Here is a 144,179-nt window from a genome sequence, read left to right as displayed (position 1 = left end):
AAATGGGCTTGTTAAGGTATCCAATTTTCAGCTATCTAAAAAGGAAAAAAAAATAAGAAAATGGCGGGGCACCTGAGAATAGCAATACTGTAACACTTTATTAAACAAAAGAGCTCAAACCAATGCATTTTAGATTATTACTATTCCACTAATGAATTAATTTATACATGGGGAAAAGTGTGTGAGGAATGAAAAGAAGGATTGGAGGTGTTTCTCATGTAAGAAGCATCATGGAAAAAAAGAAACAGTTGCAGAGGGAATCCTCAAACAAAAATCAAAACTATTTCCTCTTCTTTAATAACAACTTTTTATTTATTTATTTGCCCCATTTATTTTTAAAATATATTTTATTGAAGTATAGTTGATTTACAATGTTGTGTTAATTTCTTCTGTACAGGAAAGTAGTCCAGTTATACATACATATACATTCTATTTCGTGTTCTTTCCCATTATGTTTTATCACAGGATATTGAATATTGTTCCCTGTGCTATACAGTAGGACCTTGTTGTTTATGCATTCTATATATAATGGTTTGCATCTGCTAATCCTGACTCCCAATCCATCCCTTCCCCAAGCTGCTTCCCCCTTGGCAACCGTAAGTCTGTTCTCCATGTCTGTGAGTCTGTTTCTGTTTCATAGATAAGTTCATTTGTGTCATATTTTAGATTCCACATATAAGTGATATCATACTGTATCTGTCTTTCTCTTTCTGACTTACTTCACTTACTATGATAATCTCTAGACCCATCCATATTGCTGCAAATGGCATTATTTCATTCATTTCTATGGCTGAGTAGTATTCCATTGTATAAATGTACCACATCTTCTTTATCCATTCATCTATTGAGGGATATTTAGGTTATTTCTACGTCTTGTCTATTGTAAACAGTGCTGCTATGAACATAGGGGTGCATGTATCTTTTTGAATTAGTTTCTTCCAGATATATGCCTAGGAGTGGGACTGAACAACAATGTATTTAAATCCAAGGAAAACCCATGTCAAACAGTTAACACACTAGATGGAGCTGTTGTTAATTGTAATCAACGTTAAACCATGGCTTTTGTGGTATAATTATTAGGATCAGCAAATAATCTAAATATCATTAAGGAATCCACTAACATAATATTTCCATTTAAAGAATATGTGTTATCACATGAACCTAGTTACTGTGATATGATGAAAACCTGGTAAATGTATGGGATGAACAAAAAATCAAAGTTTTACATTCATCTGAATCAAATGTGTGTGTTCAACTGCAGATATATGTCTGTTATACGTGCATAAAGTAAGACCCAGAATCTGTATCGCCAAATTAGTGTCAGAGTCAGATTGGAACCCAATGATCTGGTGCTCAGAGTTCCTTTCAATATACTCCTTATATCACATTCTGCTTCTAAGTCAAAATTGTGTTATTGCTTCTGTGCATTCAGAGATTGAGCAGTCTGAAAGAGTTAATGTTTTTTTCAAAGTTGTCTCTTTCAAATTGCTTAGATAATATGAGAAACTATTCATAAATAAAATATTTTACTTAGGTGGTATTATAGGGAATTTATTCCTTGTTAGAGATGTGCAAAGATCTTGAACCTTCCTGTCACCAATTCATTTGAAGACAACATGAGTATTTTTGAAGAAGCCTGATTTAAATAGAAGTTCAGTGAAAGTTGAAGTCAATCTGAGGGACTCAGATGTTAAAATATGTACTTGTATTTCATGTGCACAACTTTTCCATAACCTACCACCTCTAATAATAGAGTGTGAATGTGGCATCTGGGTAATAGTGTTATGTCTTAGAATTATTTTTTCAGCTTTTGCCACACTTCAGGAAAAAAAATATTCATACTTATATTGGAGGAAAAAATTTAAAATGAATGGAATGTGTTGTATACCTTTTAATGATTAATTCTTTGGGAGATCTTTCTTTATCATCATTCAGAAATGAACTATGTTTTTATATTTGTATCAAATTTTTATTTCAAGCCTTATCACTAAGTTTATTAAAACTGTCACAGTGAATGTCAACAAATGGTAGGGGTCTCTGCTGAACAAATAAACACAAACTACTCTTTATGTCACTCATTTAGTCGCCAGCTTGGCCTTCATAACTTTATGTTGGTGATGACAGTAGGTTTTGGTGTGATTGATGTCACCTTGGTGACCATATAATCTCCAGTGGGTTGTTTTAGTCTATAGCATAGATTATGATTGTTTAAAATGATTATTATTTTCCCTGCTTTATGTCACAAAGAACACATATATAAAACTGATTTTTTATTTTTATTTTTTTTGCAATACAAGGGCCTCTCACTGTTGTGGCCTCTCCCGTTGCGGAGCACAGGCTCCAGATGCGCAGGCTCAGTGGCCATGGCTCACGGGCCCAGTCGCTCTGCGGCATGTGGGATCTTCCCAGAGCGGGGCACGAACCCGTGTCCCCTAGCATCGGCAGGCGGACTCTCAACCACTGCACCATCAGGGAAGCCCCTGTAAAACTGATTTTAAAAACATAAATTACCATGGCATTTCTTTATTGGATACATAAAGACTGAATTCCTAATTCTCATTTTATACATTTATTATTTATTAACAAATTGATTATTCATCCAGGTAATAATTTTATCAAACTTTGAGTATGAACAAACAAAATGTACAAACAGAAAGAAGGATGAAAACAAAGTGCAGGACATACAAATAGAGGAATCTATTTGGGTTTCTTGAGAATGCAAGTATTATGATAAACATGTAAAAAAAAAGAACATGCAATAATGAAAACTTCCATGGGAGTGTCAGAGAAGCAGGGTCAGAGGAAAAAAATGAGAAGATATTAAATTATTTAATGAAAAAAAGTAGAAAGAGGACTTTCATTTTCAGCTTCTGCAGTTAGAGTTGCCACACCTGTTTCTATAATACGAAAAATCTAAACAAACTGAAAATCAGTAACTTTTCTTGTACTCATCAGATAACTGACATTGCAGGGCAAACTGCCACTCTGAAATCCAGAGCAGAAGCCACAGGGGCCATAAACTGATTGCAATACTTAAATGATAAATTTGGCCAGTTTCTAAAAGTTGTATGTACACTAGCATGAGAGTGAGAAACTCATGGGAGTAACTGTCTTGGGAGGGGGCAGTGCATATTTTCTTGGGTTTTACCTACAGGAGCCCCACCTAAGTTTCCTGGTGAAAATCCAGAAAGATCCCCTTATGGCTCAGGCAGGGGAGAAGAGTAATCCTTGTGAAATATGCCACAGAGGTCTCCATAAAAATGGCCTACTCCCCAAGGAAGACATGTTACCAGACTCTATACTATATGATTCCAGCTATAAAACATTCTGGAAGGACAAAACAATGATAGCAATGATAATAAGATCAGTGGTTGTCAGATTTTGAAGGGTGATAGAAGATTTGAATAAGTGAAGTATAGGGGAATTTTTAGGGTGCTGAAACTATACTTACTGTATGATACTGTAATTGTGGATTCATGACACTATGCGTTTATCAAAACTCATAGATCTTTGTAACACTGAGTGAACCTCAGTGTATACAAATTAAAACAAGTCATTTAGGAAGTCAGAGGGTCCCAGGATGGAATGTACACTGTAAGAATAGAATATAACTATATTACAAATGTATGAAATAATCTCACTGAAGGAGAGTGGAGGAAAGATATAGATCTAAATTACTGGAAATGAGCAGTTTGTAAGACTAAAGGCAAGAGACACTGTACTAAGTAATGTACTCTTGTGGATGATGTTATTTCCCAAGGGAGTACAGGATGACAATTCTGATACCATTATATATGTTTATGGGAACTGAACAATTAAGCAAATGGATGGCAAATTGTGGGAGCCAGATTTCCCACTCTTAGTGTGGAAGGTTACAGATAAGGAAGGGGAGGGGGCTAGAATTGTCCACAGAGTCATAGGTTATAAGTTAGAGACATCAGTATGAAATCCTATTTAGCTATATATTGATACAGATGGTTACATATATAAATATTTATAAATATGTGTGTAATATATGCATATTAATATATGTATATATATTTCCTTGCTCTGTCTTCTGAGAAGACCTAAAATCAAGAACACCCTAGTAAAAAGGATCTCACCAAATGTTAACTCTTAGTTTCTACTACCATTCAGAAGTAAAAGGATCCAACGATTGTGGTATAAAAGGCTGATTCTAGGACTGGAGAAGGAAATATCCTAAATGAACATGAAGCATCTTGTGGTGCTTGAAAGTAAGAAAATTATTAAAAAAAAAAAAAAAAAAAAACACCTCATAATGCTGGGTGTATCAAGGAACCGAGAACAAACAGTGCCTAATGGACAGAGATGGAACATCAAAATAAAGTAATATTAGATTGTAACCCAAAGTAGAAAATAAATATCATAAACCCACACTAATATAAACACAGGAATGAATAAAGAATTGGGTTGAATAGACAAATATCCCATGTTGAACAACTCCAAATAATTTATGTAGATGCTCTTCCCTCTGTGAGGCGGAACATAACTCCTTCCTCACTCTCAAGTGCAAGCTGTACATGGTGACTTTCTTCCAAAGATTACTTAATGAAAAGCGGGAGGGAAGTAATGTTACAGTGGAGAAACCTGAATAAACACGACCACAGCCAGGTGATCAAGGCCAACATCCACAGTGATAAGTCATATTGGTATGAAGTGAGGAAAATGGCACTTCATGGTCTTCCTCTCAAAACTGTATACTCCTAGTCTAACCATGAGAAGAAAACCAGAAAAGTTCATATTGATAGATATGGTATAAAAGATCTGACCAGTACTCCTCAAAACTGTCAAGGTCATCAAAATCAAGAAAAGTCCAAAAACACTGTCATGATCAAGAGGAGACACGACAAGTAAATATAAAGTGATAACCTGGCTGAGACACTGGAACAGAAAAAGCACTTTAGGGGAAAACTAAGGTAATCTGAATAGAGTATAGATTTAGTTAATAATAACATAGCATTATTGGTTCATTAATTGTGACATATTTATCTACTAATATAAGATGTTAATAATAGGGGAAATATAGTATAGGCTATATGGGAACTTTCTGTTCTATCTTCTCAATTTTTCAGTAAATATAAAACTATTCTAAGATAAAAATGTTTATTGAAAAAAATTAAATGGAACATAAGGATGATCCCCCAAATGCAGACAGTTGGAGTAATAAAGGCAAGACAAACAGTTACGGTTTTCCAAGTTGTTTACTTTCATCCCAGATAGTAATTTCAGTTTTTATCATATAAAGGCAGCCTTTGTTATGGCCACAGTGACATAGCAATGTGAATTTACTCTCCTAATACTATGTATCTTCTCACAAATCATTACCAAGCTTTTTAAGTGTGTCAATTTGTTATTTCAAACATAATCAACATTATCAAAGGAGATAATACCAAAGGAGATAATCTTCCTTTTCAAAGGAAGATAAACTCCGTACACGATCTATTCCCTGTCTATTTTTCTCATAATCTCTCCATTTTTACTACGTTCTAGTAGTGCTGAATTCTTTATCTGAAACATGCCAAAGGTTATTTGTTTCGTGGGGCATTTCCACTTGCTGTTCCTTTTGTTCTGGATGTTTTTCTTATGGATTTTGCTTGTCTGTCACCTTCTTATAAGCCAGGTCTCAGCTCTAATTGTTATCTCTACAGAAAAAACTTTTATCTGATGAACTTCTCAAAATAACAACTTCCTGTAGTCACTCACTGAATTCTATCACTGTTTAATTTTCTTACATTTTACCACTATCTGTAATTATTTTATTTGTTCCTTCATGTATGTTTTGTCTACCACTAAAATGTTAGTTCTATGAACACAGAGATGTGTTATCTAGTCCACCAAGGTGCAGTAAATATTTGTCAAATGTATGAAGGGATGTCATTGTCCCATAGGAAAAGGACATATCTGTAAACTTCAATCTTATCTTCAGTGAGAATATAATTGAAAAAATGCATGCAAACCATGAAGGGGAACCTGACCTACTGTCCACTTAGAAATGATCTGACCCTCAGAATGACATTGTGAGACAGATGAGTTAGCTAATATTATTCCCATTTGAATATCTCCTATATTTGAATCTCAGGATAACAGGAAAGATGGGAAGACCCTCTTTGCTCAAGGGCAAAAAAAGATAGAAACAATCCAACTAGTTTGAGCACCATAAATATGTTATCTCTCCAGGAAGGCTATCTGTAGCTTTATCTGTAACTTTCACCTTAGATGATTTCAGAGGTTTTGGTGAAAGTTCTATCATTCTTTTCTGAGATCAGGGCTCCCACACTATCTCACCATCCTGGGGAACCCATAGATCTTCCACAAGCTTCTAAAGTCCCTTTACACACTTCCTCCATATGCCCAGTCTAGGGCAGGATATTTGGAGAGCAGATCTCCATACAATCAAGGAGGGGTAGCCAGAGGTGCTAAAGGGCAAATGGAGAATTTTTTTTCTCTCTCTTATTCTGTTTGTGTATAGTGCTGAGAAAACAAAAATTCTGAGCACTTCTGAGACTCAACATCTGCAAATTCTTACAGAAACTGTCTATCTGCTCAAGAAAAGGTAAACAATACCACTTTAGTATGACTGGCAAATGAGTTTTATAGAGCAAGATTGCTCAATATTTCTGTGTTTATATTCTGTGCACGTATTTAATAGTTGATGTATGTGTGAAATATAATTTTCTGTTCCTTGAACCTCTTAACATTATTTTTGTGGCAAGAATTTTTGCTCTAAATTTAAGATATTCCCAGGAATGATATATAGAGAGAGCTGGTGACAGAATTGTTTTTTCCTCCCTAATGGCATTTTATTTAACTAGCTAAGTGGAGGAAATCAGAAGGATTACAAAGATTATGACATAGTTCTGGGTCTTAGGAATTGTCTTCATCCCCAGCGATCAGTTTTAGCTGATGTAGACCAAATCAATAAAACATGTTTATTTTTCTGGTATTACCTGTGGATGTAGGCTTTCTTGAGAAACAAGAATATTGTTTAAAGAAAAATTAGAAAGATAGCCCATGATTATATCACTTTGAAACACAGGGAAGAAATAACGAAAACTTTTTACTCCACATTTATATCCTAATTCATACTATTTCTTTTCTCTCCATTTACGTATAGATTTCTCAAAAGAATTTTCTACACATACTTTCTACATTTTCCTTCCATTTTTCTTTAACTGACTCTAATCAGCATTTTGTTCCAGACATTCCTCTGAAACAGAGTTGGCAAAATAACCACGTGATTTCAAGTTGCCAAATCTGACATTGAATTATCCAGCTATTGCCAAAGTAATGCTGCATAACAGACAATCTCAGACTCTCAGTGGCTTCCAACAAAAGATTATTCCAAGGCTCATGTGCTGCAGGTTGATTACAGTAGGAATAGCCTAGGAATCTAGGATGGGCATGGATGGATGGGTGGCTCTGCTTTGGGTTGCTCATTTGTTTGGATTAGGTTCAAGCTTGCCACAAATTTTTCTCATGCTCTCTGGCCCACCTGTTATCCAAAGCATATTTTTCTTATGGTAAATGGTGATATGTTTTTGGCAAGGTGTGTAACAGGGACGAGAGAGATCAAGCCACATTGTGCAAACCTTTATGGCAATTTGCATTTATTTCTTTAAGCTCTCCAGAGCTATTAGCTTCAGCACCGTCACTCCATAAGGATTGTTTCTTTCATGTCCTACACATACAAAAAGTTTCAGATTCAGAACATGCAAAAAATGTAAAGTGTTCACTATTCAGTTGTTTTTCTTCTCCTCCTATTCTTCCTGATCGATTAGATATCCATATTATAAAACTGAGATTACTATGACATTTTGTTTGTTTGTTTATATGAAGCAAAGCTGAATGAGTTGTTATAATGAAATAAAAAGTCACATTTTAAGGCAATGCAAGAAAAATTTAAACATAAAGTTTTTCTCTACCCATAAGGGCCCCCTCACTCCCCTCTAGTGTGCATTGTGCATCTGTCTTATGTGTTAACCAGACCTCCCCAATGGAAAAAATACCTGCGCAGCCATAAAGATCAATTCTTATTCTTCTGACCCTGGCCATGTAACTTCTTAGAAGATAACATTCTTTTCTCAATCCTGTAAAGGATCATGATGACTCACCACTCGCCTTGTAGGTGCAGACGTCTTTGGTAAACTTTATGTACAATGTCAATATATCATTTCCCTTAAAGATATTGATTGGTGCAGAACAGACTGGTCAGACGACCTGGGGAGATACTGGACCACACTTAATAGGAGCTCTTAGCTTACTTACCTATGACCTTATTAATGTCACTAGCTATATTACTTGCATTTTGCCTGTTTTACAAGATTATTATTTCTTGCATTTCCAAATGTGTGACTGAGCCTCAGATAAAATTAATAACGATTAGGTGACTTGGAATCATTGACCGAATGTATAGTCCTATAAGATTAATGATTATAATAGTATAACTCTAGATATGGGAAGAAGCAACAAGAGGGAACCATTTCCTTGACCATAACAGATTAGTAAGAAAGGCAGTCCAGAGGCTTGTTACTGTTAACGAGGCTTACTCCAGTAACAGCACACTGAGTGACCTATCAACCTGACCTGGGAATGAGCATTCCTGGGGCTGTGGGACAAATTGTTCACAAAATGCCTTGCAAACCTTGGATGAAATTAAGACTGAAGGGAAGGAGATTGTATAATAAATAATGTTGCCCACCATCCAGTTCTGTAAGAATCCAGTCATTAGCCACTGCAGTCACTGGCCTATAGTACACCCTGAAAGGGATTCAGGATAAAGATCAGGATGAAGCACTTTGTGATCTGGGATGACAGACAGAACTGGCCCTCAGACAGTTAGATATTTTAAGGAAAAAGTTTATGAACCCAGTTTCTTGCATCTTCCCATACTTAGAAAAGCACTACAACTACTAAGATGTCTGTTCCTCTTGACTAGCAGTGACCTTCTACTGAGATGTGTGCTTGTTTGCACATACCCCCTTTGCCAAAATCACATATATAATGGCCTCCCCCCTTACCTCTTCAGAACAGTTCTCAATTTGGCTCAAATAAAATTTTACATTTCTTTCTTAGATTGATTATTAATTTTTTTGTTGACAGTTTTCATTTAAATTTTTTCTAACATTGGAAATCAGCTATACTTCAATAAAATATAAAAAAAATTAAAAATATGATAATTAGACTTGCTTATTTAGAAAATCATCTGTGATCTAATTTGTGTATATTTTTCATTCTCCTTTGTTTTCCAAGATTTGCTATTCCTCAATTTTTTGTCCTAACTTATTTCTTGTGAGATAGAGAAAATTAGGCTCTAACAGCTAGGAGCTGCTCTTTTTTTTTTTTTTTTTAACTTTATATTGGTGTATAGTTGATTCACAATGTTATGTACATTTCAGGTGTACACCAAAGTGATTCAGTTATACATATACATGTATCTACTCTTTTTCAAATTCTTTTACCATTTAGGTTGTTGCATAATATTGAGCAGAGTTCCCTGTGTGATACAATAGGTCCTTGTTGGTTATCCATTTTAAATATGGCAGTGTATACATGTCAATCCCAAGCTCCCTATCTATCCCTTCTGCCCCTTCCCCCCAGTAACCATAAGTTCATTCTCTAAGTCTGTGAGTCTGTTTCTGCTTTGTAAATAAGTTCATTTGTATCATTTCTTTTTAGATTCTGCATATCAGCAATATCGTATGATATTTCTCTTACTCTTTCTGACTTACTTCATGCAGCATGACAATCTCTAGGTCCAGCCATGTTGCTGCAAATGGTGTTATTTCATTATTTTTAATGGCTGAGTAACAGTCCATTGTATGTACATACCACATCTTCTTAATCCATTCATCCGTTGATGTACATTTAGGTTGCTTCCATGTCCTGACTATTGTAAACAGTGTTGCAGTGAACACTGGGGTCCATGTATCTTTTCAGACCATGTTTTCTTCTGGATATATGCCCAGGAGTGGTATTGCAGGATCATATGGTAGCTATATTTTAGTTTTTTAAGGAACCTGCGTACTGTTCTCCATAGTGGATGTACCAATTTACATTCCCAACAACAGTGTAGGAGGGTTCCCTTCTCTCCACACCCTCTCCAGCATTAATTGTTTGTGGATTTTTTGATGATAGCCATTTTGACTGGTGTGTGTTGATATCTTATTGTAGTTTTGATTTGTATTTCTCTGATAATTAGCTATGTTGAACATGTCTTCATGTGCCTCTTGGTCATCTGTATGTCTTCTTTGCAGAAATGTCTATTTAGGTCTTCTGCCCATTTTTTGATTGTGTTGTTTGTTTTGATAATATTAAGCTGCATGGGCTGTTTGTAAATATTGGAGACTAATCCCTGTTGGTCACATCATTGGCAAATATTTTCTCCCATTCTGTGGGTTGTCTTTTTGTTATGTTTATGGTTTCCTTTGCTGTGCACAAGCTTTTGAGTTTAATTAGGTCTCATTTGTTTATTTTTGATTATTTGGATCAAAAAGGATATTGCTGTGATTTATATCAGAGAGTGTTCTGCCTATGTTTTCCTCTAAGAGTTTTACAGTGTCTGGTCTCACATTTAGGTCTTTAATCCAATTTGAGCTTGTTTTTGTGTATGATGTTATACAGTGTTCTAATTTCATTTTTTTTACATGTAGCTGTCCAGTTTCCCCAACACAATTTATTGAAGAGACTCTGTTACCACCATTGCATACTCTTGCCCCCTTTGTCATAGATTAACTGACCACAGGTGTGTGGGTTTATTTCTGGACTTTCTATCCTGTTCCATTGATCTATATTTCTGTTTTTGTGCCAGTACCATACTGTTTTGATGACTATAGCTTTGTATTATAGTCTGAAGTCAGGGAGCCTGATTCCTCCAGCTCAGTTTTTCTTTCTCAAGGTTACTTTGGCTATTCAGGGTCTTTTGTGTCTCCATGCAAATTTTAAGATTTTTTGTTCTAGCTCTGTAAAAATTGCCATTGGTAATTTGATAGGGATTACATTGAATCTGTAGATCTTGTGTAGTATAGTCATTTTGACAATATTGATTCTTCCAACCCAAGAACATGGTATATATCTCCAACTGTTTGTGTCATCTTTGATTTCTTGAATCAGCATCTTATAGTTTTCAGAGTACAGGTCTTTTGTCTTCTTACATAGGTTTATTCCTAGGTATTCTTTTTGGTGCAGTGGTAAATGGGATTATTTCTTGAATTTCTCTTTCTGATCTTTCATTGTTAGTGTGTAGAAATGCAACAGGTTTCTGTGTATTAATTTTCTAATGTGCAACTTTACCAAATTCATTGATGAGCTCTAGTACTTTTCTGGTAGCATCTTTAGGATTTCCTGTGTATAGTATCATGTTATCTGCAAAGAGTGACAGTTAAACTTCTTCTTTTCCAGTTTGGATTCCTTTTATTTCTTTTTCTTCTCTGATTGCCATAGCTAGGAATTCCAAAACTATGTTGAATAGAAGTGGTGATAGTGGACATCTTGTCTTGTTCCTGATCTTAGAGCAAATGCTTTCAGCTTTTCACTGTGGAGTATGATGTTAGCTGTAGGTTTGTTGTATATGGCCTTTATTATTTTGAGGTATTTTCCTGCTATGTCCACTTTCTAGAGAGTTTTTACCATAAATGGGTGTTGAATTTTGTTAAAAGCTTTTTCTGCATCTATCAGGATGATCATATGGTTTTTATTCGTCAGTTTGTTAATACGGTGTATCACATTAGTTGATTTGAATATATTAAAGAATCCTTGAATCCCTGGGATAAACCCACTTCATCATGGTGTATGATCTTTTATTGTTGTATTTGCATTGCTATATTTTGTTGAGGATTTTTGCACCTATGTTCATCAGTGATATTGGCCTGAAATTTTCTTTTTTTGTGGTATCTTTGTCTGATTTTGGTAGCAGGGAGACGGTGGCCTCATAGAATGAGTTTGGGAGTTTTCCTTCCTCTGCAATTTTTCGGAACAGTTTCAGAAGGATAGATGTTACCTGTTCTCTAAATATTTGATAGAATTCACCTGTGAAGCCATCAGGTCCTGGACTTTTATATGTTGGGAGTTTTTTAATCACCATTTCAATTTCAGTGCTTGTAATTGGTCTGTTCATATTTTCTATTTCTTCATTGTTCAGGCTTGGGAGACTGTACCCTTCTTAGAATTTGTCCATTTCTTCCAGGTAGTCCATTTTATTGGCATAGAGCTGCTTGTAGTAGTCTCTTTTGATCCTTTGTATTTCTGTGGTGTCAGTTGTAACTTCTTTTTCATACCTAATTTTATTGAATTGAGTCCTCTCCCTTTTTTCCTTGATGAGTGTGGCTAAAGATTTATCAATTTTGTTTATCTTTTCAAAGAACCCACTTTTAGTTTCATTGATCTTTGCTATTGTTTTCTTTGTCTCTATTACTTTTATTTCTGCTCTGATCTTTATGATTTCTTCTACTAACTTCAGGTTTTGTTTGTTCTTCTTTCTCTAGTTGCTTTAGGTGTAAGGTTAGGTTGTTTATTTAAGATTTTTCTTTTTCCTTGAGGGAAGATTGCATTGCCACCAACTTCCCTCTTAGAACTGCTTTTGCTGCATTCCATAGGTTTTGGATCATTGTGTTTCATTTTGACTTGTCTCCAGTTATTTTTTTGTTTTCCTCTTTGATTTCTTCAGTGATCCATTGGTTGTTTAGTACCATGTTGTTTAGCCTCCACGTGTTTGTGTTTTTTACAGTTTTTTTCTTGTAGTTGATTTCTAATCTCAGAGCGTTGTGGTCAGAAAAGATGCTTGATATGATTTCAGTTTTCTTAAATTTACTAAGGCTCGCTTTATGGCTCAGCATGTGGTCAATCCTAGAGGATGTTCCATGTGCACATGAGAAGAATATATATTCTCCTGCTTTTGGATGGAATGCTCTATAAATATCAATTAAGTCCATCTGGTCTAATATGTCATTTATAGCCTGTGTTTCATTATTGATTTTCTGTCTGGATAATCTGTCCATTGATAAAAGTGGAGTGTTAAAGTCCCCCACTATTATTATGTTACTGCCAATTTCTTCCTTTATGGCTGTTAGTATTTGCTGTATATATTGAGGTGCTCCTATGTTAGGTGCATATATGTTTACAATTGTTATATCTTCTTCTTGGATTGATCCCTTGATCATTATGTCATGTCCCTCTTTGTCTCTTATAACAATCTTTATTTTAAAGTCCATTTTGTCTGAGTATTGTTACTCCAGCTTTCTTTTGGTTTCCATTTACATGGAATATCTTTTTCCATCCCCTCACTTTCAGTCTTTATGTGTCCCCTAGGTCTGAAATGGGTCTCCTCTAAACAGCATATATGCAGGTCTTATTTTTATATCCATTCAGCCAGTCTATGTCTTTTGGTTGGAGTGAACATAGTGTTTACTCTGTGTCTTGGTGTGTTCCTCCTTGGGTTTATCCTGCCGGGGACTCTCTGCACTGGACTGGACTTGGGTGACTGTTTCCTTTCCCATGTTGGGCAGTTTTCAACTATTATCTCTTCAAATATTTTCTCAGATCCTTTCTCTCTCTCTTCTCCTTCTGGGACCCCTCAGTGCGAATGTTGGTGTGTTTAATATTGTCCCAGAGGTCTCTTAGACTGTCATTTTTTTTTTTTTCATTCTTTTTTCTTTATTCTGTCCTGTGGCACTGATTTCCACCATTCTGTCTTCCAGGTCACTTATCCATTCTTCTGCCTCAGTTATTCTGCTATTGATTCCCTCTAGTGTATTTTTCTTCTCAGTTATTGTGTTGCTCATCTCTATTTGTTTGTTCTTTAGTTCTTCTAGGTCTTTGTTAAACATTTCTTGCATCTTCTTGATCCTTGCCTCCATTCTTTTTCTGAGATCCTGTATCATCTTCACTATCATTATTCTGAATTCTTTTTCTGGAAGTTTGCCTATCTCTGCTTCACTTAGTTGTTTTTCTGGGGTTTTATCTTGTTCCTTCATCTGGAACATACTCCTCTGCCATTTCATTTTGTCTAACTTTCTGTGATAAAGCTCTACCAAATACCATCACAGCAGTGCCTCCAGTCATGTTTGGATGAGTAACTGGGTGCGACAGCCTCGCCAAGCTAATACGTAAAACTGCTTACCACAGTGAGTTGCTTGGATGTGGTGGGAGTTGCATCTAACCTGGACCAGACACCCAATGCCCTGACAGCGCTGACTTTTCAAAGATTGAATTGAGTCTCTTCACTTGGATCTGCAGGTCCAGGGCAACTTGAACAACTGGCAAGACAGAGAATACCAAGAAATGAGGTCATCAGCTAACAAGACCAAGGTCTAACTGACAGTTCAAGAGCAGTTCCTAGGCAAAACTCAAAAAATTGTGAAAGCCCCCCAATGACTGAGTCTCCTGGAGTTTTGAACTCTTAGAGTTGTCCATACTCTAGAAATTAGTCAATTCCAGTTTAGTTTGTCCTACTCCCAGCAGCACCAGCTCCTGGTTTCTGGGCTGGTTTCTGGGCTCCTGCATCTCTGCTCTGCTCAAGATGGTAGGGTAGAAGGACATGCACTCACCCCTCTTACAAGAACACCGGAATCACAACTAACTGCTGAACAACCGTCAACAAAAAAAATGCTGGAACCTACCAAAAAAGATACCCAACATCCAAAGACAAAGAGGAAACCAAAAAAGATACCCAACATCCAAGACGGTAAGAGGGGCGCAATCGCGGTAAAATCAAATCCAATACCTGCTGGATGGGTGACCCACAAACTGGAAGTTCTCCCATGGAGTGAAAGTTCTCAGCCCCACATCAGGTTTCCCAGCCCAGGCATCTGGCAACGGGAGGAGGAGTCCTCAGAGAATCTGGCTTTGAAGGCCAGCGGGATTTGATTGCAGGACTTTCACAGGACTGGGGGAAACAGAAACTCCACTCTTGGAGGACACACGTAAAGTCTTGTGTGCACCAAGACCCATGGGAAAAAAGCAGTGACCCCGTAAGAGACTGGGCCAGACCTACCTGCTACCTTGGAGGGTCTCCTGCAGAGCAGGAGGGAGGCTGCGGCTCACTCTGGGGACAGAGACACTGGCAGCAGCAGTTCTGGGGAGTACTCATTGGTGTGAGCCCTCCTGGAGGCCTCTATCAACCCCAACAAACAGCCTGTAGGCTCCAGTGTTGGGTTGCCTCAGGCCAGGCAACCAACAGGGAAAGAATGCAACCCCACCCATCAGCAGAGAAGTGGATTAAAGTTTTACTGAGCATGACCTGCACACCAGAGGGACAAGACCCAGCTCTACCCACCACCATCTGGAAGCTTGCACAAGTCTCTTAGATAGCCTCATCCACCATAGGGCAGACCAAAGAAGCAAGAAGAACCACAGTTCTGCAGCCTGTGGAATGGAAACCACAATGACAGTTATTTAAATTCTTGAATTTCCTCAGAAGTTAGTACAATATCAGGAATCTTGAAACATCAAAATTCTGGTAATTGTATTGGGAAGTTCAAATTTTTGGTGTTTAGAGGCATCTCACAGCCTACATAAAAGATAAGAAATCTTCTGAAACTTATACCAGAGCTTAGTAATTTTCCCATCCATTTTGCTCATTTTCAATTGCATTTCTTCTTTAATACATAAATAGACACATGCTAAATAGAATTTACAAGTTTTTAAAATCAATTAGTAAATTAACAGTATTCTTTCCTAAACGTTGCAATGTCTTTGTTTTCATAATGATATATATTGCTCAGTGTTTCCCTTTAATTAAAAAAAAATACAAGTCTGACTTGAACTATCTGAAATAGACTTCGTAAATGGCACTGACATTTTGCAGTGAGAATAGCATTGTGTTTCTGGGACAAAGTTAAATACTACTAACATTTCTTTTATTTTTAGAGGACAGAAAAGACAGCAGTGCAATATGTTTTAATCATTTACGTGAGTTGCTTAACAAAAATTTGAAAGGCTCAAGCCTTCAAATACTGCTTCAGGCTCAAGCCGTACTTGCTGCTGAGCATTCAGTTGCAATTGCATGCTTCCTGACTGAGTTGAAAACAGCCCACATCTAAATTTCCATTTCAATTTCCTAAGCTTGATAACTTAGAGTTATGTTTTGAGTAATTCTATAGCAGGGCAAAGGAGATGGATATTCTAGAAATACTAATAATTTTGTTTGAAAGTCAAGTTGAAACTTACTTAATGATATTTGAAAAACATATTTCACCTAGAAATATCACGTTTGATCTAACTAAAGCATTGAGTTTATTTTCTTCTCAGACTGTGTGTTTATGGAAAAGTAAGCTATTAAATCAATTATACTGATTATTTATATTCATTATTCAATTCCTTCTGTCTCCTACTTAATTTTTGAGTAACTTTTTTACTGAAAGAACACATAAACTTGAATAAATTGACCCACTGTGTTATGTAAATTATTAATGCACAGACCAAAACCAATGGCATTGAATTGAAGCAATTGGTAGCTAAGGTATAAAACTGGTTTCATATATTCTGCTTTTACTTTAGATTGTTTTTATGAACTTGACTTAAAAAATCATGATATAAATATTTTAATGAGTGATATTGTCAACTTAATACATAGAGATATAAATACTTTCTCCTTTAAAATAGTTATCCATGAAGTCAAATACTCTAGCTCAATCAGAGTTTATGTCTTTTTTTTATATAAATACATATATAATTGTGTGTATATAAAACACGTAGTGACAGTAATATATACTAACATTTTCACTCAGTGTTACTTGTATGTTTCTATGTTTGAACATCCTCATAATTACAATTTTAATGGCTACCTAATTATCTTGATGTTAAATTATAATTTAAACTATTTCTCTAAAATTGCTTTCAGTTTCTCAAAATAGTTTATTATTAACTGAGAGCTCTATGTTGAATAATTTCCTTAAAATAATTTCTTAGTTGTGGAACTACTGGCATATATTAACATTTTCCTCATCCTTTATGTGTATCATCACTACATTTTACATATATTTTACTATTTTACCTCAGCAGGATGTATATGCAGCACTGGGCTTTATTTTCCACCTCTCTCTCAAATCTAGTCCCACCTTATCTAACCTTTTCTGCTTTCCATTTTCTGTGATAACTTTCTAAGTGGGTAAGGCCATAGCTAATAGTGTATGGGGTTATTATGTATTAAAGTTAAGATACCATCTTCTCTTCTACCTCTTAAAATTATTTTCCCTGTGTTTTATCATTGCTCCCTCTGTTCTAGTTTCACATGGTTGTGAGTGTGTGTGCACTCAGAGTGCCACTTGGAGACAAGACATCTTTCTTTTATTTCTCCTGCAAACCTAAGCATTTCATTCCAAATATTTTAAATTACAGTGGGGAAGGAAAGAATAGAGAACTTGTCTTAGGACATGATTCTAAGTCATATGTTTCAATTCTACCTTTTCATTTAATCAACCAGTATTTGAATACAACAATGAATGAATAGATAAAGAAAATGCATGTTTTAACTAATACCTTAATTTGGTTCAACTAATGCAATGTAAAGATCTGATTTGCTTGTAGCCACTGGGCTATTCACACTGTCTATACCCATATTCTTGGAACAACTAAAGTCCATCTACACTTAGCTTGAAATCATGTAACTTGCTTTGGACAATGAGACAACAATATATGTGACACAAGGAGGGACTAGAAAAGTGATTATGCTTTGGTATTTGTTTTACTTTGTTGTTCTTGTGAAAACTGTGACCGCCATCATGGCCATAAGCCCAGGCTAGCATGCCAGTCATAACCCCAGCTGATAGCTAACACTAACTCAAGACACTAGACAAAACAGCCCCTGCCTGACTGATGGTGAATGTGTAAGCCCAAGCAATATCAACAGAACAACCACCCCAATGATTCAAGCCTATACTTATAACCCACACAAGTGTGAGCTAATAAACGTTTTCAGTCATTGAAGCTTGGGATGGTTTGTTACACAGCAAAAGCTAACAGTAACATCCAGCTGTAAGTTGTTTTTTACCATAATACTACAGTAACAGTAGAGTGTTAGAATTACCAGCTGTTATAAAATATTTATTAAATAATGGCTAATGGTACTAGATTTCAGTCTCTTATATTTGATTTTTATAGTCCTGCTTCTTTTTAAAGAAGTCCTAGAAAAAAGTCCCAGAATCACTGCAAGCAATAAGGTACTTTTGAATGAGAAATGCATTCACTAAGGTCTCATGGGTTCTGTTGCCTCTAGTGAGCCAATATGCTAGCTAGCATAAAAGAATAAAAAATATATTAGAATAAGTGAGCACGCTACACATTATATATAATAGCAGGATGTTATTCTGTGCAGGTGTTTCTGTGATTGTGATAAATCACAGTATTTAATGGATCTGAAGTTTGAATTTGCTATTTTGTGTTTATGTTCGTTCTGTATGTCAGAATGCAGCAATGATCAGTATTTTAATCTAAAAGATATCACATTTTTTCCTGGATTTTTTACCATTTAAAAAAATAATTTTAATTAAAATTTTAAAGATACTATTAATAGTTTTTTGTAATTAATTCTATAAATTAAATAATTTATAGAGGCAACTCTTAGGTATTCAAAACTACAGAAAGTAGTCTTCCACAGAACTCTGTCATAGTCTATAACTCTCTAACACAGTAAAATAAAATAAGGCCAGGTAAAAATTACTGCCAGGAAGAAATATTTCCTTAGGGACTTGTTGCAACTGTGATTTCTTGAATAGTTGAATATAGCACTCAATCTTAACTAGAAACAAATGCAGTATTTAGAGATAAATTCTCAATTTGACATGCTAAATGAATTCTAAAGTTTTGAAGTTTGTTTCCATTCTGCCAGTAACCTTCCTTGGATGCCTGGTGTGCATGGAGCACCACACTGGTTTTGGTGAATGAGAGTATCTATCATACAGTTTCATGATAGAGGGTGTTAGATGATAACTGTTTCCCATGGTGATTTTACATTTCTTTCATTTCTCCTAATCACTCCATAGGTTTCATGTTCTATCTTAACCTCCGAGGTTTTCCTTTTCTGTTTCTAAATACCCTGAGGTGAAACAAAACCTTTCTTGTAATAATGGTAGTTCAGTTACAGATATATCCAGCCCATTCTTCTATGTCCTGTTGTAGCAGTGTGTTAAATCAGTTAATACGGGATAAGATAGACTGTGCTATGAAAATACAAGCAATCCAGAAGATACCCGGATGATTGAAATTCTTTACCATACATAGTAAGGAAGTGAAATCACACATTATAGGAGTACTACATGTCACACAGAAAATAATTTCCCCATCATTTTATGTACATTTATTAATTTTCCCATTAACTATAAACATAATATGACAAAATCACTCGTTATTCCTCCTCCCCACCCCCCAACCCTTATGGTAGTCCCGCCTCTATCACACAGGGACTCAAAAAAGTTTGTCTCTTGGTCCAGGGTCCATAATTCTACTACTACAGGTTGCAATAAAGAAAGTAAATACCCTAATGATTTAAAATGTTAATGACAGAAATGAAAAGGGGGATGGAAGATATAAAGAGCAGGAAAATTTGACATAGAAGTACTAAAGCCCTTATTTTCCAGTGTGAGGATATGGTGAATTTCCATTAACTTACATTAATGGAAAGTTAATGGAAGTCAATGGAACTAATAAGATGTAATGAAATGGTTTATATTACTATATCATGCTATATATTAGGTATTATATTAAATTGTATATTTTTCACAAGGTATCAATACAAAGGAAACTTGCATAAAACTAAACTATACACAGTATAACTATTAACTAAGAAAATATGTTAGGGGAAAATAAGGCTAAAATTTTTCTTTATTTTTAATTGTTGAGAGTCAGGATATTTTTGTTAAAGTTGATAAATTAAGAAATGAAGACGTTCACCTATGATGGAGAGTTTAGTGGGGACCATTAGAAATATTAAATTTACAGAGATTGAAGGAGTTGCCCCTGGGGAGTGGGAGTGAAGATGAACCATGATATTTGACACTATCTATATTTATGACTTTTTGTATCAGATATTATATTTAAAGCAGAAAACAAAACAATAAACATTAGCATAGAAGTGTATTTGTGTAATTTTACCTTTTTAAATCCTTTCTCTCCTCAGATTTTCTTAACCTTTTTTTCCCAGCAACAGAAACATGCAATATTATGTCATATGATTGTTAGTTCAAAATAATATTATCAACAAAACGTTGAGCCATCATTCAAATTCTCAAGTATTCTAACTAAAGCAAATACTTAGATTTATTTGAAATGCTTATAATAATATTTCTAGGAAAGAAGAGAATGATCCACCTCAATTATTTTAATAGAAGTACTTTATTTAAGTACTTGCTAATACTCTCTTCTGAAGGATTACCCTTTTTGCAATCACACTTTCACTCAAGCAGTTTCAAAATAAGATGTTACTTTTCAAGAAAGTATTAGAAGGTATTTCCAAAGGACTAAAAAGATCAACTGATTTGCAGTGCAATTCTGTATGACAGGCTTACTAATGAAGCATTGTTTACTGAAGCTAATTTATAATCAAGTATAAGCATGCACTAAGAGAAAATAAAACAGTAAGAAAGATTAAAAGCCTCAAATAATTGCTTATAAACTGTGAGATACATCACTATTTAATAGAAAAGGTAAAATATGAATCTGTTATTACAGATATGTAGAAAATTGTTTTTTCACAGATATTTTAAGAAATAAACATCCAAAACAGCCACAAACGCTACACATTTAAAAAATGAGATTTTTAAATATGTAATTTTAAATTTCCTAGTAGCCACTTTTTAAAAAGTAGAATGAAATGGGTGAAATTAATTTTAATAATATATTTTATTTAACGCAGTGTATCCAAAATATCATCTCAACATGCAGTCTATGTAAAAATTAATGAGGTTTTAAAAAATTTTTACATTCTAATTTTTGCACTAACTTTTGAAATATGCTGTGTAGTTTACATTACAGTATGTTCCAGCTGGGATCACCTATATGTCAAGTACTTTATAGTCACATGTGACTAGTAGCTAGCCTAGTGGACAACACAAACACAGATCATTTTCATCATCACAGAATGTTCTCTTGGACAGTACTGGTATGGAGAAGGAAATGGAAACAAGATAGACATTAGTAATACGATAGGATAAATGATACACAAAGGAGAGACAAAAAACATCCAGCTTTGAGTGTTAGGGAATATTCCTAGAAGTGACATTCCCTCATTCTCCATATATGATAATATACACAGGAAGCCACTGATTCATTTGGGATTTTGATATTTATTTTCATTGGTGTAGAAATTTTTCTTTCAAATGATTATTCACAATGAAAATTTATATTTATGAAGCTAAATTTTGTAATACAAACTGTTTTTGCCAAGTCAAGCACTAAGGCACCAGAAAAGCAAATTATTTATGAACAAAACTTATGTCAGTGCTTCAAAGATGGTTTCCTTCAAAATATGAATGTGTGTACACGTGTATGTGTGTGTGTGTGTGTGTTTAAACTCTAACAAGCAGATTCCAGAAACCAGTCTTATATAAGTAAAGATAAAATGAGTACTTGGAAATGATCTGATTATTATGATTCTTACAAACTACCAAACTAAACAATACTGGCAAAACTGGTTTCTACCGTGTCTATTAAAAATGTGTTTGTCTAAATGACTTAGATGATTGCTAAATCTCATTTTTTTCTGTTCTTTGTTAAAGCAACATCCTTAAATAGAGGCTTATTCTCCTCTAAGAGAATGATCATTGCCGACAAGACTAAATTTTTGACCTTCTCATCCATATTATGTCTATCTCTAAATTTCAGAAACAGGATAGATAATTCTACTTCCACAGTCCTTACTCACAAGATCTTGAGATAAAAGAGCAGAATTGCTTATTAACTGTCAAGTAGTACTTCCCTTCGGCTGGAGAGTTCTCTCCCCAACCCTGCTCCCAACAAGGAAATGGAAAAAAGTATGAATGGAAAAAAGAAAGAAATTAATAATGAAGATAAGGAGAGGAGAGGAGAGTACTGCAGAAAGGTGTGTGTGTGTGTGTGTGTGTGTGTGTGTGTGTGTGTGTGTGTGCAGAGACAGAGACAGAGAGAAAATCAGCACATGTTTTGAATGGGGTGGCCCTGGAGGTAGAAGTTTAGATGAACGTTGGCTTCCTTGATTCCTTCAGTCCTCAAAGTCTCAGCAGTTCCAGAAAGATGAATGGCCTTTTATAATTAGGATATTCCTGAAAAAGACATTGGAGGAAGGCTTTTATGGCATTAGACTGTGAGTAAAAGGAATGCTGCTGTCAGTTTTCTATCTAGCATTATTTCTAACCTCTAATTCAATAACTCGTTACCGTAGTCATTGATCTCTCATGTGTAACATGGCTACTTGCCTGGAGAAAAATACAAGAGTACTACATCATTGAATTTCTATCATCTATTATGGATGTAATATTTTCAAATAATTCCAGAAGGCTAGTTAAACATGACTTCCCTCAACTGAAACAGCAGTGAGTATTCATCATGACATTTCCTTTTCCATATGGAGTTTCCACAGCATCTCTTTAATAGCTTCCATTGTTGTGCCTACTCCTCTAATTAAATTTACTCATATTTTAATAAAATAAATTGGCAGAGGTTGATGAAGGAAAAGATGCAAATATAAAGGAAATGAGTTGTTGACAGTATTTTAAACCCTCTTAATACTGAATTAAAAATATATGCTGAAAATTGCATAAAATCAAAAAATACAGTTAAAAAATTATTATATAGTGAGAATCCCTATACCCACTGTCAACGTCAAGAAATAAAATGTTATGAGTACAATGAAAATCACATCTCAATCACAAATTACTCCTTTTTTTCTAAAGGCAACTGCTATCCTGAATTCAAAGGTAATCACCCCCTCACTTTCTTTGTAGTCTTACTACTTAAGAATATATACCTAAATGGAATAGTATGGTTTTGTTTACTTTTGAGCATTATGTGAGTGGAATTACACATTATATATTGTTTGAGGTCTGGCTTCTCTTGTTCAATATTATACTTAAGGATCAATCCACATTTTTGTGTGTAGCTGTAGTTCCATTTTCTTGTGATTATTGTAAATTATTTCCGTATATGAATATACCACAACTTATATACCAGTTTTCTTTCAAATGGGCATTTGGGTAGTTTCCAGGTTAGGGCTTTATGATCAGTGCTGCTACAAATATTTGCTGCTACAAATATTCTTGCACATCTCTGAGTTCACGAATGCATTCTTGCTGTGTATATACCTAGGAGTGGAACTGCTGAGTTGTGTATGTCTTTAATTACCGGGTAATATCAAGCTGCTTTCCAAAGCAGTTTTATGAATTTACATTCCTTCAAAGCAATAGTATGAGATTCTCTACACTAACACAAATACCTGGAATTTAATTTTATCTCTTCTTTGGGTTGCAATTCGTTGGACTTTTAAGTTGCTTTTCCTTGATGACTAATAAAAGTGAACAACTTTTCAATTGTTGATTACACATTTAAATTTTCTCTTTATTCAAATCTATTACCTTTTTGGAGGGTATGTTTATATTTCTTTTATTGATTCTTAGTTTTTTACATTTTCTGGTTGTAAGTTTTTAATTTGTTATACAATTCAAATATTTATTCTGACTTTAACTCACTTTTTTATTACCAAATTTTTATGACCAAATATTACTTTTGATGAACTTTATGTTCAGGAAGTTTTGTGTTCTGTTTAAAATGTTTATGTACCTTGAAGTCATAAATATATTAATCCCTATTAACTTCTAGATCCCTTTAGTGTTTTGCTTTTCATATTTTGTTCTACATTCACATGGAAATTATTTTTGAGCCATGTGAGTTGAGGTTCAACTTTTCTTTTTTTTCTTTTTTTCAGATAAGGATACCCAATTATCTTATTACCATTTACTAAAAAGTGTGTACTTCCCCACTTCTTAGCAGTGCTCCCACTTAAGTCTTAAATTGCATGTCTATATATACATGTTCTCTTTTGGATACCTGAATTTGATTCCATTGGCCTATATTTTTGTCCTTCCAACAATGCCATACTATGCTGAATACTGTCACTTTATATTAAGGAATTGTATCTATAGAACAAGTCTTGCCAAATTGTTCTTCCTCAAATGAACCTTGGTTAATTTTGGCTTTGATTTTCAAAAATAAAGTAATCTTGACAAGAATTTCAAAAATGTGTTATAATTTTGAACTACATATAATTTGGTAAAATTGACATCTTTTACAAATGAGACTTCCAACCTGACCATAACATAGCTCTTCATTGATTTAGATACTTTTAAATTTCTCTAGATAATATTTCCTAGTTTGTTCAGATAGTAGTATGTTACTTTTGTTTTATTTCTAGATATTTTATATTTTGATAATATTTTAAATGTTTTTTAATATTTAATCTTCAACTGTATGCTATTGCAATAAATTAATGAAAAGTATCTTTGTTTACTTTTATCTACTATCTTGTAAAAAGTCATATTAATTTGAAAATTATTATGACTGTTCTCTTGAATTTTATACTAACTTAGTCATATTATTTTACAAAAGTGAAATTTTGTTTCTTCCTTTTCAATATCTGTATCTTTTTCCCTTGACTTACTTCACTGTCTAGGACCTCCAACATTATATGGAAAATATAAAGCTAAAATTTTGGCAGAGTAGTGAAGGTTCAGCTCTATAAATACAGGCCCAGAACTGTAAATTTGCATTAGTACCAATCTATGTGTTGTTGCGTTTCTCTAATTCACTTGAAATTCCAAGTTAAAGAGCAAAGAGAAAATATGTGATGTATCCCAGGTTGAGAATTTGCAGAAAAGGGCTGATAAATTAAAGATACTGTCAAGGGAGTACTTTGGACAGTCACCCATGGAATTCTGGCTCCACAGGAAAGGAAGTGTTCTCATTTCGAAGAATATCAGCTGACTAAGAGAAAGGGAAGATTCAGAGGGGTTCTTGATGGTGATGAATGGCTTAATGTTATTTCTAGAATGAGGATTTTTAAAGAAGATGGGGTTTTCAGAAAGCAGTGTTATTGAAGAGTAAAGTTTAAGAAGTAGAGCACTTCTGAATAATTTATGATTGAGATAAAATCCTTTGAATTTAAGTATGTATCAAATTCTGGTTCCCTAGTGTATGATGTAATAATTGAGTCAATAATGATTTTATAATCCAGTCTCTATTACTTAATAATTTTGCTTCTAATTAAGAAAGGGTAGTTTTCTGTAATGTTCTTACTAAGAACAACTAGAAAGGCAGACAGCATTTAAAACAAAAGGGAACAAAACAAAATTACTTATAGGCAATAGAGAAATAATATGGGAACCAAGATTTAGAGACCAAGATTCCAGAGCAGTGTATCTTGGAAAGGTAAACCAGTGTTCAGCAACATTTTTTAAGGGTATATGCCAATGCTGGTTACCAGGTAATGAACCTAGATTCCAGATAAATAGCTTGGATATGAGGTCACAGATGTAGGTAGGAGGCAGAACAATTAAAAGAATAAAAAGACTAAAAATGGTAGGAATAGAAGACAGAGCTGACACTGTTCTATATAATGAATATCTCCCAAACTGAACACCTTCAAGCAATGGACCATTTGATTTTGCTATGGAGTTACATACTTGGAGTTCAAGAAAGTTTCAGCTGGGCAGCTCCTGCCTGGACTAACTAATATGTTTGCAGTCAGTTGTCAGCTGAGCTACAGTCATCTGCTATTTGGAGTAAAGTAGGTGTCTAATATGGCTCATTCTCATGGCTGTTAATGCTGTCTGTCACCTGGGAACTCAGCTGAATATGGTGACCAAAGAACCTATACAAGTCCGCTCCAGCATCACAGTCTCAAGGAAGTCAGATTTTTCCCAATGGAACCAAACAAACTTGCAAGGTGTTGTATGACTTAGCCTCAAAGTCAGGTAGCATCACTTCTGCCACACACTGTTACCTGAAGCTGTCACAGTCCACCCAGATTCAAGAGGACAGGACAAACATCTCTCAATGAAAGGAGTATAAAAATATTTAAAGACATGGTATAAACTACCACAAATACATACCTCATTTCTCTTCAAGACATTTGCTGAATTATGAAGTTGTGCCAGGTGGAAGGGTAACAAGATAAGCCTCTGCAAAGCATGAGATTGGCCATCTCATAGAGCTGAGAAGAGGATCCCTAATGAACAATCCAAGATCGTACTTGGAATTCCTGGAAGACTAAACCCTAGGTATGGGAGGGAAAAAAGATAAACAGAGTTTCATCAAAACAGCAATTCCACAGCACATTAAAAGAATCACACACCATGATCAAGTGGAATTTATCCCTGGGATGCAAAGATGGCTCAATATACACAAATCAGTAAGTGCTATACACTGCATTAACAGAATGAAGAATAAAAATAAAATTTGAATAAATGCAGAAAAACATTTGACAAAATTCAGTATTATTTCAGGATAAAAACTCTCAACAATTTACATATAGAAGGAATGTGCCTCAACATAGTAAAGGCTGTATATGACAAGCTCACAGCTAACATCATACTCAAAGGTGAAAAGCTATTTTTTTCCTCTAAGATTAGGAGCAAGACAAGTGTGTCTACCCTTGCCACAAAATGGTGTTAGGAAAACTGGATATACACACGAAGAAGAATGAAATTGCCTCCTTATCTCATACTATATACAAAAATCACCCCTCAATGGACTAAGCACTTAAACATAAGACCTGAAACTATAAAACTACTAGAAGAAATCATAGGGAAAACACTTTTTGCCATTGGTCTGGGCAATATTTTTTTGTCGGTGACCCCAAAGGACAGACAACAAAAGCAAAAATAGACAAGTGGGATGAATAAAAGCTTTTGTACAGCAAGGGAAACAATCAACAGAGTGCACACCTACAAATGGTAGAAAATATTTTCAACCCATACATTTGTGGTTAATATCCAAAATATATAAGGAACTCAAATAACTCACCAGTAAAGAAACCAAACAATCCAATTTTAAAAGTGGGCAGAGGAGCTGAATAGACCTTTCTCTAAAGATACACGAATGGCCAACAGGTACATGAAAAGGTGCTCAGCATCACTAATCCTCAGGGAAATACAAATCAAAACCATGATGAGATACCACCTTACACCCGTTAAAATGGTTATCATCAAAAATACAAGCAATAACAAAAGTTGGTGAGGATGTGAAGAAAAGAGAGGCTTTGTACACTATTGATGGAAATGTAAATTGGTATAGACATCATGGTATAGACAAAACAGTACGGAGGTTCTTCAAAAAATTAAAAATAGAACTACCATATGATCCAGCAATCCAACTTCCAGGTGTATATCCAAAGGAAATAAAATCAGTCTCTCAAAGAGATGCTTTACTCCCATGTTCATTGCAGCATTATTTACAATAGGCATGTTATGGAAACAATCTAAGTGTCTAGTTACAGATGAATGGATAAAGAATATATGGTATATATTGTAAAGTAAATAAATAAATAAATAAATAAACAAACAGAAAACTCAGTTAAATAAAGTTGGGAGACCAGAAAGGGGTGTTCTCACGTCCTGCGATGATAGCAGAGCCCTACAGAAAGAAGAAAGACTTCCTTCTTGACAAGGACTCAGACAATGAAAAGCCATGGACTCTTTGTTTGCTATAGCCTTCCCAAATTCCTCTTCCTCTCTGTAAGAGCATTCTTCTCCCATTGACATGTGGGGACTTAAACATGGCTAACCATGGTTGCAGCCCCCAGTTGCAATTCTCTGCTAATCCCAAATAAACCCATCTTTGCTGGAGAAACATCTGGCATTCTATTTGTTTCAGGTCAACCATATATATCTATATACAATGGAATATATTCAGTCTTAAAAAAGAAGGAAATCCTGCCATTTGCAACAACATGGATAATCCTGGAAAACCTTATGTCTAGTGGAGTAAACCAGACAATCCCAGTCCTAATTGGTGTACATGATTATTTCTCTATTTTACAGTAGAAGAAACGGAGTCACAGAGAGTTTAAATAATTTGCCCAAGTTAACAAAGCTAGTAAGTTGCAAAGCTGGATTTGAATCCAGACGGTCCGCATCTAGACTTCATACATTCTAGCCTCACGTTACACTGCTGTATGTACACTTTGGCCTCATTAGGACAGCTTGGAAACCAGATGCTTATAGGCGTTAAGGTTTGGATAGAGTGGATAATATTTTGCTCAATTTACAGGTAAGGAAACTGAAAACTAGACTATTTAAATGATTTTTAGGCATCATACAGAGAGTAAAGAATGGAATCAGGATTGGAACTCAGGTATTCAGATTGGCTCCAGAGCTCCATCTCTGAACCATATTACAAATCTAGAGAAATTATTTCAAACTAAGAAATATCAGGTGAAACTTGAAAATTTCCTCTAAGATCTGATCTTGGGAACATAGAAGCATCTTGGACCTGACCTTGCTCCCATGTCCTTCTCAGCGCCTCCCCACACACCAACTCCCTCCAAAAGGTTGGATTCCTTAGAGCTATTTGGCTCACAAAAGCAAGTGTAGTATCTGCTTGTTTCTCTTCCTGTCTATCACCATCCCAAACTGACTTTCTTCTTGTGCTGTATCCTTGTGATTTAAATTATAAAGGAGTTTCTTATAATCTTGAGGAGGTTACCTGACTTATTGTGAAGACTACAGAGCAGGCACACTGCCCCTTTGTCCTTGTCCAGGAATCACTAGATGTCAGCTGGATCAGGACCATGCATCCTAACTACTCACCTCTTGCGATCTCTCAGGGAGTGGAGGTGAGTCTGAGCTTCATCTTTTGTGCCGAGGTGAAAAATACTTGCTCATTACATCAGTAAGGGGAGTCCTGTAGGTGCAGTAAATGTCTTCATTCATTTTCCTTGAGTATAGCAGAACATTATTCTTGGTGCATTTAGCATGACTGACAGTTTTATGCTCATCTCTTCATGGGTCCACAAAGTCATATAAATAAATAATTTTATTAAGTGTTAGGCATCCCTTGGTAACCCTTGGGTGTGGTCCTGTGGATCTTTGCTAATTCTTGCACAACTGTATAAGAAAGCTATTTATTTTAAAATCATCCAGGCAGAAGGAAAAGTAAGCTTAATTTGCTTTTTTAAAAATTTGACTTGTTTGTTTTATTTCCCTTTCTCTTCCTCCTTTCCCCCCATCTCGTCCTTCCTTTCTCTACAACCATTGAAACATAATTCATGAATTTAAAACACAGCTTTTGAATATGAAGCAAGGGAGTGAAGACACGTTTATCTACAAAAAATAATTATAATGAAAATGCTTAAGAAATAGAACTACAGACAAAATTTTAGCCAATAAAAGTCTTAACTTAAAATAGAAACAAAAAAGCTAACTTTGTAGACTTAAGCATTTTATGGTTTTTACACAACTTACAGGTGAAATTAATTTTCTGGAACATGGCTCATTAACATTTTTATTGTTTGTCGTATTTTAAAATAATATTGTTATGTACCATTGGATAAAATTAATAGTGCATTAAAACGGTCTCACCTTAAATCAGGGACAGTTTGCTGTAACTAAAATTTTCAATTCTCTAATGACTTTTTTCTCTGCTCTGAAAAGAAAAAGCTCCTATATTAAAATGATGTACGAGGGCAAAAGGAAATTTATGATCTAAACTTGCTACAAATCATTTGTATTGATCTGTTTTGTTTCCATTCTTCTGAAGCTAATGGAAATCATTTGTCACCTGCCTTGTCCTGGCCTATTTAAAAAAAACACTGTAACATTTATCAAAACAGCTGAGGGTCTGGTACAAGTGTGCTTATGTCTGCAATCACCAAGATACATTCAATTTCTAAGGAAGTAGTGAATATTAGGCCATATCGCTCATAGGCTTAAGCATAAATTAAATATTGATATGAACATATACCTAATACATTCTAATAAAACAGTAAATAGGGAACATGTATTGGCCAGTAGAATATTATACTTATAAATAATATTTTAATAGTTTTTATATTTCAAGAGCTAAAGCTAAAATATAATTATGTGATATCAACTATGGTAACATTATACACATAGAAATAAACGTTGAACACCATTAGAGCAATGCATTTAAGGAAATAAGCTTCTTTTCCTGACCCATAAATTCTTTTCAGTCTCACTCTTCACTTTGAAGAATATTTTTGGTGACTCAAAGCTTAAGTTTTAATCCTTACAATTTTGTAAATGAAATTTGTTTCAAATTTACTTACATGAAAAGAAAACTTAAGATGTGTATCTGTTTGTTTTTATACAAGAAATCAATAAAAGTTGACCCTGAGAAGCCAATTTTATAATTTTCAAATTCTCATAAGATGTGTCATCCCTCCACCTCAGCCCATACACTTCAGCTCAAGGTGAGAGAATTGGTCTCACAAATCTTTTGCAACATTCTTTCAAGCTGTTAAGAGCAGAAGTCATTGTACGAAACATTATTTAAACTTTGTCATTATGGTATTTCATGGTACCAAATTATGTTGTAGTAGGGCAAATTTACCCATGAGTTAAACACACAAAGTAGCACCACAGAGCTCATGCAAAGAATGAGCAAGTTCCAGAGTTGCACTGGTGCTTTAATACACATAATGCACATCCCTATTTATTTTGTAACTCACTACTTTTTTCTGTATCTTCGTTCCTTCCCTATTAATTGAGTAGTATAATTTGACACATAGTTACAGGATTTGCACGTATGTCCTAAAATTGATGATACTGAGAGTACGGTTCATTCACTTGTTCATTCCTTATTCATCCAATAAATGGTTATCAAATACTTTTAGGAACCAGAAAGTCTGACAGGTTTGCGGGTACAATGGTGTAGAGAAAGGATACACTGTCTACATTCTTTAAGAATTTAGATTTGAGCAGGATAAGGATATAATGCATTCTAGAGATTTTTCTTTTCTGATGACGAGTTCATGACATAAGGCAATTTGATAAGAAATAGAAACAATAAGCTGGTTCAGGCTGGTCTTGAAATTTGGCCCCTAGTCATCTAATTAGTTAATAGCACATTTGGGTCAAAATTCTTGTACAAGTTGATTATGTTTTTCTGAGCATCTAGAAAATTGTGAGCCCTTGAGGACAGTGTTTTAAGTTCTTTATCTCTGTTACATATTCAATTCATGTTTGTTGAACATATAAATGAATGAATTAATGAATGCTGCCATTTCCCCCTCATGGTTTGGCATTCTCTTTGTGTTTTAAAATTACAGGGGAATAAAATCAATGATATTTACAAAATTGTCCAATTGTGCTAAATAAAATTTTAAAATTTGTATTCATTATTTCACGACATTTTTTTTTTTTTATCACTCTAGTACAATCTGTAGACCTCACATTAAAACTACCTGCATCCTGGTCTGATCACATTCATTCATTAATTCATTTATGCATTCAACAAACATTGACCGCTTATTAGTAGTTGAGTGCACTGACGGGGATACAGAAAAGAATTACAGAAGGCTCTGCCCTGAGGAGCTCAGTGTACTGAAGAGAACAGTCATGGATCGGAAAAGCTATATTACACAACATAATGTGTGATCTGATAGAGTTATAAACAAAATTCTTTTGAGTATAGAAAAAAAGGAAGCAAACTGTAAAATTGCAGAAAAGCTTCACAGAGGAGAAAAGAAACTGTCAGAACAAAAGATATAGAAGAATATGGGATATTCAAGTCAGTGTGAAAAAAATCTGTATTTGTAAAGAGGTATTTTGTAGTTAGATGGTTAAGGACATTTTTTTAAATGCCACATTAAGAAATCTTATATTTTTGCTGAGGAAAATAGGATCAATAGAGATTTTTAAGAAGAGAAAAAACATTTTTAAAAATTAAAAATCGAAAAAAAAATAAAAAAATGAATCATGTTCAAATAATCAACAAATAACTTGGAAAATAAAGAAAAAACAAACAAAAATAAGTATACCCATTCTACTACCAATCTATAACCCGCAGATACTCTGTGCTAACATTTAGGGTATACGTTATTGCAGAATATGTTTCTGACATTCAGTTCCAATATCACTCTTCTGATATTGCAATGTGGACTCATATACATACATGCTCTTTGTACTTTATGCATGCAAGTAATGATGTATTTCACTATTCATTGACACAGAAAGATGTTCCTTAATGCCAACTGATGTTAAATTTGAAAAGTGGATTTTACACGTAAAATAGTTAATGATTAGGAAATATAATCCTAATGAAGGTAATAATCATATAATAAAGTCATAGAATAAGTCAGTGTAATTAAATTGTGTAGACAGATCAATGATATATAACTTTATTAAAGAATTAATAGGGGCTTCCCTGGTGGCGCAGTGGTTGAGAGTCCGCCTGCCAATGCAGGGGACACGGGTTCGTGCCCCAGTCCGGGAAGATCCCACATGCCGCGGAGCGGCTGGGCCCGTGAGCCATGGCTGCTGAGCCTGCGCATCCGGAGCCTGTGCTCCACAACGGGAGAGGCCACAACAGTGAGAGGCCTGTGTACCGCAACAAAAAAAAAAAAAAAAAAAAAAAAAAGAATTAATAAACATACCCAGATATAAAGACATGACATTGAATGTGGAGTGGGGAGCAGATTATTCAAAAAATGTTACAGGGACAACAAGGTACTCATCAGGAAAAAAGGCAAAGTTTATACCTACTCCAGTCCATAAAATGACATCCAGATGGGTCAGAGACAGAGATGTAAACAACAAAACAGAAAAGATACCCTATTCTTGGGTTCTAGGAGAATACACAAGAGCTTTTCTTCTGTATATAATGACCTTAGATGGAAAAGGCTTTCCAAGTATGACACAAAACCAAGACATCAGAAAATAATAGATTGTTAATTTGCCTACATCTTTAAAAATATTTTACTTGGGAATACACTAAATGCCCTAAACAAAAAAACAAACAAACAAAGATCCTGAAAATGCTTGTAACATGATGCACAAATATATAATTAATTCTCAACATAATACATTCCTTCAGGTGACTTATATACTTTTATATACTTAAACTAAAATTTTAATAATTACTTTATTTTCACACAGTTAGACATAGCAAACAAGAATCATCATTCCAAGGATGATGTCTACAAAAACTGATTTACTCAGTTAAAGCGATTGGTTTTATAATTCTATTTCTTGGGGATAAATGGGTTATATGATGCCATCAGACACAAAAGGACCTAACAAATCTTCTTTAAGAATGTGTATCTGAAAACTTGTTTATTTAGGCTTGCTGAAAAACTGCAAAGTGCCATTTTGGAAATATTAACAGTTTAATGGATATTGAAAGAGCAGTCAATTGAATTTTCTTATTTGCCTAAATATTGCCAAACTATCCAGACTCACTATTGAATCTCACACTTAGAATACTTCCTGAGATTCTAAAGGAAATGCAATGCTTACAGGAGAAATTAGGGTCTGGAAGTCTGGACAGAATAGCTTTGTCTGTTTAGTATCCTCTCCTTATGCTTCTGGTATGAATCACTTACACTTCTTTAGTGTGATCACAGCCATATCATTCGAACCCAGAAATCGACCGAGAAACTATTTCAATTTGGGGATAATTTTATGGTGTTATGGTGGTCAGGGTTTTGCTTATTTCTTGTTTATTATTTTCTGTTTGCTTATTTGTTTTATGTATAATACGAGAAACTTCATTTTAAAACCACTGAGAGAATTTATAATTTATTTTACATTAAAAACTTCCTTGCTTTTTTCCTTAGAAGAAAATTGATGTCTGTTGATTGTATAATAATTTTGCCTTTCCTAAAACTGATAATATATTTTTATTTATGTACTATAGTTATTTACTAAAGAGTTTTCTATCTCTAGAACTAGATATAACTACCATTTATTCACTTTTTTTTTTTTTTGGCGGTACGCGGGCCTTTCACTGTTGTGGCCTCTCCCGTTGCGGAGCACAGGCTCCGGACGCGCAGACTCAGCGGCCATGGCTCACGGGCCCAGCCACTCCGCGGCATGTGGGATCTTCCCGGACCGGGACACGAACCCGTGTGCCCTGCATCGGCAGGCGGACTCTCAACCACTGCGCCACCAAGGAAGCCCTACTTTTTATAATTACATATGGAATGACAGTTTTTTCCCTTTTGTTTTTGAATGACAGCTTTGCTATAGTTTTACTTTACACATGAGATATTCTGCTTGTCCTGAAAAAAATGTTTTCTTTTAAATTCATATTTTTGCAAAGTAAGAACATTATAAATTGATGGGTTTTTTTTTTCCTAAAAAGAATAATAACTGAGATAAGAGGCTGAATGATTATGAGACAACATCTGCTTGAGGTAAAAGTACCTAAGCAGATTAGATTCAGCATCCCTACCTGCCATGTAATAGGATCTTAGCTCTATTCCTCTTTCTATGAGACTCTAATAGCCTTTTCTTGCTGTTTCTCTCTATGGAACTCTAAGAGCCTTTTCTTGTATTTCCAAGCTGATAAAAAGTTCTCATTGAAGTGTAACATACCTATAAAATTGTACACATCATAGATGGCTAAATAAATGATCACAAATGTAACCCTTTGAATAATCAGCACTCAGATCAAGAAACAGAATGTAACCTGTGTTCTAGAAGTTCCCCTTGCCCTGCCTTCCTGACATTATACTTCCCAAGAGTAACTTTATATAAATATATTCATACATACGTACATTTTTTGTCTGACTTCTGCTCCATGAATGTGATTTTCATCCATATTGTTGTGTATAGTTGTATATTGTTCACTGTAATTTCTGAATAACAGTTCACTGTGTGACTTCCACAGTATTAATATACTTGTTCTTCTGTTTATATTTAGTGTTCACCTCTCCTACCTACTGCTTTGCTGTCATGTTTTGCTGCTCACCAAGTGGCACTACTTTTCAGATGTCTTAAGTCAGTTCCTATCAAAGCTTTGCTGTCTAGAATTTCTTACCTTTCGCCTGCTGTTCTCCCAGCATCACTCCCCATATACTTTCTTATTCTGGTGTTTCTTTCTGGCAGCTGGATCACAGAATAATAATTGAGCCTCCTGGAAATACCAGCCCTTTAGATTTATAGTCCTCTTTTTCTTAATCCTCAAGTGCTCAGAAATAGGGGGTGTTGAAGCTAAGTTGAGATGTGTTCAAAAGCAACTTACTGTATCAGGAAAAGCCACTCCCTTGCAATAGGCCGGTCCTGTTACTGAGGCCAGGCTACGTTTCTGGATCACATGCCTTTTCTAGATCATATAAAGCCTCCATAGTAGCATATTCTAGCTCCCACCCCCCCAAAACACTCTTCATTTTTACCAGGACAGGATAAGGAGAAAAGGATGTAGGGATGCAAATATTTTCCGCAATATTATAAAACATATTTCCTCACAGAACTGGTTGAAGGATGAAGTAACTCTGTTTCCTAGAAGCTGTGGAGAAAGATTCTGCCTTTGGGGTGGTTAAGAAATTAAAAGGTTAAGTACTAGATTAATTTAAGAGATTAAATGATGAAGTACTAGAGACTTGCACCAAGACAGAGACAGCGACATACATTGTCTCCAAAGTCTTAGGAGCACCCCTGCCCATACTTCTTTCTATTTACATAGAAATATTTTAGTCATTCTTCTTCAAAGTTGTAGTGCTCCTAATTTTGTACAAATTCTGTAAAGAGGCTCATTATTTCATTTTGAAATCCATTAGTCCATCGAATCATTTTGATGACTCCAAATAAATTATGTAATTTTGTAGTAACATTCTGGCACCTATATGACTATGTATTTGTCAATTGTATTATTTAGTTTAGGATAGGAACTCAGTTGTAAAAAAAAAATTATGTTTGTACAGAAACTAACAGAACTGACATGAAAGAAGGTACTGCTCATGGAAGATAAAGCAGGTAATAATTTCTCTATGTGTATTTGTGACATTACATTTGTTTTGGCTAAGAAAACATTAAGAATTTTTTTCTGCCCAGTACTTTGGTGCAAAGCTTTGCTTAAAATGTCTATCGTTGGGCTTCCCTGGTGGCACAGTGGTTGAGAGTCCGCCTGCCGATGCAGGGCACACGGGTTCGTGTCCCGGTCCGGGAAGATCCCACATGCCGCTGAGCGGCTGAGCCCATGAGCCATGGCCGCTGAGCCTGCGCGTCCAGAGCCTATGCTCCGCAACGGGAGAGGCCACAACAGTGAGAGGCCCGGGTACCGAAAAAAAAAAAAAAGTCTATTGTTTTCTTTCTTGCACAGAGTCCTCATAGTAAATCAACTTTGAGTGTCTTTGAAAAAAAAATTAAATTCAATGTCTCTTACTATATATAGGAAGTATAGTTTTGTTTTCCCAAGAATCTTGTGATCACCGTGTCTCCAATGCTTAGTGGACAACAACATTGAAGGTATTGCCTTTTATGACATTGTTTATGTCAATTGGAAGGTAACTGATTGTTGTTGGTTACTAATAATTGAATACTATCCTTTAAGTCCTACAGCTTATTCTTGGCTATAGGAAATCATTTCAATATTACATGCCTTTGAAGCAATGTTAGGGACATCACAGTGATGATTTGTTAGTTCTTTGGTTCTAAGAGCCTTGAACATCTTATAAATGCCAGTGTCTTTTATCTTGGTGTTAGTCTTTCCTTTTGATGCACTTTCAGAGCCCTCATTTAATAACATTTAAGTTTCATCAGATGAGATTATAAAGGTATTTTGAGAAACCATGTCAAAGTGTTAATATCAATTTATGTACTATCTAAGGTTATTAGTGGATTTCTGAATTTCTGGTATCAGTAACGAAATTTGTTTGGATATATTATACATTTAAATTCCAAAACATTTGCCTTGCCCTTTCTGCTACATTGGGTGGTACTACACTTTAAAGGGAAAAAAAACTGCACTTTACCTAGTAATCGTAGGTTTACTGGGCCTTATTTTATAGGGATGACCAAGAAAGAGAGAAAGATTTCCTGGAAAGTAAATTGTAATCAATTTATTTTATCAACAGTTCTGATTTTGACATCATATTTAGCACTGTTATTCAACACATTAACTCAGTATTTGTGTGGCCAGTGTGGGTGATTTATAAGTCTATTCTCTGACACAATATAACTGAATTCATTGATCATTTACTCATGTTCCCTAGTAAAAGGGCATCTGTGAAACAATTAATTGTTAGCCACATATCGAACGATGTTCATCACAACATCTGTGAAAATGTTGTATTTGGAAGGAATTTCTTATCCTTAGTTTAAGGTTCAGCTTTGAATATATCATGAAAGGCACTTTGAAAAATGCTAGCTTCAGGTTATAATGATACAGATATCAGAAACTGGTATAAAGGTATTGAATACTTCTTTGGGGATAGCCATTATTTTAAGTGGATTATGGAAGTTAATTTTCTTAAAGATGTATAAAATTGGTTCTACTGTTACCTCAACTTACATATGAGGAAATACAGTTAAAAATATTGTCCAGGATCAAACAGTTAGCTAGAAGGCAGAACCCTTATATGAACCTGAGCAGTTCTTAGATGATAGCATACTTCTTTAAGAAGTATAGTATATAATTTGCTACTTAGAATGCTGTCCATGAACTACATCTGTGAACTTGTTAGAAATGCACTGAGAGTGCTGGGTTTTCATAGTTTGTGTCAATATTATGTGGGCAAATATCCTTGGAGATGGACCATTAACCATTATCAAGTTCACATTGCTTTCAGCCATATTCATTTCTCAGTGTTATAAGCAACACAGTTTTGGCCTGCTGCAAGTAGCTTATACTGTAGTTTAGGAGATTAGACAAACACTATTGGGTAAGTTCAAAGTAAATTTGAACATGTAAGATGAATTAATTGATTAGTTGTGTAATATGGAGTATATCTGTTCATATCAGAATATTATCATTAAACGTTAGAATAATCAAAAAGTGCTTCCGAGGAAAGATGGATCTCTGGCTAGACTTTGTATAGAGCATACCCTTTGGGTAGGTTATGGAGGGAAGAACTGACTTTCTATGATTTGGGAACTCAATCAATAAAGGCAGGCATGTGGGAATGGGCATTTTTTTTTACAGGTAGAACTGATCCTAGTATTACATTGTAGACTGATGAGAAATAAAGTTTGTTTTATTTCGATGGGAGGCGATGGGAGGTGGGGTGGAACCACATAATGGATAGCTTTGAGATCCAGCCATGGGAATTTAATGTCATAATCCTCCTGGACATTTTAGCACTGCCATAAATGAAATGAAGTAATCGGATATGATGTTGATTTAAATTTTTGTATTAGAGTTCTTTTCCACAATAAAATTTTATTGAGTGAAACTTTACTACAAATAGTATAATAACCATTCTCATTTGGATAAAGCATCATTAATTTTTTAATTGAAGTATAGTTGATTTGCAATACTGTATTAATTTCTGCTGTACAGCAAAGCAATTCAGCTATACATTATTTTTTATATTCTTTTCCATTAAGGTTTGTCACAGGATACTGAATAGAGTTCCCTGTGCTGTATAGTAGGACCTTGTTTATCCATTCTATATATAATGGTTTGCATCCACTAACCCCAAACTCCTAATCCATCCCTCCTCCACCCCACCTCCCCTTGGCCACCACAAGTCTGTTCTCTATGTCTGTGAGTCTTTTTCTGTTTCACAGGTAAGTTCGTTTGTGCCATATTTTGGATTCCACATATAAGTGATATCATATGGTATTTCTTTCTCTTTTTGACATACTTCACTTAATATGATAATCTATAAGTCCATCCATGTTGCTGCAAATGACATTGTTTCATTCTTTTTATGGATGCGTAGTATTCCACATCCTCTTTATCCATTCATCTGTTGATGGACATTTAGGTTGTCTCCATTTTTTGGCTATTGTGAATAGTGCTGCTCTGAAAATAGGGGTGCATGTGTCTTTTTGAAATATAGTTTTGTCTGGGTATATGCCAGGAGTGGGATTCCTGGATCATGTGGTAGCTCTATTTTTAGCTTTCTGAGGAAACTCCATACTGTTTTCCATAGTGGCTTCACCAACTTACATTCTCACCAACAGTGTAGGAGGGTCCCCTTTTCTCCACACCCTCTCCAGCATTCGTTATTTGTAGACTTTTTAATAATGGCCATTCTGACCATTATGAGGTAATACCTCATTGTAGTTTTGATTTGCATTTCTCTACTAATTAGTGATGTTGAGCATCTTTTCATGTGCCTGTTGGCCATCTGTATGTCTTCTTTAGAGAAATGTCTATTTAGGTCTTTTGCCAATTTTTTGATTGGGTTGTTTATTTTTAGAATATTGAGCTGCACGAGCTGCTTGTAAATTTTAGAGATTACTCCTTTGTCAGTTGCTTCACTTGCAAATATTTTCTCCCATTGTGAGGGCTGTCTTTTCATCTTGTTTATGGTTTCCTTTGCTGTACAGAAGCTTGTAAGTTTGATTAGGTCCCATTTGTTTATTTTTGGATAAAGCATAATTATTGATTCAAGTAAAGTTTTAGTTGTTTACAATGGTAGCCATTGTACCAAAAATTACTAATATTGTCTTTTTGTCATTTAGGACCATTTTTTTAAATGCCTGCTCCATTCACTGCCTCATCCTAGGAGGTTAAAGAATAGTAAAGACAGAAAAAAGTTACTTATGGTATGGACTACACACACAGGATGCAACATGTAATGAGAGATATACGTGTTTTTAATAATATACATGATATAAGTGTTTTAACTCTTCAAGAAAGAGAGATAAGAGAAAAAGTATCTGTCTGGGGGTCTTGATACATATTTAAAGAAATTGAGAGGGATTGTCTTGGCTTAATTGAATAAATAGAAATTGAACGAGTACTGATTGATTCTATCAAAAATATTTTTTAACACATATTATGTCTCAGGAAATCTCAGTACTAGAGTATGAAAGTTAAATAAAATGCAGACCTGGCTTTTAAAGAATGGGCATTGTATTAGAGTCAATTAGACCATAAAGAAATATCCAGAAGTGATAAAAAATGTTGTGAACAAAATTAAAGGAGCAATATGTGATGCAGAGTAATGTTGTAGAAGGGTGCCATTTTTACAAAGGGTATTCTTTGAACAATGACATAAAAGAAAGAGGGAAGTGAGCCTTTTAGACGTTTTGAGAAAAACCATGATCGAGGGAAAGCAAAAAACTAAGTATGGTTAGAGCAGCACAGGAAGAATTATAAGACTTGAGGTCAGGGAGTTAGCCAGGAATAGAACTTGTACAGTCATTTAGGCGATGATAAGGACCTGACTGGAGCAAAGTACAGATAAGTTGTATAGTTTTGAGTAAAAATAATGGCATAAGTTGATCTGTGTTTAAGATTATCATGGTGGCAACTGTGTGTAGAATAAAGCACGTAGTGGAGCAAGGATGGAATTTGGGCACCAGCTATGATGCACTAATACAAGTAAGCAATGATGATTGGTTTGGACTAGGATGGTAGGGTAGTGCAAAGTAGTCAGATTTTCTGTATCCTTCTCAGGAATAGCTGATAGGAGTGTTGATGGATTTGTGTGGACGGAGATAGAAAAAAAAGGTGTCAGAAATAGCTATTATTATATCTATTAAATAGCCAGGGGAGATTTTGAATAGACAGATCGAATATATGTCTTCTGTGTAAAGGTGAAGTAAGGATTGGAAATATAAAATGAGGTATCCCCAGCATGGAACTGGTATTAAAATCCATGAAACTATATGTGGCCACTTAGGGAGTGAGTGAAGATGGTGAAAAGAGTAGGGCTAAGAACTGAGTCCTGGGAATTCCCAGTATTTTGAGGTTGGTCAAATTCAGAGTAAGCATAAAATATTAAAGAAAAGTACCTGTGAAACATGAGAACTAGGGACAATGTTTTATAAGTACTACCAGAATTTAAGAATGAACTAATTATTAATTGTATCGATTAATGCTATTCGTTCAAGTAAGATAAGACTGAGAATTGTCAGTTGTGTGTGGTGAGGTGGAGATGATAATGACCTTGATACAGTGGTTCATATAATATAGATGCCACAACTACTTTATCAGGCAATGCTTCCCCTCCCAGGTTTCTCTCATCCCAACTTCCATCAGTGAGAGTTTTACATGTGAAGATGCTGCATACGAAGTGTTATCACTCCCTAACTTACCACCCATCATGCTGCCCATGTCACCATGTCCTCGTGAGTAATTCAATTCCAGAGTCTCATCTGAAGGGCAGCTTTCAAGAGTTACACTGGCACCAACTGTCATAGCCTGAGTTCTACCTCAAAAATTAAAGACTAAGATAAAGAGTTTACTTTGGGAGAGTGATGCTAGAAAACAGGAGTGCATGATCAGTGAGACTGAAGCAAACCATGAGACAGTACACCCATTAAAAGGATGCATTGTGCACCCGTTCACTGCTTGGATAACAAGCCTCCCTCCTCTCCACACCAGCAGCAGGGCCTCAGAATTATCTATTTCTGAAACAATGAAAGGAACACTGGTTGATGGCTTTCTTGTGAAGCATTAACTCTCTCATACTTCTAAGTTATGTTTATGTGACTGCAGAGTATGTCCAGCAGCATCCCATGTTATGTTTTGGGGTAAATGTGGTCAAAATCTGGCTGGAGGTAAGGCCAAGATGATTTGAGTGGGTGGCCCTGAGGAACTGATGATTTAGATGAGATATGAAGACATTCAAGTGTTCACTTTCAGGAGTGCACTGGTGAGCACATATTTGTTTGAGTGAGTGAGTGTGTGTGTGTGTATGTATTTGTAGTTGGATTTATAAGTAGAGAATTAGAATGTCAGATAGATGGAAACAACACTGGTGAAGACCATAAAATAGACGGGAATATGTACTATTTGAAGGCTTGAAGGAAAGCTAGAATGGTTAAGATACGTAGAAGAGGGGAAACATAAAACCGGAAGGGGCTAGAAATATAGGAAGACGACAAATCCCACATAGTCTTCTAGGCCATGTTAGTGATTTGGATCTCTGTCCTAAGAACAATGGAAATGCAATAGTAGATTTTATAAACGAAGATTATATAATTAGATTTGCTTTTGAAAGATAGCTCTAGCGACAGTGTGGAAATATATGAAAGGGAATTAAGACCACATGCAGTAAAACCCATAAAGAGATATTTTTAGTAACGTTAGCTAGAAGTGATCATAGTTTGTACTGACATTTTGTAGGTAAGAAATAAAGGAAAATAAATGAATTCAAGGGATATTTTAGAGCTAAAACAAGAGAACTTGGTCATGGATGGGGTATGTGGAGTGAAAAAGAGAGACATTAAAGGTATCTTCTGAAAAGATGTGAGTGCCATTTACCGAGATGTGGAAACAGTGGAGGACGCTCGGTCCAGTTTGGGATGTGTAGCTCATTAGCTTAGCTTTCAGCATGTTGAATCTGTTGAACCTGTGGCCTTTGAATAGAAATGTAAAAACATATTGCTTCATGTGAGAAACTGGAGATGACCTCGTGTTCCATAATTGCTTTAGAAATCATTTTCTGAGCTTTGTATTGTTAATGAACTGCTAATGGCACTATTTTAAAAAAGACAGACTGCTAAACTTTTAAAATTTATCAGGCTAAAATACCCCTGCGGTAGCTGCTGTTGGCAGATGATACCCCTCAAATTCCTCTCCCACCCTTTATCAGCTATCGAGTGTTGGTTCTTTAACATTTTTTTTTAACATCTTTATTGGGGTATAATTGCTTTACAATGGTGTGTTAGTTTCTGCTTTATAACAAAGTGAATCAGTTATACATATACATATGTTCCCATATCTCATCCCTCCCTCAGAGAACTGACCAGGCTACACCCCGGAGGCCTAAAAGGGCCACACTCCTGCCCTCATTCTGCAAACACATTATAGAGCCCCTGGCAGGATCAAACCAAGGCTACACTTCTTCATTAAATGGACCTGTTTGTTTAACTTTTTGCCCCATCCTGTCCTGCCTTCCTTACTTCTTTACAGAGCACTTGAACAGGAATCCCCATATCAGATTTTGATTCTAGGGAATCCAGTGTAAGATACTTTCAAGCACTTTCTTCCCCAAAAGGATTTTAGCACATTGAAAGCTCCATGATTTTTTTTTTAAATAAGTTCCTCCCAACAGAACCCTGTTTCTCAACTCTAGACAAAAACAAATTGACCTTCCATTTGGATTAAAATCGAGTTCTTCCTGACAGATGTCCATGTTGTACCTGGTATAAATGTTGTATAAAGCTTCTTAATCAGTGAAAAACAACAAACTGATGGGCACTCATCAGAGAAAACGACTATGAAATAACCACCATTCTTCATGTTCACATTTTTTAGTTGACTGACTTTATTTGGCACACGCTAGTTATCAACCCTGCCATATCTGAAAGCTACAAAATCTGTTCTCTGGAATAGTATCTAAGAATACATCACTTGTTTAAAACAGGTTATGTGAAAAGTAAGTTTTATGATTACTGTAAAAAGTACAGAGTTTATAAATATAACCAGATTTGCTTGTGGCAGGACCTCTCGTAGGTATTAATACACTAATATAAACTATGAAACGTTAGAGGATCAGACAGCATGCCAAGGCTCCCAACATTAAGTAACAAACACCTTTATCACACAGCACCTTAGTGATTTAGTGCTCCAGAAATAACTTTGGGAAACCACTCTAGAACTTCGTAACCAGAAGTCTCTGATATTCTCTTTACTAACATGACCAGAAATTTATATAGCCAGTCTAACCCCTCACTGTACCCAGTGCCCTCGGGGTTTATAATTAAATGTCATTTTTCCAGTGTTTATCAGTGTTAATAAAAGTTATATCATTTAGAAAGCACTTTTATTTCTATCGCAAACTGTTGAAAATGTCATCCACCACATTACTCATATCTTCTTATATCAAGATCCACACAGCAATTACTTCTCAAAATTGCTATTAGAAAAATGTTTATGTTTATAAGGTGAGCTCCTTTTTGGCTTTGCTATGAGAAAATTCAGTATTAAGCACAATGTTAAATTGTAGTTAGAAGCTCTTTTTAGGTGTCTCAAAATAATATTGGAGTATTTCATTGTTTTTGCCCTTTTTAAATATTTACTTGTCCTGTTTCATACTGTATTTGAGAAAGCTACTTAACTTTCCAACACAAAAAAAAATTAGTCTTCGTTAATTTTTGAGAAGGTGGTAATAAAAGAGTGTAAACCTTAAATAAATATTTCTTTAATATATAAGCTGGGGACTTCCCTGGTGGTACAGTGGTTAAGAATCCGCCTGACAACGCAGGGGACATGGGTTCGATCCCTGGTCCGGGAAGATCCCATATGCGCAGAGCAACTAAGCCCATGTGCCACAACTACTGAGCCTGCATGCCACAACTGCTGAAGCCCACGTGCCTAGAGGCTGTGCTCCGCAATTAGAAACCACCGCAATGAGAAGCCCACGCACCCCAAGGAAGAGTAGCCCCCGCTCACTGCAACGAAGACCCAACGCAGCCAAAAAATAAATAAATGTTCCTTTAAAAAAATATATATATATGTATACATATATATATACTGAACAATAAAACGGTATAATAGAAATCATCTAGTTAGTTTATTGGATTCTGAAGAATATTATATAAACAAAGCTATTTTTTATTTTTAATCTGAGATAAATATGGAGAGCATTTTTATTGAGACCCAACTGTTCTTTAGCTTCCTTACCTTTGAGGGGAAACAAATCTGAGATGAATTTCCATTAGACACATGGTTATTATGATGCAAAATATGGTTTGCTATGACTGCGGGGACATGATTCATTGTGTTTTGCTATTTTGAATTCACAGGGGAATGTTGTACATCTCTGAATATAAACATAGAAAACTTCCATAACATCTGCTGCTAATTTCTGCCAGTTGAAAAGTGATAATGATGATGAATATTTTTGTTGATGATGCGGATGCGTTGGTCTAACTAAATTGCAGACTATGGGCATCTAATTGAAAACACATGATTTGTAATATCACCTGGTTGGCTTTATGTTTAGTTACACTTTAAATTGTTCCAGTATGTTTAATTTTTATGATTTGTACTTTTTAAAGTTAATAGAACACTGTAGGCGGGAAATACAGTGTGTCATGCTAACAGTTACATCCATTTATTCATCTACTACCATATACTGTAAAAGCAAATTTTGAGTGATAATGCACATTTAGGGCATAAAACCAAAGCTTTGAAGATGAGAAAAAGATTAAAATTCATCAACTAACACTTTTAAAATGCTGTTCTATAATTCACTATTTTGTTAGGAACAAATGAACATATCTTGACAATCTTAAAGGGGCTAAAATCAAAAGCCTTCATAAAATAAATTGAATATATATATATATATAAATATGTAACTTTTATTTATAGGATCTCAATGACACAATAAACACAGTAACTTTGTGCATCTAGGCTGATAATTGAATCTTTAAATTTGGGATTTACTGTAACAATCACTGTAACATTTTATGCTTGTTTTTTTACCAGCAAACTGCAGGAAAGGACTACCTATTCATGTATTTTTTATTTGTGGAAACTGGCAAAAATTTTATAATTTTTTAACTAGAATATGTTGGGCAATGGTGTGTTTGCCTAACAGGTTCTTGCAAATTCTCAGGACTGGAATATTAATTCATTTTAAGGGTTCATTATGTACTTGCCTGGTAAAAGGCTTTGATTCAAAGTCCTTGTGATTTATTATTTAACCAACATGCAATTCTTATTAAATCTCAATTAACTGCATATTTGGGTTTATTTTACAGTTTGGCTAACAAATTGAGACAGACCCTATTATCCACAACAAATGTTTTATGTCTAATTTTGCAAAATTAATATAAATGAAAAGGTATTCATGGCAGAGTGACAGATGGGGAAAATGGTAAACTTTGAAAGGCGATGATTCTGCTTTTTAGCAAATTTACTCAAAGACTCCATTAAACCTCAGAATGAATTTCCTCAGCTAATTATTGAAGTGGGAGCAGTAACAAATTTTCTATTCTCCCTGATTTATTTTGAACATGAAACCTACATAGTTCTTTTTACTATTCACCAATAGAAAAGTAAAGCAAAAAGTAAAGATGTCAAAACTATGTACACAGGAAGCGTCCTTCTGCCAGTGGTCCTTTAAAAAATACTTATATAGTCTGTGATCTGCTGCTCTGAAAGTCCCTAGATAATGATAGAAAGCTACTTCTGAGTCATCTCATATTATTTTCCAGCATGCACCCTTGGTGTTGATTGAGAGAATCTTTGGATACTTCCAAGTACAGATTGCTGGATCACACCTTGAGGACTTTTCTGATGCCACATTTCACTCCTTCAGGACTCATTTTCTCCAATGGTATGTGTTCAGTAGTTTCTTCCTGACATACTCTGGAACTCAGGAATTTCTCAAGTCAATATATGTTGATTAGCTTCACTAATTTTTCATTATTTTCCTCTGATCACCCTCTTTTATTCTCTTTAGTACCTGTGTGTTCAGTATTTACTCTGTTATTTTATATTTATTTATAGATTGTTAAGTAGTCTATCATCCCTTAATTTTACATGTTCTAGGTGTCCGATTAAGGCTCCTTAAAAGACCATCTCTTATATTTTCTTCCAGCTCAGTCAGATTGGGTTTAAATCATAGATCAAGAACTTATATGCTATGAAGCCTTATTTAATGTATTTAACTTCTATGAGACTAAGAATTCTCCTCTGTAATAGAGGTTCTGGTTACTATTTTTTGTTTTTCTTGCCCATACGTTTGCAAATAACTTCTACACTAAAACCTCCCTTCCGTGCAAAACCCTAATTTCATTGTGCCATCTGTTTTGTCCTGAGACCATGATCACCCTTACCTGTGTAATTTAGAGCTCCAATACTCAAAGTGTGGTCTATGGGCCTGTGCGTTCAGACTGTTCAGTACTGTCTATAAAGATGTAAGTATCAAAAGAGAGAGTATTTTAAAACTTTTGACATTATCATGATATTCAAACACGTCATTATTCTTCTAGTAATTCTTTTTCATTGTATCAATAGTTAAGACATTATGAAACATAAACTAAAACTGGTTCTCCTAAAGGTAATTGGAAGAGCATGAATACAGTGAGTCCACAGTTATTCAAGTGAACAGTTAATTCTTCAACATCTTGTGTTTCAGTGGGTTTGCTCACCCACCTGGGACAAACACACAGAGTACCAGCATAGAGAAAACATCTGGAGGAGTAAACAGGTGCTACATCATAAACATGTAATGAAAGCAGGCTTTTAATATTGTTGATAGACATGGAAAGCCAGGTTGTGGTCATTCGTGCATCACTTTTAAAGAAGTAAAGGAGACAGAAGGTAGAAAGCCCTCAATAGAAATCCAAGCTCAATAAAATAAGTAGTCATTGTGTAACTTCAGCTTTGCAAACTTTTCCCTTTCATTTTATTCAACCTGGTGAGAGTTACAGAAGTATATTATTGAAGTTCTAAATTTTTCTCTTATAACTAATGATGGTGAACACCTTCTTATAACTCATTGGCCATTTAAGTATCTTCTTTTGTTAAGTGCCTCTCCAAGATTGTGTCCGTTTTTAGTAAGTTAACTTACTGTTTTGTAACATCTCTTGGAGTATTCCAGATACACTTTCGTTGCATAATATCAGTATTACAAAGAACTTCTCCCAGATTTTGGCTTACATTTTAACTCTGTTAATCGTATCTTTTGGTGAAAATGTTTTTGATTTGGATTAAGACCACCTCATCAACTTTTCCTTTATAGTTGCTACATTTGGTTCCTATTTAAATTATCATTGTCTACGCCATAGTCTTTAATAGATTTTCTTATATTTTCACCCAGAAGCTTTATTATTTTCTATTTCACGCATTGTCCACAATCCCTTTTGTGTGACATTTGAGGCATGTGATTAGCTTAATTTGGATAGTATTGATATTTATGCTATCATTAACCTGTTTGCATTACAAACCTTTTTGCTTTAAGCATTGGTTCTGTTTATCTGGTTTGGTGTCTCCCTTTTATTGTTTCCACTCTATTATTTTATGATTCTTAATGGTGTGCATACTGTTTTAAAGTGATAATTATAATTTACATGTCATTTCAATCCATAGTGGAGTAAAATCAGCAGTAAGGTGTGTTACATGATTTTTTTTTTTTTTTAGTTTTTTTTTTTCAACATGTTTATTGGAGTATAATTGCTTTACAATGGTGTGTTAGTTTCTGCTGTATAACAAAGTAAGTCAGCTATACACATACATATATCCCCATATCTTCTCCCTCTTGTGTCTCCCTCCCACCTTCCCTAGTGTTACATGATTTGTTTCAGTTTCTTGGTGATTGTCTTCTCAGGGTGGTTGCTACATACTTAGCAGCGATTGGAGACACTCTCCCGATTCTGCTGTCCCCGTTCCACACTAATTGCTTAACCTCTGGGTTAATGACATTTTTACTTATTGCCTGCACAAATCCGGGAGGGAGAGGTTAACCAGTTTGTTTTTCCAAATGAGCCCTCTGCCACTTCTTATATGAATTAGGCTAGACTTCCAGCTTGCTTAAGTGCTAAGAAGTTTATCCTCAATGCAGTTAATTCTTAATGCATTTTATCCTTAATGCATTTGTGCCATTATGTCTTACATTTTTTGAATATCTGATCCTATTTCCTGTCTTTTTCTTGTAATGACACTTTTATGTTTTCCTGTGCTGCTTTAAGTGCATTTGTTCTCTTTTACATTTATTTTGTCATTTCATGGAATTTTAGATGGAAGTTATCATGGCATAGTTGCTTGGTCCCCGCTTAACCCAATCTTTTGTGATTATTTATTCTTACATTTTTGTGTACCTTATTTGAATACACACATGCATATACATACATGTGTATCTGTATATACATATGCAACACACATATGAACTTATTTGAATATATATGTACTATACATGTACACACATATATAGTATGTATATGTTTATGCGTGTCTATACATGCATCTATGCACATATATGTATATATAGATTTATGCACACAGGCATACCTATAGGTATAAATAGATATGTTTAAATTTACAATTTAGAAAACCATATATAGCAGGTGGAATAAATTTTAAATAAAATTATTTTTCAAATAAACGACTTAATTTTGAAGTTTCTAACTGTTTTAAGATAGTAATATCTGACTGAGTGAATATTTGACATTCTATCACTAATTGGGTGAGCAAGTTCTTACATCAATACAAAATGAAAAAGTCAGAAAAAAAGTGAACAGTGTCACACTGGGTAATCTATATATACCCATTCTGCAATTCTTTGCTGTTTCTAATGATTATCGTGATTGATAGAGCATGATATTAATGAGACCAATGTTAGTTTGGATATAATTAGCTCATAATAGATAATGTATATCATAGGTGTAGGCTGCCTCTGCTGCTTTTGATAATTATTTTAAAATATTGTGTGGGAAAAACTAGCTGTTATTAGGACAGCTGAAGCTAATTCATTAGTATTAAATATAATCATTCAAAGCACTTTCAGCAGGTCATTAGTATCATCGTTCACCTAACCAGCTCTTTTTAGGACAGATCACACCAATATAACAGTAACAATTTCTAAAGATCTCTTTTCAAGTACCATAATTTAAAGTAATGATGTGAGCATGTTAAAATCTCCACCATTTGTATAGTGATGTGAAATTAGGGGTCAGCAGATACATTATATTTAATTTATCTAACTTGTTATTAGTGCAATTGCTAGGAACGCATCTTGTTGAACACTCAATATGCAAGCAGTTTTATTAAAAACTCTAATGTAAGTGCCTATTCACCAATAGAATCTTTTCTACTTCTCTGTTCTTAGTTACCACTCATCAAATTTCCCATAATGTGATGAATTTTTAAGCTGACTATATAGAATGTAGTATTACCTTTAAAATATTTATATTTACTCTCAGTATATAATGACAATATTTGGTTGAAATAGATAACTAGACTTGAATATGGTACTCTAATGTGATAAATACAATATGGTGATGGAAAAGCAGTAGTGTTGTAAAAGGAATATATAGTACTCTGGTCATATTTTTAGTGATATAATGGACAATTTGAATGAGATATATCTGACACAAAGGTATAAATTGTATTTCATTTGTGAATTAAATGAATTCCAGAGCACCTGGTAAATTTAATTAACAAATAAAATCATTTAAATCACATAGTAGCATAATTGTGAAGCTCTGTAATTGGTGAAGGGGAAGCAAAGAGATCATATGTATTGGATTAAGGTTCCAACCTAAATGATCATTGGAATAATGTTCCAGTATTTTTATAGAATAAAATAAAGATATTGAAGTGCTTTCAAAAAATATTCATGTGGCAGAGACTGGCTAGAAACTGTTAAACTCACTTCCTATTGCAGGACACACCAGTTAATGAAACATCTCACCCCACTTGCCATACTGATTACTTCTTTCCAATGAAAAGAGGACAAAGGTGACACAACATTTCCGAGTCAAGGTAGTTAAAATCCTAAAAAGCCCCTTCTTACCCACCCCCTTCCTTCCTCCCTTCCTTCCTTCCTTCCTTCCTTCCTTCCTTCCTTTCTTTCTTTCTTTCTCTTTCTTTCCTTCCTTCTTCCCTTCTTTCCTTCTTTCCTTTTCTCTCTCTCTCTCTCCCTCTCTCCCTTCCCTTCTGCTAGCTGAGTGGATGCAAAATGCAAAATGCAAACCATCCACAGAAGCCAATAAACAGAAAGAGTCTGTGTCGCTGAACGGCTGAGTACAGCAGAGCTCTCCAACCACTGAGATGTTTAGAGGTTTAGGCTCATTATTGTCAGCAGATGACCTACCTTTAATGCAATTTGTGTTTACCTTATATATTAAGCATCAATCCTCCTGATGAATTCTTATTTAGTCTCTGTCCTTGGATAGGAAATTTTACGAGATTTATATCTTACCAGCATTTGATACATCTTTCTAGCAATGGCTTCTTGAAATACTTTTGTTCCCTGAATTCCAGGCTAACAAACTTCTTAGGTTCTCCACCTACGTCATAGATTGCTTCTTTTCAGACTCGTTTGCTGTTATTTCACTCTTAAATATTAAAGTACCCAAGGGTTAAGTCTTTAGCCCTCCCCATGGTCTTTATTTCTGTCCTGGATAATTTCTTTCAGGCCTGGGGCTTTAATCTACGTCTCAGATCCCTAATATCTTCTGGATCTCTATCTTCTATGCCCAATTCTTAAAACTGCCACTTGGTTCTTAAGACATTGTAAATTTAACATACCCAAAATGGAATTCTTTTTTTTTTTTTTTTTCCCGGTACGCGGGCCTCTCACTGTTGTGGCCTCTCCCGTTGCGGAGCACAGGCTCTGTTCGTGCAGGCTCAGCGGCCATGGGCCCAGCCGCTCCGCGGCATGTGGGATCCTCCCGGACCGGGGCATGAACCCGTATCCCCTGCATCGGCAGGCAGACTCTCAAACACTGCGCCACCAGGGAAGCCCCAAAATGGAATTCTTTATTTCTCCCTAACAATAATGTTTCTGTCCCTAGTCTTCTCCACTTTAGTTTATGGCATTAGCAGTCATCCAGTTATTTAGTACAAAACCTAAGGAGTTATCTTTGAGTTCTCTTTCTTTTATTTCCTACTTATAATCCCTTTGGATACTCCTCCAAAATGTATCCTATCACTTCTCACCCTCTCCACAACTGCCTGAGATTACATCATCTCTTATCTGGATTTAAGAATTCTAAGCAAGGAAGTTACATCATCTCATTTATAATTTCAAGGCAATAATTTCTAACTAGTCCCTTTTTTTTTTTTGCTCTTGTTTCTCATAGACAATAGACATTTTATAAGCAGAAATCAAATCATGTAGCTCTGCTAAAAATCCCCAGGTGATTCTCACTATCTTTTTATAAAATCTAAATTCATTCTATGGCATCTATCTTCATCTTATAACACTAACAGGAAAAGACTGGTCCAAAGCTGTGAAAGACTCATAACCATTAGATGAAGAATTAAGTTTTACTATGCTTTCAAGTCTAGAATAATGTCTCATAGTTTATCAACTAGATGAAATTTAACAAAAAATTTTGAGTTAAATAATGAACCAACTAATAGTTCTGTTTTCCAGATTTGTATAGTCTGTAAATTTGATAAATATTATTTCTGCATTCACACTGGTGTAGGTTTCTACATCCATACTAGTTCTTATTTCATTGTGCTTTATAATAGATTTGTCATTTCTCCCTGGAATATAGCAATTATCTTTTACCTAAGTTCCCTACTTCCACTCTTACCTTGTAATCTTTTCTCTGTACAGAAGCTAGAGTGACCTTTCAAAATTATAAATCAGATCATGTCACTTCCTTGCTTAGAACTGTTAAAAGGCTTTCCATTGCCCTTGCGGAAAAACAAAATAAAACATCTTTACTGTGGCCTAAAGACACTAGTTGATTTGATTTCTGGTTACTGCACTGACCTTTTTTCATTTCTCTTTCTTCGGCTTTTGCTGGATAAGCTCCATCCATGCTGTCCTCACGGTCCAGGCGGTGTGCCGGGCTCTTTTCTGGCTTGTATTTTATGAGGCTATTCTTACCGCTTGGAAAATAATTCCCCATATCTCCACACAGCTGACTTCTCGTTTCTGTTCAGGTAGGACCTTTAAGAGAAGCTTTTCCCCAGAACCCCATGAAAAATAACCATCCAATCAGTCTTCATCACATTACCTATATAACTTATAAGAATCTGAAATCAACATGCCCACACTTACTTACTTCCTCATTTTATTCATTTGGATTGAAGCCACTGGAAATTAAGCTCTTATTTATTGTGGTGCCTCCTAGCTCCTGGTAGAAGGTCTCACATACAGTTGTCAGTCAGTCCACATATGTTGTCCGCTTGCTTGGTTACATGTCTAACTTTGGCCTGGATTAAACTCTCTATGGAGGCAAGGAATGAGTTTGACTCATCTTATTCTAACATGAAATTCAAGGATTTATCTAGGTAGAGCATATACTTAGTAAATATTTTGTCACTCTATATGCAGGTCAGTAGTAAAAAAAAAAAGAAAAAGAAAAAGAAATTAACACCAAGGACCAGATTGCAATTAATTCGCTAATTCACACTCTTGAGATGTTGAATACATTGTGAAATCCCCTTATTTTTTTTAATCAGGCTATATAGTTCTCCAAGTTAATACAGTGAGCCGTTTTCAAAGTTCTAATTCAAAGAGAGAGTTCTTTTGTCTACAGAAAAATATGTCTCAACCCAGACAACATATTACAATCATCTGTAGAACTCTAAAATATACTAATACTCAGACCCCACTCCAGACCAATGCCACCCCACTATTTGGAGTTGGGACATGGGCAGTAGTAGTTTCAAAAAAAATCTCTCTAAGTAATTTAAATATAAGCAGAATTATAAACCACTGGCTATAGTCAGTTGTGATTTTTTCTTTTATTATCAGTTCAATGTGTATTAATGATTACATCTTCTCAAAGTGTTCAATAAAAATGTTTGATTATTTAATTAATTCCGTGTCTGCATATTTACTCAACTATGTGGGGTTTTTTTCTGCTCTCTCCCAACAGAATTCTTATATTGATGCAAAATTGATTTGCCAAGCTTTTATTACAAGATTTTTAAGGATAGGAAGTCTTATTTTTGGGAATACTACATTGCACCAAAATAATAAATTGAGTCTCTGTTTTTGATTATCTTCATTTATAGAATTACAAGGCATATTTGCAATTGATTTACTAAGACTATCTTTCAAATCTGTGAAAAGAATATATATATGTATATTTAGCTTGCTTACTTACTCAGATGGTTCACCAAGATGGGCTTTATGGATGCCCCACATAGAAATAACTAAAATAGTGGAAAAATAAATACATGCATTAAAATACATATTAACTTTTAGGTATACCTAATCCATGGTTGTCTATCAGATACAACTATGTAGCTTACTTAAAATATAATGTGTAGCTTTTACCCAAGATCTATTGAGTCAATACATTTAGAAATGGTCTAGGCATATTTACTATATTTAACCTTTTATTATGGAGAATTTTGAATATACACAAAAGTAGAAAACTGGAAAATGCATCCTGGTATATCCGTCACGTATCCCCAGCAACCAGCTGACAACTGTCAATCCTGCTTCATCTACAACCCCATTCATTCTTTCCTTCTTGGAATATTCTGAAGCAACCCCAGACATACTGTTTCCTCCACAAATGTTTTGATATGTATCTCTAAAAGATAAAGACTCTTTAACATAACGATAATACCATTATACTTTAAAAAAATTATAAATTTTCATAAAATTTTATAACATAATGATAGTACCATTATACTTTAAAAAAATAGAAAAAAATTATTATAAATGTCAAAATTTCCAGTGACCTACCCTCTTTTTTTAAAGTTGGTATAAATCAGGGTTTAACTAAAGAAGGTCTATCATCTTTCATGTTTCTTTATGTTTCCCTCCATTTTATTCCTGTCAAGTAATTTGTTGATGAAGCAAGACTGATTGTCCTATAGTTTCCACTATTTGAATTTTTCTCATTTTTTATGGGGTCAGATAATATGTTTTTCTGTTCTTCATATATGGGGAAATTGGGAGGTGTTATATTCTTTCACCAGGAAGAATAAAGTGACTGACTATTATTTCTCTTTTTATAATGTTAGCATGTGTTAACAATTGATTCTCTAGGCAAATCTATTTAGAAAATTGATTTTAATCTATCTCTACTTAAGCAATATTGTAAGGAAGATGGTAAAATGCCTTAAGGCATGAAGATGTCATACCTATAAAAGAAAGAGGTTAGTTGAATATGTTTTGTGTCTGGTGTACCCGGTAATTTTAAAAAAAGAAAGAAAAGAAAAGATAAATTGTTATGTGTGAGTAAGGTGTAAGGGTAGCAATTTTGTTTCATTTTTAGTACTTGAAATTTCACTTCAGTTCAAATGCCTTAATATTTGAATCACTGTATTCATGGACTTTCACTGAGAGAAAGGATATAAGCCAGTATTTTCCAAACTTGTCTGATCATTTGAATGATATATATGCCTTGACTAAAAACAAAAATTACTGGAATCTCCTATTGTAATACTTAATCATAATCTCTTGGGAAGGGGCTTGGGAATCTACATTTGAAACAATTATCCCTGAGAAAAAAATTAGAAAACAGTGAAATATACTTTTTTTAAAAAGCCCAACATTTATCAACCAATCAAAAAAGAAAATAGTTTTTCTTACTTTGGGTTTCACATTTACCTTTTCCATTCCTACATCATTGCAGAATATTTTTAAAAATATGTGTTGAAGGAGATGATTATTGAAATACTTTTTGTAATAAGAAAACTGAGTTTTCAAGAGGTGAATTGACTCCTTCAGTGAAGGCACTCAGACTCGAATCCAGTTCCTGTGAATCAGTAACTTTTACATTTCAGCAAGCTCTTCTACATTTATTTTGCCCTAGGTAATAATCCCAATCCTTCTTAAATCTAATTCTATAATGTAGATTATTTTATAATTGTGTCTGTAACTAATAAAAAATGTTATTATCCATACATAACATCACTAATTATTGGAGAAATGCAGATCAAAACTACAATGAAGTGTCACCTCACACCAGTCAGAATGGCCATTATCAAAAAATCTAAAAACAATAAATGCTGGGTGGGGGGGGTGAAAGGGGAGCCCTCCTGCACTGTTGGTGGGAATGTAAATTGATACAACCACTGTGGAGAACGGTATGGAGGTTCCTTACAAAACTAAAAATAGAACTACCATACAACCCAGCAATCCCACTACTGGGCATATACCCCAAGAAAACCATAATTCAGAGAGAGACATGTACCACAATGTTCATCGCAGCACTGTTTGAGGTAGCTGGGACATGGAAGCAACCTGGGTGTCCATCAACAGATGAGTGGATGGAGAGGTTGTGGCACATATATACGGTGGAATATTATGCAGCCATAGAAAGAAACAAAATTAAGTTTTTTGTAGTGAGGTGGATCGACCTAGAGTCTGTCATAAAGAGTGGGGTGGGTCGGAAAGAGAGGGACAAATACCTTATGCTAGCACATATATGTGGAATCCAAAAAAAAAAAATTGGTACTGATGAACCTAGTAGCAGGGCAGGAATAAAGACATAGACATAGAAAATGGACTTGAGGACACAGCAGGGGGAGGGGGAAGCTGGGGCGAAGTGAGAGTAGCGTTGACATATATACACTACCGAATGTAAAATAATATGGCTCAAAAGCAATGTGATTTGCAATATGCCTGGAAAAAGACTCTTGTCACTAAAATAGAAAACATCTGGCAATAGCAAATAAAAATAAGCTCTTTTAACCATCTAAATATGATTTGTTTGCACAGAGGACAGACTGGAAAAAGTCCACTAAAAATATCCCACTATTGACTAATGCTGGCTCACTGGTGGGCAGGGTCAGGGTCCAAAAGACTCGTGGGCTCTGGCCCCCTCACGTGTCGGGGAAGCCAGGTCTTGGGGTTAGTGCCAGATTACTGACAGGCAGAGCCAGGTCCTGGACTCTGGCTACAGGGCCAAGGGACCTCAGGGCTGCTTTCAGATTGCTGGGGGTTGGGGGGGGAGGGGTGGGTCCTGACACAGTTGGGTACGGGGTCCGAGATGTCCCAAAGCTTGTGTTGTCCTGCTAGTGGGCAGGGCTAGGGCTTAGCCGGTCCCAGGCTAGGGTCTAGCCTGCTGTGGGATTGTTGTTTTCTTGAGTTTGGTGTCTGCCTCCTGATGGGTGGAGCTGGGTCTTGGACCCCCTGGTGGGCAGGGCTGTGTGTAGAGCCGCGTCTAGAGGCACCTGTGGGCTCCGGAAGTCTTTAAGCAGCCTGTCTGTTGATGGGTGGGGCTGTGTCCCCACCTAGTTATTGTTTGGCCTGAGATGTTCCAGCACAGGTGCACAGGCTGTTGGGTGGGGCCGGCAATTGGCGCTACTGCGCCTGCCAGCACGGGCTTCCACGCGGCAGAACTAGCTCGCGAATATGGCTGCCGCCAGTGCCGAAGCCTCAGCGTGAGCGCAGCCGCCCCAGCTCTCCAGGAGACTCTCCTAGACCAGCAGGTAGGTCTGGCCCAGGCGCCTATCAAATTACTGCTTCGCCTGTATGCGTCCGTGGAGAGTAAAGTTTCTGTTTCCCTCAGCCCTGTGGGGCTGCCGAAATTTAAGCCCCGCTGGCCTTCAAAGTCAAACGCGGTGCGGGTTTGTCTTCCCGGTGCAGGGCCCCGGGCTGGGGAGCCCGACGTGGGGCTCAGAACTCTCACGCCTGTGGGAGAAACTCTGCAATATAATTTTTCTTCTGTTTGTGGGTCGCCCACCCAGGAATATGGGACTTGATTCTGTCTCATGTCTGCCTCTCCTGTCTCCTTCTTTATGTCTTTAGTTACAGAAGATCTTTTCTGGTAGGTTTTGGTCTTTTTCATCGATGGTTGTTCTGCAGATAGTTGTGATTTTGGTGTTGAGTTTTCATTGTAGAAGGCAGCTACCAACTTGGAGTGGCCTAATCTGGGAGGGGAAATGTAGGTCCCAGAACTACAGTAATTTTAATGACAAATCTCAAGTGATCGGCTATTGAAGTCACTGTTTCGGAGTATGAATAACGCAAGCCGTTTTTAAGATAAGGAAACTTGACTGTATTTTCTTACATTGAGAAAATCCTCCTCACGTTGTTGTTTTCAGTTTAAACAAAAGCTTGAAGATATTGATAGGCTTGAGAGGAATAATGCTCGGGTTAATAAGGTAACTAGTTTTCTATGTTAAAGTACTCTCTACAAAGATACTTTTAGAGTGTTTTGTTTTTATATCAAGAAAAAAATTGGTTTATTATTTTCCTGCCAAAGTCTGTGTTTACTAATGCATACGACTGAGTGAAATCTTTGCTAGATGCTTTTTATGTAAGATAAAGGAGAGTTGTCATGAAAGACTAGTGAAACTTTTGTGACATGTGGTGCTTTGGGATCTGCGTGACAAAGTGCAGCCCTGTGTGGGAGAGGAACTCTTTCCTCAGTTTGGCTTATCTCAGCACTGGTAAAGAATCTCAATGCCTGGGTGATATTGGAGCATAAATCGAGAGCACACCACTTATGGACCATACAATGAGAGACCTCATAAGGGAAATATGAGAACACTTTACTTGGCTCAGGAAAAAGCAGAATGTAGAAGAAGCTGCTTGGTGACTACAATAACAATAAAGTCTATGAATACATGCAGGTCTCATGAAAGACTTAAGAGTGGAATACATTTCAGTAAACGAAAGATAATATAGCCAAAGATGAAGTGAGAATAAGAACTTTGGAAAATCAACATCAATGTACCTTTGTAGATAGGAACTCACTGGGGTGCTCTGGTCATATTTATATTAATGTATAATATAGATTTTAAAAGATATTTGTTAGTATCTTGACTGTACATAATCAAGTTTTTATGCAAATACAATTCCAAAAAAAATTCACCTCCAAATTATGACTTTAATTGTCATATAAAGATGGTAACATTTAGAAGTATCTCTAGATGTTTGATTTATGAAGTTCAGAAACTGAAGTTAAATATGTTATATATATAATATATGTATCCTCTAAAGGCATTAATTTGTGTTGTTGCTATAAAATTCATAAGAATTGTCCATCAGATACTGATTTGGTTGATTGCATGATTTTTCCAATTGTGTATATTCACAGTTCTTTGAAAGAAAAGTTGTTTTATACTAGTGAGTAATACAGCTTTTTAATAGTTGTACAATAAATATTTGAGTATAAAAAATAAAAATTCCAAAATTAGGGAAAAATTTGAAGTATGTAATTGTTTAAGTTATAGGATTTTCTATTATAACTTTGAAAAGTGTTTAATGAGTATCTAGTTTAAATTTAAATGTATAATGCATTTAGTTGAATATTTAGTAACACCAAGTTTGGTGTTATAAAATCATTCTCAAATAAAATGAATAATGAAAGTCTCTTAAGTAAAGTCAGTTTACTTAATATTTAATACATTTCTTAACATCTTTGAAGGGAGATAGATTTTTATGACACTTACAAATATGAGCTTTGAAGTTTATAATTATTACTGAATTACAGAGTTGGTACTTTAGAGTTACATAAATTTTGAAATAACCATATTTCACCAAACTCTCCAATGTTCATTAAATCACAATTTTTGCTGTTAGGTAATTTCGTCAGGCATATGGGCCATCTGTTATATTGACTACAAGCTATATAATCTGCTTGGACCATCTTTTTGTTGCACATAGTTGACCTCACTTATTTAATTACTACATGCTTCCAGATTTTGTGGTTTACAAATTATGTTCACTCAGTGAAATTCTGCCCATATTGCATTCCTTATTCATTGAGTAGCAACTAACATTTCTTGCTGATTAACAGTCTGCTTTGCTTATCATCAGTTATGGAATGATAGCACTGAATTATTTCTTTTGGGGGGCAAACTTAATTATCTGTTTATTATCAGTTATAAATGTATTTTATTAAAATTGTTCAATATTTTCTTTTTTTCCTAGTTCAGAAAATTTGAACATTCATGGATATTAGGATAGCTATCACTTCTTTTCTTGTTAATTTTCTGGGATATTTTAAAATTGAAAATGTTAGAGACTGTGGAATTCTCTCTTTCAGAAAAAGTTATGTCTATCCTGATATTCAACAGTTATTACAAATTATACCTGTTCTTTCATCTTTCATCTCTTGTTGATTATTTGCAAGTATATCATAGTCATCATCAGGAGATCTTTCAGATAATCCCTCGGATACATATTGATTCCTATTTTCTGATTTTCCACAAATAGTTGCAATTATATCTGCTTGCTTTTCTCACTTTAATAGATTTATGTAACGTAGAAAATTACCATTATAATTTCTGTTATCTGGTATCAGCACATTATTTTCTAAAAGTTCTGTAAGTTAAAGCATTTCACATTTCATGCACTTAAATGAATTTTAAAAACCAGTTAAACTATTTACTTGTTTGGTTGTCCATTATGTACTGTATAATAAAGTGTTTTTTTAATCTCTTTTAATTTCTTCTGAAACCATTAAAATCTCTGTACTGCTTAGCATGTACAGAAGCACTTCTCAGTCATCATAGAATTCCTCTAATTTACTTTATTAAATTGCTTAAATTTAAATATTTGTATAAACTATTTGGAACTGGACACTGGGCCTTTAACATTTCCCCCTATGGCAAACCAAACTACTGATTATTTTCCAACTTTTTTTTTGCTTCTATGTAATTAATTGACATAATTCTACCATGTCAGAAATTAATTTGATGTTATATTTTAAATTTGGATCATGTTTACTTTCAATTTTTAAACATCAACAAGACACTTCTGCTTTAACACACTTCTACCAAGAGCAACTATAAAACCTGGATAAAAAAATAATTTAACAAAGTAGCTCGTTGAAGGCATTTGATGGTGACTTTATTGGCAGAAAAGACTTGAGGTTTCAAGATCACAGAGAGGAAAGAAAGCACATCCACATTAAGGTGGGCCAGATATTTTCTGCTGCTTTTCTCACCCAGGCATGTGCTAATTTTTAAGCCACACTTGGCAAGAGTTATACATTTGTAATTTGTAATCTATGTATGTTTTTCTTCAATGGAAAAAATAACGTAATCACATCGCTCATTCATCTGAGTAGATTATGTAATGAGACTAATCATATTTAATTGTATTACTCTTTTGGCCTTTCATCAGCATGATGAGTAGCTGGTTTTTGAAACAACACAGTTTGTGCACATAGTTTTCATTCATCTCACAATAAAGGCTTATTTTAGTAGATTTTTTAAAATATCTACTTTTTCAAGTCTTTGCACCACCTTTCATTAATTGACAAACACAGCACCATGTTCAAGAATGTAGAGCTTTGAGAGACTGAGGCTTAAAATTATAACTGTTTGACTTATCAGCTTTGGAAAATGGGCAGATTATGTGACCTAATCCTTTTGTGTTTCAGTTTTCTCATTTGTAAATAGGAAAAGGATTCTTTTTACAGAGTTGATTGTTATATTAATATGACAATGCATATAGAGCAAAGAGAGAACCTGCTCAAAAGTTTTTATTTTTTTCTATTAATATCTTTATTAGAAAGCATCTTAAAGTAACAACAAGGAGATGGTTCTCAGTCTGACAAGAAATTAGAAAATGTACATTTTAATGTACAAAACATTTAGTTATTTTACTGTAATTATAAGGAATAATTAACAAATACATATTGCTCCTTAGCTATAAGGAACAGTCACAATGCTAATTCACATAGTTTTCAAAATTAATTCAGAAGACACAAAAACAGATATTTTTCAAAAATCACTTTACAGTTTTAAGAAATAATTGTTAATATAAATATACTTACATTCTAAAAGGAGCATTTTTTGTCTGACAGTTAATAAATTTAGGTAGAAAGTATATATGATAGAACATAACTCCCCCAAACCTGTATAAAAAAGATTTTACAGTATGCATATCCACCTGTAATGAATAATTAGATGTGGTTTTTATGGCTTATGGAGACTTGGTCAAATTACCCAACTTAACTTCCATCATTATAGAATAAGGTAAATAATAACATCCTGATAATATCCTGTATCTGATAAGTATAAAGTATTTATTAAATATTAACACTTTATAACATTATAAAAATTATGTTTTCTTCTTACTCAGTTATTTTGGCACTATAAAGTGTGGAAAAAGCAATAAAAAGATTAAAATACTGTAGTCTTTTAAGCATCGTGTGGATATTTATTAAAAATAAGGGATCTATTTTTTAACATTTCAAATAATATTTTATATGAGAAACATATATTTTAGATTTAGAAACAATTTGCACCTAGAAAGGAATTTAGAGCCCTTCCAATCTGACTCTCTCATTTTACAGATAACAAACTGAGATGTACAGACATTAAATGTATTTTCCAGAATCACAAAGACTATTCCTAACAAGTCTAAAATTAAATCTCACGTTATCTTGTTTCTGTTTAGCATTTTGGCTGCATAGCTGACTGTCTCTTCTAATTTATTCTCACCTTTAGAAAAGGAATTGAGGTAGAGCTTTGTGATCAATAGTGCCTTAATATTGACTAAGTAAATTTCAGTTATGCTATAACTCACTACCGTCATTCCAGTTTGAAATCTTTTTTTTTTAAATTTCATATTTAGGTTTTTATTGACAATGTCCAGTGTTTCTGTTTTGCTAATTTTTGTTGTATCCATTTAGGATATTTTTTAAACTGGAATATAATTTCCTCAAATATTTTCATGCTTTTTATTGCCAACAGAGCTAACGTAGAGCCAAAATGTTTTCAAATATAATAGAAAATTTACTCTCTAGGAGAATATCATGAAAGACCTCTAGCTTAAAATGACTAATTAAAAACATGCATGCATTTCTACTCCTTCCTATAAAATGACCATAAAGGAATATATACATTGGTAAGGAACTGACACTAGATGAATGTTCACTAAATTTTGGCATATGGAAGATGAGAAAATGTATGAACAAGTAGAATGTACCAAAAGAGGGAAAACTAACAAGAAGTGAGCCATTTGCATCGTTAAATCTCCAAAATACTCTGCAGTGAGTAATACCAAAGATATCCAAAGATAGTAGTGAGAGGTGGAGATGAAAGTAGGAGAATTAGCTGAAATTCTATCTAAGGAACAGTTAGATCGCTCTGATCTCCTTTCCCAATTTTTATTTGGCATAGCCTGGTAAACACTCCTCACCCAGCAGGAAACAACAGGTTTAGTCTCTGGAGAAACTAGCAAGAGGCAAAGAGGCTTCACATTTGGACACTGGGACCAAAAAAAAAAAGGAATTAAGGATAACTCAGCCTCAGCTTCCTAAATGTTGTCATTGAGACTTGGGAATTCTTCCCAAGCTTCATGCTTCCCTTCTTTCTGGGTACGAAAACCTCACCTGAAAATTTAGATTGGGCAGGCAGTTACACTTGGCAGGTGAAACACGTGCTGTTGTAACGGAATAATGTTGTATTAGCATTTACATTGTTTTGATATTACTTAAGTGATTCAGGAAATAAACTAAAAAGCTCATGATATTAGGTAATTTACCTAATAATCTTAGTGTGGTTTTCTGTGTTCTTCAGATTGGTTATTGAATCCGACTGCTGGTTTAATTTGAGAATATTTGGATTCCAGTTTAGAAGTGGCTATGAATTCTGATATATACATATTTTTTAATAGAATTTGTCCATGTTGAGATGTTCAGAAATGAGCTCCACAGAGACTGAAATACTGTTGCATACTTGCTGTCCTATCCGAATATCCAGCAGTTGATCATTCATTAAAAGAACAGGAAAACCTCATGTTCTTAGAAGTTGAAATGATCATCACTAGAAATTTTTTTTCACATCTTTATTGGAGTTTAGATGCTTTACAATGTTGTGTTAGTTTCTGCTGTACAACAAAGTGCATCAGCTATACGTATACATATATCCCCATATCCCCTCCCTCTTGCATCTCCCTATCCCACCCCTCTAGGTGGTCACAAAGCACCGAGCTGATCTCCCTGTGCTATGCAGCAGCTTCCGACTAGCTATCTATTTTACATTTGGTAGTGTATATATGCCAATGCAACTCTCTCACTTTATCCCAGCCTCCCCTTCCCCCCGACCCAGTGCCCTCAAATCCGTCCTCTACATCTGCGTCTTTATTCCTGCCCTGCCATTACGTTCATCAGTACTGCTTTTTAAAGTTTCATATATATGTGTTAGCATGTGGTATTTGTTTTTCTCTTTCTGACTTACTTCACTCTGTATGACAGATTCTGGATCCATTGCATTGTCAACAGATGGGTGTACTGGTCTTTTAGGAGAGTTGACTTACAACAAGGATTTCTTTCACCAACTCACCAGGCTGGTTATAAAGTCAAAGTTCAAAGCTATCTGAAATTCAAGCCAGAGGTTTAGTTTCTCCCAATAAATAGTTTTTAACACTGAGAGCTATGGTATAGAGATGGTTCAAGTCATCTTTGATTATAGGGGAAGCTTATTTGATCTCTTTACACTAGGTCTCAGTTTCAGTTCCTTATCTTTAGTGTTCCTGAAGATTCTTTTCTTTAAGAAAAGAATGTAGGTGTGAATACTCAGCCCTTGTCCAATAATTCGCATGATCTTTCGGAAATGATATGATTTTACTCCTTTAGATCTGATATCAGAAAAATTTGTATTTTATTCGTGTCTATGAATAAAGCCTGAACACTGCCTGGTATATTGTTGCACTCCATAATGTTTGTTGAATTAATTAAAATATTAAATGATTAAAGGCTTTTAGCTTTCCCTTTACTTCTGGCATCTGTGGGTTTAATTCAGTTTCTTCCAGAGGTAAACATACTGTCGATATAAACTACATTTTCTGTATTATATTTTATCCACTATCTCTAGGTGTTTGTAGTGTGAGGGTTTTTGCTTTGATCTTACTGGCCTTCTCATAAAACGCTAGCTCATTCAATGCATCCAGTCAAAATCTGGAAAAGAAGCAGGTGAGAGGAGAGAACAATCTAAAGGAATGATTTAAACTTGAAAGAACTGCTTAAATTTATGAATGGTACTAAATTTTAGTCTTGGTTTTACTAAATTTAGATCTCCTACTTGTACCCAAGCAGGTGGTGAAGCTTTGAAGATAAAAATAAGCTATTGAGAAATAAAGGAGTTTCATTTCCGTTATACATCCCAGTTGTGCTGTTAGTAAATGAGTGACCTGCCACTATAGATCTTATTCAGAGACCTTTTCAGATTCATTTCTGTGCATTGGAAATCTTGTTATCAGATAAATGCTAAGTATTCATTTTGTATGTTCTGTGATTAGGGATTTTTTTTTTTTTTTCCTTTCTAAACCAGAATAACATCTCTCTTATTAGTGAGTCTGGGGCATAGAGGAAAATTGTTTTGTGTTCCTCAGTCAGGACAGATTTTCTGTTTTTCTTATCCTCTTTTTTCTTTCTCCCTATTAGAGAATACTTTTATAAAAATGTATCAGTTTAATGCTATAATAGAAAGACAGTGTTATTAGGAGAATGACCTAGTCTTATAAATGTTCCACTATGAAAAATCCAAACAACTTAATTGTGCTAGCTTAGGAGGACCTTGCCCATAAGGATCCGTTGCCTTGCCATTAATTAGCTCATCCTAGCATTGATCATTGGAAGTACAAGCAAGTTGGATCCAGGACTTTAGAGAGAGAAAGGTGAAGGAAAAGATAAGGGGAGGGATTTCAAGAAGGATAGTTTATCAGTGTACATCCAAGTTGACCTGAAAGATTAAAAACTTGTTTATTTTCTTTTGTGCTCTAAATATATTTATTATAACCTATAATTAATTCAGTGCACCTACACATCGTTTGAGAGGTAGGGTTTGTACTTCAATTCAAAATTTGGGAAACTGCTGTGTGTTTAATATGACACTGATCTTCATTCCCATCTTCTTTTTCTTTTAATACATATCCTTTCAAAACATTTGACTTCATGATTTATTTACTATCTGAGTTCAATGGTGGAAGTTCTACTTTTGCTAGAATTACATGTGGCAGATTGTTTTACTTGACCTCATAAAGTTTAAATGATAGTACTGTAGTCTAGGGGAATAACTAGGGAATGTTGAACATACAGTTCTGGATAATGGATTGATTTATACAAATGACGAGAGGAAAGGGAAAAGAAGAAAATGACAAAAGAGGACATTAGTAAAGATATTAAGAAAGACCAAATCCATATCCATTGTGTTGAGATTTAATATGGAGTTAGTTACAAACTGGTATAAATTCTTATGCGTCAAACAAAATAAGCCTCATTATTTGTCTTTTTATTTCTGGTATTATAAGAATTTTAAATGAAAATTGTAAGCCAGTGATTATCTTTTGAAAAATTATTACAACTAATTTTATTTATAGTCCAAATATGCCAATATCCTTACATTTTATTATAATCCTAATAGAAAATTTAAGTAGTTAGTTAACCATATTGTATAGGCAGTTAAATTAATTTACAAATCTAACTCCTGATTTTTAGCACTAAAACCAATGCACAATATAAAGTAAAATCAAGTTTACTTTACAGCACTAAATTATCAAAAAAGCTATTATTTATCCAGCAACCAAATTGAAAGCTAACAAAAAGGTTGGTGGCTTCCACTAATAATTTAAATTGTCTATAGTACATATATAGCAATCAAAAGAAAAATCCTGGGGTCTATTATGAGACACCACTATCTCTTTATTAATATAACAAGATGCTAAACAGTTACAGCTTCAAGTTATACTCTGGCTGAAAGAAGATGGAAACCAGTCAACACAAGTGATGGTTTCTGCCTTATGCTGAGTATAGCTTTTTAAAATTTCTTCAGTGTGCCTTCAAATGACAAGAAGGAAAAAGTTTCACTCACTGAATATCTCTCTGTGTCTGTCTATTTTCTCGACAAAGTAGCTAGGCCAAGGGGTGGTTTGAGGAACTGCACAGTCTTCCCATAATCTCCATAAACTACCTATGTCGAGGTTGCTTGAAATGAATTATTTGGATATACTTCTCTGCATCTTTAAAAAAGAAATTCTTGCCATCCTATTTCTCTTGATTATTAGATATCTTCCACTAATTCACATCCTAATGTCCAAAATTACTTTGTGTTTATGGAGTAACATTTGTATAAATTATTTGCCTTTCATAATATATGACCTGAATGTGCAGTGTCATACCTTTTGGCAACACTGATGTATATACTGTTCATCGAATTCCAGTCTTCATCTAAGGTATGATTTTATTCTTTTACTATGCAAAGTACCTGAGATCAAATATTTCCCATATCTATAGACACATTCCTGTAACAACACTGATGTTTTAAATTGAAAAAAATTAAAAATAAATCCCTTTATTTGGAAATAAAGTAGGCAGATGATTACCAACTCATATATCATAACCATTTAGCAAAATGGTTTTTACAGTGTTTGAGAACTTTAAGGCTAAGAATGCTACTGAAAAGAAATAGGCACATTAAAAGGCCTTATGTTAAAAGTTATTAATATATACTTTATTAATATTCTACAAGGAGGGTGATTAATCATTAATTTCCAGCTGTCATTTCAATATAATAGTGTACAGATTAAATTTTTTTATTTATAAAGGCAATTATCTAAAACTCACTACTTAGATAATAGAGAATTCAAATATTTTATACTAATCAACATTACTACTACAAAATTATTACTGACAAAATTAATAACCATTTAAATATTCTAACTGAATCCCACTTTTTATTTAAATTCAATGGTGAAAAATTTCTCTTTATTTTCTATAAAATTAAGAAAAAATAGAAAAAGTTACCCATAATTTGGAAAATGACAATGATTAACTCTTTAAGATGTAATTTTCAGTAATAACTGTGGATAAAAATGTAATAAAATATCTCTTCCTCTGGAAAATAAATTAAAACATACTTGTTAAAATTAAAAAAGAAAAGAATGAATAGGGAATCTTGAGAGCAAAATGGTGCCTGAAAGGGAGAGTCATTTTGCTGAAAGATGATAACACATAGTCTATGAAAGAACTCTGGAACAATCCATTGATCTATGTGTCTGTTTTTATGCCAGTACCATACAGTTTTGATTACAATACCTTTGTAATATAGTTTGAAATCACGAAGTGGGATGCCTCCAGCTTCATTCTTCCTCAATTGTTTTGGCTCTTTGGGGTCTTTTGTTATTCCATACAGATTTTAGAATTTTTTTTTCTATTTCTGTGTAGAATGTCATTGGAATTTTGGTAGGGAATGCATTATATCTATAGATGGCTTTGGGTAGTTTGGACATTTAGATAATATTAATTCTCCTGTAGCTCAAGAAGTCTGGCCCTCAGGTAGCAGCTTTTAAATTATGCAGATAAAACTCTTCCAGGGAAAGACTGGGAGATGGGTGTTTTTGCCTGTTCCCTCTGTGTTGAGCCCTCATTGGATGGCTGTTTGAATACTGCTTTTTTGTTTTCTATAGTCGTGTGGGACTCACAGATTGAAGCCCTGTTGGCTATGAGAGCCACATGATCTGGGGATCAGCCCCTCAGGCAGTAGCTTTAAAAGCTGGAGTACCGACATGTGAACAAGCTCCTTCAAGGGAGACACTGACAACTTGGAGTTGGTTGGAGGGAGGAGACTGTGGAGGTTTCTGCAGGCTTCCCCAGTCTCTGGGAAGCATAATAGCCAGCCCCTGGTTGTGCATTAAATTAGAAAGTCCGCCCTTACTCAGCAGATTTCAAAGTACATAGATAAACCGTTTCGAGAAGACCCTGGGAGATGGGTGTTTTTATCTACTCCCTCTGCACTGGAAGGGGGATATTTTGGGGGAATAGCTGCATTGAGTGCTTGCATACCTGCTTGAACTGCTTTTGTGTTTTCTACAGTTTTGTGGGTCTCATGGGTACAAGGATCTTTGGCTTTCAGACCCTAGTGTTTTGCCTCCCTCAGATGGGATTCTTAAAAGTTTGGGCACAGGATTTGGAATAGGGAGCCTAAAAGTAAACCCACATATAAATGGTCAATTTTGTGGGAAAGGAGCCAAGAATATGCACTAGGGAAGAAAGAATAGTCTCTTCAAAAAATAATGTTGGGGAGACTGGATAGTCACATACAAAAAATGAAACTGGGCCCTTACACACAAAAATCAATACATAATGGATTAAGACTTAGACATAACAGCTGAAACTGTAAAACTCCTAGAAAGAAACAAGGAGGGAAGTTCCTTGATATTGGTCTTTGCAGTAATTTTTTAGATTTGACAACAAAAGCAGAAATAAACGACTGGGAATATATCAAACTAAAATGTTCCTGCACTGCCAAAGAAACCTCAAAAAATGAAAAGGCAGTACATGGAATGGGAGAAAATATTTGCAAACTACGTATTCAATAAGGGGTTAATATCCAAAATATACAAGGAGTTTTCCAGGCGTTGGGGCCGGAGGTGGGCCTGGCGGGTCCCCGCCCGCCCCAGCGCCCGCTGCTGGCCAAGCACCGCGCCTCAGTCCTGGGTCGCGGTGGCCAGAGGTGTGCACGGGTTCCCGGGACAGGCGGGCGCAGAGGTCGCTTGTGTTGGCAGGGGCGGTGGGAAGGGGAGTGGCGGGGTGCGGTGAGGTTCCGGTGCCTCCGCGGAGCATCGCGGTCCGGGACTCGGGGCGCCGCGGCTTGCTATGCTCTCCGCCCTCTCCCAGCGCTGAAGCCTCGAGAACAGGGCTAGGCAGCTGTAGTTTAATGCGGAGTTTCCCTGCTGGAAACTAGGGGCCTGCTGGGTTCTCAGTTCTTGGCTGGAACACGAGGTTGCCAGGCGTGTGACGGCAGCAGGTAGGAGTGAGCCGCTGGTGCGGTGATGAGCAGGAAAGGAAGGACACTGGCTGTTGGCCTGTGAACCTAGGCAAGAACGACCAGCCAACACAATCCAGACCGCTGGGTCCTGTGCGGCTGGTCAGTGGAACAGACCTGCAGGTGTGGCTCTTGTCACTCTAGGACTGGCTTCGGGACAGATCCAGCTGATGAGGCCAGGGCACCGTCCTCAGTATTCCAGGAGAGGGCGCTGGAGTGGAGCCAGGGGGGTGTGCCCTACTCAGCACTGCGGCCACGCATGTCCAGTCTGCCGGCAAGGGCAGTGGGGAGCCGGGGGAAGTCAGGGCCTTGGGAATGTCCTTTGATGAAGAAGAACCTGTAGGCTCATAAAATAACTTTTGTGCGGAACGTTGGTGTGTTGAAAAGCAGTTCTGTGTGCTTTTCCCCCTTGCTGTGGATCAGCAGTGCTGAGGCAGCAGGCGTCATACAGAAGTGTGAGCAGAGACGGTCTGGAATCCCCAAACTCCAGGGAAACTAAAGGTCACAGCCAGCCTAGTGAAGAGGACAGGAGCTGGGGGTGGTGGCGGTGGCGGTGGCGGCAGCAGCAGCCCAGCAGGCGCCCCTCGTCTCAGGGCCCTAATCCTGGCTCCAGCCAGGTGGTCAGGGGAGCTGCAAGGTCTTCTGGGCGAGCAGAGCCCACAGTCCTGAGCTGTTCTTTGCTGTGGTTGGGTCATCTCCCCCCATCCAAGGGGAGAAATCTAGATGAGGTTTAAGAATCAGTGCTTTAAGAATGTGGATCTCATAGTTGAAACCTTGGACACCGGTTTTTCAGCACAAGGTGTTAAAGTGAATGGAAGAATTCAACACCTTTTCAAGGAGGGTGTCTCCATGTAGGCAGAATTAGAGAATAAATAGGTCTTGAATTAAAAAACAACAAAAACAAAAAACAAAACAAAAAAAAAAAGAACTTATACAACTCAATACCAAAAAAGCAAACAGTCCAATTAAAAAATAGGTAAAAGGGGCTTCCCTGGTGGCACAGTGGTTGAGAGTCCGCCTGCCGATGCAGGGGACACGGATTCGTGCCCCGGTCCGGGAAGATCCCACATGCCGCGGAGCCTGCGCGTCCGCAGCCTGTGCTCCGCAACGGGAGAGGCCACAACAGTGAGAGGCCCGCGTACCGGAAAAAAAAAAAAAGGTTCAGTTACAACATACACATCTGGTCATAGTATTATTGGTGGCATCATTAAGTATACAATAAATGCATGCTTTTGAAGAAACCAAAAAAACAAATTTTGTGAAATGTATGAAAAATTATTTTTTTATGCAAGAAGCAAAACATACATGTTAAAATGTCTCTTTAATTTGGTTTATTTTTCATGATTTTAAGGTTATTTTAGAATTAATACATGCTAGATGATTTAAAAATTCATGTTTTGAAGATAGGTAATCTTTGGGAAATGCTGACAAATATTTTTATCAGTGATTGATTTAGCATTATTCTGCATTCTCTTCCCATTGCATTATATATACTTTATTACACATGTATGATTTATTGAAAGGGTTGAACTCAATGGAATTACAATATGAAAATGGCTTTATTTTATCAACAATCACTACCTTTTAACCAGAATAATGCTGAGTAATATAGAATGTTTATCTCCAGTGGATAATCTAGTAGAAAAGAAGTTGGGGGGTGGGGGGAAACTCAGAACATCCTTAAAAGAAAAAAATTTTGGCTGCAAATTTGCCACTACACAGTAAGCATTAAGTAAACTTGAGTTTCTCTTATTATTAAAGCAATTATCAAACTGATAAACTGTTTCTTAGTATTGATACACTTTATACAAGACAGTGATTACCATAATTACAGGCTTTATCCCAAATAAACTAAATGCTTGCTAGGTATGTGATATTATTTTGTATAAGGCTATCTACTTTACACCTAATTTTTCTTATCTTAAATAGTTGTAATGGGAATACCTGTTAAAACATGTTGTGAGGACTAAGTGCAATCATTAATATTTTCCATTATCACACCATCATTATTCCTTTCAATTTCCTAATTTTAACTGGAAAAAAAAAAGGTTTATCGTGAAACTGCTGCTATATTTATATCACTCTCAATAGAAGGTTTTTTGTTTATCTGTTTCTTTTGCAACCACTGTTTGGAACTAGAAGCTTGAGTCACTTTTTGTTTTATTCTCTTTTATACTTTCAGTATAATATATATCTTTTAAATTATTTTTACTCCCATAAAATATATACCATTTTTGATATTATTCTCTTTCTTATAGCCATACTATACTAATATTTGTATATTTTTGTAGACTTGGAACTTGGAATGTGATTGTACCATGTCTGATATCTCCAGCCAATTGAATACATAACTCTTAACACCCATGATATTTATTGGTGGACTCAGTCTTCTTTAGCAACCCATATTGGTTGTTACATTTTTGCTTTTGCCATTATGAATTATTTTATCTCTAAAATCTCAAACATAAAATCCTACACTACATAACAAATTTTCTTTGTCCTACTTCTCCTTCATAGTTTCTCCCAGTATGCCTATTCTCAAATGCATTATGATTTCTAATCCAGAAATAAAATATTTTATCAATATTCTACCAATTGATAGTGGCTGGTTGGAACAGTGTACTGAGAATTCTGAACCTGAGGTCAAGGCTCAGCAAAAAAGACTTGTGACCAATTATCATGATTGCATATGTGTCAAATACATTTAAGGCCTTCAACCTTTCATATTCCATAAGACTACCATTCTTTGTCTGAATGCACCTTTCTCATCATATAGTACAGTCACCCCTCTGTATACTGCGGTGGCTTCCATCGTCAATCCAGCCACCCAAGAGTTGAAAATATTTTTTTAAAAAAATTGGAAAGTTTCAAAAAGCAAAACTTGATTTAGCCATGCCCTAGAACTATTTACATAGTGTTTACATCGTGTTTACAACTATTTACATAGCATTTACATTGTATTATGTAATAAGTAATCTAGACATGATTTAAAGTATAAGATCAGCTATGTGGAGGTGATATGCACGTACTATGCCATTTTATATAAGGGACTTGAGCATCTGCAGATTTGGTACCAAGGTATTCCAGGATCAAATTCCTGTGGATACTGAGGGATGACTGTATACAGGTTAAAAGGATATTAGCAATTAGTGTTATGATTTATCAGTTTCAGTTGTTACCTTACCCCTTGGCCTTTAGTCCTACCCACCAAATAGTCAATTTTCTGCTTGCAAGCTTTTAAATGTTGTGAAATAAATTACAAAGTACATTTATTGATTGCATTATATACTTCCCCTTGAACCTAGGCAAGCTTATGACTGTTGTGACTGCTCATCTACAGTAAAAGTGATGTTATGTGCCTTCTGGATTACTCATAAAATGCAAGACTCATTTCACCTACTGATTCTCTTCCTCTCTCTCTCTCTCTCTCTCTTCTTACCTCCCTCTCTCCCTCCCTCCCTCCCTCTCTCCCTCCCTCTCTCCCTCTCTCCCTCTCTCCCTCTCTCTACCTTTTTCCCTCCCTCCCCTGCTTCTCTCTCAATGTTCTTGAAACCAACCAAATTGCCATGTTATAAAAAGTCTAGACCACATGGAAAGGAAACATGTAGGAGTTCCAGCTGACAGTCTCAGCTAAGATCTTATGGTGTAGACGGAATCATTTGCTAGTTATGGCTGTAAGAAAGCTGTTAAAATTGTGCTGTGGATTATTGAGTGGCTATTGAGCACTCAAAATGTGTCTACTTCAAATTGAGATGTGCTTAAAGTGCCAAATACACACTGGATTTCAAAGATTTAATACGGTACAAAAAGTTAAATAGTTCATTAATATTTTAATATTGAAAGACACTGATGAGAGAAGTTGGGGATGACACAGACAGATGGAAAGATATGCCATGTTCTTGGATTGCAAGAGTCAATATTGTTAAAATGACCATGCTACCCAGGGCAGTCTACAGATTCAGTGCAATCTCTGTCAAATTCACAATGGCATTTTTTACAGAATTACAACAGGGAATTTTGGAGTTTGTATGCAAACACAGAAGACTCCAAATAGCCAAAACAGCCTTGGGAAAGAGGAACAGAGCTGAAAGAATCATAATCTCTTACTTCAGACTATACTACAAAGCTACAGTTATCAAAACAGTGTAGTACTGGCACAAAAACAAATATAGATCAATGGAACAGAATGGAAAGCCCAGAAATAAACCCATGCACTTATGGCCTATTGATCTATGACAGAGGAGGCAAGAATATACAATGGAGAAAAGACAGTCTCTTCAATAAATGGTGCTGGGAAAACTGGACAGCTACATGTAAAAGAATGAAATTAGAACACTCCCTAACACCATATACAAAAATAAACTCAAAGTGGATTAAAGACCTAAATGTAAGACTGGACACTATAAAACTCTTAGAGGAAAACATAGGCAGAACACTCTTTGACATAAATGACAGCAGTATTTTTTTTAGGATCCACCTCCTGGAGTAGTGGAAACAAAAGCAAAAATAAACAAATGGGATCTAAGTACACTTAAAAGCTTTTGCAGGGCTTCCCTCGTGGCGCAGTGGTTGAGAGTCTGCCTGCCAATGCAGGGGACGCGGGTTTGTGCCCCGGTCTGGGAGGATCCCACATGCTGTGGAGCGGCTGGGCTCGTGAGCCATGGCCACTGAGCCTGCACGTCCGGAGCCTGTGCTCCGCAGCGGGAGCGGCGACAGCAGTGAGAGGCCCGTGTACCGCAAAAAAAAAAAAAAAAAAAAAAGCTTTTGCACAGCAAAGGAAACCTAAACAAAACTAATGGACAGCCTATGGAATGGGAGAAAATGTTTGCAAATGATGTGATGGACAAGGGATTAATTTCCAAAACATGCAAACAGCTCATACAGCTCAATATCAGAGAAACAAACAACCCAATCCAAAATGGGCAGAAGACCTAAATAGACATTTCTTCAAAGCTGACATGCAGATGGCCAACAGGCACATGAAAGGATGCTCAGCATTGCTAATTATTACAGAAATACAAAGCAAAACTACCATGAGGTATCGTCTCACACCAGTCCGAATGGCCATCATCAAAATGTCTACAAATAACGAATGCTGGAGAGGGTGTGGAGAAAAGGGAACCCTCCTACACTGTTGCTGGGAATGTGAATTGGGGCAACCATTATGAGAACAGTGTGGAGGTTCTTTAGAAACTAGAAATAGAGTTGCCACATGATCCAACAATCCCACTCCTGGGCATGTATCCGGAAAAGAAAAACTCTAATTCAAAGAGATACATGGACTCAATGTTCATAGCAGTGCTATTTACAATAGCCAAGACATGGAAGCAACCTAGATGTCCATGGACAGATGAATGGACAGAGGAGATGTGGTATATATATATACAAACACACACATACAGACAATGGAATCTTAGCCATGGAAAAGAATGAAGTGATACCATTTGCAGCAACATAGAAGGACCTAGAGATTATCATGCTAGATGAAGTAGGTCAGACAGAGAAAGACAAATATCATATGATATCATTTTATGTGGAATCTTAAAAAAATGATACAAATGAACATATTTACAAAACAGAAATAGATTCACAGACATAGAAAACAAACTTATGGTTGCCAGAGGGGAAAAAGAGGGAGGGATAAATTGGGAACCTGGGCTTAACAGATACACACTACTATGTATAAAACGAATGAATGGCAGGGACCTACTGTATAGTGCAGGGAACTGTTTTCAATGTCTTGTGGTAACCTATAGTGGAAGGAAATTTGAAAAATTTTTCAGAGAGAGAGAGAGAGAGAGAGTGTGTGTGTGTGTGTGTGTGTGTGTGTGTGTATTTATTTATTTATGGCTGAATCACTTTGCTGTGCATCTGAAACATTGTAGATCAACTGTTCTTTGATGAAAAAACAAATAGAAAAAATTTTTTAATACAATCAATATTTGCTGGCCTAAATATCTTATATCCATCAACCTGTTTAAATCTTTTATTAGTTCTAAAATTTAGTTGTATATTCTTTGTTTTTCTTAATACAAACATACATAATAACTGCAGTTTAATTTTCACTCTTTACTAACCCATATTCACTTTATTCTTCTTGTTGTATGATGCTGATTTTGTTTGTATGTGAGATTTGACAAAATATTACTTCATATTCTTTTACTGTTTTTAATGTTGCACCTAATACTTCGTGACTTCTTATAGAATGAAATTCATTGGACTTCTGGTCACCCTTAAAAATTTAGTAAGTAATTGCTGGCCTTCTAAATTTTTATTAACTAGTATTTTTCTACATTTTGTTTAAATAATATCATTCTAAAAATAATATATTTAGGGACTTTCCATATTTTTTTAAAATTCAGGCTTCACAATAAGGAAAATAATGAAGTTTGGTAATGTCAAAATAATTAATAATAAATAAGTTGTTATGCATTCACAGATAAAGTTTTAGATTTCTGCATGCTTTTTTTTTAACATCTTTATTGGAGTATAATTGCTTTACAATGGTGTGTTAGTTTCTGCTTTATAACAAAGTGAATCAGTTATATGTTACATATATGTTATATATGTTCCCATATCTATTCCCTCTTGCGTCTCCCTCCCTCCCACCCACCCTATCCCACCCCTCTAGGTGGTCACAAACCACCGAGCTGATCTCCCTGTGCTATGCGGCTGCTTCCCACTAGCTATCTCTTTTACGTTTGGTAGTGTATATATGTCCAAGCCACTCTCTCACTTTGTCACAGCCTACCCTTCGTCCTCCACACATCCTCAAGTCCATTCTCTAGTAGGTCTGGGTCTCCATTCCCATCTCACCGCTAGGTTCTTCATGATATTTTTTTTCTTTTTCCTTAGATTCCATATATATGTGTTAGCATACAGTATTTGTTTTTCTCTTTCTGACTTACTTCACTCTGTATGACAGACTCTAGGTCCATCCACCTCACTACAAATAACTCAATTTCGTTTCTTTTTATGGCTGAGTAATATTTCATTGTATGTATGTGTCACATCTTCTTTATCCATTCATCCAATGATGGACACTTAGGTTGCTTCCATGTCCTGGCTATTGTAAATAGAGCTGCAATGAACATTGTGGTACATGCTTCTTTTTGAATTCTGGTTTTCTCAGGGTATATGCCCAGTAGTGGGATTGCTGGGTCGTATGGTAGTTCTATTTGTAGGTTTTTAAGGAACCTCCATACTGTTCTCCATAGTGGGTGTATCAATTTACATTCCCACCAGCAGTGCAAGAGTGTTCCCTTTCCTCCACACCCTCTCCAGCATTTATTGTTTCTAGATTTTTTGATGATGGCCATTCTGACCGGTGTGAGATGATATCTCAATGTAGTTTTGATTTGCATTTCTCTAATGATTAATGATGTTGAGCATTCTTTCATGTGTTTGTTGGCAACCTATATATCTTCTTTGGAGAAATGTCTATTTAGGTCTTCTGCCCATTTTTGGATTGGGTTGTTTGGTTTTTCGTTATTGAGCTGCATGAGCTGCTTGTAAATTTTGGAGATTAATCCTATGTCAGTTGCTTCATTTGCAAATATTTTCTCCCATTCTGAGGGTTGTCTTGTCATCTTGTTTATGGTTTCCCTTGCTGTGCAAAAGCTTTTAAGTTTCATTAGGTCCCATTTGTTTATTTTTGGTTTTATTTCCATTTCTCTAGGAGGTGAGTCAAAAAGGATCTTGCTGTGATTGATGTCATAGAGTGTTCTGCCTGTTTTCCTCTAACAGTTTGATTGTGTCTGGCCTTACATTTAGGTCTTTAATCCATTTTGAGTTTATTTTTGTGTATGGTGTTAGGGAGTGTTCTAATTTCATTCTTTTACATGTAGCTGTCCAGTTTTCCCAGCACCACTTATTGAAGAGGCTGCCTTTTCTCCATTGTATATTCTTGCCTTCTTTATCAAAAATAAGGTGACCATAGGTCCGTGGGTTTATCTCTGGGCTTTCTATCTTGTTCCATTGATCTATATTTCTGTTTTTGTGGCAGTACCATACTATCGTGATTACTGTAGCTTTGTAGTGTAGTCTGAAGTCTGGGAACCTGATTCCTCCAGCTCCGTTTTTCTTTCTTAAGATTGCTTTCGGTATTCAGGGTCTTTTGTGTTTCCATACAAATTGTGATTTTTTTTTTCCTGGTTCTGTGAAAAATGCCTTTGTAGTTCGATAGGGATTGCATTGAATCTGTAGATTGCTTTGGGTAGAAAGTCATTTTCACAATGTTGATTCTTCCAATCCAAGAACATGGTATATCTCTCCACCTCTTGGTATCATCTTTAATTTCTTTCATCAGTGTCTTATAGTTTTCTATATACAGGTCTTTTGTCACCTTAGGTAGGTTTATTCCTAGGTATTTTTTTCTTTTTGTTGCAATGGTAAAGGAAAGTGTTTCCTTAATTTCTCTTTCAGATTTTTCATCATTAGTGTATAGGAATGGAAGAGATTTCTGTGATTTAATTTTGTATCTTGCTACTTTACCCAATTCATTGATTAGCTCTAGTAGTTTTCTGGTAGCATCTTAGGGATTCTCTGTGTATAGTATCATGTCATCTGCAAACAGTGACAATTTCACTTCTTCTTTTCCAATTTGTATTCCTTTTATTTCTTTTTCTTCCACATTGCCGTGTCTAGGACTTCCAAAACTATGTTGAATAATAGTGGTGAGTGTGGACATCCTTGTCTTGTGCCTGATCTTAGAGGAAATGCTTTCAGTTGTTCACCATTGAGAATGATGTTTGCTGTGGGTTTGTCATATATGGCTTTTTATTATGTTGTGGTAGGTTCCCTCTATGCCAACTTTCTGGAGAGTTTTTATCACAAATGGGTGTTGAATTTTGTCAAAAGCTTTTTCTGCATGTATTGAGATGATCATACAGTTTTTCTTCTTCGATTTGTTAATATGGAGTATCACATTGATTAATTTGTGTATATTGAAGAATCCTTGCATCCCTGGGCTAAATACCACTTGATCAGGTGTATGATCCTTTTAATGTGTTGTTGGATTCTGTTTGCTGGTATTTTGTTGAGGATTTTTGCATCTACATTCATTAGTGCTATTGGTGTGTAATTTTTGTTTTTGTAGTATCTTTGTCTGGTTTTGCTCTCAGGGTGATGATGACCTCATAGAATGAGTTTGGGAGTGTTCCCTCCTCTGCAATTTTTTGGAAGAGTTTCGGAAGGATGGGTGTTAGCTGTTCTCTAAATGTTTGATAGAATTCACCTGTGAAGCCATCTTGTCCTGGACTTTTGTTTGTTGCAAGATTTTTAATCACAGTTTCAATTTCATTCCTTGTGATTGGTCTGTTCATATTTTCTATTTCTTCCTGGTTCAGTCTTGGAAGGTTATACCTTTCTAAGAATTTGTCCATTTCTTCCAGGTTGTCCATTTTATTGGCATAGAGTTGCTTATAGTAGTCTCTTAGGATGCTTTGTATTTCTGCAGTGTCCATTGTAACTTCTCCTTTTTCATTCTAATTTTATTGATTTGAGTCCTCTCCCTCTTTTTCTTGATGGGTCTGGCTAATGGTTTATCAATTTTGTTTATCTTCTCAAAGAACCAGCTTTAGTTTTATTTATCTTTGCTATTGTTTTGCTTCATTTTGTTTTCATTTATTTCTAATCTGATCTTTATGATTTCTTTCCTTCTGCTTACTTTGGGGTTTTTTGGTTCTTCCTTCTCTAATTGCTGTAGGTGTAAGGTTAGGTTGTTTATTTGAGGTGTCTCTTGTTTCTTGAGGTAGGCTTGTATTGCTATAAACTTCCTTCTTAGAACTGCTTTTGCTGCATCCCATAGATTTTGGGTCGTCGTGTTTTCACTGTCATTTGTCTCCAAGTATTTTTTGATTTCCTCTCTGATTTCTCCAGTGATCTCTTGGTTATTAAGTAGTTTATTGTTTAGTCTCCATGTGTTTGTATATTTTACAGTTTTTTTTCCTGTAATTCATATCTAGTCTCCTAGTGTTGTGGTCAGAAAAGATACTTGATAAGATTTCAATTTTTTAAAATTAGCGGAGGCTTGATTTGTGAACCAAGATATGATCTATCCTGGAGAATGGTCCATGAGCACTTTAGAAGAAAGTGTATTTTGTTGTTTTTGTATGGAATGTCCTATGAATATCAATTATGTCCATCTTGTTTAATGTATCATTTAAAGCTTGTGTTTCCTTACTTATTTTCATTTTGGATGATCTGTCCATTGGTGAAAGTGGGGTGTTAAAGTCCCCTACTCTTATTGTGTTACTGTCAATTTCCGTTTTATGGCTGTTAGCATTTGCCTTATGTATTGAGGTGCTCCTATGTTGGGTGCATAAATATTTACAATTTTTTGTCTTCTTCTTAGATTGATCCCTTGATCATTATGTAGTGTCCTTTTTTGTCTCTTGTAATAGTCTTTATTTTAAAGTCTATTTTGTCTGATATGAGAATTGCTACTCCAGCTTTCTTTTGATTTCCATTTGCATGGAATATCTTTTTCCATCCCCTCACTTTTAGTCTGTATGTGTCCCTAGGTGAAGTGGGTTTCTTGTCAACAACATATACACAGGTCTTGTTTTTGTATCCATTCAGCCAGTCTGTGTCTTTTGGTTGGAGCATTTAATCCATTTACATTTGAGGTAATTATTGATATGTATGTTCCTATTACCATTTTCTTAATTGTTTTGGTTTTGTTATTGTAGGTCTTTTCCTTCTCTTGTGTTTTCTGCCTAGAGAAGTTCCTTTATCATTTTCTGTAAAGCTGGTTTGGTGGTGCTGAATTCTCTTAGCTTTTGCTTATCTGTTAATGTTTTAATTTCTCTGTCGAATCTGAATGAGATCCTTGCTGGGTAGAGTAATTTTGGTTGTAGTTTTTTCCCTTTCATCACTTTAAATATGTCCTGCCACTCCCTTCTGGCTTGCAGAGTTTCTGCTGAAAGATCAGCTGTTAACCTTATTGGGATTCCCTTTTATGTTATTTGTTGCTTTTCCCTCACTGCTTTCAATATTTTTTCTTTGTATTTTATTTTTGATAGTTTGATTAATTTGTTTCTTGGTGTGTGTCTCCTTGGATTTATCCTGTATGGGACTCTCTGCACTTCCTGGACTTGTTTAACTCTTTCCTTTCCCATATTAGGGAAGTTTTCAACCATAATCTCTTCAAATATTTTCTCAGTCCCTTTCTTTTTCACTTCTGCTTCTGGGACCCCTATAATTCGAATGTTGGTGCGTTTAATGTTGTCCCAGAGGTCTCTTGAGACTGTCCTCAATTCTTTTCATTCTCTTTTCTTTATTCTGTTCTGCGGTAGTTATTTCCATTTTTTTTTATCTTCCAGGTCACTTATCCTTTCTTCTGCCTCAGTTATTCTGCTATTGATTCCTTCTAGAGAATTTTTAATTTCATTTATTGTGTTGTTCATTATTGTTTGTTTGCTCTTTAGTTCTTCTAGGTTCTTGTTAAGTGTTTCTTGTATTTTCTCCATTCTATTTCCAAGATTTTGGATCATCTTTACTATCATAACTCAATTCTTTTTCAGGTAGACTGCCTATTTCCTCTTCATTTGTTTGGTCTCGTGTGTTTTTATCTTGCTCCTTCATATGCTGTGTGTTTCTGTGTCTTCTCATTTTGCTCACCTTACTGTGTTTTGGGGTCTCCTCTTTGCAGGCTGCAGGTTCGTTGTTCCCATTATTTTTGGTGTCTGCCCCCACTGGTAAGGTTGGTTCAGTGGGTTGTGTAGGCTTCCTGGTGAAGGGGCCTGGTGCCTGTTTTCTGGTGAATGAGGCTGAATCTTGTCTTTTTGGTGGGCAGGACCGGGTTCAGTGGTGTGTTTTTTTGTGGCTGTGACCTTGTTATGATTTTAGGCAGCCTCTCTGCTAATGGGTGGGTTTCTGTTCCTGTCTTGCTAGTTGTTTGACATAGGGTGTCCAGCACTATAGCCTGCTGGTCGTTGAGTGGAGCTGGGTCTTAGCATTGAGATGGAGATCTCTGGGAGAGCTTTTGCTGTTTAATATTATGTGGAGGTGGGAGGTCTCTGGTGGACCAATGTCCTGAACTCGGCTCTCCCACCTAAGAGGCACAGTCCTGACACCCAGCTGGAGCACCAAGACCCTGTGAGCCACACAGCTCAGAAGAAAAGAGAGAAAAAAAGAAAGAAAAAATAAAATAAAGTTATTAAAATAAAAAATAATTTTTTTAAATTTAAAAAATTAAAAAGTAATGAAAAAAGAAAAGAAAAAGAAAGAAAGAAGAGAGCAACCAAACCAAAAAATAGATCCACCAGTGATAACAAGCATTAAAACTATATTAAAAAAAAGAAAACAGACAGACTGAATCCTAGGACAAATGGTTAAAGCAAAGCTATACAGACAAAAATCACACCAAGAAGCATACACATACACATTAACAAAAAGAGAAAAAGGAAAAATAAAATATAAATATCATTGCTCCCAAAGTCCACTGCCTCAATTTTGGGATGACTTGTTGTCTATTCAGGTATTCCAGAGATGCAGTGTACATCAAGTTGACTGTGGAGATTTAATCCACTGCTCCTGAGGCTTCTGGGAGAAATTTCCCTTTCTCTTCTTAGTTCGCACAGCTCCTGGGTTTCAGCTTTGGATTTGGCTCAGCCTCTGCATGTAGGTTGCCTGAGGGCATCTGTTCTTCTCCTAAACAGGATGGGGTTAAAGGAGTAGCTCATTCGGGGGCTCTGGCTCACTCAGGCTGGGGGGAGGGATGGGTATGGAATGCAGGGCGAGCCTGCGGCGGCAGAGGCCAGCATGACATTGCAACAGCCTGAGGCGTGCCATGTGTTCTCCCGGGGGAAGTTGTCCGTGGATCACAGGACTCTGGCAGTGGCGGGCTGCAAAGGCTCCTGTTGAGGGGAGGTGTGGATAGTGACCTGTGCTTGCACACAGGCTTCTTGGTGGCTGCAGCAGCAGCCTTAGAGCCTCATGCCTGTCTCTGATGTCTGCGCTGATAGCCATGGCTCGCGCCCGTCTGTTGAGCTTGTTTAGGTGGTGATCTGAATCCCCTCTCCTTGTGCACCCCAAAACAATGGTATCTTGCCTCTTAGACAGTTCCAGACCTTTTTCCAGACTCCCTCCCGGCTAGCTGTGGTGCACTAGCCCCCTTCAGGCTGTGTTCACGCAGCCAACCCCAGTCCCTCCCTGGGGTCTGACCTCTAAAGCCTGAACCTCAGCTCCCCGCCCCCTCTCACCCTGGTGGGTGAGCAGACAAGCCTCCCAGGCTGGTGAGTGCTGGTCAGCACTGATCCTCTGTGTGGGAATCTGTTCACTTTGCCCTCTGCACCCCTGTTGCCACCCTCTCCTCTGTGGCTCTGAAGCTTTCCCCCCGTCACCCCCCCGTGTCTGCCAGTGAAGGGGCTTCCTAGTGTGTGGAAACTTTTCCTCCTTCACAGCTCCCTCCCAGTTGTGCAGGTCCCATCCCTATTCTTTTGTCTCTGTTTTTTCTTCTTTCTTTTGCCCTACCCAGGTACCTGGGGAGTTTCTTGCCTTTGGGGAAGTCTCAGGTCTTCTGCCAGCATTCAGTAGGTGTTCTGTAGGAGTTGTTCCACATATAGATGTATTTCTGATGTATTTGTGGGGGAAGGCGATCTCCACGTCTCACTCCTCTGCCATCTTGAAGGTCTCCCCATCATATTGTTTTCTTATTATTTAGGTTTGAGTGTTCTTTATGTATTCTGCATACAAGACCTTATCAAATATATACTTTGCAATTGCTTTAAAACAGTCTGTGGCTTTTCTTTTCATTTTATAACAGTACCCAATGACGAGAAGTAATTTTTAATTTTGATGAAGTCTAATATATCAATTTGCTCTTTTATTGATTGTGGTTTTTATGTCATACCTGAGGAATCTTCACCTAACCTAGTGTCACAAAGATTTTCTTCTTTTTTCTCTCTTAGAAGACTTACAGTTTTAGGTTTTACATTTAGGTCTACCATCCATTTTGAGTTAATTTTCTTCTGTACGTGCAAGGTAAGGATAAAAAGTTCTCATTTTTTTTGCATATGGATATTGAGTTGTTTCAGCATCATTTGTTGAAACACTATCATTTCTTCAATGAATTCCCTTTGCATATCTGTAGATATGCATATCTGTAGAAAAATCTGTTTTCTACATTATGTCATATGTGTTTGTCCTGCATCTTCCAGGCTATGCTAGAAATATTCATCAGAGTATGTCACAGTTGCCTCAAACTTAAGATTTCAATCGATCATCCTCATCTAAGGTGAATTTCAATTTTCTTTCTCACCGATCTGTCAATAATATGCGTTTCCTGTGTTGCGTTTGTAAGCGTTTATAGTCATCTTTGAATTTTTGCTCTCTCACTGTCTTCCATCATTGCTACTTCTCCATATTTAGTATGCTGATTATTTTTTTCTTAACCAAGCCTATTAACCTCTTTCCTCCCTGATTTTGATGCTTGTTCCTTTCTATCCCAATCTATCATTATAACAGGTAGACCATATTTCTTATCTGGACTCCTGAAGTAACCCCATGACTTCCTCTCTAGTCTTTTTCATGTACTCTTGCAAATTAATCTTCATGGAGAATTTATATTACAACTTTGTGCTCACAGTTCTCTAATATCACTAATTGTATATGGGTTAAAATCTGGATAATTTTGCTTGATGAACTTTTTTGCCATGTACCAAAGTAGAATAAGTTGACTGAAAATAATGAGACATAAAACAAAAAAACAAAGAAACAAGCAAACAAAAAACCTGAAATTGTAAATGTAAACATGGAGGTAGAAAGATTAAAAGAGTATGGCCAGGGCTTCCCTGGTGGCACAGTGGTTAAGAATCCACCTGCCAATGCAGGGGACACGGGTTCAACCCCTGGCCCAGGAAGATGCCACATGCCATGGAGCAGCTAAGCCTGGGTGCCACAACTACTGAGCCTGTGTTCTAGACCACGAGCCACAACTATTGAGCCAAGTGCCACAGCTCCTGAAGCCTGTGCACCTAGACCCCATGCTCCGCAACAGGAGAAGCCACGCTAATGAGAAGCCTTGCACCACAACGAAGAGTAGCCCCCACTTGCTGCAACTAGAGAAAGCCCAGACGCAGCAGCGAAGACCCAACACAGCCAAAAAAATAAAAACAAATAAATTAATTAATTTTAAAAATAGTGTATGGCCAGTACTTGATGGTGAGGCAGAAATGGAAGTGGGGGCAGAAATAAGGTTAGATACCAACTACTGCAATAAGAAATGCCAAAATTTAGACGAAAAGAATGAAAGACAAAATTCTCTGGTTGGGCATAGAGTCAAAGGTTAAGGAGAGAAAGTCAGTATACAATGACTGGAAACAGAAAGAAAAGATGGCTGACCTGCGTTAATAACAACATGGGTGGCAGTTCATGCAGGTGATACTTTTGATGGACTGAGGCTCTGATCTTCTGGGCTTCCCATTTTCTGTCTTAAAGGAGCTTCTGTCTGAATCCTGCATCCCAGAGCCACCATTTAAGAATGTTCATAATCCTTAAAATTTTTAGATATAATTGATATATAGCATTATATTAGTTTCAGGTGTACAACATAATGATTCAATATTTGTATGCATTGTGAAATGATCACCATAGTAATTCTAGTTAACATGCATCACCATACATATTTATAAAAGTTTCTTTACTTGTGATGAGAACTTTTAAGATTTACTCTCTTAGCAACTTGCAGATATGCAATACAGTACTATTAACTATAGTCACCATGCTGTACATTACATCCCCATGACTTATTTATTTTATAACTAGAAGTTTATACCTTTTAAACACCTTCACCCAGTCTATCCCTAATTTGATCATCCAATCTCACAATCTACTCTTTCCTGTATGAACTTCTGCATTGCCAAAGTGTCTGCTCCATATTCATGGAATATACCTTGTAATTCCTTGTTTTCTTCTTTTATTTGTTTACAAAATCTCACTCAGATCTTTCTCTTTCTTCCTGTCTTCCCTGCTTCTCCCGTGGATCCTTTGACTCTCAGCTCAAATTCTATCTCATTTGTGATTTCATCTTAAAACTGCAGATCACACAACTTGCTTCATCTCGAAAACCAAAGAACTCATCATCTATACAATTCATTGGACAGAAAACTTTTGGATGTTTGATATTGTCTGTGTTTTTTTTAAATTGTTATTTTACTTATTTAATATCCTTTTGTCTACCTGACTGTTGTAATTTGGAGGGCAGAAACCATGATTTTTCTATATAGCACTCATGACATTACCCATAGTAGTCGCTTGTTCAAACATCATACTTTGGGCACTTAATATGTGCCAGGCTGTATGCTAGGTGGTGTTGTTAAAGCAAGAGGTGCAATCTGTGAATGCTTTAAAGAAGTTTGTAAATTTTTCTGGAAGAAATAAAAGATTTGTATTAATAGTACCGAGCAATGCTTTAGAGAGGAGCTAATGGAGTAGGTCTTCTAAGGTTGGTGCTATAGGGAAGGGGATTTCTTAGATAAGTTTAGGCCTATATTGAGATTTTAGTAGGCATGATCGAAAGAAAAAGTAAAGGACAAGTATTCTAGCATAGGAATGCTTTGAGAAAATCCCACCGGTTTGTCAAGCCAAAATTAATTAGTTCATAGGACTTACACTGTGTGTTAAGGAAAACATGTTCAGCTGGTGGTTTGTGAGGAGGAGAGTGGTGAGTTGATTTGCTTTCAGAATTTTATTCTATTAATCAAGACCCAGGACTGAATCCTAATTATTTGTTCATAAAACCTAAAGTCTGACATCTGATGTTCATGTCCTTCCATAGACTGACTTCAAGTTATCTTTCTATCTACCACAGTCCACAGCAGCCGCTTTTATTTCAGCTAGGAAGATATGTTCGCTGTCTCCAGATTTGATGCATTCGTAGATTTTTTATCCTCTCTGCCTTTCTATTACAGTGCTCTTCTCAGAAACTTTCTGATTTAGATACTATTTGTTTTCAATCCTAAAATTTCCTCAAAGAAATTTTAACTAGTCAGTGTACACTGATTTTTACCCATGTATTCAATAACTGTTTAATCATTCGCTGCTGTTTATTGATCACCTATTATGTGCAGATAACCATGTTGGGCATTATGGAGCATATGTAAAGAAATAGGACGTAGACTCTGCTAATCAAAATATCTATTCTCCAAAATAAAAACATCATATGGTCATAAATAACTACAAAGGAAGGTAGATTGTGATAAATGTATAAAAGCAGTATAAATTAACTGCTTGGAGAGTTCTGAGGAGTACACATTTTTGCAGGCTTAAAGGTATAGGGAGGATTTGACAGGAATTACAGTATTTTATATGACCCTTAAAAATCAGTGTTGGTCCATGAATTTTCTGAATAAATATTCAGAATGTGTATACACATGCATTTAATTAGTCTGGATCATAAATATTTGTGTTTTTTTTAATGTTAGTATTTTTCTACCTCAGTTCTTCTAAAGAGGGATATTTCTCATGCTTTTTATCTTTGTTTCTGAGACTGCAGGGTCTAGTGCTGGTCCTAAAGTAGCAGATTAATAAATATTTGCTGACTGTTTTATCTGTGAATCAAATTTAGAAAGATAAATATTATAAGGAAGAAAGCATAATTGTCCTGAAGAGTACCACATGGCCTTTGAAACCTGCATTATTCTTTAGTTAAGTGGGCTATTGAGATAAGTTATGCTGTCTCTTCATCAATGCTAAACATAACCAATTTAATAATAACTTGATTAAAAAGTGATGACATTGAGGGAGTATAGGATTTTAAATTGGTACCATTGTGAAAGAGAAAACAGTAGCTATTTTGTACAAATTGAGAATTTTTCTTCTCCCTGATGTAGAATAAAAGAAAAATAATAGGAAATATTCCCAGCGGTTCTTTGCTAAATGGAGCATACATTGTATAGTCTTATTTACAGTTGTGGTTTTTGGGTTTTTTTTTCTGGGGTTGCTGCTAGAATAGCAGGGAAAGAGAACAACGGTTAAATAACGTGTCTGTGAAAGTCACTGTAAAGGGCAATCATGAATTCACAACTATTACAATACAAGTAGACCTACTTGGGATTGAAATAACAGCATGAAGTTTCAATCCTTTCGGAAAAATTATGCCAGACAGACTGAGTGGAAACTATCTAATAAACTGTTCATGGACTTTACAATCAGTGAACTGTGTAAATGAGACTCAATTTCCTGAATTGCATGTCAAAAACTAAATTTACATGACATATCTACTTGAAGTAAACATAACTAAGCCTGCTGGTACATGATCTCCTTGGGGACAAACGGAGTATCACTAAGCAACTACCTGATCGCCTAGCCAGAGTACTTTATGTGACTGTGAATGAATATTGCTGCTTAATGAAAAATAAATATATAATGACACTTACATAATTATTGTCTATCATTAACAAAAAGACAACAGTTCTACTGTTGCTATCTGTACCAATCTGAAAGTCTCTAGAGACAGAAATAACAGTCTTTCAGTCATGTAAGACTAAGTAAACCAGATCAATTCTCCCTCAGAGGATAACTAGAAAAGCCAAATAAGATAGACTCAATTATTAATTTAAAAGTAATGGGGTACTAATAAGTTCATAAATAATTACCAGGTATAGATTAATTGCAATATCTATACCCTTTATTATGTGACTCTTTGGTTCCTCTCAACAGAAGGTGGTATCTTTTTCCTGCCCCTTAAATTCACGCTGGCTTCGGGACTTGCTTTGGCCAAAATAATTGGGCAGAAGTGGTAGTTTGCTGGTTCCGAGCATAGGTTTCAAAAGAGATTTCAAGCTTCCATTCTTGGAACCCTGTTGCCATGATTAAAACAAGCCCTGGCTATCCTACTAGAGGACGAGATAACACATAGAACAGAGCTGAGCCAGCCAAGGCCAGCCTGTCCTCAGAGAACCCACCAATCCATAAATACCTGGAAAACAGAGAAAAAACTTAACAGCTCATGAAAAGCATCAGTAATCCATCACTCACCCTGATCTTGGTGTAAGAGAATAAGCATGGACTTTGGAGTCAGACCTGAGTCCAAAGACATCACTGACCTCCAATAGCTGTATGACTTGGAGGAAAGGTCCTTAACTTCTCTGAGCCTCATTTCCTCAGGTATTAAGTAGAGTAATTAAGACTATGTTGGCTATAAATAAATCGCTGCAATTTCACAGAAGCATATTCAGAAATTAATTTAAGTATATAAATAAGGTGTTTTATAAATTCAGATACAGAAATATAGTGGGACCTCAGAAAGGTGAAAAACTGGCAATGGAGGGAATCTGAAAACAAAGGAACAGTCATTAACCATCTCCCTTTTCTCTAGTTCTTAGATCAGATAACAAATAACCATGAAGGTACTCTCACTGACTCAAGTTTGGGCCAGTGCTCAGCCTAAGTCCAATTCGCTGTGAGGAAGGAAACAGGGTCATATTTTATAAATGTCTGCTTAACCGCAGCTGCTATGGGGATGGTGAGGCTAATGAAGGTTATCTATACAAGCAGAGCATCTATGACTTTGCAGTGCTGCTGTGAAAATTAAATATATTTAAAACTTCTGGTAATCATTGATAGTTATTATCATGATGATTATCAGAAGCACTGAAATTCAACTCCTGATTCTATTTTGGTATGCTTACTTTAAATCATGTTATGATGATTCTTTCAGACATGTACATATGTAGCTATGTATATATATCTTAGATGAGATTATGCAATAAGTAAAAGCAAATAGATTTAAAATATGCCTTTTTCAGTAAATATTATATCCTAAATTTCTTTATAGAATATTTAAAACTCTTTATAAATAACATTTTTGATTCACTGGTCTTACTCTTAATACACAAATGCTATAATTATTTGATTTACCTAAACTAACCTTCACCTTCAAAGTGAATTGGAGACTTAGCCTAAAGATTGAAAAGGGGTGTAAGTAATATTCTGAAATGGTAATGTATGCAATTTGCTCCATTTTCAGACAATGCTATCTGATTGACGATATGTTTTGGTTGTCAGATAAAATGCACAAAAAAGAATTAATAGATATGCATATGAGTGTATCCTTCATAAACGCGATATGCTGAATTTCAAATTCTGTAATGTTGATAGTAACATCATTTGGCAACCAGTCAAGCCTTGGGACATTTGTGCTTTGTGATATTTCTTGTACTGTATTATTATTTTTTTTTGAGAATTCTCAATGAAAGGAAAATAAACAAATTTTCAAGAGGTTTTTCTTCCTTTTTTCCATTGATTTCCTGGTTCAGTATAGGGATTTGGAGTGAAATCATCTCTAGTAGATATATCTCCCTTATATTATTTGAGATTAGAAGATGTTAAAAGCCCTTGTTACAATGCATTTGTTTATAAAATAGAAGAAATAAAACTATAGTATATCAACATAAATATGTAAAATAATAACTGAACTCCTTTTTGTCTTAAAATATTTTGCAGCCACATTTATTTTAGTATGTAGGGTATATAATCTTGCATTTCTCTGCTGTATTGTTGCTGGCTATGAACCTGAATGATGTCCATATAATTCCTTAAGATTGTAGTTGCTCATCGACAGAGTTTGTAAGTTGAATCAAAAGTGCTTCATTCTTTTTTTTTTTTTTTTTTTTTCGCTTACGCGGGCCTCTCACTGTTTTGGCCTCTCCCGTTGTGGAGCACAGGCTCCAGATGCGCAGGCTCAGCGGCCATGGCTCACGGGCCTAGCCACTCCGCGGCATATGGGATCTTCCCAGACCGGGGCACGAACCTGTGTCCCCTGCATCGGCAGGTGGACTCTCAACCACTGCACCACCAGGGAAAACCAGTGCTTCATTCTTATACATAGGAAAACTGAAGAGATCTGCAAGTGTAACCTCTTCACATTAGAAATAAAGTGTTACTAATGAGTCAAACTCAACTTGCATTCTCTTTTTCCTTTTTCACGGGCTAGTGAATCTATTCATGAAAGTAATGTAAAACTCAAAGAAGACTCTGAATTGCTGCAAAGGAAAAGTTTTGTTTTTTTAATGACAGAAATAAAGTGTTTTCAAATTTTGAGAAAGGCTTGAGCTTTCGCCTTGCTCATTTACTTGGTGTTCGTCAACATGACGAGGCGCTACAGTCTCTTAAGAGTGCACTGTTGTCTTCATCTACCTGTCTCAAAGGCTTCATGCGCTTCCATTAGGGAAGGGAGGGTGAGTACCTGCAAAAATATTTATATTTTCCATTTTTGTTTAGATGTTAAGAGTGATTAGATTGTAAACTTCTTCATGACAAGAAGTCCATACTCTTGGCACAAGTTTTATGGTACTTTTATAGATGATAGTTACCACTGAAGAACTGTAAATAAATTGATTCTTTAAGATATTGAAAGACATTAGCTCTTTTTCTGAAATCAAGAATCTTTTTTTTTTAATTGAAGTAATTGATTTACAAAGTTGTGCCCATCTCTGCTGTACAGCAAAGTGACTCAGTTATAAACCTATAGACATTCTTTTTTTAATATTCTTTTCCATTATGGTTTATCCCAGGAGATTGGATATGGTTCCCTGTGCTATGCAGTAGGACCTTATTATCTACCCATTCTAAATGTAATAGTTTGCATCTACCATATATTTTGAGAGGTAAGCCCTTGTCGGCTGCATCATTTGGAAATAGTTTCTCCCATTCTGTAGGTTGTCTTTTCATTTTTTTTAATGGTTTCCTTTGCTGTGCAAAAGCTTATAAGTTTGATTAGGTCCCATTCGTTTCTTTTAGGTTTTATTTCTATTGTCTTGGGACACTGACCTAAGAAAACATTGGTATGATTTATGTCAGGGAATGTTTTGCCTATGCTCTCTTCTAGGAGTTTTATGATGTCACGTCTTATGTTTAAGTCTTTAAGCCATTTTGAGTTTATTTTTGTGCATGGTATGAGGGTGTGTTCTAACTGCATTGATTTACATGCAACTGTCCAACTTTCCCAGCACCACTTGCTGAAGAGACTGTTTTCCCGTTTTGTATTCTTCCCTCCTTTGTTGAAGATTAATTGACCGTACGTGTGTGGATTTATTTCTGGGCTCTCTGTTCTGTTCCGTTGATCCGTATGTCTGTTTTTGTACCAATACCACACTGTTTTGATTACTGTAGCTGAAATCAAGAATCTTTATTAGAACAGCAATAAGTTACAATCTTACAATGTCAAACATAGCATACATTCTATTTTAGAAACATATAATATTTAGCATAAATAATAATACATAATAAGAAATAAAGTAAATATAATATAATACATTCTATTGTATGTTTAAATAAGAACAGTAAAATAGCATGAAAACGTCACAGGCTGTACATGGAATGGAATGGTAATGTAGTGAATGGTAATATATACCAGAAGTTTTTAACATTACTGCCAATGCATATTGGATAGGTGTGTGAGAAAAGGGTAGAGCTAAAATCCTCTGAGATTGTGCCTAGTTTAAAGATTGCCTTATGTTACCGATGGTAGCAACGTACTGTTACTGATGGGGATGCATTTTGCATGAGCATGTTACATGTCAGTAGAAAGACAATGGAAATCACAGAAGATGTTGGATCAGAAAAGATAAGTTAGTCTTGAAAGATTACAAAGAAGAAAATGGCACTTTTGCTGGATTTTTAATCTATTTGAGAGTAGTTGGAAAGATCAAAAGGATTAATTAATGATGTTTTCCTGGTAGTGCCTGTATAATTAAAGGTCTCGTAGGGCTTTTCAAAAGTATCAGGGAACTCATGCAAGTAAAAGTGAGGGATATCTTGGAAAAGTATTTGAGGTTTAATTATGAAAGGCTGGAGATTTCAAACCAAGCGGTTTAGTTGTTTTCTTCATAATAAGGAATCAGTCAAGATATACGTATTCCTAAATTACAAATTATAAAGGTATAGTTAATAATAATATATACATAAAAATTGCCATATGTTAAAAACTATTATTGATATTAATGTTTTTATATCTTTAAAATGAATTTTCCTTATGATATTTATGATAAACCATGTATCAATATATCTATATTAATATTTTCTGAATAACTATAATCACAAATGTTAAGTTTATGACTGAAATTTAACAAATTTTAACAAATATATCAGTTGATATACAATGTATAATGTTTAACATTTCTAAAAGATGTGGCTTATGTTTGAGATTTGCATTTTGTATCTATTGAAATAACAATGTGCAATGTTTCATTATTGAAGAGCAGAGCAGGAGGGGATAAAAGAAGGGAAGACTGCTAACAATTTTGAAATAAGCACAGACCAAAATTCAAGTGTTTAATTTACAAAATATTTTTTAAAATATCCTCAGATTAGTAAGCAGAAAAGAAATGTAAATTTTATGAAGCAGACCTGAACTGGTGGTAAAACTTAGGTCGTGGAACTCTGGACCAAAATTAATTCCCCTTGGGCTTCCCTGTTGGCGCAGTAGTTGAGAGTCCGCCTGCCCATGTAGGGAACACGGGTTCGTGCCCCGATCCGGGAAGGTCCCACATGCCGCGGAGCGGCTGGGCCCTTGAGCCATGGCCACTGAGCCTGCGCGTCCGGAGCCTGTACTCCGCAACGGGAGAGGCCACAACAGTGAGAGGCCCGCGTACTGCAAAAAGAAAAAAAAAAAAAATTAATTTCCCTTGAAAGAAAGTATGGAAAACACATTTGAGTTACTAATATTCATAATAATGTGAGATCAGAAATCATGAAAACTGATATATAATAATTTGGAGCTGGGAAAGTCTTTATTGAGTTTAATTTTAGTAGCATCATTTACTATTACATGTACTCTGTTGTTCAGGCTATTCCCTTACCTGAAATTTTCTTCTGCTTTTCTTTTCCATCAAATTCTGGCTTATACTTTAAGCTCCCTGAAAATACTACAACTCTGAAGCCATCTCTGATACCACAATAACACTTAATATCCTTTTGACTTTAATAGAATTTCCTAACATTTCATGATTGGATTTATTTCCTTCTACCTAATATCTCCATGATAATGATTATAGGCTTTTCATGTTTTCTAGCACTCAATAAGTGTTGGGTAAATCAAACTGGATTGCTCAGCACACCCCGTCAGGCAGTCTGAGACTCTGGGCTACAGACACCCTAACCTGGAAGCTCTCCATGATTCTCCTCATACATATTTTTAACTACAGCAAGACTTTGACGGTGTCCTCAAATGCAGAATGAAAATGTATCTCTAATGAATATATGATCAGATGATCTGAAAGAGATACTTAAGCTTTCTTGCATTGCTTTCTTCTTTACCCTAACCTGCAAGTATAACTGTAAGAGCCCTAGTACATGTTATTACAGTATAAGGATCCTAGAAGAAAAAGTTGGCACAAACCATTCATATATATCTGTATTTACCTGAGGAAAGTATATAATTGGGACAAAAGTAGGTGATGTTTAGTTCAAATGAGCTCAGCTAAAGAGGTCCTAAAAAGACATCTGAATCCAAATAGAATATTCACCACGTGACTAATAAGTTAACTTTTTTAATGTGTTTTATTCCCAGTACAAGGAGAGGAGTGTATGTGTGTGTGTATCAAATAATCTATAAAGAAAAATTTATCAAAATATTTTTCTTTAATCTTTTTTTATTTCCCTCATGTGTGAGACAACTTAGTTTTCTAAAGTTTCTGGTTTCATCTTTTTGGATGTGCCGAGTTATTCTTGTGTTTTCTCCTTAAATAACTATAGGAGGTAAACAGTTATTGATGACTAGGTCTTATGAGTCATAAAATTATTTTTCCTAAAAGCTTATTTTACTGAACTCTTAATTTTAAAATACCTTAGTGCTCTTATCCCGTAAATGTAATACACACTTGGTTTAGAAGGAGGTAATTGACTGCATTTGCTTTGCCAGTAGTTTGGGTGTAACATACGTTGGATTCTTACTTTTGGGGCTTCTTTTTATAGCTCATCCCAAGAAAGCCTGTTTTCTTCTTATCTGTGAATTTCAGTCCCTGCACTTGGTATATTGTCCCAGTACGAGGTGTGGATCAGTGGTCAGGCCAACTCAGTGTCCTTGTCACTCACCACCAGAGTTTATAACAGTGGTGGATGGGAATTAGTTTGTGATTATTTTTTTGTCCAAAGGCTCTGAGGATTTGGAATGAGAAGGAAGAAAGCACAAAAAAATGATGTGTCTCTGTGTTGGCTTCTATAGTAACAGTGGAATTGTTCTTGTTAAGTTATGACTTGGCTCAAGCTGATTCTTGAGATTGTGTTTTTTCTTAAGAAATATGAAATCAGCTACAGTACGTGGAACTGCAGGCACCTGATTATCTCATTCGTAATAGAAACAGTGCCATATTGGTTGGCAAGATCTGTATTGAAATGAAGATTCATTTGGGGATGACAAGGCAAAATCATTTGGTGAACACCATTCCATACTCCAGTGTCTTGTCTTGGAATAAATAATTGGGGTGGTAATAATAATAATAATCACACAGAGACCTGGCATTAATTAAAAGATCTCAGAAGATAGGTAAATCTGTTTTGTCTCCTACTAAATGGTGTTTCCTTAACAAAGGATGAATTTGAAATTCTAGTCATATGTGGGTTGTTTTACAAAATTACTTTAATAACACATGAACTAAATTATGTTACAACTGTATTAAGGACAAGAATTTATTTACTTAGGGAACATTTTCTGCTGCTGTACCCAATGTAGATAGAAATGGTGATTTTTTTTTTTGTCTGTATGATGAACATAATTTAGATTTTTATTATATCCAACTTGGACTGCCAAAGCATTCTTTTCTAATGTTTTCTAAGTCAATTATATGATTATAAGATGTGCCTATTCAGTGTCTTTAGAGCTATTTTAGATTGATAGCAAAACTGAAAGGGAAGTGCAAGGATTCTTCGTATACCCATGTCCCCACACATGCATAACCATCCCCCCATTATCAATATCCCCACCAGAGTGGTTTATTTGTTACAGTTGGTAAACTTACACTGACACCTTATAATCACCCAAAGTCCATAGCTTACCTTCAAGAAATATTTCATGTAGGAAAGAAGACAAAAATACACGGGGAAGATGGCCACAGAAATATCTAATACTGTTCCTAAAAGGTTATGAGCAGGGATAAGACAGGAAAAGTGTAGACATTTATAGTGTCCTTCTAGGAGAGATGGACGAAGTAAATGTGGGAAGTGAAGACAAGAAAATTGATGTTATAAAATCTTGGTGAAAAACTCTTATTCTGTGTTGAGATCCAGCTAGTGAATTGCTTGACACCTATGTTATGGGGGCGGGAGAGGGGGTATCTAACAAAAAATAGCATCTCCTAAGGTTTTGTTTGATATTTTTTAGCTCAAAATATTAAAAGGGTCACAAAATGGAGGTGGATTCTTACAGTGCTAAAATTCACGTTCAGAAAAAGTAAATGGCTCTACATCTATGTGAAATAAATGTTGCTGCCCCTTTAAGAGATATGATATGCAGAGTACTTTTGTTCCTGATGTACATATTCCTTTGCTTATCCAGATTGTTTTTTTAAGCACGATGGCCACATAATCCATCTAACTGGCTATTGTAATAAATAAAGCATCTATATCTTTAACTTGCATGTAATTAGACTTCAGTAGATAGTGATGCTCTCTATCTTAGAAATAAAAACTCTACTAAGGACAGTTGAATTAGTCAGAATAATATAGGATTATGCTAAAATAGCAAACCTCCTAAAAATCTCAGTGGTGTGTCCTCCCCTCAGATTTTCTTGTGAATGCAGAGTCTCTTGTGGCTTTGGTGATCCTCTAAGGGAATTGTCTTTGGTGACTTAGGAATCTAGGTTTTCTTCATCTTATTCTTTCTCCAGCTTAACAGTGGGACTCCTCAGTGTTAGAGTGCATGGAACATTTTCATTTCCTCTTTAATACTTTGGCCCAGAAGTGACACTTGCTGATAACCAGTTTAACAGTACTAATCAGGTCTCCGCCTAACTTCAAAGAGGTAGGTAAATAAAAGATAGCACGTGGAATATTGGTGAGCATTACTATCTTTGTAAAGAAAAGTTGTAAGAGAATTTTGAGGAATTACATCAGATACTGAGACTTAGGAAGTTATCATACTAGCACGGATTAACAACAATGTGATATAATAGATAACCTGAAAATAGAAGCAAAGATATAAGGAAAATTAATATGTGACAGAAAAAACATTAAAATCAAGTGTGGTAAAGATAACATTGCAGTGCAGTGGGGGAAAAACTGTGTTTTCAGTAAACGTTGGAGGATAAATTGAATATTTATACTGAAAAAAAAAAAGACTAGAGTATCTCACACAACACAATGAAGTCAATTTCAGGAACATACAGGATCTACATGTGTAGGTAACATTGTGAGTCTTAAAAAAGAAAGAAAGAAAGAAAATCTTCAAAATTGGAGTAGTCAAAAGTGTCTCAAAAATGGCAACATTTCTAAACGTTTAAGAAAAAAAGATGAATAAATAAGACCACATTGAAGTTAACACTTCTGTTCTTCTAAAAGTCATTATTCAGGGGGTGGAAAGGCAAACCACCAGTGTAGGAAAAATATTTTACAGTAAACGTATCTGCAAATGATTCATGTCCACTATATATTTCTATATATACGTTACATACAACAGAGAAAAGGAAGACAACCCATCAGGGAAACAGATAAAAGACTCAAATAGGCAATTTGTCAAGGAAAATAACCAAATGGCCAATAAACATATTGAAAGATGCTCAACTTCTTTAGTTATTAAGGAAATGGAAATTAAAATCACAATGTGACACTGTTACACATTCAATGGAATCGCTAAAATAATACCAAGTTTTAGCCTGGATACAGATGTGGTTAATTGGAACACTTGTGTAAATTAGTAAACTCATTTTAGAAAACTCTTTACCAATATCATCTGAAAGTAAACATATCCAGAACTGCTCAACTAATTCTACTCCTTGATATAAACTCTATAAAAATGTATTCATATATTTACCAAAATACATTTTTAATAATGTTCATAGAAGTACTACTCTTTTTTTTTTTTTTTTTTGCGGTATGCAGGCCTCTTACTGTTGTGGCCTCTCCCGTTGCAGAGCACAGGCTCTGGACGCCCAGGCCCAGCAGCCATGGCTCACGGGCCCAGCCGCTCTGCGGCATGTGGGATCCTCCCGGACCGGGGCACGAACCCGTGTCCCCTGCATCGGCAGGCGGACTCTCAACCACTGCGCCACCAGGGAAGCCCAGAAGTACTACTCTTGAAAATTCTAAGCTAGAAACGAACCAAATGTCCATCATATGAAGCATAGATCAGGGCTCAGCAAATCTTTCTTGTAAGAGGCCAGATAGAAGATAATTTAGGACATATACAGGACATATGGTCTCTGTCACAACTTCTCAGCTGTGCCATTGTAGTGTGAAAGTCACCACAGAAAATACATAAATAAATGGGCATGACTGTGTTTCAATAAAAATTCAGTGACAAAAACAGATGGCTGGCCAGGTTTGGCCTACAAGTCATAGTTTCCCTAGCCTGTGGCATATATAAGTAACATGTGGCATATTGAAACAGTGGAATCTTAGAGACCAATGATAATGAACAATATGTACAGCTACGTGCACCAACATGGATAAATCTCTCATATTTTTAGTGAAAGAAGCCAGACACATAAATGTACAAATTGTAGAATGCCACTTATAAACTGTCTATCTGTGGTGTTAAAAGTCGCAAGAGTGGTTACCTTTGTTGGGAGTTAGTGGGTGGAGGGAAAGGGTAGTGTAGCAACGGAAGGAAAGCCTAAATGGGCAGATGGGAGGATGCACTGGGAAGCGAATATGTTCTGTTGGAGCATCTTTTAGTTAAACATACACGCTCACTTTGTGAAAATTCATCATGCTATATATTTATGATCTATGCATGCTCCTGTATGTAAGTTATAATTCAATAAATATTATTTTATAAATTCCATGGCAAAAGGGTGGTTCTAGGAAAATTGATTATCCACATCCCCTTAATCTAACACTAGTAGGCATTTATGTTTCTCATTTGCTAATTTAAATCTATTAACTATGTTAGAGAAAGGACAGGGAATTAAATTACATTTAAAAGGAGACCATAAAACTAATTCCTATTAAAAAATTTAAAAATCGTATTCAGTCACATGGGTACATACAAAAGCAGAGATGTAATTTTTTTATAATATATTTTAACACATAACAGGATAGTATTGAATTAACACATAAAGGTCTGGGTTCTAATTTAGACTTTTATAACTAATGATAATTTTGAGGCTCTGGATTTCTCAATATTAAAATACAGGTGTCTTTTTATTGAAATTATTCTTTTAAAATATCAAGTGAAATAAAAGTTACAAGTGGAAAAGTTACAGAACATCAACAACTTTATGGTGTTAAAAGAATTCTTTCCTTCTAGCATATCTAAAAGTATATTGCTAAAATAATATATGGCAAAGGTAAACATCATAGCATTATTTATAATTTTGTAATATATTAAGATGCAATACATCCTAAATATCCAAAAATAGAGAATTGGTTAAGTAAATGACACTCTTCCATTTGAAGAAACATAATTAAATCACTAAATGTTTCGAGATTTTAAAATAAAATGTAAATATTTAGGAAGGTTAGATAAAAATAGAAAATCAATTTTAAAATTAAAAAAAATATGTTCATAAAACAAACAGTATAAACTACATCTACAAAAACCTTCTAAGGAAATAGTCTTTTTTTTTTTAAGATTATTTCTGGCTGATGATACTATTTATTTTTCCCTCTACTCTGGAATTTTTCCAATCTTCTCTAATAATTATGCATTATCTTTACAACTTTAAAATGAGCAGCTAAATATGTATTCCCTCATTTCCTTCATTGTATTCTTTCATCTATATGTAAAATTTAAATATTTTTCTCATAGCTACATTATGTAGGAGAGTTCAAACCATTAAGTGTTTATTACACACCTGTATGTTAGTGCAACAAGGGATGCAAAGGTGCCTAATGCAAATATAAATAAGTTAAAAATTAAATGGAAGTCTTAAAGAAAATGTCAGAAAAGTTATTTTAATAACTATGATTTCAAATGTATATAGGTTTTATTTTCCTTTTGTATAAATCTCAAATTGTAATTTAATCATAGAATTATCCTAAGAAAAATCTTTTGAAAGATCAAAATTTTCTGAGTGATTATGTAAACTTCTACATGTATTACCAGTGATAGTTAACTTCAGGTGGCACTGTTTTCCTTTTGCAAAAAAAAAAAAACACTGCATTTGTGTTCTAAGTTAGCCTATAATAGAATCTTAAAGTATTTACAAGGAGGTAATTTAATTAAAACGTGGCAGATGTTTTAGAAACACATACTAGGTGTTCTATTCACAGTAATGTATTATAAAAGGAGGTATAGGAATACATATATAGCAGGTTATAAATCAAGCAACCAGTAACTACAACTTTAAGTTATGTTTCTATGTGATCGTTTTGGTTTATCTTCACAAGGTTTTCTACAGTTCACAAAACTTCACCTTGCAACCTGAAGTCCTTCTGGTGGTGAGGGGGAAATTTACTTCTTAATTGAGATAAGAGATTTAAGTTAATTTAGAATCACTTATATTCTCATCAGTGTTAGTAATCATCATGTTTACTTCAGCATCTAAAACCAGAGTGTCTTTTTCCACTTGCTTCTTACTAATCCATGAAGATTTTTATTATGACTTCTTAAATTTAATTTACAGATTGTATGTGTCATGAATGCAATCTAAATAATTAACATTTTGATATTCACACATACTTTTCTATGATCTTAGATATATGTCAGCAGCAAATGATCATGGAAACACACACACACACACACACACACACACATGCTCACAATCACATCATTGAACAGCTAACCACATATTTAAAGACAAAGCTATGTTTTTGCTGCTCTTTCAGTGTTTACCGTCTTTTGTTAGTACTGTGGTAATCACTTTTAAAATGATCTTCTTGCTTCTTTCTTTTCAAATCAGCCTCTACCCTAATGCCATGGTGTTTCTTCTAAGACACAAATCTTCGAAGGGTCCTAACTACTTATACTATTCAGTTGCTTGTGATTTGACCCAATCTCACTAGGCAGACTTCCAAGGGTATTCCCATCATTTTCTAAGTAACATCATGGTATCTCCAGTTCCTGAGCAAGTTTCTAAGTCTTCTTCATCCCTCTTTATTATTGAATTGTAATGGTTCTTTATATAGTCTAGATATAAATCTTTTATAAAATATATGATTTGTAAAAATATTTACCCACTTTGGGGATTATTTTTTGACTCTTTGACGTTTTTATTAGAAGAACAAAAGTTTTAAAATTCTGATAATGTTCATTTTCTCTTTTTCCTTTTTTTCTATACTTTTAGTGTCATATATAAGAAACCAATACCAGATCCATGATCATAAAGATTTACAACCCCTCCCCATCTTTTCTTGTAAATCTATTACAGTTAACCTCTTACATTTGAGTCTTTTATACATATTGAGTTAATTTTTGCATGTGGTATGAGATAGGGGTCCAACTTCCTTATTTTCATGTGGTTATTCAGTTGTCCCAGAAACATTGTTGAAGAAACTATCCTTCTCCCATTTAACTGTCATGGAAACTTTGTTGAAAACAAATTAACCAAAAATATAAAGGTTTATTTCTGAACACTCAATCTTAATTCCATCGGTATGTTTATCCTTATGCCAGTTGCACACTGTCTTTATTACTGTAGCTTTATAGTAAGTTTAGAAGTGTTCATTGTTCTCCTTTTTCAAGATTGTTTTGGCTATTCTGGATCCTTTGAGTTTCCATTTAAATTTGAGTGTTAGCTTGTCAATTTCTGTAAAGAAATCAGCTAAGAGTTTGATGACATTGCATTGAACCTGTATATTAATTTGTGGAGTATTGTCATCTTCACAATATTGTCTTTAATCAGTGAAAACAGAATACCTTTCCTTTATATATTGAATATGTATTCTGCAACCTTGATGAACTCATTTATTAGCTTTAATAATTTTTTTGTGGATTCCTCAGGATTATCTGTACACAATCATGTTATCTGCCAATGCAATTTTATTTCTTCTTTTCCAATTAGGATGCCATTTATTTCACTCTTGCCTAATCACCCTGAGTAGAACCTCCAGAACAATGTTGGATAGAATGGTGAGAGGGGACATCCTTGTCTTAGTCCTGATTTTAAGGGGAAATTACTGTCTTTCACCGTTAAATATAATGTTAGCTGTGGGTTTTTTATGCTGCTTTTTATCAGATTGGGGAAGTTCCCTTCTACTCCTAGCTCGTTGAGTGTTTTTATTATGAAAGGGCATTACATTTTGTAAAATCCTTTTTCTGTGTCTATTGCAATGTTCCTGTGACTTTTTTGTCCTTTATTCTATTGATGTGGTATATTACATTAATTAATTTTGAATGTCATTTTTTTAATAGAAAGCTCAGGGGAAGTAAAACATTTATTATATCCATATCTCAATCAAAGTAGAAAAATGTTTCCCACGTGGGTACATAGTTATAAGGAAATGAGAATACATTGTGAAAATGAGACACATTTGTCTAATTCTAAAGTCAGTGATCTTAATTCTTTGATGAAGGGCTAGTGAGAGTTCACAATGAACACTTTTTTAGACTACATTGATTTTTTTTTTTAATGGCATGATTGGAACTCAAAAACAAGATTAAAAGTTCGAATGATATGTCTGGATTTTAGCAACACATAGTGTCATAGTAGTATACTATACTTTTAAACAAAAGAGAGAATATACACCAGAGGTCTGGGCTTTCATGAGGTTTGTTAGCAATACAACCGGCCATGTTGAAAGAGTTTCACTGAAATGGACACGTCTTAAAGGGTTCACTAAGATTATATCTTCAATCCAAACATTCCCAAATTTTTAACAATGACTTAGATTACACTATTACTATATATCTTTCTTTTATTTTGATTGTGGCAATACCTTAGAGTACAATGGAATATTATTCCACCATAAGAAAGCTCTAAATCCTGCCATTAACAGCAACATGGATCAAACTGGAGGGTATATACTAAGTGAAATTAGCCAGATAAAGAAAGACAAGTACTATATTACATCACTTATATGTGGAATTAAAAAAAAAGTTAAATTAAAGAAACAGAGAGTAGAATGGTGGTTACCAGGGGCTGAGAGGTGAGGAAGCTAGGGGAATGCCAGACAAAAGTCTTCATGCATGCAGTAAATAAGTTCTGGTGATCTAATGTGCAGCATGGTGACTCTAGTTAATAATACCATATTGTATACTTGAAATTTGCTAAGACAATAGATCTTGAGTGTTCTCATCACCAGAAAAAGAGAGTTAACTAAATGAGGTGATGGATGTGTTAATTAACCTGATGTAGTAACCATTTCACGAAGTGTATGTATATGAAATCACGATGTTGTACACTTTAAATATATACAATTTTATTGGTCAATTATACTTAAATAAAGCTGGAGAAAAAAGAAATATACATGCAAGAGTTAAGTAATTAGTATAAATGGCTTTCATAAGTAATTTTGTCACTGGTGAAATGAGTTTTTAGAATATGAGGCTATTGAGCCACTACTGCCCAGAGTGAACACAGTGTGAGAAGAGAGTAGGTCCCAGAGCCTCACATCTTACAAGCAGCACTGCGTGTGTACTGGACTGCAGGATCCAGATCACCACTTCATGGGTCTGTTGCCTGACGCCACATAGGGCTGGCTGGTCCTGCAGTCAGAATACTGCCTGATGTGCTGGAGTAAACCTTTCCTACAAGAAGCCATCAATGTCTCCTGAGGACAGAGAACTGCCCCAGGTTTACACAAACAGGCTGTGTGATGTTTTTACTCCTATTTGCTAATACCTGTAGTTTTTCAGAAAAAAATAATAAAGTTTAAAGAAACTGTATGTTCTAATTTTTTGATCATTTCATTGGACTTTTATTTTCAACTATGTATTATTGGTTCTTTGGGTCTAGCAGGACTATAATAAGCATGTACTTTACTCTGCAAATCTTATTCTGTATATTTTGGACAGATTCCTGCAGTGATTCTATTAATGAGAGATGAACAGCTTATCACTGAAAAACTTATTAATTTACATTTTTGTTTAGTACCTTATTCTGTAGGAAATTATTTAGTAACAACCACAAAACTAGCAGAAAGAAGAACTTGGTTTCAATGCTTTCTAGTTGTGTGAGGATGGTAAAGTCTCTCTCAACCTTATTCCTGTGTTACTTTAACTGTGGTTTTGTTCAGACCTGAACTTCCAGCTTTTTCTAGTATATTTAGATGTCCCACAGGTACCTGGAATAAAACATCTCTAGTATTGACCTCATTTTCTTTTCTTAAGATGTAGTTAGTGTAGTGTAGTTTCACCTATAATTATTAAATATTAATGATTGGCATCTACCTGTTTGCTGAAGCCTGATCTGAAAATTATAATATTATTCAACCCTTTACTTGATATCACTTAGATCAACAAGCCTCATAATTTTTGCCTTTTAAATACCCATAAATCCATTCTTCTCTGCCATCTTTCTTGGTACAGACACTATTATTTTATATACACAAATTTATTAGTTATATATACAAATACATATAATTGAAATACTGATGATAATAATATATATATATTTATACCACATATTCATATAATTGCCTCCTAAATGCAAATATTGATATTCATAGTAATGCTAAAGTATGCTTTCTAACTTTTTATTTTGAAATACTTTTAGATTTACAAAAGTTGTAAAAATAATACAGAGATTTCAAATATGCCCTTTACTCACCTTCCCCCTTTGTTAACATCTTGTACACTCATAGTGCAATTATCAAAACTAAGAAATTAACATTGGTACAAGTCTATTAACTAAGCTATAGACTTTACTTGGATTTTACAAGTTTTTCCATTAATGTTCCTTTTATTTTCTAGCATCGGATCCAGGATTTCACATTGCATTTAACTGTCATGTTGCCTTTGTCTCGCCCAGTCTGTGACAGTTCCTCAGCATCTATCTTTCATGACTTTGACACTTTGCAAGTGTACTTGTCAGTTATTTTTACGGAATATCCCTATCCGTCTATTTAGGTTTGCCTGATGTTTTCTCATGTGCATAGTGGTTTTGCGTTTTTGGCAAGCATACCACACAGGTGATGCGCCCTCTCAGTGTCTTATTTTGAGGTTATATGATGTCAAGTTGTCTTATTACAGGTAATGGTAACCTCAGTTACTGATTAAGATGGTCTCTGCCAGGTTTCTTCACTGTAAACTATTTTCTACACTGTAGTTAATATATATCTTGGGAGAGATAGTTTGTGGCCAGCAAATATTCTCATTTTTCTCAAAATTTTGACCACTAAAATTTGCATTTATGACTAGATCTTACCTGAAACAGTCATTACGCTGGTATTCTTAGGGCACATTTTTATCTCTCTCATTCATTCTACATGTAATAATTTAAGTTCTTTGGTAGGGAAGAGCTGTCCCTTCTCTTCCATTTATTTATTCTATTATTATATTACAATGGGCTCATTATTATATTTTTTATGGGTCATAAACCAATGGACTCATTATTCTGCTGTTTTTGATAAATTGTTCCAACTTTGGCCATTGGAGGTTCTTGAGAACTTTGGCATGCCCCCATCCTTGACTGTGCACTTCCTTAGGATCACTGTGAATTTTTCCTCTCTGAACCCTAGAATTAACTGCTTCAATAAGGAGCCCTGGTTTATTTTACTTGAGGGAATCATTTAGAACCCAATATCTAAGATGAGTTTATACTAGACCCTCTCAGAAGATAAGGCTTTGTATAGTCTTCTTTGTTTTTTGTGTTATATTATGGATTCAAAATATTATTTTCAGACTCATCTTGGGTTAGATTTTTATGTCCTCACTTCCTTCAGTGTTGTTATAATTGCAGAATTATAAGACAGTGATAGTTTGTATTCCATTTTAGTTTCCTTCAATATCTGGATTTTTAAAAAATGTATATACAGTAAAATTCTATCTTTATGAATTACAAATCTATAAGTTTTGACATATACATAGAATCATAAATCCACCAAACCGTCAGGATACAGAATAGTTCCATCACTTCAGCAATTCCCTTGTGCCTAGTTTTTGGTGGTCAACACTTCCTCCTATGCCCAATATCTGAAAACCATTAATTTATTTTTTGTCCCTATAGCTTTACCTTTTCCCGAATGTCTTATAAATGGCATCATACAATATGTTATCTTTTGTGTTTGGCCTCTTTCATTTAGCAAAAAGCATTTACAACTTTTGTTTTTTAGGCATTTTAATAGATGTCTTTTGTCAGGAAATAATTCTTTCATATTTCTACCATCTTGTCCTTTGAGCAAAGGCACTAACTGCTAATAAAGATGAAATGACATAAAAATATGGATGACATAGAGGTCAAGTTGAAAGAATGTTAATAGTGATTTTTTTTTTGTTCCCCCAAACCATGCCTCAGAGAATAATGGAGATATAGGGCACAGAAAAAAAAAAATAATCTTAGAAGCAAGGAAAAGGGAATTAAGAAGAAAATAAAATAAAAATTAAAAGAAAAGAAAATATATTTGGAAATAATGAAGAAAACTTTTCCTCAGCTCACAAAATGAGAAGAAAATATTTTATGCTTGGTGTGGTGGTGAAACTTCCCAGTGAAACAGTCAGGAAGTTGGCAAAACCTAGAGAGAATAGAGTTGTGTGATATGATGAGAACCCCTCAGGGCAGTCTGTGGTCCCTTAAGAATGGCTGTGCCCAAGTATGGATGATATGAAAACTTACAGTGCTATGCAAGCTGTGTGGGAGGATGGATGGCTCACCACGCCTCACATTGATGCCATGGAAAATATAAGATTCTGGAACCATGGCTTAATTTTATTTTGTGTGTTTGGGTGTTTCTGGAAAGACTACTTGAAGATTCTCCCAAACAAGATTGAGATTGACATAAACACACTACTATATATAAAATAGATAACTAATAAGGACCTACAGGGAACTCTCCTCAATACCCTGTAATGGTCTATATGGGAAAATAATCTAAAAAATAGTGGATATGTACAAGTATAACTGAGTCACTTTGCTGTACACCTGAAACCAGCACAACATTGTAAATCAGCTATACTCCAATAAAAATTTGTTTAAAAAAAGATCCTCCCAAACATAGTAGAAATGAACTAAAGTATAAAATGTACAGGAAAACTAATGTCTTGCCATTGTCTGAAGCTCAAGCTTAATAACTGCTCTTATTGCCCAATGCACTTAATACATTGCATTGAAATTTTCGTGCTGCCTGTTTCCCTTTCTATAGCACCTCCCCCAAAGTCATCTATCCTTTAGGAATGAACAATGACTTACCAATTTCTTATTTAACACTTAGAACTTTACCTTACTCATATTATGCTCTGAAATAATATTAGTTGAATGAATATGAATGAACAATGTTTATGAAAGTATTTCTAAACTGAATAGCTAAATGTCATTATTTTAACATTTGAGAACTCTATTATCTCATAAGTAATTACACTCTGGTCGATAGTTTAGGCTAATCTGATTTTTTTTAAATGGTCAGTTAGAGATCAGTTTTTGGAAATGTATATTTTGTGCAAAATATTCCCTTAGAAAGAAGCCTTAATGTTCGAGAGGATTAAGGATTTGGGGGCTATTCAGTAGTGAACAAAAGTCCTTTGATTCTTCCCATAGTTATCTATTGTAAAGTTGCTAATAATACTCAGTGTTATGAAAAAAATCCTTGCCATTGCTCTATATCCCATAAAATTGAAATTGAATTTTCTCTACCCATTGTGTGGACTATGCATTTGACGATTCTTCTTTTCATTTGCCATTTGATACATAAATTGGTGATTATGAGACTTCCTCTTTTCCTGGGAAAGGAAAGCAGCTAAAATAATATTATTACACCTTATATTACTTAATAGAGAATATCTGATAAATTGCATGCAATTGCATGTAAATTGATCTTGATGAATCAAAGTATAATTTTCTCTGAGAAAGTATTATAAAATGAGAAAAACGTTTGAAATCATTATAAAATTCACAATTAAAAAAATAACAAGTCATACTATTCTGTATTTTTAAATATTTTCAGAGTAAAAATAAAACCCTAAGTAATAAAGTACCCTGAGAATACATGAATAAATATTTTATTATACATATAACTGAAATAGAATATAATTTCAAAAGATGATGTATGTTAAGATAGTGATAGAATTGACTATATATATACACATTTAAGGTTTCCATTCAACAACAAAAAATATATTAAAATGAAATGCAGTTGACAAGTGCCAGAAATTCTACAAAAGTGATATTATTAGTGAAATTATGGATAGTAAAATACATATTTTTTCTTTTCTATCTTTTTGTCCATTTCTGATTGCCTAGATATTTGCTAAATTCCCTTGAGGGCAGAATGTCTTATTTATACATCTGTTTATTCTGTGATTTGTGTGTGTGTGGTCAAATAATAAATGTAGATGAACATTTTTTTGCAATTTTTATCTATAAAGAAAAAATGGTGTATAATTAATGAGGGCTTATTAAATTCTAGGCAATGAAGCTGGTAGGTTATATTTATTTATTTAAGTCCCTACATATGCTTTTCAAGTAGAAAGCTATCTTAGTAGAATAATTGATGAGTAGTTTGAGAGGAACAGTTATGATTGGGGCCAAAACTGCCTTGTCAAAGTTAAAACGGACCAATTTTTTCATTTGGGAAAGTGAGATGAAGTAGGTTAAATAATGTGTGCAAGGTGACACACCTCGTGATTTACAAAGTCTTGGATTCATCTTCAAGTTTCTTTTTAAAGCTAAAATGCTTGCCATTATGGCAGTGTTTGGACACACAATATTGGACGTTTACTGGTCCCCAATACTCACTTCACTTAGCTGAGAAAAGTACCTTTAAACAATACTATCCTCAGCCATAAAGGGAACATGGGTCAAATCCACAAACCCATAAACTTCTTTTAATCAAAAGCTGTCCCTGCAACTTCTGAATTCAACTGGCTAAAGTGCTCAGGCTTTACTCAGAAAACAGGCTTCAGCTGGTTAATCACTCTCCTTGGTATCAACTCCTTTTGATCCAGGTCCAAAGCCTATAGTAACTTTCAAAATAAAATAATGTTGACTGTTCAAAATTTGAGAATTGGTAACTTTACTAAAGATCTAGAGATGGTGGTAAAGTTTATATCCTGAACTGCATAGCTTTCTGTCAACTATTAGCTCCATCTTTCTTTTTCTTGCTGTAGCACAGATTGCTCCCCAGTAGCAATTCTAGCCACACCCAAGTCCCTGTATATTGTAAACTGCTTTACTAAGCCACCCCTCCCACCACACATACACAGAGAGAAAATAAATTGTTTTCATGAAAAGCAGCCATGTGAATATAATAGTTCTCAGTACAATACCAAAATCATTCTGGAGATTGCTCTGCATCCCCTAACACTGAAGCCTAATATTCTCTGCATTCTAACATATTTTTCCTTGAACATGGGAATACATGTGGGGCATAGGAGTTGTAGTGGGTATTTCTTGTTTGTTATTTTTCCACCAATCAGCCACACACAATCTTGTTATTTATAGTACACTGCTCTTGCTTTCCAGAAACTCTCCCTCTCTTACTCTAAGTGCTTCAGGAGAAGCACTCCCATCCTGTGACTGCTTAAAGCATGGGATGAACACATGGCCCACTTTATACTGGTCAGAGCCACCACGACCAGTGATAAGATGTTTGAGCTCTCAGGAAAGCATGTTGTCTCTTTTCTGCTCAACTTGATCCTAGAAGAGTATGCCTCTGGAATTTTCGCAGCCCTCTGAAAATTATTTGTAGAGAGACATCTGAGAATGGAGACACCACAGCGGACAGCAGAGAAAAAATATGTTCCAAGAGAGAAAAAATATGTTCTAAGATGTCATTTACATCTTTATCGAGCTACATCTGAAGCTGCATATCCTTGGGGTTTTCAGTTAAAGGAGATAATGAATCTATTATTAGCGTAAACCAATTTTAGTTAGATTTATTTGTTACTTGCTCAGAAACATACGAAACTATTTAGAAAAGATAGTGGAATAAAATACTAGCCTGAAAATATGCAAGGAAAATATGCTTTCTAGTTAGACACTGTCACTTATTGGATTCTCTAAAACTATTGCCAAAGATGGGCACAAATTTTATGCATAAAAATATGTATTGTTCTGTTTTGCTTTTTAATATAATTGAATATCATATGCTCAACAATCAGGTGGCAAAATATTAAGTGATAAATAATTTTGAATTATATCTTAGTTCTTATATCAAATGATACAGATATTATAAATTGGATTGCAAGTGGTAGAAAGTATGATATATTACATAGATGATAATCTGCTAAAAGAGTGACAAAGTATACTGGGCTAAAATGATTAATAAGCTGATATTTAACTGATCAAACATTAGATGTTCTACATATTTTCTTACTTCCTCAATTGTGCAGATAAATCTTTGTTGATTCCTATATCTCTATCCTTTTTTATGTCATTCTGTGAAAGCAGGCAAATGAAATTGTGAGGTCATCAGACAGTTTGAAGTGTCTTCAACTGTGGCCTGCTCTAATATCTTGAGAAAGCAGATGGGTCACATTAATGTAACAAACAAACAATAAATAAATGTTGCCCATGCCTTTGAAATGTCATTAAACCCATTCTGTGTTTGAATATTCTAACAGGATAAGCAGTCAGAAAAGGTATACTACCATGTATACCAAACTGGCATTGATTTTCACAATTGTTCCCACTGCACTGGAATTATCCTTTCAGCTGTACCCTTTCCACATATCCACTAACCTTAACTCATCTCTTTCTATTCTCAGGTCAGGGTTGATATTCAGATTATATCTATAGGCCCCTTATATGCCCAACACAGGAGTCTGGCAAAGATTTGGTAGACACTGGGTTTCACTTAGAAATGTTAATATATGAATATTTTCTTTCCTAGGGGATTTCTTAATGTTATATATAATATATTGCTTCATCTCTCTAATGCATCCTCTTAATTCCTTTATAATTTCCTTAAGATTTCCTTAGACGCTTTCAGTACCAGCTTCAGATTTAATTATGAAAAAATGAAGAAATTGAGGTCTATTTAGGGAACTGAAACACTATTTCCATAAAAAGTTTTTTATAAAAGCTATAAAATGATTATATTGGCTTGGCCAAAAAGTTCGTTCGGGTTTTCTGCACGATGCCATGAGAAAATCCGAATGAACTTTTTGGCCAATCCAATATATACACACATAATGAACATAATATATACATAGTTAGTTATATATGTATACATATAGTAGTACACATGTAGTGTGGAATATGTATAATGTTTACCTATAATGCATTTAACAAATAACTTGTCCTTTTAATAAAAATAAACAAGGAGAGTTTTAAAACATTATAAACGTGTTTTCTTTTACAAAACGTATCTCCCAAGTTAACAATCGTTTGGATATTTCCTTTGACATTTGGTTTGAAGACCTCATGCAGAATTAGAAATCTAAATATCACAATGACAGAATTTAAATGTGGCAGAATATATTAATAATGTCTGTCAACTATTCATGAATAGCTCTTTTATTAGTGAAGAGGTAGTGGTATTTCTCAACTGTTACTCCCTTCAGTCACAAGCTTTTAACTACATTTGTGAAAAAAAAGAAAACAATAACTATAGATGCCCAGAACAGAAATCAGATCCTTAACAGAGTTTTAATGCGTTAGGAACTAACGAAATCCTGCTGCAGACTCTGGCACTGTGGAGGAGACTGCTCAGCTGGAAGGCTTTACATTAGTGATGGCCAATCTACTCCTATAGACTATTCTTGGGAGACTGCTTCCTGCTCTGAGCACAGCCAGGCTAAGTGAGAGCACATCGTGTGGACAGCCTCTTGGTCTGAAGTATGCCAAGCTCAGCTTAATAAACAAATCCGGCGTATGGGCATTAAATACAAAGTTCATTCACGGCTGGGTGATGGGTGTTTTGCAGAGACGGTTTTTACATACGTAATATTTCATTTTCTAGAGTGAAAAGAGTGGGTTCTGCATGGAAAGTGAAAGGAGAGTGCTTTATTTTATATGTGCTTTTCTGCCCTTTCATTTCTGAGTCTGAAATACTATTTTTCTTCATTACATGTTGCTGCATTTAATGAAGAGAAAGACGCTAAAATAGAATGGAGAGGGGAATATTTGCCAGCCTGGCAAGCATCTCAGAATAAGCTTAGGAATCATCATATTGACACATAAGTATTTGGAGATCATAATTATATAATTAAACTATATTTGTATATAAAGATCATGTACATAAACATATAGAGATGAATATATTACACACACACACACACACACATACACAAAGAGCTTTTTTTCCAGCTAGCTTCTGGAACTTTAGCTTTTTTCTATGTTTTATTATTAAATATTTGATGCATACAAGACAATATATATCAAATATACACAAGGTATAAAAAACTATCATAATCTCCAGTATACCTACTAACCAAATTAAGAAATAGACATTATTAAATCCTGCATGTGTCTCTCTGTAAAAATCTTTCCTTCTTCCTTCGCAATATTTAACTATCATTATGAAATTTTGTTTATTATTTCTTTGTGTGTGTGTGTGTGCTTTTAGTACATATGTATCTAAACACAATATGTTGACAGGTTTTTTATTATTTGCTTGCTTTTAAAATTATGTACGATTATATAAACATATTTACATATTTAATTAGATATTTTTATTAATAATTCTTTTTTATAATCATTATTATGTTTCTAGGATTCATTCATGTTGAACGCAGCTGTTGTACACTTATTTTCATTGCTGCTTAACATTCCATTTTATAAATATACGACAAAAATTTTTTTTAAGTTGTAATAGTTTTAGGCTCAATTTTCCTCTCTCATTTTGTTAAATCAGTTTTATTTCTGCGGAAAAGAATATAAAAAGATGAGTGACATTTCAGTGATCAAATTATCTATGGCTATTGTGAATTGTAAAAAAAGAGAAAATATTAGTTTGATTTATTTATAGTTTGATTATGATTTTTGTGTTGTGTTTTTTTTTAAACTTCTGTAAGTTTTTTTCTAAAGAATAGAAGAATACAAAATGAAAAGTGAAGGTCAGACAATAATGAAATAATAAAGTGTAAATGTGTGTATGTATATATGTGTGTGTGTGTGTGCGTGTGTGTGTGTGTATTTCAAAGCCAAATTCTAGGCAACCGTCTTGAGTCTTCTGCATTTCCCCCACTGCAATTAATCATCACAGCCTATGAATTTGATCTCTTAGTGTTCTTTTTTAACATCTTCATTTTACTCTACCCATTTCAAATTTCCACCAACCTTCCTAGATTACTTGTAATAACCTTACAATTTGTCTCTAGTAATGCTTCATTCAATTCTTTCTTCAGCTAAGTCCGAATAATCTCTGTTAAAATCAAATATTGTCTATTTTATGTGTAAAATCCCTTCTTAACTGTAAATGCAGTTTTTGAAAGCACAAGAACTTAAAATACCTTAAATCTTCCATCTTGGTGTAGCTTTTGCTGATATTCAGTACTTTACACTTTCTGTTCCATTTTCTGAACACAAACTAACAAACACGGAGAACTCATTGATATAGGAATGCTCACTTGTAACAAAGGACTCAATATTATATCAGGACCATTTGGAGTTGGTCTTACTAGTTTGTTGGATGTCTCCTTGAAATTTGGACATGAATGTCACGTACAGAAAATTAGATGTTGTGTTGGAACTTCATTGAATTGATATATAGGAAAGATATCAGGAGATTCAGAGATGTTTGCATTGGAATGAATTAATATGTAACTGGCTATATCCAGCATCTAATTGTCCCCAATGGTTAGGGAAGGGAACTCCTTTAACAGGGATAATAAAGAATGCACAGGAAGGAAGCACAGCTCAGTGGTGAATGTCTCATGAAGGCCACAATCTATGGTTTGTATGCTACCATCAGTGTGATTATGTGATTCTGGAATGACAGAGGCCAGGTGGTAGCATATTCATCAGAAGAAAGATGGACATAATTATTGTAATGGGCAGACAACATGGTCATTAGGAAACCGTGACACATAGAAGTTGTGACCTCCATCATATTGCCACTCAATTCACTTTTCTGGCCTTTGCAAAAACCAGATGGATAATGGTTAGACCACAATTGACTTAACATAATTTTAGCAGTCATGGATTGTTCTGTCAGGTTTTTATCTTTACTGGAGCAGAGCAACACAGTCTCTGGCACTTGGTAAGTGCTATTGATTTTACAAAGCCTTTTCTCAACCCCCATCAGTAGAGCAAGTCTTAAGGAATTCACTTTTACCTGCCAAATTTTATCAGTGTACTTTCACTGTCTTGCCTCCAGGTTATGTTAATGCTCCTGAGTTCTGTCATAATATGGTCCAGTGCATCTACATTTTCATGCACACTTAAATTCTCTGGAGATGTTGTCAAAAATGCAGATTCTGATTCAGTAGTTTTGGAGAGGGACCTGAGATTATAAATTTCCAGCACATTCCCTGATGATAGCAACACTGTTTAGCAAAGATATAGACAGGGATCTTGATCATCTTGACAACTGGGAGAATATCATGCTGGCCTTCTAAATTAGTGATACTATGCAAATTAAACTTGCTGAGCAAAAACTTTCAAGTGTTATAGATGTGCTAATAAGATAATTGCATGCCAGAAGGTAAAAAATAAACCTTATGGAAATTTAGAGTCCTGCCAACCCAAAATGTTTGGGTTTCGGTGGTTCCAGGCACTTTGTTATCATCTCTAAAGCAAAAGTGAAAATGGTATTGTTGCACATCACATGTTAAGAAGAAAGACCCACAAAATTTCAGGGTCCTCTTTGGATTTTAGAGGCACACCCAGTGATTTTAGGAGTACTGTTCTGACTCACTTATCAGGTGACTTGGAAGGCTGCTACCCTCAAATGGGCCCTAGAACAAGAGAGAGCTTTACCACAGCTCCAGCTTCCAGAGCAAGCGTTCCTGCACCTTAGGCCATATGACCCACCTCGGTTCTGGAGGGGTCTTAGGCAGATAAAAATGCTTTGTGGACATCTCTGGTTTATCTCATTAGGAGAGTCTCAGATAGATAGATTTTTGGAGCAAATTCTATGGAGCAAGGTCTACTTTTTTTTAAAAAAAAAAACAGCTCCTTATATTGTATTGGAATAAATAGAAAAAAAAAAAAAAGAGAACCTGATTATAGACACTGATTTTCTATGTGACCTGATCTCATTATGAGCAGAGTGTTAATAAAATACCTGAATCATAATGTTACAGAGACACAGCAGAAACCCATTTTAGATTAAAAGTGAATCCTTCTATGACAACACTAAAAATTGAAGAGTGGTTATAAAAATAAATAAAAATTAAAAGAATAAAAATTACAACCGAGGGCTTCCCTGGTGGCGCAGTGGTTGAGAGTCCGCCTGCCGATGCAAGGGACACGGGTTCGTGCCCCGGTCCGGGAGGATCCCACATGCTGCATAGCGTCTGGGCCCGTGAGCCATGGCCATTGAGCCTGCGCGTCCGGAGCCTGTGCTCCGCAACGAGAGAGGCCACAACAGTGAGAGGCCCGCGTACCGCAAAAAAAAAAAAAAAATTACAACAGAAAGAGACAAAAAAATTCACAAAGAATGAACATATAACTGTATCTTTTTTCTTCGTGAAAGAGGGGATTATACTAGATATCTGCCTTCAGCACTAGCAGGAAGTATAAAAGATGAAGGAAGGTGATCAGAACAAGTAGATATGATATAGCACTCTTGTTGAAATATTGCTGTTATTGCACACACACAAATAATTGCTATTTGTGCAATTATAATTGCTGTTATTGCACACTCTCTCTGTGGATACAGAGAGAGACAATGTGGCCTTAAGGGCAGATAACAGTTACAGTACTTCAATTGGAATACCTTGCCCTGGTCCAGCAGTAAGGACAGAGAGCTGTACCTGAGACTCAAAGATAAGCACAGACCTTTGACTGAGACTAACCTGTTCACAATTTGGTAATTTCTGGTATCTTGGCAGAAACATTAGGAAATTTTCTATTTCTGAGAGTTTCCTCAATTGAGAACTCTACAGATTAAGATAAAACAACTAGTCCACATCAAAGATCACCAGGCAAAATTGATAGTAAGCTATCTTGTACTAGGCATTAGTAGAAATGTTTTAGAGCCCAGAATACTCTGGATGTGTGAACTGTCAGATGCAGATTATTACATAACACATATTAAAAATGTTTAGAGGATTTTTATCTCATATATGAACAATGTTATTTTTGTCTAATCTGTTTTTTAATTTTTATTTAATTTTATTGAAATATAGTTGATTTACAGTGTTGTGTTAATTTCTGCTGTACAGCAAAGTGACTCAGTTATACATATATACACATTCTTTTTCAATTCTTTTTCATTATAGTTTATCACAGGATATTGAATATAGTTCCCTGTGCTATACAGTAAGGCCTTGTTTTTTGTAATCTGTCTTGAATTAATTTTTGTTAGTGGTGTAAGATAGGGGTCCAGTTTTATTCATTTTTTAAATTTTTATTTTATATTGGAGTATAGTTGATTAACAATGTTGTGTTAGTTTCAGGTGTACAGCAAAATGGTTCAATTATACATATGCATGTATCTATTCTTTATCAAATTCTTTTCCCATTTAGGTTATTACAGAGTATTGAGCAGAGTCCCCTGTGCTATACAGTAGGTCCTTGCTGGTTATCTATTTTAAATATAGCCGTGTGTACATGTCAGTCCTGGAAGTCCCGTGGTTAGGACTCCGAGCTTCCCTGCTAGGGCCCAGTTCAGTCCCTGGTTGGGAAACTAAGATCCTGCAAGCAGTGCAGCACAGCCAAAAAACCAAAAACACCTCAAACAATGATATTCTTATTAATGAAGAGAAACATTTTTTTATTGAAATATAGTTGATTTACAATGTTGTGTTAACTTCTGCTATACAGCAAAGTGATTCAGTTATACATATACACATATATTAAATATTCTTTTCCATTATGGTTTATCATAGGATATTGAATATAGTTCTCTGTACTATACAGTAAGACCTTGTTGTTTTGTCTCTTCTATATATAAAAGCTACATCTGCTAACCTAACCTCCCACTCCATCCCTTCCCCAACCCCCTCCTCCTTGGCAATCACCAGTCTGTCCTCTATGTCCATGATTCTCTTTCTGTTTCATAGATAGGTTCATTTGTGTCATATTTTAAATTCCACATATAAGTGATATCATATGGTATTTGTCTTTCTCTTTCTGACTTACTTCACTTAGTATGATAATCTCTAGTTACATCCATGTTGCTGCAAATGGCATTATTTCATTCTTTTTTATGGCTGAGTAGTATTCCATTGTACATATGTACCACATCTTCTTTATGCATTCATCTGTAGATGGACATTTAGGTTGTTTCCATGTCTTGGCCATTGTGAATAGTGCTGCTATGAACATAGGGGTGCATGTGTCTTTTGGAATAGAGTTTTGTCCAGATATAAGACTAGGAGTAGGATTGCTGGATCATATGGTAATTCTATTTTTAGTTTTCTGAAGAACTTCTGTACTGTTTTCCACAGTAGCTGCACCAACATACATTCTCACCAACAGTGTAGGAGGGTTCCCTTTTCTCCACACCCTCTCCAGCATTTGTTATTTGTAGACTTTTTATTGATGGCCATTCTGACTGTTGTGAGGTGATACCTCATTGTAGTTTTGATTTGCATTTCTCTAATAGTGTAATTAGTGATGTTGATGTTGAGCATCTTTTCATGTGCCTATTGGCCATCTGTATTTCTTTCAGAGAAATGTCTTTTTAAGTCTTCTGTCCACTTCTGGATTGGGTTGTTTGTTTTTTTTGTTGTTGAGTTGTATGAGCTATTTGTATATTTTGGAAATTAAGCCCTTGTCAGTAATTAAGAGAAACATTTAATAAACACATGAGATGTCTGGAAATGAGAAACATATCTGTTAAACATTTTTTTCAAAGAATTAAGAAAATAATTTTTAAAAAAGAATTAGGCAGTATGTCAGATTCAGCTAAAGAAAATATTAGTAATCTAAAAGATTGATCGTAGCAAACTCCCTAGAAAACAATATAAAGACAAGAAGATTCACTGACTACTTTATATGCAATACTATGGTCTTATAAATTTAGTGGACCTGTAATTGGTATTAACACCTGATGGTGCAAAACACATTTTGTTTTCTTTTTTCAGAATATTCTTGAATTATTTTCAGTTTTTTATTTCATATTATATTTAGCATGTACTTTTCAAGATTTTACATAAAAATACTGATATTATGTTAATTGGGATTTTAAAAATTAGTAGATTAATTTGAAGGAAATTGGCATCTTCACAATTTTAAATTACCTTCAGCTAACACAACATGTATTTTCTTTTATATTGGCAATTTTGTTATCTGCTAAATTTGTATATTGTAGGTCTTACTAGATTTTTTACTAATATTAAATATTTTTAGTTTAAATAGAGTAAATTAAAAAAAAATAGTTGCTATAACTGCTTACTGCTGAAATGGAAAAAAATACGTAGACTTTCTTTTTTTCTCATGTATCTTTAATCTGGCCACCCATTCAACAAGCTCATTAACTCATTTTAGAAAAGCAAAGCTTCTCTTCACTGACCTTTAGTAATGTAATGGCCTTCTTTGTCTCTTGTTATATTTACTAGCCTGTCTGTTTAAAGTATTAATCTTTAGAGGATGTATGTCCATAATTTTCCTTTTTTTCCTTTTTAGTTGTCATTTATTTCCTTCCAGAAATTACTGGGGTTCTTATGTTTTAGATTGTTGGAAGGTACACTTACGTCCTGTAGAGATACAGTAGGTTTTCTTAAACCTTATCTTCAAGACACTCATTGTATGTACACCTAAATAGTGAAATACAAAGTTTAATTTGAGAAAAAGTAAAGAAAAACCTATCTTATATAAACATATTATGTTTTATATATATATATATATTCCAATGTATAAATTTATTTCTAGCTATCTGTATCAATCTAAAGCAATCCATATGTAACTTCTGATTTATGCATATGTGTACATATATGTACAAATTTCTTTTTCTTTCTTTTTTTTTACACACACACACACACACACACACACATACAAAATTCAATATCTCATAGTAGTCTCTTATCAGAGCGAAAGGGTAATAAGGTAAGGTAAATAACAGTTGTGGAACACTAACAATCTAAAATAATATTTCAAAACAACTTAGCAAAATATGTACTTTAAAAGTGTCCAAAAGTTTTTTTAAAAAATTTGTGAAATTAAAAGAAACAAAAACTGGAGTAACTATCAAGCTAGGGATTTTACTCTGTATTTCCTAATGCCATTCTTTTCCACCATCCTATTCCACCTCCTTAGGGGAGAAGAAAAAAGTGGTTACGAACCAGCTACACCATTTAGCATCATTGGCTTAGGAGAATTCTCAAAGGAAATTTATCTTGCAGAAAATTGAACAGAGACAGAACACTGACAAAGAGTCTAAGCCATTTCATCATCCAATGGCTTGTTGCCCTGTGGTGTTCCACCACAGTAGAACTTATATTTACTTTTAAATGTAAATTTTCCCTTCCGCTTGTAGCCATGGGAGAAGTGTTCAGGATATTTTTGTATACCAGAATATTATTAGCTCTCTCAGACACAGGGATAGAATTTCAAAGTAGGGAAATTTTCTTTTCTAGCCATCACACTTCTCAGTAACATTTGTCCTCCACCTCCCTTCCTTCTCTCAATATTTCCAGGATCTCAATAGAAAACCAAACTAACTAATTCATAAATGATAATAGTGAGTCAGGCAAAGATCCTATTTTAGGATTACGTGAATTCTGTGTGTGTGAGAGTGTATGTGTGTGAAAAGATCATGTAAAGCATGGGTGTGGCTTCATGTTACACTTTAACAACATTAAACTTATTGTTACCTACCATGCCTTGATCATTGGTTCTTGCCCAGTCTCCAAATGCATCATTTCATACAATTTTCACCCCTACTCCTGTATGTATCCGTTCTATATATTTTCTATTACTTCCAAAGTAAATATTAAGGTCTTTTCCTTTCCCCAGGTTTGAATGATGTCCCCTTATCACCTATCACATCTTAATCTAAATATCACCTTGGCAAGGCCAATCTCAACCATCTAATCTAAAGTTCTTCCTGCTAGTTTCAATGCCCGTGTCCTGCTTTTGTTTATTTCTTTGTTTTCCTGAAGGAAATTCTGTATACCCTGTAATCTTTTTGTCCATTTGCTTTTACTTGTCTTCCTTATAATGCAAGTACCATGATACATAGATCTTGTCCATCTTGGCTACAGTTGTAACTTAGAAAGTAACATTGTGCCTAATGCATAGTGGCCCCTAATGAAGATTTGTTGAATTAATAAATTAAAACGTAAAATATGGACTTTTCAGTCATTGTGGAAAGGATACTATTTAGTTTCAAACTGATTTATCCTCACTCCCTTCAAATTGTACTACAAAAGTAACTGTCTAGTCAAAAAGTCAGCCCTTTTTAATTAATTTTGTTTTAGTATGGAGGAAACAAAAGATGGAAATGCTGTTAGCAGCATTTAAGCATTTGCAAAGTTTAACACATAATTCCTGAACAAAACAATCTCTTGAGAGACCTACATAAACTTACGGATCCAAAATGAATTTGAATATTATTAGAAGCATTGTATTTATTCTAAAAAGTTAACAAAAAAAAAGGTTGACATTTTCTAATGTAGATACGTTAATGCCCCAGCTTTCAATTATAAAATCTTATTTCCCAAATTTGTGCCTGCTCTTGTTAGCCATTTGCCTGGAAACAAATGATTAATAACTCCAGAATAAAGGATTCTACAACAAAAACTACCAGGAAATAACATGCTTCCTTTATATGCTTTTGTCAAGAAGGCATAAGAAATGATTATACTCATACAATACAGTGGAATTTTTAGCCGGTTTTCTGGAGATTTTATACCACAATTTTAAGGTTTTCCTTCCTTTGATAAATTTAAAGGAAATAGAAATCAGCGTTCCCATAAAGGGAGACTGCTTCAATTGACTCGGAATATAGTATTCTGACTAACTTAAGGTTTTAGAAGAAACAAATCAATTTAGAATATTACTGAACGTGCAAGCCATCCCATTTATATCTGAAAATATATTTAAGGTCCTGCTATTAGTTATGACTATATGGGTCATATGAACATAGACATTTGTCATTTAGTATAGACAATATTATCTATCTGAACTGATGAGGCTGCAAATACAGATAAATGAAGTTTTAATTACAGGGTTGTGGTTCTTAAACAGAATTTAGCTGTAACCTAGGAAACCACTGACATTTAGATAAGAGAAATAATAAACTCTACACTGTAAGAAATAATGGGAGTAAAACTTACGTTAAGAAGAAAAACCGGAGCAGGAAGACAAAGAAATTACAAATTGCACACAAACATAAGCAGCCTTGGATTTGGCGTGTGGAAGAGGGAGGATGATTTTAAAAATTAAATTTCCAAAGAAATCTATGTGTTTTATGGATTTTAAAACTAGAGTTTATATTTTTCCCAAACTGTTCTTTCTTGGTTAGGAAAGAAAAGAAGCAACCGTACATTTCTAACACTGACCAAGGATTTGGGTTTGATTCTCAATTCAAGCTCTGTTGTTAGTTCTGTTACCTTGAGGATGTGGTTAAATATTTTAAACAACAGTTTTCCCCTGTATAAAATATGGATTATAATACATATTTGGAAAGTTTTCTGGGAAGATTATATGGAAAATATGTTTTAGAAAGTTTTCACAGTTTTTTCAAAAGATAATAGATATTAAAATATTACAGAACATTACAGTGTTAAAATATTTTAATGTTCTCAACCTTCTTCCTGAAGTATTGTCAGTGTATACATATATATTTTTGTACATATGTATATTCTGGAACTGTGTGTATTAAGGACCTGTGGAGAACCTCTTGCTGATCTCAGTTCCAAGTATTTGTCTTTTGCATTCTACCCATAGCCTTTCTTATATGACCCTGTGTGTCTTAAGGGGAATTCCTACTTGTATTTCTGGTTTACGTTTTCTACACTGTATATTTGAACATTTTCATAATAAAATGTTAGGTGAAAAATTCACCTTTTAATCCTTCCTACAATTTATAAGTTTACCCCATGTATACGTTCAACCTAACTATTTCCCCAGACATAGAGTTTTGTTTTGTTTCATTTCCCTTGCAGCTGAAAAGGAAAGAGCATGATAATAAATATGGTGAGAAATAGAACCATCACAATTCTCATCACTGTGTACTTCCCTGTCACTATATTAAACTACATTTTGTCCAAGCAGTAACCCTGCTGCTTTCGCTAGGATGTATGTGCCCTGAAACGTAAGACTGCAAACAATCTTAATACATTACTTATCAGGATTAAAGTTTACTAATAAAGACCTGCTTAAAGACTTTTGACTTTCTCTGCCTACCAATTCAAAACTATTACTGTCATAAACTCTGTCCAATCTCAACCAGTTTACTCCCTTGTAAAATCTGCCTTAAAATTATCTCACCCATATCCTAAAGTACTACAAGTCTTTCCGTTTTCTCCCCACTTTGAGACACTATGTAAGAGTCTCTCAAGGTGGTTTTCTCCCTTACTTCAATAAATCTAATAAGGTTTATTAGATCAATAAATCTAAACTAAGATTTGCATGATCAATAGTCTTTTTTTTCCCTAGTTTTTTTTTTTTTTTTTGAAGTGTTAGTCATAGACAACAGAATTATAGTAGTGAGTTCAGGGAGAGGACTATATTATTAAATTTAATCATCTTCTCAGCAGTGCACCTGAAAGTCTCAAGTTCAAGAAGGTGGTAGAAGCTCTAGAAAAGATGTTGATTATTTGGTACACTCCAGAATTAGAATTATATTTTGTATTTTGGAAATAATCATGCCTATGTGTAAGCCTAGGCTTTAAGAGACATTAGAAATACTCTTGGGAAAGGTCTGTACAGTGTGTGTGTGTATCACTTTTTATACTTGATTCATAGTAGATGCTCAATAGTAACTTTTTTTTCTTTTTTCCTTTTTTTTGGGTTAACTGTATTTATTTATTTTAACATCTTTATTGGAGTATAATTGCTTTACAATGGTGTGTTAGTTTCTGCTGTATAACAAAGTGAATCATAGTAACTTTTATGATGAATATTCCTTTTATGTGTTGATGTCAGCTATATATATATATATTTACTGGCAATAAAAGTAATATAAGTGCATGAGTTCACTGAAGGCTATAACTCTATCTCTTCATCATTATCTAACTTTGTTACAGTTAGATAAATAATAAATATTTTGATGATGATTATAGAAATATACATTTTTTGTCTGAATATTGATCCGCAAGATCATATTTTATTCAAGCGATTAGTAATGTAGTGCCATTGACTTTTTAAAACATCTAAAGTCCTTTGTTTATTCAGATTTTTAAAATTTTTCCTAATGTCTTCTTCTGTTCCAGGATTTCATCCAGGAGAGCACATTACATTTAGCTGTCAATCTCCCTAGGCTCCTCTTGGGTGTGACAGTTTCTCAAACTTTCCTCGTTTTTGATGACTTTGTTATTTATCGGTATTCTGGTCACTTATTTTGCAGGATGTCTATGGAAATGTGTCTGTTGTTTTCATCATGATTTGACTGGGATTATAGGTTTTCAAAAGGAAGACCGCAGAGTTAAGACATCGCCATCACTTCATAACATGTGTGCTAACTCTCAGCATGATTTATTACTGATGATGTTGACTTGGATCACCTGGATGGCGCAATGTTTATAAGATTTCTACACTTTAAAGTTTCTCTTTTTTCCCCCTTTCTGTACTGTACTCTTTGGAAGGAAGTAACTATATACAGTTCACATAAGTAGTAGGGGGTTATGTTACTCCTCCTTGAGGGCAGAGTATCAGCATAAATTATTTGCGTATATCAACATGTATATATACATATATATAGATATTTCTCTATGTAACCATCTGTATCTATATTAAGCTAAACAGGAGTTCATATTGATTTTGCCCCCTCTAGTCCATTAACACATGGATCATGCTAACTTCCCTCCCCTTGCTTATCTGGCAACTCGCACACTAACAGTGAGAAATAGGCACCCACTGTCCACTATATTTACTTAACTGTATAATATGATTTTTCCTCTTTAGTCTAGTGATGTGGAGGGTTACATTCTTTGATTTTCAAATGTACCAGTACTTAGAATAAATCTCGAATGACTGTAGTGTATATTTATTTTTATACATTGTGTGCTTTACTAATTTTTTGAATATACTTACATTCATTTTTAGGACAGATATTGATCTGTAGTTTTCTTTTATACAATGGTTTTATCTAGTTTTGATAATAGGTTAATGCTGGCCTTGTAAAATGGGGTATGTTCCCTCTGCTTCTGTTCTCTAGAGGAAATTTTGGAAAATTCATATTATTTCTCCTGGATCTGAGTATTTCTAATTTGGAGGTTGTTTATTATTGACTCAACTTTTTGATAGATATTGGCTTGTTCAGATTATCTATTCTTGTGTGAATATTGGTAGTTTGTGTCTTTCAAGTAATTTTTCCACAGATAGGTAGATGAGTAAATATAACATTAAAATACTCTAACACAACCGTTTGCATATGAAATATATTAATTTAGATCTAGCTGCAATGATCTGTGAATCTCATAGAGTCTGGAGTATAAATAGAACTGGTGATCTTCTAGGGAATTTAATTCTTGTATGTTTAATTATTTAGAGATTTAGTACTAATGAGATGATAATAATAAGATCTTGGTTGAAATGTCACAGTTATCAACAAGCTTTGTGTGAAAGAAAAATAAAATAAAATAAACCCATAGACATAAACAGCCCTCCTAACTTTTTCCAACTACTATAATAAAAAAGAGAGAATAGACCTGCAAGAGTGTGGCTATTACCTGCATAATATCAATTATTAAAATGGTTATATGCTGGCAATGGTGAAAATTATCAGAACATGTATATATACAGGTGAATCTATCCCATTCACGAATTTATGGAAGAATTGTGCAAGTAGTAGGAAATTATTAGCATCCAGATATCTGCTTAGAAATCATGTCTATGTTCTTCTTCCTTTTCCTTTTCACACAGCAAGCATTTCTTTGTTTATGAATTAATCCAAATTAAGTTGAAAAAGTAAGTCAAATGTAAGCTCAAGCTGTACATTGCACATTTCCTTTTGTAAGTATCCTGTACATAGTACTAATATATTTTTTAAACGTGGTCTACCTTGATAGTTTAGTGAATGGTTCAGTGAAGTGCTCATTATGGAAGGAGGCAAATTTTAGACATATTTAGCTGGTAAAACTGGCTAGTTGAATGAATGAAGAAATGAAAAAGGATGACTCAAGATGAGTGGGATAATAGTGATTGCCATATATTTTGATAGAAAATAAATGAGAAAGGAGTTGATTTGGGGGAGAAGAAAGTAAGCTCAGGGTGAGGTATAATAAGATTGAGGCTCCTATGGGCATTTAGCTGTGTCTATTCAACAAAATTTTGAATGTACAACATTGAAGCTCAAAGAAGTCAGGGCTGTATGGAATAAGACATGTGCTTTAATGGAGAACTATACAATCGTTTAGATCACACATTTCCTGATTTTCTGATTCTGATTCTATGGAGATTCTGCATCTTACATTGTGTATTAGTCTACTTGGACTGAAATAACAAAATACCATAGACTGGATGTCTTAAACAACCTAAATTAATTTTCTCACAGTTCTGGAGACTAGAAGTCCAAGGTCAAGGTTTCAGCTGGGTTAGTTTCTGGTAAGAGCTGTCTTTCTGGCTTGGAGACTGCCTCTTTCTTTCCTTTATTTTTTAAATTAATTTTTGTTGGCGTACAGTCGATTTACAGTGTTGTATTAGTTTCTGCTGTACAACAAAATGAATCAGTTATACATATACATTTATCCACTGTTTTGTAGGTTCTTTTCCCATATAGGTCATTACAGAGTATTGAGTAGGATTCCCTGTGCTATACAGCAGGTTCTTATTAGTTATCTATTTTATATATAGTAGTGTATATAAGTCAGTCCTAATCTCCCAGTCTACCCCTTCCACCCCTTTTCCCCCTTGGTAACCATCAGATGGCCTCTTTCTTGCTATGTCCTCACATGTTCTTTCTCAGTACATGCATGTGGAGAAAGAGAGTGCTGTGGTGTTGCTTCTTATAAGGACATTGATCCTAGTGGATCACACACATTTATTACCTCAATTGGCCTTTACTAGTTATCTTTACTGGTTTTGATATCATAGTCTATTTATCTTCTTTACTTACACTGCCTAATTCTAATTAAACTATTTTAATATGAATTTACAAAGGTAGGCAGGTATGATTATTTGACATTTTTGTTACTCAAAAGTTGAAGGTAGACATTGACAAATCCCGACCTATGGTGTCTCAGAACACTCAGCAACTAAGTGAAATTTATCTGCATGGAAAACAGTAGCTTATTAAGGCATATTAAATGGCCTCAGGGTGCATGCATCTGAAGCTAAAGCACAAGGAATTGTTCATCCCTCATGTCTTAGCAGCTGTTTAATGAAAAGTGCCAGCTCAATGTGTAGTTAATCTATCTAATAATTAATACAACGGCAGCCTGGGACCAATGTGGATATAACTCCAAAGTCCTTGTTCATTTGCAAATTAATACAGAGACTTCCTTTTATAGCCAGTTTGTTACTTGAGAAGGAGACAAGGGAGATTTAAAATTCTTCATATTAAGGCTTCTGTTTGATCACATTTCATTTGAATACACCACGTAAAACAGAATTTAAAAGGATAATGCTTAGGAGTGTAATATAGAAAATTAATCCCCTTATGGTTATTAAGGTACATGTATACCCCTCAAGGCTAAAGGGAGACCAGTATGTTTTCCACGCACAAAGTAGGCTAATTTAAGAGCAAAGTTCTTTCTAATGTCCTTAATTATACGAATTACCTTCATTTACCTGTGTCTGTAATCTAGTCAAAATTTATCTAATATGTGAAAAAACTGTCAAATGGACTGCTTGATGTTTTTAAAATTCTAATTTAAAGATTTTTTTTTCTAACCTTTTAGCTTCTTGGTAATAAACAGTGTAAGATTCTGAGATGCTTTCTAGAAGTCAGTAATTGGAAGTAAATATTAACCACTAAAAGCACAAAATAATGAACATTGTGAAGGAAAAGTTGATTTGAGCCAAGAAATATTTTAAGGTTATAGTTGCAATTATGAATAATAAACAAGTGTTGCTGAGAATATATCTGAATAAGTCCAAGTCTCTGCACTCAAGACACCCTTTAAAATAATTGTTAATTCATTAAATAATTATAGTTTATGTAATCACTCCTGTGAAAGTATATTGTACCCATGAGAAGAGTTTGACTTTTCCTCAAAATGTCAAAGAGATGCTATAGGACTAAAAGTTCCATTCCCCAAATAAATAAAAGTATATGTTCATATAAAACCTTGTACACAAATGTGCATAGACAAATTATTCATAATAACCCCAAATGTCCATCAAATGATACATGGGTAAATACAATGTAATATTATTCAGTATTAGAAGGAAATGAAGTACTGAAACATGCTACGACATGGATAAACCTTGAAAATATGCTAACTGAAAGTAGATTAATGATTGCCTAGGGCTATGGAGAGAGTTTGGAGGGGAGGAATGGGAATGGGGAGTTACTGCTAATGGGTACAGGACTTCTTTTTAGGATGATGACAGTATTCTAAAGTCAGATTGTGGTGATGGTTACAAAGATCTGAAGTATACTAAAAACCATTGAATTCTATACTTTAAATGGTTAATTTGTTTGGTATGTAAATTTATCTCAATAAAGCTCTCAAAAAATGGACATTGAGGTAATTGAATAATACCATTTATGTAATATATATATTATATTGTATACACATATAGAAATCTTAAGTGCTCTTTGAAGTAAAAACAGGAAAATGTTATCTTTGACAATAATAGTTCCCTAGAATAAAAAATAAATAAATTTCTAGAATCATATTTAGTTCCAAAAGTCAAATATATATATACACAATAGGGCTTCCCTGGTGGCGCAGTGGTTGAGAGTCCGCCTGCCGATGCAGGGGACACGGGTTCGTGACCCGGTCCGGGAAGATCCCGCATGCCGCGGAGCGGCTGGGCCCGTGAGCCGTGGCCGCTGAGCCTGCGCGTCCGGAGCCTGTGCTCCGCAACGGGAGATGCCACAACAGTGAGAGGCCCGCGTACCGCAAAAAAAAAAAAAGTTTAAAGGAATATTCACAGAAGAGTTTAAGGATATAGCGGACTTCGCTGAGTTCTAGTAGAGAAGTGTGTGTGTGTGTGTGTGTGTGTGTATTTTTAACTTAGCTAACCATTGGTAAACTGAATTTTGAAAAAAATTTAAAAAGCAAATTAACTTTGGAGATCCTGAATGCCTTCTTAAAAAGGAGTGAACAGTTCATAATTAGTCTTTGTAATATAAATATATGGAAGTTTTTTAAAACTTTTTTTTGTAGATACTAATAGATTTTTATTTTTAATATAATTATTTTTGAAATTTGTATTTGAATAGTTGAAGATACACATGAAGTTTTTGGAAAAAATAGAGATACTTTCTGCATTTTGCCCAGTTTTCCCTTCTGAATTGTTCTAAGCAGCCAAACCCTCAGAAAAGCCCAGCATTTGAGCATCTGGGCAATTTAAGAGAAGAACCTTAAAACCATGGTGTAGGACCTTATCTACATGGGAGATGATAAGACTGTTCATAGTTTCCTATGGAGATGAATTTGGAATGAAAAAATCTGTTTCTCTGTAATCAAGAATAGGCTGCAGAATTTAGCGGAGGCTTGGGGTGCCTATCCAGCTCCACAGAAGGCCACCAATCAGTCTGATTGGGAGCAAAGGTGTTGGTGTTTCTATAGGAAGTCCTTTGTTGTGTGTGGGGGGGTGTGTTTGGGGAGGGCACCTAGAGTGCATTCAGTTCAAGCCAGAAGCTTGAGGCAGTTAAAGACTGCTGACCGAAGAGAACTCTGCAAATAAAAACCCCGAGCTTTGGGAAATACTATAAGCTAACACAAGCACCCATTTTACTGTCAGGCAAGGGACCCAGGTAAGCTCAGTGAAATTAGGGACAGAACTAGAACTGAACACATAGGAAAATCCTTGAGAAGGGGAAAAAGTTCAGAGAGAGTTTTAAACATTCATCTAATTAATCTGGCTAGAATTTTACTGATTTTTATAGTTGAAAAGATTAAAAAACCTTGAAACCATGTTATATTTTCTATACCACATAGAAATAGAGATTCTTAAAGGAAATTAAGTTCTAGTAGAAAAAGTTATAATGACACCCATCTGATTTGTATTACCAATTTATACCTGCTACATTGGGGTGAAACATGATGAGATTTGTGAGTTAGCATCATGTAGCAGGAGGGTCATGATGTATAACAGTGCTAATTGAAACAGTTTTTTCCCCTTATATCTTCTGAAATTCCTGTATTCAGAAGGAATTTGTGTACATTTATATTCCTGTATAAATAGAAATCATGGATCACATTTTTTTTCTTTTGAAAAGGATTTGCATATTTCCTAGATGTCACTTGAGCATGTTGTTTTTCAAGTGTATTACATAGATTCCTGAATGAAAGGCTGTAGTGAAGGTGAAGTTAGAGCTTACTACTATTTAATGATATTGTTGGTGTTCACTCATTAACATTTGTGTTGAAAGACTTTTTAATCACAGAATATGTGGAAAGCATGCAAAAATACAGAAAATCATATAATAGACACTCAGGTATTCATGACCCATATTTAACAAATGTTAATATTTTGCCTTCTTTGCTTCGTGTATGATTTTTAAGAAATGAAATCAGATAGAGCTACCCTTCTTCATCTTTCCCATTCGTACTCAGGAAAAACTAATACACGATCATCTGAAGTTAGTGTGCATTCTTCACAAAGAGATTTTATGCTTTTGTTAAAATGTCAAACCAAGTAGTTGTATTTCTTAAGTGTATTTCAATGAACATAAATAGTTTATGCTGTCTAAAAACTTCTTTATCGTTCAAAATTAGAATAGATTTTGAGATTTATCCGTATTGTTAATCACAGCTAAATCCATTCATATTAACTGTTGCATTCTATTGTATCAACAGGCTAGTTTTATTATTCCTTCCTTCTGTCATCCCCGGAGCCTCTTGGCCACCCCCAGGCCAAAGAGATCATTATCTTAACCGGTCTGTAATCTATTTATAAAGCACACTAGGTGGGAAGCTATGTTCGGAAGTACTTAAGTAGTAGTGGAAGTGCTGGGTTGTAGAGTACCTTACCAAATCCTACTCTGGCTAAGAGACATTTCTCTATATCCTCTCAGAAACTGGATACTTTCTAACTCCTTTTTTTTTTTTCCCCTGCTCTGATGTGTGAAACAGTAAAGCATCATGAGTTAAATCTGCATTTTCCTATGTAGTAGTGGTACTACTGAGCATCAATTAATACACCACTCTATGAAATTTAAATTGTCTTCTCTGAATTAAATGTTTATAAGCTGGCTCATTTTTCTATTGAAGTCTTCCCCTTTCTAAAAATTGAGATACACATATTCTGTCTACTAGTTTTTGTCAGTTGTATGTATTTATAGTATCTTCTCCCCATTTATGACTTGTATTTTACCTAGTATAAGATGGGTTGTCACAAATTTGCTGGTTTGTTTTAATTGTAAATTTTAATACGGACCTATTTACGTGGAAGAAACACCTTAGTGAGATTGATAAGAGTGTGAACTCTGAACTCAGCTGTCAGGTTTGAATCACTCTGCTTCCTAGCAGTATAATTTTAACCATATATGACTTCATGATGCCTCAGTTTCCTCATCTGTAAAAAGTATAATAGTAAGACTTACCTCATAGAGTTGTTAGATTGTAAGAGCAGTATATTTACTCCAGTAGCAGTGGACAGTATATAAATATTGCCGTCCTTATATTTGCCATTTGCGTCATGATTTGTGCAATAACACTTTTGTTTCTGCTGGGCCACCAGAAGAACAGTTCTTTGTTAATTTTTTGGTTTGTAAATTTCAATGTTGCTGCAGTTTCATGAATGTAAGCTTGACTTTTATTATTTTTCAAAATTTCATATAAAATGTGAGGCATATATACAATAGAATATTACTCAGCCATAAAAAAGAACAAAATGATGCCATTTGCAGCAACATGGATGGACCTAGAGATTGTCATACTGAGTGAAGTAAGTCAGGCACAGAAAGACAAATATCATATGATATCGCTTATATCTGGAATCTAAAAAATGGGTACAAATGAACTCATTTACAAAACAGAAGTAGAGTCATGGATGTAGAAAACAAACTTACGGTTACCAGGGGATAAGGGGGGGCAGGGATAAATTGGGAGATTCGGATTAACATATACACACTACTATATATAAAATAGATAACTAGTATGGACCTACTATATAGCAAGGGGAGCTCTACTCAATACTCGGTAATGGCCTATATGGGAAAAGAATCTAAAGAAGAGTGGATATATGTATATGTATAACTGAGTCACTTTGCTTTACACCTGACACCTGCTTTACACCTAACACAGCATTGTTAATCAACTATACGCCAATAAAAATTTAAAAATAAACAAATAAAATAAAATAAAATGTGGGGCAGTTACAAGCTTACTGTTGGCTTCCCTGGCAGGTAGGTGGAGGTCTATACATGCTGTGCACCAGGTTCACTCTTACTGCAGCAGCTTCCTTTCCTTCTCCCTACCTGGCAGGGGCCCACTGCTGTGTCTCCAGTGTTCACACATTAGCCTGTACCTGTAGGACATGCTGTACTTGTTCCAAGTTCCCCTTTTTTTTCCTGGCATCTTTATAGTTTCTCTATAAACTTAACATCCTTACATAATTTGATTTTATTCACCATTTTAGTTTTAGTGAGGGTGGTGGAGTAAAAGGAGGTCTATTAACTCAGTCCACCATGTTGCTAAAGTGAGACATCTCTCTTTTTCATTCTTTGCTTTTTCTTACTGTTTCTTTAGAACATCACCAAGAGTCGTTTAACATTTAGAAAAGTTAAATTGCCAATAATGGTGTTTGATTCACCATTTAAAGATATCTATCAATGTAAGTTGATGGTGGTTGTATTCATGATGATATATAAATTCATAAACACAAGGTAATTATGTATACACATTGTACTCAAGGATAATTTTTCTTCTAAAGTAAAAGCTAGATGTATTCTTTTGGAAACAGAAATCAGACACCTTGATAAATGAATTAATTTTACAGCACCAAAGATTTTATGGGTTAGATTCAGTTGAACTTTATAAAATTGTCATTTTTGTGAGTCAAAACCAGTTGAATAGTAACAATGTCATAATAATGCTATTAGTCTAACATTAAGAAATTTTTTGGTGATTACTTATTCACTGAAATAAATTTGACTTAGCCAATTATGAGAGGTTGGTAACTAGATATAACCATTTGCCTTTTCTTAAAATGCTGCTCAGTTAAGGAAGCTTTATTCTGTGAGTCATCCAGACTCCACATATTACACTAATGGAATTTTCCTAAAGGAAAACTCTGGCCCATTTACCCACTAATCAGCAATTTTTGATGACTTGCTGTTGCCAAAAAATGTAATCCAAATTCATCATAATGTTACTCCAATCTCTCTGTGATCTTTGTCAAATCAAGTCTATTCTTTAATCTCATGCTTCCCAAGCATATCCCAGGTCTCAAAGAGCACTCAGAGGACCTTGAAAGACAATAGTAACTTTCTGCCTTTCAAACCTGTCCCTCTCCATAATATGCTGCTTCATCTTCTTCTATGTCCCTTTGAAAATTCCTCCCCCATACTTTGAGGCCCAGCTCATGCGTTTCTTCTACAAATCTTTCTTTATTTCTTTGAGCATCAGTGACTTTTTCTTCTGTGTTCCCGCAATTCATTGCTCACTTATTTGTTATTTTCACGTTCTGTCTTCTTGCATATTTATCTTTGATAAGGAGTATCTTAGCTTTTTAAGGCAGGGATCATGGTTTCTTTCATGCGTTTGCACACAGTAGGCACTTAATAATTGTTGCAAATCGGTTGAATCAAGAAGAACAATGTAAACAGCTGCATATCATCTTTGAGGAAATATCAAAATATTTTCCAGTAATGAAATTGAATATTTTCCAGTAATCTAGTCTATATTGTTAGAATATAACCTAGATTATTGTTTTAAATAAATAATCAGATTAAAATGATGGAGTCATATAATCCAAGTAATATTTTATTTTTTCCTTCTTTGATTGTATCTTCTCCATTTTAATTAACCTTTTAAGAAAGTTTGAAGCACTTTTGAAAATTGATTTTTCCCCCAAATAAGATTTATACAAAGTCACTGGTTATTTACAAAGCCATGCATTCCTTTTTGGCCACCTATCAAATGTGATTTGTGTAAACAATTGCTTATATCCCCTTGGTTCTTGAATTTCAAAGAACAGTGCTCTGAAAACAAACTGTTTATTTTAATTAAATAGCCACAAAACCCCCAAATCACCAGGCATCTACAAAGCTGTATATTTTTCATACTTTGAGTTTATATTGCATTTTCAGGAACCACACAGTGGTTACCTGTTAACTGACATTTCTTAACTAACCCCCAATTATAGAATGATAAGGATATTAAAAGCCTAAGCGAAATGCGTCCTGCTTTTATAACAATAAGAATCAAATCGTATTTTCTTCTATCACCCCTGTAAGCCCAGCCATCGCTGCTGCTACTGACTTCAGACTGCCAACACACACCTTGTTGTCACAGGTCTTTTCACTGTATATCTGCAGTTCTGATTTTAGAAGTTGACTCCATGTTTTGGCCTTTCTTTGTAATGAAATTCTGAATATGTTCACTGCAGATTAATCCACTATTTTTTTATTCTCAGGAAAAAATGCAAATGCCAGTCTGTTACTTCTCTGTGTGATATTTGAAAAACTGTATGTCGAGAGAGCCCTCTGCACTCTGCTGGCTCCAAGCTTCATGCTAATATTTCTTTTGTGAATTATGTTCCTTAGGCTGTGAACTCTTGGATTAGTTTTGGTTTCTAGCAATTTTCCCCTTCTTTTCTGTAAAGTAGATGCTGTCAAAATAAAAGTCTCCATGCTTTATTATAAAATCCACTTTTTGTGAAACTTTTTTTTAACAATAGGGTATATTTTCTCTTATGCCAATTTTTTCCCCATTAACTATTACTGTCTTGCTCTTTCTTCTTGCTATTGCCAACTCTTCAATATCATTCATTCAATCTTGACAATATAGTCTTCACATAATCTACAGAATAACTTAGACTGAAAATACATAATGAATCCAAAACTGTTTCTGGCACTGAGTTAGGTATCCTAATAATTAGAAAAACCATGCTTAGGCTAATGGTTTGCTGGTTTGCTGGTTAGGCTAATAGGAATGCTGGTTTATTTTTTTGGTGGCTCTGTGCATGCTTGAAATGTTCTTCACTCCATTTCTCACCTACCCATCCTGACTTTTTGGCAAATCCCACCTCTAGGTTGGATTAGCTTTTCTCTTCTCTGTGTTCTCATAATTCCTTGTTTATAGATCTATAGTCGTAGTGTAAAAGTGTTTCATGAAACTGAACTCCTTTAAGACTCTGCCTGCATCTTAACTATCTTAGTTTCCCCAGGTTGTTGCCCAGTTTGGGGTGATATCAGAATAAAGTAATTCCTACAAAACCTTGCATGCTGCAAAATCATGCACTAAAAATAGCAGAGTTAATGGGAGAATGAAAGTTGGGTAAGCCACTCAGCATCAATTTGAGTTTGTAATCAAAGCACCAACAGAAGACAAAAATTGTATGGATTTGTAAAGATCTGGTTATTAAGTTTTGCTTCTAAAGCATTTAAGAAGTAATACCAGATTTACAGTATATAGAATAGACCATAGTAAAAAATAAACTTTACTTTAAAAATAAAAGCTAAGTTTGTCTTGATAGAGTGAGTGCAGGATGGGTTTGAGGCTGCTGTTATGAAGGCAAGAGGAAAATCACAAAGTGCATGGAGAACAGAATAAGCCAATAAATACTTTCAAGACTGAGTACACAGCCAAATATCACAAAGATGAAAACTGTGGGGTGAATTGGCATATTGTGAACAAGATTATATTTCTCCATTCCACACTCAGCTGTGTTACATGCTTAGCATTCTTGGCAATATCAAAGGTGAACCAATCTGACTTCTGAATTGTACTGACATCATCCTTCTAGTTATTAATTATGTATAAACTAACTTGTGCTACAGAAATATGCTTCGTAGTATATTTGACAAGGAGAATGCGATAAATGCAGTATTTCCATGGGGGGGGAATTCTTAAACTCCTTAATTATGAAGTTTCTTATAATTTAATAAAACTGAATTTTCAAGGACCATGGAAAATTTGCTCACTGAACTCACTGAAATTTACTCAAGTATTTACCTTGGCTGCTATGCACTCTTCCTGAGATTAACAAAAGCTTGGAACCCTTCTCTAGGAAATGCTGCACATTCCCCTTCAGAAAATCAGATGGAACGGATATTTCAGGATTAATTCCTGAATAATTCCGCGCCGTGTTTGATAGTGGTTAGTCCACTATTGTAGTTGTAATACATATTGGTATGTTGAGAATATTTCATTTGATTTTCGGGAACCTTTTCTCTGGTGAGCCCAAGATCAGAATTATTAGTATGCTGTGTATATCAATTTGAGTTGGTAGAATGTTTTTCTTCTAGTGCTTTTGAGCCCATTTTACTTTCCATTGGCTCAGAAATAAGTTCAGTAGATAGGACAGGCATTTGCACAATGGTCAGAAAATCTGCACAGCTGTCAGAAAATATGGCAAAATTCTAAATATGACAGCTGGTAGGTACCCCAGCAGTTCAGGTTTAGGCGAGTTCATTCAGCAAGCATCTTTTGCATATTTACCATATGCCAGGCAACATAAAATACTTGGAAGAAAGATGATGAATAAGAGAGAGCCTCTCTCCTCAAGAATCTAACAAAGTAAGTGACTAATAAAGGTTCCAGTCCAGATTTTTTAATTAATTCTGTATATGGATTTGGTTATCATTCTCTTAAAAAGCACTTTTCACTTTTACACTATGCTGAATGAAAATAAATGCCCAGATGTTTTTAGTATAAATATATCTTTGTGTATTTGCTTTTCTTAAGTTCCTGGGAATGCAGCCAGGCAGAGTCAAAGTTGTTCAAGCAAAGGGACCCACCTCATAGTCTCTGATGGAGGAATACCTAGGTCTATGATTTCAGACAATTTGCTTCCCTTTCAAATACATAGTTCTCTCACTTTGTGGAATGCAGACTTGGACCAGGTTACCACTCTTTCCTTTCAGTATAAGAAGCTAGGCCTCTGTTAATTTCCTTAAAGACACAACTTGTATCACTGTCTGGAAATTAAACGCCATTAAATTATACGTTTTCAATCTGCTAACATTTTGAAAATAAGCAGTTAAGTCAAATGCTTCAGACTGCAGAAAGAGGGATTATAGTGTCAGCAAGGGGGTATGTTTTTATAATGTAAACATAATGGTGCAATGTGCTGGAGGCTGTGTGCATGGCTACTGCCCATCTGGGTTTCATACCAGCTGCCTATTTATTATAGTAAGCATATTATAGGTATACATGTGTGCAGTTATAAACTTGTACACAAAATACAAGTAGGTAGTTAGCTCTTCCACACATCAAAGTACTTCACATGAATGAACTCATTTTACATTCACAACCAATCCGTGATAACTGTTTTTTTTAATGTTTTCCTTAACTTTTTAAATGCTTGTTTATTTTTCAATGTGCAATTAAATATACATATATGTGTAAAAAATTAAAAATAAAATAAAACTCTATCTAAGATGGTTATTAACTTAAAATTGGAACCAGTAAGTCCATTTAAAATAAGTATTGCTTCTCAGTATTCTAGAAATTAACACAATCACAGGGCAGAAAAGCAGTTATTACAAACATTTGACTCAACTGTTGAATGTGTCCAAATTGTATTGCGCTGAACACATTTATTAGGGACTCCTACTTGCAGAACACTGTGCCTGTTTATCTTATCCTATCATGTCTTGGACAACTTCACAGTATATGCCATAGGAATATGTCATTATAGACTTTTTTTTTATTGGTGTGTAGTTGTTTTACAATGTTGTGTTAGTTTCTACTGTACGGTGGAGTTCCCTGTGCTATACAGCAGCTTCTTATTAGTTATCTATTTTATGCATATTAGTGTATATATGTCAATCCCAGTCTCCCAATTCATCCCACCACCACCACCCCCCACTTCCCCTATAAATGTTATTATTATTTTTATACCCATTTTATAGATGAGAGCATGAAGATTAAGGAATTTAAAGTAACTTGCCTAAATTCAGAGAGCTTGGATTTGAACCAAGGCAGTCTAAATCCATGGCCTGTGCACTAACCTATATAGTGTGTCTGACATAGAGCAGATAATCTATTACTCACTAGTATTCATCTAATCTTTCATAAAACTTGCTGATTCTGGAACAATGCGCAATTATGCCTATGATGACTTGAGGTGGAACACCTGTGCAGACAGTTTATGTATCTGCTGTTTAGGTTATGTCTGCAAGTCAGGTGGGGAATCTTGAGGCTGTTGACGGTTTCACATTGAGTACTTGAAACAAGCAGACAGTGATGGCATTACTTATTATTGAGTATGTATGGAAGCCTGAAAGGAATCAGTAGACTTAGGGATTCTAAGTTCAGTTAGGATCAACGTCAGAAGTTCTCAGTCAGACTTAACTGACTACCCTCTATGTGTATAAAAAGCTGATGTGGAATGCACTGAATACCCAAAGAGCAAAATCTTTAGTCTCAAGCTAAGAATAAAAATAGATAACGCTATGGAGAAGCAACATTATTGTGAAAAGATATAGATACCTGAGAAAAAACTTGAGTTTAAGGTAACAATACAGGCAGTATTACAACACAATTCATCAGTAATTGTCTGATTAATTGTATAATTAGAGAATCTACAAGTAGGGAGAGATTACCTTAGTAAAATGCTCAGGCAAAATTTATACAAGTGTTAGAAAGTAAGTCTGGGTTGGATTTTTATAGGAAGGGAAGTTAAAATATTACAAGCATAACTAATATTTATACAATAAAAATTATTTTTAATGTTTGAATAATTATTATAAATAGAAGACAAATTACTTGAAGATAATGAATATATGACATAATTAGTGGCTTTGCTGAAATGAAGGCACAAATTTTATGATATAAATGTATACCATATGTTTTATACATTATCCATTACAATTGTATCACCATGTTCCTGTCTGGAGATCTTGTGACTGGTGACAAAGGAAACCGTTTTAAGGGTGAACTTTATGGTAGTTTGTCAAGGCAGTAAGTGGTTAGTTTGGGGAATGAATATCTTTCACAAGTTCTTTTTAAATCCTACAGATATCTGTTAATTGCCTTTCTAGGTCTGGAATTTAAAACACAATGTTGCAGTTTTACTGGACCATGGTTGTTTGTCTTCAGAGTTCTTGCAAGAGATGTGAGTATTAGAGTTTTTTCTCATTCTCTCCTGGAGGATATTATTCTTCCACCTTATCAATGTGAAAACATGCAAAAGCCACCAAGAAAGGGAATCCTCAGTTAATCAAAAGCTGCACATGTATTAGTATGGCATAAATATTTACCTCTTTATGATCACGTCCATTTGTACTCTTCCCATGCTCTGTCCATATCTCAGGGCACAGTCCTCATTTAAACCACATTTTGAAAGCATCTTTGTCTACAAGCACCCTTGTCGACTCACTTCCTTGTCCACTGCATTGGACTAGATTTGACCAATACAGGATATGACATAAATACATAGGGCAGGAGGATGGGAAAACCTTTATTATCTTCTTATGCTTCTGGAAATTCTGTGTGGTTCCAGCCCCCGCTGGGCAGGCCTTCCCATTTTGTTCTCAGACTCCACCCGGCAGCTTTTGTCTTAATTCCAGCTTCTAGACTCAAGTTAGAACACTGTTGCTCCTTTCCTGTCTCCTAGTGCATGAGGTTTTGCTGCTTCCCACTCTTGCTAATTTCTCAATTGTTGGGATTATTAAATTCCTCTATTGAACTACCTAACATAGGCTTTCATTTCTGTCTGGGTCCTGATGTAGGTACCCACACTTCTTTAATGGTTTCTGGTTCGGGAAGCAGAGAAGCTTTCTGAATTGCTGCAATTCTAAAGTGTGTCATGACTAATAAAATTGAAAGAGGTAATGTACTTTTTGAGCATTCCATAGACTAGGGTGCTGGGCAATGAAAAGTTGTTCAGGAAATCATTTTAAATTAATTGAATTAGATTATAAATGGCTTTTAATATGAGACGTTATGATAAATTTTATAGAATACATTAGATCTATTTCACTCCAGATCTTTATGGAATAATGAGATATAAACACAATAGTAAGAGAACCAATTGAGTGAGGATCTACTAAATTAATTTCACTAAGGAATTAATCATTTCTCTTGGAATGATAGCCCAAACTAACTGTATATTTGTAATTGTTGAAGGAAAACTATTATAAATGGAAAATTTTAAGTAAAATCACTAGATTCATAATCTCTTTTTTTTTCTTTCTCTGAAAAATTACCATTATAGGATTCAGTAAAAATCCTTAGACCGAGCAGATAAACTATAGTAACGATGACGGTATTGGACTTTTCTCCTTTCTCGCAAGATATCTATAACATGATTTACATACTCAGTGTGGAGCCTGAGAAGTTTCCAAGAAACATCAGTCAATACAATGCCCTCCCTCAGCACACATATCACTTCCTTTTTAAAATTAATGGTAGAATTAATGACACACAAGGTACCTGAATGAGAACAGTTTTATAATTGAATCTGTTTTTTTTTTCCTTAAGAAGTCATCCACTAAGTCTTTGTGATAGATTTTATTATTTTTCTAAACATTTCCTGCCCCTCCTTTGAAGATGAGTATGAACTCCCACGCTGTCAGTCTCAGGAGTAGCCGTGTCACCTGCTTTGGCCACTAAATGGGAGTGGCAATGACGTGTCATTTTGAGCAGAAACTTTAAAAGCAACCTTCTTCGTCATATGCCACTGAGAATTTGGGGTTGTTTGTACAGCACATCCTATACTATCCTGATTGATACAATAATTCACACAAAAAACTGTTAAGTATGTGTCAGAAAACTATCATTAGACCTAGATCAGACCCTAAGTTTACTCAGTGCAATTGGACAGTTTACTTAGACTTCCTATCTGAAATGTAGTAGAGGTGTGTTAAGGCTGGTTCTCTGTAAATTTCTTTCATTTATGAAATTCTATGATTCTATCCCTCCTGTGAAGAGGCTTATCATAAATAAAATTAAAGAAGAATTTTATCAACAACTGTGCTTAAGAAATTATCTCTTTTAAAAAATAATTCTAGTAAATTGTTTTCTATTATAATTGGCATTATTTAGAATGCTATAGGTTTGTCTTTAAGACCAGCTCCAAATCATTGTAAGAGTATGTGATCAACAACTTAAAAAACTGGGTATTTCAGAGGGCCTGTTTTAACTTCTAACTGGTAGAAAAGATACCACTTGCTTAGAAGTGACTTCTGAATGAAAACTGACTTCAGATATATATACCTATGAATATACCTCATTTAACAGTATTGATTCTAAAATTTATATGAACTCTATATTAATATATATATATATTTAAATAAAACAAGTACTAAGCTTTAAACATAATTAATATGGAACTAGGCTGAAATTTCTATGAGACTGGTCTTTTTATAATTCTTGATATATAATAGGTACTCATTGAAAAATATGTTCATGAATGACATGAGGCCATATTATGTAATAAAAATAATCATCTCCGATTTTGTACATAATTATGTTTTTTTGAGCCTAGAAGAAGACAAATACTATATCAAGGATAATGAGTTAAAATAAAATAAGCTTCTAGTACTAATTCATTAATTGATTTATTCGTTGATTTATTCACTCATACATTTATTCACTCCACAAATATTAATTGAGCCTTTTGTTGCTAGGTATAATGCATTAAATACTATGGATACAAAAAAAAGAATAAAAAATTGGGAAAAAACCTTACATTTGGAAAGGATTCATTGAAAATCATGAAATGTTACATTATTTAGAAAATAAATACACATACATTTTTATGAAAAACATTACACAACCAAAATACTGATAGTTACATACATTTGTTTTGAAATACTCTTCTTAATGGTTGCTTCACATGAAATAATTAAATGGTCTCAAACTCTATTTATGAATTAATTATGTTGCTGCCTAAGGAATAAGGAATCAATTATTTCATCACTAATATATACTTTCTACAGTCACCCTAATGTGAGCCCTATGATGCCTTTTCCCTGCATCTCTAGACTCAAGATCAGTGATATATGGAATTCCATCTTTCTTGCTGATGGAGAAGGGTCATAGGTCATGTGTAGAAAATAATCACTTGTAGTATAGCAATCAAGTAACAGAAGCTGATAGAAAATAAAGTGAATGGTAAATTTTAAGAAATATTTGAGATTAGATTTATAATTTTGGGTCCATGCATATGGTTATTGATCCATGTATATAAATACATAAATACACTGACTTGATATTACTGTAATTCTTTAAATTAAAATCTTAATAATAATAAATAATTCTATTACAAATTAAATAAAACATGATCAACATAAACTAGACTTCTGCACCCTCATATCTTTCTCTACTTTGTATCTGTTTTTCTCTTCTCTATTTTGAAAAATCCTCTCCAAACCCCTTTCTCTCATGAATTCTAACCAAATCATTTACAACTCAGTTGATTTGCTGCTCCTCTGTGTGCCTTTTTTAACTATCTTCTATTTCCACCCGGGCAAAGAGAGACGTTTCTTCCTTTCTACTTAAAATTGTGTATTCTTTCCCAAATTTTAATTATAGCCTATGACATTTAGTTGTACATTGTTGTGACTTTTCCATCACTCCTACTCTATTAATCACCTACAGGAAGACATACTTCTTGGTTATACTTATGCATGCAAAAGATGAAACAAGGGTAGATGGAAGATATTCAGATATTAGTCCTATTGGAATAAAAAAACAATTCAACAGCATTTTAGGTGAAAGACCTGTTTGATAATCATTCTTAAAATGACAAATTCCACTTATATACCTCTAATCAAGAACCCACAGTCCCTGATGTCTCCTGAAAATTTCCATCTTATTACCTCATTAAACATGGAGAAATTTCAAGCCCTTCTTATTCTCATCTTCTCTCCTGAACTTGAGCTTCCATGGATATTTATTGATTTTTGTTCATGATATTATCAACATCCTGTTTTTTCAATTAAACTGTGGGGATTTTCCTCAGCTTCTCATTTCTTTTTACACCAACTAAGTTGAATATATCTGTTAAATAATGTGTTTCTCAGTTCTATCCTTTCTGAATTTCATGTCCTATATAACCTACCGGCTTAAAGAATTTTCTTCTGATTTCTATTTTAGATTTTTGGAGTAGTCTTCAGAATGGTTTTGCTCTTGCCAGTCCAGATTTTTTCAGTTTTTCCCAATGTGATGGAATTATTCCCTCCCGAAAACATAAAAACAATCCGACCGCTCGTTTGAATTAGCCTGTCATTTATTTTTCATTGTCAATAGAATAGAGGACAAATGGCTTTGCCTGATATATAACTTTTACTTCCAACAATATCCCCAATCTCATCTGCCAACCCATCCCTTTGACTAGTGTTCCAGACATAGCTCCACAGTTCGAGTTTCCTGAAAGATTAATGCTGAGTCATGCCGAGGCACTGTGAATTTCTTCCGCATTTGTATCACTATTAAAGTGGACAAATACTTTTACCAGAATATGCATCATGAGCATTTGTTTCTATTTCTACCTTCCAGAGGAGTCTGTGAACTTACGGAGCATAGCGACTGTATTTTATTCTTATTAATTTTTGTATCCCCACACCTAAGGCAGCGTTTCGTACATGCCAGGCACAAAATCATTGACTAACTGAACGGTTTGACACACACACATACACTCACAATATACATATATATACTCATACATATTTACATATACATATATTTATATATATAGTATATATGTATACAAATATGCAATCCGTTATGCTTAATAACTGATTTAATAGATGCATTATCATTTTTGTATATTTATATTATCCTAACTTTTTAAATGATAAACAAAAAATTATTTTTCCTCAAAAAGGAGAAAAGTGAGTTTTTAAGTGTAGTCTACTAGAATATTAACTAAAGTATATTATTTCAAAAGCCAAGAACAGTTTCAAAATATGGTTATTTAGCCAATCATTTTTTCTGACATTTCAGCTTACTCTTAGAGGAGGAAACTGCTCAAAGAATGTTGGCAATATAAGTGGGCCACATTTCTTTTTCTCTACTTCTGACACTTCGTTAAGTTTTCTCATCTCTAATAAAGTCCTCAGTCACAGACTACATTTAATACCGTAATTTGCATATTGATTAGTAATGACATTATCAAATATGTCATACCCTTTCTATAATACTTATTTGAATAGCTATCAACAATAAAAGAGGTCATTAAAATGTGACCTTATTAAAATGCTTTAGATTTTGTTAATAACTGATTCAGTTTCAACACTCTTTCACACAACATCATCTGATACAATAAATTTACTCACATGAATTTTTATGTTATTAGTTACAGAAGAGGAGTGAAAAACTACACAGTATAAAGACACACTAGTAAACTCCATTTGCCCTCTCTCGTTACTCATATTTAAATATTTGAAAGTAAAATTTCATGCAATGTCAACTTATCTTGCAAGAAAAGTTGTTTATTTTTCCTGTCTTTAAATATTAAAGTTTTGAAATGGTTTTCAATAAATAACAATGTAAACTAGAGGTTCTTATATGAAGATCAAAGACCAAAGGGTTTCTTGAGTGCTATGAAATTATGTGAAATTTATGTGCATATAAGTAGAGGATTCATATCTAGTCTTTTAAATATTCAGAGGAGCCCATGGCTCGAAGTTTGACATTCATAGGTTTACACTAATAAATATTATACATTTAACTATTTTCTTGACTACAAAGTTTCAACTTATAACTTTTGCTGTTATGCAATTGCTTTATGGAGCTTTGGGTATACTATTTAAACGTGCTTTACTTTATCTATAGAACTTCATGCATTCTCTACTGATTTGAGAAAAAGTCACTACCAAGGAAACTTGGCAGTGAGATTGTAGGAGGAAAGAAATGACAGAAATTTTTATTGAAAAGCATCTTCTGTTAGTCAGGCATTGATGTAAGTGCTTTACATATGCTATATAATTTCATTCTGTCAAAGATGAAGCTTGACCCGTAAGCAGTAAGGATAGATTTTTTTTTTCAGTAATACTATCACAACAGGGAAGAGACTCTAGCATGAACTGAATTTAATTTTGCTGAAACAAAAGGCTGGAGACTGTTGAAAGACAGGGGTACGCTAAGGGAAAGGCACTCAGGAGGAGTCTTAGTGGGGTTGGTTGATGTGACTAGGCCACCTGGATTTGTTAGT

This window comes from Grampus griseus (assembly GCF_964374135.1).
Source record: "Grampus griseus genome assembly, chromosome: 16".
NCBI lineage: Eukaryota > Metazoa > Chordata > Mammalia > Artiodactyla > Delphinidae > Grampus > Grampus griseus.
This window is presented reverse-complemented; position numbering follows the sequence as displayed.